Source organism: Globicephala melas, chromosome 4 (genome assembly GCF_963455315.2).
Source record: "Globicephala melas chromosome 4, mGloMel1.2, whole genome shotgun sequence".
Lineage (NCBI taxonomy): Eukaryota > Metazoa > Chordata > Mammalia > Artiodactyla > Delphinidae > Globicephala > Globicephala melas.
This window is the reverse complement of record NC_083317.1, coordinates 123,966,069-124,109,642: the sequence shown is the minus strand read 5'-3', so window position 1 is coordinate 124,109,642 and position 143,574 is coordinate 123,966,069. Positions and strand designations below refer to the sequence as shown.

The window sequence follows — 143,574 nt, the reverse complement described above, 5'->3', positions numbered from 1 at the left end:
CCAGGACGTCACCAGACTGCTGGGATTGGCATTACCCCAGTGCCATTCTGACCCACCAAAAGTGAGCACATTTTGACTGGCCTAAGATTAAAATGGTCTTTTTCCTGAAGTGCCCCTTGCAGAGTGACGAGGTTTGAGTATACAGGAGTGAGGTTTAGAGTAGACAGGAGTGAGGAAACCACGCCTGGATGAAGCAATGACCCAGGGTCTGACCCAGGCACAATCAGAAGTTTATGCCACTCCTGAGCACACACGATGCACGTAACGTTTCCAGGTACTACTCAAAATGGAAATGCAAGATCTTAAAGAAAGTGCAAAGCAAATCCAGGGGTATGTAAAGAGGTTTATCATGATCAAAGTCAGTTTGTTTCACGAGGTGATTTAAAAATCAAAAAGTGATGCAATTCATCATAGTGACCAAGTAAAAGAGAAAAAACATTATCATCTCAGATGTGGTAAAAGCATTTGCTAAAATGCAACACTCGTTTATGATTTTTAAAAAAACTTTCAGAAAACTAGGAAGAGGGGAACATTCTTAATCTAGTAAAGGAAATCTACAAAACACCTGTAGCTAATATCACATTTAATGATAAATTATTGAATGCTTTCCTCTTAGCTGACGAACAAGAAAGATTGCCCACTCTCACTATTTCTATGCAACATTATATTGGAAATCTAGGCAGTTCAATAAGACAAGAACAAGAAATTACAAGGTATTATAAATTGGAAGAGAAGAAATGAAACCAACATTATTTGCAGATGACATCATTGTATACATAGAAATGAATCTACAGAAGATTTGAGAATTAATAAAAGAATTTAGAAAGGTCACTTGTTGCAAGGTCAATTTTTAAGAATTGTATGCCTACGTGCTAGCAACAATTAGAAAATGAAGTATAAAACAGTGCCATGTATAGTAACAAAAATAAGAAAATCTAATGAAGGATGTGCAGGACCTCTACACTGAAAACTACAAAACATTGTCCAGAGACACTGAAGAAGGTCTAAATAAATGGAGAGATATACCATGTCCATTGAAAGGTTCAATATTGTTAAGATGTCACTTCTCCCCCAAATATCTATAGAGTCAATACAATAACAATAAAATTTTTCTGAGTTGTGTTGTGGAAATTGACAAGTTGATTCTAAATTCATTTGGAAACATAAAGGACTTAAAATAATTATAAACAATCTAAAAAAAGAAAAGTAAAGTAGGAGAAATTATTATTACCAGATACTGAGACTTACTATAAAGATATAATAATTAAGATAGTTTGATTTGCGTATGAATAAACAAATAGATGAACAAACAGACTAGACTAGACTAGACTAATAGAATAGAATAGACCACGCTTACATTGTCGATGAATTGTGTTACTGGAATTCAGTGGGAGAAAGATGGTCTTTTCAACGAGTATTGCTGTGTCAATTGTATATCCAGGTGGAAAAATACAAATCTTCCCCCATCTCATGTTACAGACAAAAATTAAATTGAAAGTGATTATAGACCTAAACACGAAATGTAAAACAACAACAACAACAAAAATCTTCTAGAAGGAAACATAGGAAAAAATCTTCATGTCCTTGGGGTAAGCAAGGCTTCTTTAGCAGCACACACAATGCAGTAACCATAAAGAAAAAGCTAAATATATTGAACTTCATTAAAATTAATAACTTCTTCATCAAAAGACATATTAGAAAGTGAAAAGGCAAGGGCATAGTCTGGGGGAAGATGGTTACCATACACATAACTGACCAGGGTGTGCATTACTATTCCTAACAGGCTCAAACTGGAAACAACCCAAATACCCATCAACAGGAGAATAGATAAGTACATTGGGGCAATAGTCATACGATGGAATAGTACATAATAATTTTTTTTGAAGAGGAATGAACTACTGCTACACACAGTATGGATGAATCTCATGACAATGTTGACCATAACAAGCTAGACATAAGAGAATACATAACTCCATTTAGGTGAGTTCAAGAACAGACAAAACCGAGCTCTGATTGTAAAAGTCAGAAGAGTGTTACTTTGGAGGGGGCAGGGGGTGTGTTATTGATCTTGGTAATATACATGAGGAAGCTTGCTGGGGTCCTAGAAAAGTTCCACATTTGTATCCAGGTGACGGTTACATGAATACATACATATGTAAAAACCCGTCAAGCTATGTGCTAAGGATTCGTGCACTTCTTTTATGAATAACATACCTAAATGCAAAAAAAAAAAAAAAAAAAGGGAAGAAGCTGTATCCCTAATATTTCTGTTTTCAAAGTTATTTCCTTTCCACTAGAAATACTTTGGATTCAATGCAGTATTTCCCTTGGCAGCAACTGTAGAGCTATTGCATCTGAGAAGGGAGATGGTTCCACAGCAGAAAAAAAAAAAAAAGAAAAAGAAAAAAGAAAAGGGGGCTGAGAGATTTGAAGGTTTTGAAGAACAAAGAATCTCACTATCTTTTGAAATCATCTCGAGGGAGCTGATGTCTCAGAAGAACTCACAGGAGCACAACATCTATTCGGTGATTTCCCATATCAAGTAGCCTCCTGTAAAGCAAGTGTGGATGCCCTTAGAAGCCTCATTGACCACAGGGAATATATTCTAGAATTTCACATTTCCATCTAAAAATGCACACTCCTTTTCTGGATAATGGTCACATTACACAACAGCTCCTAGGATTTTCACATAGAGTCTAATAGGACATCACTGCCTGCTAGCTACAGAAAAGGCAACTTTTTTTTGTAAACAGAGAAGATAAATCTTTTATTTTTTAATTTTCGTAAGAAAAATCTTGGGCTCCCCTGGAAGCGCAGTGGTTAAGAATCCGCCTGCCAATGCAAGGGACAGGGGTTCGACCCCTGGTCCGGGATGATCCCACATGCCGCGGAGCAACTAAGCCCGTGCGCCACAACTACAGAGCCTGCGCTCTAGAGCCCGCGAGCCACAACTACAGGGCCCACATGCCTAGAGCCCATGCTCTGCAACAAGAGGTGCACCGCAATGAGAAGCCCGCACACCGCAACGAAGAGTAACCCCTGCTCGACGCAACTAAAGAAAGCCTGCACGCAGCAACGAAGACCCAACGCAGCCATAAATAAATAAATACATAAATAAATTTATTTTTTAAAAAAAGAAAAGAAAAATCTCTTGGCAGGTTAATCAATGTGATTACTATTCCTCCCCAACCCCTCCAAGATTTTCAGATGAAGTTGCCAGCACTTGTTCTGAATTACTAGAAATCTGAAACAGAGACTGAAAATAATCCTCTTCTTGTAGGAACACAAACAAATATTTCCAGATGAAAGAGCATGATGTTGGGGGCTGCAGGCACAGGGAGTGGGTGGGGACATACAGATGAAACAAGATAGGTGATGAGTTGAAAATTTTTGAAGCCGAGTAATGGGAACATGAGACTTTATTATACTGTTCATTCTATTCATTGTTTAAAATTGCCGATAATAATAAAAAGAACGGATTCTCTGCAGGTGAACTGATTTGGAAGGATGGACATTTACATCTGATCACATGAGTTAATAATCAGAGGATTCTGATTGTTGAAATCAACCTGCCATTTCTCATCAACATTTGAAAATGAAAATAAAATCCCCTCATTTGATCTCCAGGTCACTAATCATTTCCTATCATCAGTGTTTTCTTCACTGACTGGAGTCCAAACTTGGAGTTTAATAGCTTGTTATTTTCATTTTTTGATCACTAATGAACATATTTGACTTTTATGTGCTCTTTTTTTTCATCTAGATTCTTTCATTTAGGATAATTATTTTACGAAACATCCATATCTTTATGTGCTGCCATAGTTCATTCCTTTTGACTGCTGAGTAGCATTCCATGGGATAGATACACCACAATTTGTTTATCCATTCACCACTGATGGACATTTGAGTCGCTTCTAGATTGGGGTTACTACAAATAGAGCTGCTATGAATATTCATGTGTGGCCATGTGCTTTCTTTTCTCTTGGGTAAATACCTAGGAGTAGAATGCTGGATCATATGGTAGGTGTATGTTTAACTTTTTAAGAAATTTCCATATTGTTTCCAAAGTTGTGTCATTTTACTTTCCCAGTATGTAAGAGTTCTAGTTCCTTCACATCCTTGCCAACATTTGATAGGATCAGCTTTTTTATAAGTTTAGGTGTGAAGTGGTATTTCACTGAGGTTTTAATTTCCAGATCCTAATGACTAATGCTGTTAAGTATATTTTCATATGCTTATTTACCACCGATATATCTTCTTTGCTAAAATATCTGTTAAATCTTTTGTCCATTTTTAAGTGGCATGTTTGTTTTATTTTATTTTGAGACTTCTTTACATATTCTGCATCTGATATCCTTTTTCGGATGTAGGCTTTATTTTCTCCCAGTGTGTAGCTTGTCTTTTCATTCTCTTAGCAGGGTCCTTTAAGAGCAGGTACCTTTAATTTCAGTGAAGTCCAAATCATTCATTTGTTCTGTTATAGACCGTGTTTTGGGGTCTTATTCAAGAAATCTTTGCTTTACCCAAGCTCACAAAGATTTTCTCCTATGTTTTCTTCTAGAAGTTTTATAGTTTTAGGTTTTACTTCGAGATTTTGATCCACTTTGAGTTAATTTTTGTGTTTTCTGTAAGACATTGATGAAAGTCATGCTATTGCATAGAGATACCCAAATGTCCCAGCACCGTTTATTGAAAAGGCTAGCATTTCTCCACCTAATTGCTTTTGCATGTTTGTAAAAACTCAGTTGTCTATATATGTGTGGACTTCTTCTGGACTCTTTACTCTGTTCTATTGATCTATTTGTCTGTCTTGATGCCAATAATACATACTCTTGACTACTGCAGCTTTATAATAAGTCATGAAATCAGTTAGCATCAGTCATGCAACTTTGTCCTTCATGAAATTCATTTTGGCTATTCTCAGTCTTCTGTACTTCCACATACCTTTTAGAATCAGCTTGTCAATTTCTCTCCAAAAGAAAATTTGCTTGGATTTCAATAGGGATTGCATTGAATCTATAGGTCAATTTGGGAAGAACTGATATCAACAATATTGAGTCTTCCAATTCGTGAAAAACATATATTTCTCTATTTACTTAGGTCTTCTTTAAATTCTCTCAAAAGTGATTAGCAGTTTTAGTGGATAAGTCTTGCACAAATTTTGTGAGAGTCACCTCTAAGTATTATTTGTTGTTGCAGTTGTACATTCTAAACAATATTTCCTACTTTGGACCATTGGTTGCCAGTATATAGAAATACAGTTGATTTGTGTGTGTGTGTGTTCTTGTATCCTGCAATATTGCTACACTCATTTATTAGTTCCAGTGTCTTTTTTGTAGATTTCATCAGATTTTTTTACATAAGAGATCATGCTGCCTGCAGATAAGGATGGCTCTTCTTCTTTATTAGCAAACTGAATGTCTTTTTTTTTTTTTGCGGTACACAGGCCTCTCACTGTTGTGGCCTCTCCCATTGCAGAGCACAGGCTCCGGACGCGCAGGCTCAGCGGCCATGGCTCACGGGCCCAGCCGCTCCACGGCATGCGGGATCCTCCCGGACTGGGGCACGAACCCGTGTCCCCTGCATCGGCAGGCGGACTCTCAACCACTGCGCCACCAGGGAAGCCCTGAATGTCTTTTATTTCTTTTCCTTGCCTTATTTTCATTGGCTAGACCCACCAGTACAATGTTGAAGAGAAGTAGTGAGAGCAGACATTCTTGTTTTGCTCCTGACCTTAAGTAGTCAGTCTTTCTCCTTTAACTAAGATGTTACCTCTAGGTTTTTCATAAATGTGCTTCAACAATTTGAAGAAGTTTCCTTTAGAAGACCTGCTATTTGCTGTGAGTTTTTATCTGGAGTGGATGTTGGATTTTGTCAAGTGTTTTTCTCCATATTTGAGATGATTGTAGGGTTTTTCTTTTTTAGCTCATTAATAAGATAAATTGTATTGATCAGCTGACACATGTTAAACCAACCCTGCTCCTGGAATAAACTCACCAGTGATGTATAATCCCTTTTAACACATTGTTGGATTTGATTAGCTAACATTTTGTTTTGAATTTTTGCATCAATCTAGTGATGGATATAGTCTGTGGTTTTCTTTTCTTGTAATGTCTTTTGTCTGGTTTTGGTGTCAGAGTGATACTGACCTCATAGAATGAGTTGGAAAGGATTCCCTCCGTTTCAATTTTCTAGAAAAGTTTGTGTAGAAATGATATTATTTCTTCCTTAAATTTTTCATAGAATTCATCAATGAAGTCATCTGTGCCTGGATTTTTCTACATGGATAAAAAAGCAAGACCTAACTTTATACTGCCTAAAAGAAATACATTTTTTAAAAAACGGGAGTTCATGTCCCATCTGTTCTGTGTTCCCTTTTGATTCCTTTTCTGCCTTCTTTTGGATGAACTGAGTATTGTTTATGCTTCATTTTATTGCCTTTGTTGACTTATAAGCTATAGCTCTTTGTTTTGTTATGTTAGTAGTTTGCTTTAAGGTTTATACCTCTTTAACTTATCATGTTATACTTTCAAGAGATGTTTTATTCACTACTCATATTGTATAAGAACCTTACAATCTATGCTTTCATTTCACCCATCCTAGCCTTCTTGATTTTGTTGTCATATATTTTATTTATATATATATATTATAACCCCTCAAAGCCATTGTGGTTTGTTTTTGTTGTTCAGACAATTATCTTTTCAATGAGATTTAAATAAGAAGAAAAAGTCTTACAGGCTTACCCTTTCAGTTACCATTTCCAGTTTTCTTCATAAATGTACATATATGCATATTTGAATTAGGATTGCAGATTTTCATACTGACCATCTGTTAGCAAATACAACTTCTATCTTCCTTCCTTTCCGTTGTTTGTTACTTTGCAAGCTTTGAACATCTTGACGCTTTTTCCATCTGTGGTGTGTCATATCTCGCTCTGATTGTTATAAGATCATCATCATTCGACTATGCCTTGGAATGTTCCAGAAAGACAGCCCATTCTCCCCTCTGTATGAAGAAGAATGTGCCGTGAGCCTGCTGGTAAAATAAGTAAATGGAGTTTAACAATTTAGTGCAAATGAATTGAAATCGGAACGGAGATTCGAAGGCATCATGGATGCCAGGGAAACTTCTCTTTCCTGAGGAGAGGCCATTCCGTGATTTCTGCAGGTCAGAGTAAAGTCATAAGCCTGAAGAAATTTGCAGAGATATCTGGAACCTAGTTCCTGACGAGATGGAAATATGAACCCAGGATATTTTCCCCTCAGTGCTTTGCTCATAGCAGACAACAAATACCCACTCATTTCTTTAATAGGTAGAGGAATAAAAAGTTATTATTGGTCCTCACACACTTGAGTGAATATGTTCTCCCTCCCAGATTTCATCACTTTAAACCTTATTGGTTGTTAGGAGACTGTAGACTTTGTCCCCAAGAGAGGGATGTAGTGGACAACTGTCATTCTTTCTGGCTGTCTATCCCCTTTGAACTGAGCTTGAGGATACCCCACTGTATGGGTTAGGCCAGCTGGACTAGGGGAGCTCCGTTTCCCAGCTTCCCTTGCAGGAAGAGACCAGCCTGAACCCCACTCTGCCAGTCAGATGCCCCATGCCAGCCTGTGATTCTGAAGTTCATGATGTGAAGAAACAGGTCCCCATGGGATCCACTCAGCAAGGGTGGCAGCAGTGTGGGTCTCAGTGCCAGCAGGGCCCTGCAGTGCCCGTTCCTACTTCCCCATGTGATCTGAGCATTATTCCTGATCTGATGCCACTTTCCCTGGTTTTCTGGCTCACCCGATAATTCTGAGAGCTATTTAATGTTCTCTAAACTTTGCTACGTGGACCAGCAGGACAGGCATCACCTGAGAAAGCATTAGAAATGCAGACTCTCAGGCCCCACCCCAGACCTACTGAATCAAAATGTGCATTTTAACAAGATCCCCAGCAGCCTGAATTCTCAACTCCTCCACTGAAGGTTTCCATGATTTGTGATTAAGAATCTGCTGATGAGGGTACACGTCACTGGTGCCCCAGGGTCTTCATCCATGTATTGAGAAGGTTGGATTGATTTCTGAGGCTTCTTCCCATCCTGACGTTCTGGGTTCTTTGAATTTTAAAAGCCCCTCCTTAAGGGGTTCACTCCTCCAGTTTCAGCCCTGCCAATCCATTTCTACCTAAATCTCATCTTGTTACTTTCCTTTACCTACAAGATGAAGTACAGCTATTTATCACGACATGTACACAGTGTAACCAGACACCCTGATTTGCCCTGTGCAGTTGTGGTTTATTCCTGTTATTTCTATCTGCTCCCAATGTGTCTCATTCGGATCTAAGGCTGGGCAAAACGTTCTTAGACCTGACACCAAAAGCACGATCCATAAAAGGGGAAAATGATAAACTGGATTTAAGTAAAATTGAAAACTTTTGCTCCATGAAAGACTCGGTAAGGAAGATAGAAGGACAAGCTACAGGGTGAGAGAGATATGTGCAAACCACATATTCAGCAAGACTGGTAGTATTTAGAATATATAAAGAACACTCAAACTCAAAAGTTAAAAGGAAAAACCACAATGCAGTTAGAAAATGGGCATAAGACATGAACAGATGCTTTACTGATATACAAATGGCAAACAAGCACATGAAAAGGTGTTCAGCATCATTAGCCATTAGGGAGGTACAAATTGAAACCAAAATAAAATATCACTGCACACCTATCAGAATGGATATAATAAAAATTAGGGACAACGCCCCTGGCAAGGATGTGGAGAAAAGGGAACGCTTGTGCACCGTTAGTGGAATGTAAATTGGTACAGCCACTGTGGAGAACAGTATGGAGGGTCCTCAAAAAATTAAAACCTGGAAACAATCCAAATGTCCTTCAACAGGTGAGTGGTTAAACAATCTGTGTCACATCCACACCATGGAATACTACTCAGCCATAAAAAGGGATGAACTATTGATAGGTGTGGCAACCTGGATGAATCCCAGAGGATGATGCTGAGTGAAAAGAAACATTCCAAAGGTTACGTACTGTATGATTTCATTTATATAGCACTCTTGAAATGACAGAATTATAGAAATAGAAAAATGGTTACCAGGGGTTAAAGAGGCAGTAGGTGGGAGAGAATTGGGTGTTGCTAAAAGGCGCAGCTGCAGAGATCCTGGTGGTGAGGTTCTGTATCTTCACTGTATCAATGTCAATCTCCTGTCTGTGACATTGTACTATAGTTTTGCAAAACATGACCATTGAGGGAAACTGGGTAAAGGGTACTCAGGACCTCTCTGTATTATTTCTTACAACTGCATGGGAATCTATAATTATCTCAAAACAAAATGTTTAATTTTTTTAAAGTGTCCCAATTTAAAGAATAATATATGGTCATTATAATTATAGGGAACCACCGTGATCTGATATTTGTTTATGTCTCCAACTCCTGTCCTGAAACTTCCGACTTGCACCTCCTGCCACACAGAACTGCCTGTGTTCCCCGGCCTCCCCTGCCGACTCTACTGCTTCTCACCTCCCCCTGCAGCTGAGGCCCCTGTGCTTCTGGTGGAATCATGGATGCCTTTCACACCCTGATTTCATAAAGACACCTCCTCCATCACTCAAAGGTTAGAATTATTACCTTAGGGCTGGCCTGAGGCATGTGAGTGTCTCACACAGGCTATAAATAAATGTGGCGTCCCTTCGATAGTTTAACAATGTTTGTTCCATGTGTATTAGGTGGATGCACTCTGGGTGTTTTTAATTTCCCCTCCAGTGTGCCGTGTGCTTCCACAGAAGTGGGACCACAGTACATTCTGTCAGGTGCGGACGTCTGAGTTACTGGTACCTTGTTTTCGATGTATTCACTGATATCTTCGTCGTGGATGTAGAATGATAGCTCAATGGTTTGCTACCCCACACACTCTGGCCTGCCCATCCCTATGGCTTCGCTGGCTATGGTGGTTTTGGGAAGGTCAGAAGAGTCCTTTCATCAGGCACAGTTGCCCCAGTCTTTGAATTCCCCAAGTAACACACCTGCCTGAGTCAGGTGTGACTCCCTCCAAGCCTTTCTTGAACCCGTCTCCATTTGCCACCTGTGCCATCTCTCAAAGTGACAGGCTGCCTTTGGGGAACACGATGTCCTGCTCTTTTTTTTTATTTTTATAAATTTATTTTATTTATTTATTTTTGGCTGTGTTGGGTCTTCGTTGCTGCACGCAGACTTTCTCTAGTTGCAGTGAGCAGGGGCTGCTCTTCGTTGCAGTGCACAGGCTTCTCACTGCGGTGGCTTCTCTTGTTGCGGAGCACGGGCTCTAGGTGCGCGGGCTTCAGTAGTTGTGGCTCGCGGGCTCTAGAGCTCAGGCTCTGTAGTTGTGGCGCATGGGCTTCGTTGCTCCGCGGCATGTGGGATCTTCCCGGACCAGGGCTCGAACCTGTGTCCCCTGCGTTGGCAGGAGGATTCTTAACCACTGCACCACCAGGGAAGTCCCCTGTCTGTTTTAAAGTCCTGAATGTCTAGACTTTGTCATAAGACCCAAGTCCTATTCTTCATCTTCTCAGTGACTCAACACACTCTGTGAGTCTTTAAAGATGAAGAGGCATTTTGGGGGGTCTCAGTCTCTTAAAAATCATTCTCTGCTCTGTGTTCCAGATTCTTGATGCTATTTTCACTTGCTGTAGGAAAGACGCTTCTCCCTGTGTTTGTGCTGGACACACAGGATTTCAGTACAAGGGCTCACCTTTCAGACGTCTCTCCTGTCTGATTTCAAAACTTTATTCACTCCAACCACTGAAATAGGTTTGCATTGGTCCACAACACTCAAGGGCAACAAAGCCCGCGTGACAGTCGGCCCTTGGTATCCACGGATCCGAAGATTCAACCAACCATGGATAGCAAACATTCAGATAAAAAAAAAAAATCCAGAAAGTTCCAAAAAGCAACACTTGAATTTGCCACATGCTAGCAACTATTTACATAGCATTTACATTGTATTAGGTAGTATAAGTAATCTAGAGATGATTTCAAGTACACAGGAGGATGTGCAGTAGGGTATATGCAAATGCTACACCATTTTATATAAGGGACTTGAGAATCCCCAGATCTTGGTATCTGCAGAGGACCCTGGAAATAATCCCCCCACTCACCTCAGATACTGAGGGACAACTGTGATTTCTTTTCTCTTAATTCAAGTTCAATCTGGCTCTCAGCCCCGACTTAGCAGGACAGTGAGACGCCCAACATAACTCATGACTGGGGATACCCTCTCTTCCCCAGGGTCACCCAAGAAGCCAGTGGGATTTGCACAGTCCTGAAAACTTGAGGAAATATCTCTGGTCTTCCGGTCATCACAACCACCACTGAGATTCTCATCGTCCATGTGGTCCATTTAAAATGGGTGATGTCACCTCCTCCTGCCTAGCTTGGGCACAGCATTTGTTCACTGCTGGTCCCCAACGTCACACACCCTAGGGTCCCGTCCCCAGCATCTGTGCCTTCCCTCAGAGGACCTGCCATGAAAGTGAAGCATGCACTCACCGCCGCCAGCTTCCCCTTCACCCCCTAACGTCACACCCCAGGCTCCAGCCTCTACCTGTCCCGCTCAGAGAGAGCCGAGCTTAACCCCCTCCACGTGGCACTGTCTTCTGGGTGCCGGGTCACTGGAGGTGCTCTACTCGTCACCCTAGAACTCACCATTCTGGGGAAGCCGACGGCATCTTCCTACAAAGCCCTTGACACTCTGCCTGAGGACTTCTCTAGCTGCAGAAGTGTGCAGGGCCCAGGGTGCAGGCCAGAAGTGCCCAGATGCCAATGCCCTGGGAGCAACTTCAACCAATGACGAATAGCACTTGGAGGATAAGTCCACCAGCCCCTGGCCCCTGGAGTGGACAAAGCAGAGCTGTGTTTCCCACGATCCCCCAGGCGGCCAGTGAGGAACAGGGTGGCAAGTGGTTTCCTTCCTGCTCCCGTTTCACTCCCTTACCTGTGACTCCAGGGATCGCTTCCCATATTGTCCCAAATCCTTGTCTTGGGGTCTGCTTCTGGGGACCCTGACCTAAGACTCCTGACAGTTTCTGTTCTGGGCTCTGAAACCCCAAAGCATCAACATCTCCAGAGGTAAACAAGTCCAGACCCACTCTGCCCTTATCTGTTCAGAGAGGCAAGAGAAGAGAGGAAAATTACCTTCTCCGCCTTTGCAGAGTCACCTGCTGCAAAAAGGATATAAGAAATGAACAACCAACACATTTTCTTGCCATAGAACAATTACTGAACATCTAGTTCACGTCCAGCCTGATCCATGGGGGGGATAAAGAAAAAAAATGAGAGGGAAGGGGTATATATGTGTACATATAGTTGATTCATTTTGTTGTCTAGCAGAAGCTAACACAATATTGTAAAGCAATTATACTCTAATAATTTTTTTTAATTTTAAAAAAAGAAGAAAAATGAGAAGGCATGGATGACGCAGACATCAGGAGAAGAACATTAACTTTTGTGGGTGGGAATGAACACTTGGGGAGCGCCTTGTGTGTTACACTCACCGCCCCTGGTATTTATTAGAGAAATTGGGGGTGGAGGAATGCAGTGACTTTCTCAAGCTGAAGGTCACCCTGTCCCACCTTGATGTGACCAGACATTGGCCAGCAGAGTCTACTGCCCTGATATGGGGGCTCTGGGCCACAAGGAAGGGACGTTGGCCATAGCAGGTCCCACATTTGACATGACTGAGGCCAGCTTCTCTGACTTGGCAGAACGTTTTAAAATCATGTCCTCCAGGCCCACCTAACCCTTCTAGGTAAATGATAAAATGACCACTCATGAAACAGGTCAGCAATAGTGTGGGGAACACCCGATTCATTGCCCACCTAAGCGACCCAGGGGCTATAGGGGTCACACGTAACAGAATTGCTGGACACTTCTCTGTAGCCAAGTCAGCAAGGGTCAAAGTCACTGAAATTGGGGACCCAAAGTCCTCTCGGGGCCACTGTTGATGGCTGTCCACTTATTGTGGACTCCTCACCTGTAACTTGTATAAGAGGCTGACGGGGCTGAAAGTCTCTGCTGAGACAAAGCACAGGCTGTGTTTGGTCGAGCAACTTCTCAAAGACACAGTCTGTGTGGAGTGCGCCTTCCCTGGCTCTTCTAAAGACCAAGAGCTTGCAAATACTGCAATGAGAACTATGCATTAAAATTTTATACACTAATATATATTTTACTGAACTTTTTAATAACCCATGGAGAAATGGTTTTAAATAATTCAATATGGTGTTGGCCCCAAGCTGAACTATGTTACAAGTAACCATGTATAAAATATGACATTCATATTGCATACCTTCATAGAATAAATGTTTATCTTGATAATAAGCCATTTGAATTCAAGTAGTGTGGGAGTTAATGGTTGTCATGGCCGGGTCTTGTTAAGGTTTTACACAAGACGTCAACAGCAACAGCGACATAAATACATGCGTTCACCTCTTGCTGTTTATAAACGAACCAAGTGGAGAGTGAATAGCTTATTCATCAATAAAAGTTTTAAATGCCATTTATGAAGCAATTGAATGACTGAGGAAGGGTGTCACCAGTGATGTATTGTTCATTCTCAGAGCCAGCTTTAGGATTTTATACCAAGTCCAGCATGAGGATGAAGGGTACCCTCCCCGCCCAGCAAGAAGGCCATTGTCAGAAAAAGGTGCCCCTGACATACAGTAGGTGCTCAGTAAATTCCTATCCGATACGCCTTTAAACTGCTGCTTTAGGAAGAAGAATTTAAGAATCTGAGTGGTTTCCAAACCTGGTTACATATCAAAACCACCTGGACATTGCGTTACAAATACAGATTTCTAAGCCCCACCCAGACACAGTGAGGATCTCCTGATTTGCAGTCCAGGAATCCCACCCCAAGTCCAGGGTAAATTTGCCTTTCATTAAATTTGTACAAGAGTTTTAGGCAGAAGATCTTAGAGTTGGAAGCAACCCTGGAGATGACCTAATCCAACCCTTAAAATCACAGCAAGTTTGTGGGAAAGCTGGGACCCAAATCCAGTCTTCTGGTTCCCATGCCAAAGCTCTGAAATTCTTTCCAGTAAGACTGGGCCGCTAAACTGGGCCATGTGTCCACTGGTTGAATTAGTCAGAACTCTGTTGGTTACAAGTGAAAGAAACCTAATGCAAACCTGTTTAACCCCCAAATTAAGTGGCTTCAGGTATAGCTAGATCCAGAGATTTACATGACCCATTGGGACTTTGCCTCTTTCCATGTTTCAGCTCTGCTATCCTTTGGATCGATTCATTTGCAGGCAGCGTTTTCTACTAGGCAGCCCCAAAACTTCCAGGCTATCTCGCAGCAGTTTAGCCATCCTAGCAGGAATAAGCCTTCTCATCCCAGGAGTAGCAGCTGAAGTCCTAAGGCTAATGCTTATTGGTTCAACTTGGGCCACGTGTTCACCCCCGAGCAAACACTGGGCTCAGAGGAATGTAACCTGATTTAGGGGTCCAACCCCAGGGACAGAGGGCAGAGTCTGACTGTGGACAGAGAGTGCAGAGGGATGGTTCTCCCTAAGGGAAACTGAGCCATCAGTACCAGAAAGGGACGGAGACAGGGCAGGATAAACAACAGCTGTCTCCACTCCGAGACTGTGCTGGCAGGATGTGAAGTCACAGGGAAACGCAGGCATCTTTCTGCAGTTTCTGTTTTACTCCTGGAAAGCAGTTTAGCACACAACGTTACGTTAAAACAAGCCCAGAAGTTGAGTGCAAAATCCTCATGAATTTTTAAGATGAAACAGGTAATTTTCAAAGAGCCCTCGAGCTTGTAGCAGGCAGTACAGCCTCACCCCAGACTCCCAGGGGCCCCAGCAGGAGCTCAGTGGATCCGCTCACTAGTGGAGTCTGGGAAGCCTGAACCACAGAGTGTGGCCCTGAAACGTGGCTTTGAATTATTCATTATTTGTTCTCGTGATAAATGTGATATCTCCCCACCCTGGTTATAACTCCCTCATGGCAGGGCCTGTCCCTTATCCCTCCTTGGGGAGCAGATCTTCCTTTGGGTAAGAGAATTTCAGAGACTACTCCCACCTCTAGCTTCAGATACTTTGCCTAGACTGAGTCCCACTGGAGGGCAGAAATAGGGTGCCCTGAGTCCAAGCTGAGGAGAAGTAGAGACAGAAGGTGCAGCCCTGGCCCCATCAGGCAGGCTGTGCAATGCAGCTGTGCAGTGCAGCTCCTGGCTTCCCTTGCCCTTACTTTGACGGTTGAGCTGGAGGACATGGGTGTGAGGCCTCACTCATCCCACCAGGCCCTGTACCTGGACACTGGGCTGTCAGAGATGAGTACAACAGTATCTGTGTTCCCACAGTGCGCCACCGCCGCCCCCGCCAAAACGAGTCTGAGCAGAAAGCTGGGCAGTTTCTTAAGCATCAGGATCACCATGTACGGTTGTGCAGGTTGAGCACTGCACAAAGGGCCCAAATGAAAGGCGAGTGGGACTGAAGTCCAGTCAGCACTCCTTTTGCTTTACTGTGAACCCTGGCTCAGGGCTGTGTCTGCCTGGAGGAAGAGGCACAAAACCACACTGTGGGCTAGTGGCAACACTCACGGGACCGTTTTCCCAAGACTTGAGTGAGAGCTGAGGAGGAAGCTGGGCAGCAGAACAGTGGGGGTCTGAGGTGCTAGCCCAAAACACAGTCTCCAAACCCAGCAGCAGGGAGAGGGGAGAGCAATTTCCTGCCAGTGAAAAGATCAGAAGCCTTCGTCAGAAGCCAGAAAGAGCCTGGAAGCCAAGAGACATGAAGTCAGATGAGGCTGGCAGTGGGGGAGGGGCTTGGGGCAATCTGTCCGGGTCGGGCAGGGAAACTGCCCACTGGCTCTCAGACCCATCCCCGGCCCTCTCACGCCCTGCTCTGTGCTGCGGGCACTGCCTTCCCCAGACCCTCCTGCCCTCTAGCTGCTGGGCAGTGCCCTGCGCGAATCCCAGCCCTGGCCCTGTGCCCCTCCCTCCACCAGCCTGACTGCTTCCGAACTCAATCCTGGGGGCACCTCAAGGAGGGCAGCATTTCCTCTTGCTCATAGCAGATCCCACATCTCTCCCTTGGTCCCTACAGTCCCCCGCGCGTCTATGTAGTAACAAACACTCCCCGCGTTGCTGGAAATTGAATATGGGCGGATCCATCAGTCCCCCGACCCCTCCCATCCCCGGGCTCTGAACTCTCAGAGGGCAGGGTGTCATCGCCCATCTCTACATCCCCCGCATCTGGCACTGGCCCGGAAGATTGTTTATAAAAGGATTTGCATACCTTCTCACTGAATAATCAAATACCGCCCCCTCACCCCCCACCCTCCAGCCAGCCGCCTTGCAGCAGAAACTGTCATTATCATTCTCACTCCAAAGAGGAGGCTAAGTGACTGGCCCAAAGTCACCCTCTTCAAAAGTGGTTCTTGAACCCAAGTCTCCTCCCACTTTGTCCCTAGCTCCTCCCCGCTCCTGGACACCCTCCCCTGCTTTTCTTTTTTAAAATAAACACAAAGCCTCCCAAGATGGGTAACAGAGTTGCTGACCTCTGTCTTGAGACCTCAGAGTTTTTTGGAGTCAGATTGCCTGGCTTCAAATGGGCCCGTGAGGCGTGGCCGCTGAGCCTGCGCGTCCGGTCCGGAGCCTGTGCTCCGCAACCGGAGAGGCCACAGCAGTGAGAGGCCCGCGTACCGCAAAAAAAAAAAAGAAAGACAAGACATGCAAAGTCTTAGCACACAGCCTGGATCATAGGAAGGATTTTTTTTTTATTGTCAACTAGTAGTGTTGGATAAATTGATTTGTCAGATGGTGTAATCTACTCACTGCCTCTCAGACTTTAAAGCACACGTGAATTCCTTGGGAGTTTTCTTAAAATGCGCCTCCCGAAGCAGGAGGTCTGAAGTGGAGCCCCAAGACTCTGCATTTCCAATAAGCTTCCGGGTGATGCCCGTGCTGCTGGTCCAAGAACCTCGCTTTGAGTAGCAAGGATCCGGGTCAGTGAGGAGCAGGACCTTGAGAGTCGGGGGCTGATGGAGAGGAGTGGTGCATTGTTATGGAATCAAGGGCCCCGTGCAAGGTGGGAGGAATCTGGGGGTCCAGGCGGGGTCTGGGGTGGGCAGAAAGCGGAGTGGTAGGAGGGACAGGAGGGTACCCTGACGACCGGTATTCTCAGCTCTTCAGATTGGGGCAGAGGGGGAGGAGGAGAATGAGAAGGACAGGCCACCCTTCCTGGGACCCGCCCTCCCACCTGTGCACGTGTCTGGCGGCCAACACTGCCTCCATCTGTCCTCGGGGAGGAATGCAGAATGGCCCAGGGGCTGGGGGCAGCTGGCCCAGCAGGCGAGTGGCCCTGAGACCCAGTTCATCGGGCAGGAATGACCCCTCCCCCACCATCCCTTTGTCCTCCATCCCAGTCAGGGATGTGCAGGAGGCATGGGGGCCCTGGATGGCCAAGCTCCTGCTGTCTGGGATCTGGTCTGGTTCCTTCCCCGCCACACCCCACCTGGGAGCCCCACCTGAAGAGCCCTCAGTCCCCTTCTGACCCCATCGGCAGCCTTCCGGCCCTGGGACCCCACCTGGTCACCTCTCTCGGGCCTCCTTCAATGAGGTCCAACAGAGGAGAGAAGCCCAGTTTCTTTGGGGAGAGCCTGAATGGCAACAGATGTCTCATCAAAGCTGTCTGTCAATAAATTTTAGATCTCATGACCTGCCATGGAATGGAGTATTGTCAAACAGTCCTCACCTCGTACATTTTAATCACAAAAAACCTCCACTTACTGCATTGGAGTTTTTAGCACATGCACAGGGTTGGTTAAAAAGTCAAGAAGCACAGAGGAGCTTGTAAGGAAAGGCCCCAGTCACCCTCCTGGGCTCCCAGTGGGGCCACCATGAATTCTTCCAGCTGCTTTGCTGGTGGTTCACTCTGTGTCTCAAGATAACGTGATTTTAACATGCTTTCTAGAATTATTAATTTTAGGTGTTATCTATTAGCTTCCTGATTAATCTGAATTCAGATACTCATATGCATTCCTTGTTTGGATGACTTTGTCAGTATAAATACTACCTTTATATTTCTACTCCTAAGTCCAGCATCCTTCCCCAGTGTCTTTTGACTTTCCCTTGCTGAGATGAAAATATCAATTTCCCTCTCTATTCCTTTCTCCCTGCGCTGGTAAGCTTTACTTTATTTCTTCATGATTACTGTTCTGTTCCACAACTACAAATAAGGGTTCTGTTCTTTGTTTACAGGCCGAGTCTAAAAACTGAAAATCGGGAAGCAATGTTTACGTGATTATGATAAGGCAAATATTGACGGTGGCTCAGCCAGCTACTGTAATATACTACGAGCAAACTATCTTCCTGGTAAGCCTTTTGTTTGTCCTGGAGTTTCTACTTGCCTTTCTTTTCTTTGTACTGTTTGTCTATATAATATCCTCACTTTTGTTTCCAAACTTTCCTTCATATCAGATATTCTAACGAGCAGAGAATTATGCTGAAAAGATTCAGTCTCCAGCGAAGCCAATTTAATTCAGTATATGGGGATCATTCGTAGCAGGTAGCAACCAGAGTGGACAAAGCGCTAGCCACCAAAGCCTGGGGCAGACACTAGAAGCCCCCTGTTGTGCCAGGCATACTCCTGGGGTCTGGGTCTGGATCGTGGTGAGGTCCAGCTGCTGGAAAGAGGCTGGGCGGTGGAAGAAGGGTGGCTCATGTTAGCTACTATTTAACAACCAGTTCAGAAGTACTTAAACGAGCACATCCTGGCTAAACACAAGGCCTGCCAGCAAGTCGTTTTCCCCAGAGTCCTCCCGCCATCAGCTCCATCTGAGCTGGCTACTTTCTGGGCCTGATGCCCAGCAGCTATTCTGACATCCCCTGCCCTGCTGTGCTATGGGGGATCCCCCGTGTCCCAAATCCCATGTCTCCTTTCTTGGTTGACCCCCTTGTTTTGCTAAACATAAAGCCCAGTTTTTCCATTTGATATCCAATTCATGGGGTGATATTAAACATATTTAACCACCAACTAATTCAAAAATTTTAGTCACTCAATATCTTGTACAAAGTCACACAAAGATTTTGATACTTGAAGATCTCGCTTATATAGATGAACATCAGTGACACCACAGTTGAAGAATGACTGTATTTGCAATTGCCTGAAAACTAGCGAATGAGAGAGAGGGCTTCCCAGTAGTCCACCCACAGGTGGAAACTCCCATCCTCCTCTCAGGATGCTTCACCTACTAGGAGTGAGGCAGGACCACCCAGTACATCAGTGACACCACTGTCAATCTGGATATCAAATATCAGGAGAGGATTAATTATGTTCTTGCTATTTAATTAAAAATTAAAATGCAAACAGAAGTTTTAAAATGGTCTTCCTGCATTCCAGTGGATCATCTTAGACAAATCTTGAGTGCCCAGCTCCTGCTTTGGGCATCACTGCTTTATTAACAAGCATTTACTGAATGTCTTACAGTTTCCCTTCTCCAGTTTCCTGTTCTCAGGGAACTCACTGTTTAGAAGGGAATACAGGCTAGAGAATAGACCATTACAACAGAGTGATCAGTGATGTGATAAAGGGAACACAAATGACTGTAGGAGCACTAAAGTGGGTGTTCCTTCAGCCAGAGGAAGGAACATCTAAACAGTTGTTTAGATGGATGTACAGATAAATGGGTACATTCATGGTTGGATGTTTGGATGGGTGAGTGGATGAATTGATAGGTGAGTGGATGAATTGATAGATAGGTGGGTGGATAGATCGGTGGATGAATATGTGGGCAGATAGGTGGATGGATGGATGGCTAGTTTGGTGGATGGGTGAGTGGCTGAATGGGTGAATTGGTGGGTGGGTCTATGAGTGAATGTATGGGTGAGGTGACTTCACAGAATGCAGTGGGGATGAGAGCACAGTCCTGATTTCCCTAGAATGTGAATACCTGAAGTTTGGGGCAATATCTTAATGCCTAGCACAGGCCTGATACGTGTTAAGTATTCAATAAATGTTTGTCAAGTATGTGAATCAATGAGAATGAATGAACACCAGCCAGTTCACAGGGTTCAGCCAGATCTCATCCCCCTTTTGGCCTCAGTTTCTTATGTAAATCAGATATGAAAACACCTGCCACTGGAATTTCTAATGCTATTGGTGCTAGAGAAGGGAGACTGTGCTTGGGTACCTGTTTTAGAATTCACTATGTGACAGACCTCACTCAGGTATCAGCATCTTTTACTTCACCCATGTCAGCACTCCACATCTTTGTCCTGTCCGAAGCACTTCACGTACCTTACCTTATTCAACACTGGGCTAGGTATTATAATTATGCCCCTTTAACAGATGAGGTGACTGAGGCTCAGAGAGGTTAAGAAACTTTGAACTTGGATCCACTGAAGTTGAAATTCTGGCTCTGCTGTGTAAACTTGGGCAAGTTACCTCACCTCTCAGAACCCCTCAAAGATGTAAAGATGAAATGAGATAAAGCATGTAAAGCGCCCGGCACACAGGAGACAATTAATGGTGGTTCTCTTTGTTGGCCAAGCCAGGAAGTTGCAGAGATGGAATTCTGTTCTTTCTACCAACCATGCTGATGCCTTTAAGTCAATAAAAAAGATTACAGTTCTGCTTAGGCTATGGTGCTTCAATTATATGTTAAGGAAGATTTCAGTTAACACATTTTTAAACTTGTAATGTTTGTAAAAGTTAAAATAATCAATGAGCTTCCGTGGCCTTCCCCAGTCCTAAGGTAATGGGGTTCATTAGTCATTTGATAAGGGGGTTCTATAGTCTAGGGGCTGAGCCGCCCCTCGTGTGGCCCTATGTGCCATTTCTTTCCCCCCTCCTGCCCCCTAGTGGTAAATGTGGGCACCACAGGTTCGGCATGCCACCAACGTGCCATGCCGGCCAGCCAAACTCGACACTGCCTTCTGACGCCACCTAGCGGCTTTTGTTAGCACTGCAGAGCGGTAAAGGAGTTTGTGCTGTTACGGAAATGATTGAACAGGCCTTGCCTGGACCTCACTCCCGGGCTCCATCTCTCACTCGCTGTGAGACCTTGGGCACATCGCTTAGCTTTCCCGAACGTTAGTTTCCGCATCAATAAAATGGGTACTACACCTACCTCAGGGAGTTTTTGTGATGAATAAATAACTGAGGCCAAAAACCTAGAAAAAGGCAGATGTGCTGTAAAATTCAGCTCTTCTAATAAAATGAAAAAATTAAATATATGATTGAGTTATCACAAACTGGCTTATTGATTTTATGACAGAGTAAAGGGCCACAGGGAAGGTCAGTTTTGAGGACAGGGGAAGGAGGGAAAAGGAGATTGTTAGGAAAATCCAAGGCTTGGGGCACAGCTGGGGAGTGCAGGTGCAGAGTCAAGAAGACATTCAAGACCCAGCCAGTGACCTGGATAAGTGACCTCTCCTTGTGTTGTTAGGACACAAACATGTAGAGATCACAGGACACAGCAGAATCCGAGGCATAAATGACAGCAAGTCTTCCAGGAAGGAATATGGGCCAGGGCAGTCATGAAGGGCTCCCTGGAGGAGGGGTTATTCAAGCTGGAGGGGGATCTGGGGAGTGAAGAAGGGCTCTAGGGGGGTATTCCAGGCCAGGGAGGGGGAGAAGGGGGAAGCAGAGCAAAGGGTCCAGCATCTTCCTGAAGGAGACCAGCCAGAGAGAAGGCAGGAGCAGGAGGTCAGGTCAGACCACCCGGGGGCCAGGAGCTTCACCTGGACCCTCTGGCTGCAGAGGAGCCCATGAAAACGTTCACATGGGCTGACACGGGCAGTGCTGTGCCCAGCAGCTTAACTTGGCACCTCTTTGTAGGGGGGATAGAAAGAAGAGAGACAGATTTGGTCAAGTGCACAAAGAATTCAAAGCAACAATCCCTGAGCCCGGTACTGGGGAGGAATAACAAAGGGACACAGCTGTCTCCTGGCACCTGCCCTTTTCAGCAGGCTCTTCTGGGCCTACTGCTGAGTACACTTCTTTCCTACTTGGCCGGACCCCTGTGCAGGGCAGCAGCTGCCTCGTCAAGGCCAACCAAGTGGCTTTCCCTCCCTGCTGCACTGGGGAAGCGGCAGCTTCTATCACCTAGAGGCAGCGGGACCTGATGCAGGGCCAGTCCTGGGCCTGCTGAATGTCAGGATCACCTGGGAGACATGGTGCCCTTGAGGAAACACAGACTCCCCAGCTCTAGCCTAAAACAGCTGAAGCCGAATCTCTGGGGTTTGGCTCCAGAATCCGAATTCTTAATAGCTCTGCAGGTGATGGAGATCCTTATCCCGGCTTAGGATAATTGGTGAACAGGAGAAAAGGAGTGGTTTGGAGTCAGACCCAGGGGCCAATCTCAGGCCCATTCTTTTCGAGCTGTGCTGCCCTGGCTGCCCTGGGCAAGTCACTTCATCACTCTGAGTCCCAGGGTCCCACCTACAAAATAGGCATGAAAAACTCTCCCAGAGGATGGCAGAGGTTGTCAGCATGGTACCAGGCTCACAGCAGGTACTTAGCAGATGGAAGATTAAACCTGAGAATGCCGGGGGCCTTGATTGCCATTACCTACTCCACACACACAGCCTGTGAGTTGATAATAAGTCTCCCGAAGAAGAACTGGCTGGAAGTGACTTTGGGGTGAAAGAGGGAAGTCCCCAGGAAGGGCCTGCTGCAGCCGAGCTAAAATGCCAACGCTGAGATTTGGCCTGGCTCTTCCTTTGCCTGTGACACCATCCCAGCTGGCTGGCGCCGGAAGAAATGGTGGGGCAGATGGGGCTTGTCCCTGGGGCCTCACGTCCCTTCAGGGGTTCCTCCTCCCTTTTGTCTCAGGCGGTCCAGGCCTAGCTCCCAGGCACCTTCACCCATGCAAGTTTGTGCATTCGTCCTTCTTTTGTTTTTGTTTAAATACATTTAAATTATCACACTGCTGCCACATCTCATTTGCATGAAATTCTGCACCACGTATGATAATCATAGTAAAGTTACCACCCCGCTTCCCGGGGAGGGGAAAACTACTCTGGAAGATAATTTTCACTGAAATCTAACCAAACTTCGTTAAGTGGATTGTGACAGGATTATAAATGATATGAAAAATAACATTTTCACATTTGGCCATCAACTTAAGGAAATGGTTTGCCTATACACATTTTTGTAATTTTTAATATATTCTACCGTCGTAGCTCACAGGCACTCTCACCTCCCCGTCTCCCCTTTCATCTCAGGCTTAGCTCCCAGGATCACTGCCTGCGTCCAGCAGTTTCCCAGCATCCCAGGACCCCGAGAGCTGTAGGTGGTCATGGAGCAGTGGTTTAGGGTGGCCTGAAACAGGACCTAGAAGCAGTGTGCATCCTGAGATGCAGCGGCAAGGCAGGTATGATAGGATTTGATCACTGGGTGGGTCTAAGGAGATAGGAGGGAGTTGAACGTGACACCACGGTTTCTAGTCTGGACAAAGGGTGAGCCAGGAAGGGAGCTGGGAGGGGGGGGTGGTATGGCACACAAGACAAGCAGCAAGTTTGGGATGGGAGAAGGTCATCAACTTAATGGTCAAGAGGAAGAGAGATGTATCAGGATGCCTGCTGACTCCCTATCTCCACAGATTCAACAGGGACTTAAACACACTGCACAAGTGTTCTGTTCTCTGTGTTTGTTTTCCTCTCCCATAAAAGAAGTCCCGGTGGGCATGCAGGGCAGGTGTTGAGGCTCTACCAAGTTATCCAGACTGCTCCCGTCTTTTTAACCTACCACTTGGGGCTGCCATCCTTAAAATCGCCTCACGATCCAAGATGGCAGTGGAGTCAGGCATGACATCTCCTTCCAGTCTGTGAAAAGGAGGAAGTGGGAAAGGCAGGCGGGGTGACCCCGCGTGAAGTGAACTTTTCGGAAGTAGTCTTCTTAGAAATCCCGCATAACACGTTCGCATCAGCTGGACCGAGTCACATGGCCACAACCTCAGGCAGGGGAGGCTGGGAAATGCCGTCTTTATTGCGGACCACCCCGTACCCAGGTAAATATCGGGGATCCGTTACTAGGTAAAAAGGGGAGAATAGATGCAACCCGCAGTCCTGCTATAGTCATCATCCCCAAGATGCCAGCACTTTCCAGGGAGAGGCGTGGTGTGACAAATGATGGTTATGACATCAGCCTTGCTCAGCGAGAGCACCCAGAGTGGGAAGGTGCCTGAAGACGAAACCGGGCAGAACTACCCTTTCAGGGGCGGGCGGGGGGGTGGGGGAAGGACCACGTGGAAGGGCAGCCGGAGCTGAGACGCAGGAGGGAAGCCAGCGGGGCGAGGGTAAGGCCCCAGAGCCCGAGGACCCGGGTCTGGAGCGCAGGGCATGTTCCCAGCATGGAACGCAGCGGAGAGAGAGGAGCGGGGCTGCGGGGTGGGCACTGGATTTCTCAGCAGAGAAGTCGCCCGTGGTGTAAACGGAGCAGGTTTCTGTGGAGTGGAGAGAGCGGCACCCCGATGGGAGACCTGGGACTGGGGATGCCTGGACCGTGAGCAGAGACGACTTTTCCAGATCTTGGCTGAGAACTAGGGCAGCAGCTGGAGATGGAAGACGAGATTTAAAGAGGATTCGGGTGGACTTGGGGCTTACCTGGTGGCGCAGTGGTTGAGAGTCCGCCTGCCGATGCAGGGGACACGGGTTCGTGCCCCGGTCCGGGAAGATCCCACATGCCACGGACTGGCTGGGCCCGTCAGCCATGGCTGCTGAGCCTGCGCGTCCGGAGCCTGTGATCTGCAATGGGAGAGGCCACAACAGTGAGAGGCTCGCATACCGCAAAAAAAAAAAAAAAAAAAAAAAAGGAGAAAAGGGGTTTGGGTTTTTTTCCTCCCCCAAAGACTGAAAGAGAATTGAGAGTCTTTAAATCCACATGGAAAGAAGCCAATGGAGATAGTAGTTCAAACTCAGACAAAGAGGAGAAAATAGATGAGGGAGGAGGGAGCAGGCAGGAGGGGTGAGAACAGAAGACTCAGGCAGTTTGATTCTAGAGAGATGAGCATCTCTTCCATTAAGGGGAACTGACTGGGGGAAGGGGCGGGCGTGTTGGGGGAGTGGGACATGGGAGACCTGTGTCCCAGGAAAAAGAGTGGTTTTCTAAAATCAAAACTGGAGACTGCCACACTGCCAGATGGAGAACTCTCACACTTAGTCTTGGAGGATGGTTGAACTAGTATAGAATTCCTTCAGCTCTTTGAAGATGTCATGTCAGTTTTTCCTAGCATTTATTTTTTGCTAATGAAAATTCTTCTGCAAGTGCAATTCTCTGACTATCTCCAGGTGGTGTCAGCGGCTCCTGGAAGCTGTAGAATAAGCTGGTCCTCAAATAATATGATCTCACAGAAAGAGAGAAAAACACCTCTTCTTCAGCAGCCTTATCCATCCCTGAGAAAGATTCAAATTGGCTTTGTTGAGCCATGTGGCTGACAGGGTCTTGGTGCTCCCGCCTGGTGACAGGCCTGAGCCTCTGAGGTGGGAGAGCCAAGTTCAGGACATTGGACCACCAGAGACCTCCCGGCCCCATGTAACATCAATCAGCGAGAGCTCTCCCAGAGATCGCTGTCTCAACAGTAAGACCCAGCTCCACCCAATGGCTGGCAAGCTCCAGTGCTGGATGCCCCATGCCAATCAACTAGCAAGACAGGAACACAACCCCACCCATTAGCAGAGAGGCTGCCTAAAATCATACTAAGTTCACAGACACCCCCAAACAAACCACCGGACGTGGTCCTGCCCACCAGAAAGACAAGATCCAGCCTCATCCACCAGAACACAGGCACTAGTCCCCTCCACCAGGAAGCCTATACAACCCACTGAACCAACCTCACCCGCTGGGGGCAGACACCAAAAACAACGGGAACTACGAACCTGCAGCCTGCAAAAAGGAGACCACAAACACAGTCAGATAAGCAAAATGAGAAGACAGAGAAATACGCAGCAGATGAAGGAGCAAGGTAAAAACCCACCAGACCAAACAAGTGAAGAGGAAATAGGCAGTCTACCTGAAAAAGAATTCAGAGTAATGATAGTAAATATTTTGATCCAAAATCTTGGAAATAGAATGGAGAAAATACAAGAAACATTTAATAAGGACCTAGAAGAACTAAAGAGCAAACAAGCAATGATAAACAACACAATAAATGGAATTTAAAATTCTCTAGAAGGAATCAATAGCAGAATAACTGAGGCAGAATAACGGATAAGTGACCTGGAAGATAAAATAGTGGAAATAACTACCACAGAGCAGAATAAAGAAAAAAGAATGAAAAGAATTAAGGACAGTCTCAGAGACCTCTGGGACAACATTAAACGCACCAACATTCAAATTATAGGAGTACCAGAAGAAGAAGAGAAAAAGAAAGGGTCTGAGAAAATATTTGAAGAGATTATAGTTGAAAACTTCCCTAACATGGGAAAGGAAATAGTCAATCAATTCCAGGAAGCACAGAGAGTCCCATACAGGATAAACCCAAGGAGAAACACTCCAAGACACATATTAATCAAACTATCAAAAATTAAATACAAAGAAAAAATATTAAAAGCAGCAAGGGAAAAACAACAAATAACATACAAGGGAATCCCCATAAGGTTAACAGCTGATCTTTCAGTAGAAACTCTGCAAGCCAGAAGGGAGTGGCAGGACATATTTAAAGTGATGAAATGGAAAAACCTACAACCAAGATTACTCTACCTAGCAAGGATCTCATTCAGATTTGATGGAGAAATTAAAACCTTTACAGACAAGCAAAAGTTAAGAGAATTCAGCACCACCAAACCAGCTTTACAACAAATGCTAAAGGAATTTCTCTAGGCAGGAAACACAAGCGAAGGATAAGACCTGCAATAACAAACCCAAAACAATTAAGAAAATGGTAAGAGGAACATACATATCGATAACTACCTTAAATGTAAATGGATTAAATGCTCCAACCAAAAGACATAGACTGGCTGAATGGTTACAAAAACAAGACCCGAATATATGCTGTCTACAAGAGACACACTTCAGACTTAGGGACACATACAGACTGAAAGTGAGGGGATGGAAAAAGATATTCCATGCAAATGGAAATCAAAAGAAAGTTGGAGTAGCAATTCTCATATCAGACAAAATAGACTTTAAAATAGACTATTTCAAGAGACAAAGAAGGACACTACATAATGATCAAGGGATCGATCCAAGAAGAAGATATAACAATTGTAAATATTTATGCACCCAACATAGGAACACCTCGATACATAAGGCAAATGCTAACAGCCATAAAAGGGGAAGTTGACAGTAACACAATAATATTAGGGGACTTCAACACCCCACTTTCACCAATGGACAGATCATCCAGAATGAAAATAAATAAGGAAACACAAGCTTTAAATGACACATTAAACAAGATGGACTTAATTGATATTTATATGACATTCCAACCAAAAACAACAGAATACACTTTCTTCTCAAGCTCTCATGGAACATTCTCCAGGATAGATCGTATCTTGGGTCAAAAATCAAGCCTTGGTAAATTTAAGAAAATTGAAATCATATCACGTATCTTTCCTGACAACAAAACTAGGAGACTAAAAAAAAAAACCTGTAAAAAATCCAAACACATTAAGGCTAAACAATACACTACTAAATAACCAAGAGATTACTGAAGAAATCAAAGAGGAAATCAAAAACTACTTAGAAACAAATGACAATGAAAACACGATGACCCAAAACCTATGGGATGCAGCAAAAGTAGTTCTAAGAGGGAAGTTTATAGCAATACAATCCTACCTCAAGAAACAAGAAAAATCTCAAATAAACAACCTAACTTTACACCTAAGCAATTAGAAAAAGAAGAACAAAAAACCCCTAAAAGTTAGCAGAAGGAAAGAAATCATAAAGATCAGATCAGAAATCAGTGAAAAAGAAATGAAGGAAACAATAGCAAAGATCAATAAAAGTAAAAGCTGGTTCTTTGAGAAGATAAACAAAATTGATAAACCATTAGCCAGATTCATCACAAAAAAAAAGGAGAAGATTCAAATCAACAGAATTAGAAATGAAAATGGAGAAGGAACAAGTGACACTGCAGAAATACAAAGGATCATGAGGGATTACTACAGACAACTATATGCCAATAAAATGGACAACCTGGAAGAAATGGACAAATTCTTAGAAAAGCACAACCTTCCGAGACTGAACCAGGAAGAAATAGAAAATAAAAACAGACTAATCACAAGCACTGAAATTGAAACTGTGATGAAAAATCTTCCATGAAACTAGGCTTCCCTGGTGGTGTAGTGGTTGAGAGTCCACCTGCCGATGCAGGGGACACGGGTTCATGCCCCAGTCCAGGAAGATCCCACATGCCGCAGAGCGGCTGGGCCCGTGAGCCGTGGCCACTGAGCCTGTGAGTCCGGAGCCTGTGCTCCACAATGGGAAAGGCCACAACAGTGAGAGGCCCGTGTACCGCACAAAAAAAAAAAAAATCTTCCAAGAAACAAAAGCTCAGGACCAGATGGCTTCACGGGTGAATTCTATCAAACATTTAGAGAAGAGATAACACCTATCCTTCTCAAACTCTTGCAAAATATAGCAGAGAGAGGAAAACTCCTAAACTCATTCTACGAGGCCACCATCACCCTGATACCAAAACCAGACAAAGATGTCACAAAAAAAGAAAACTACAGGCCAATATCACTGATGAACATAGATGCAAAAATCCTCAACAAAATACTAGCAAACAGAATCCAACAGCCCATTAAAAGGATCAAACATCATGTTCAAGTGGCATTTATCCCAGGAATGTAAGGATTCTTCAATATATGCTAATGAATCAATGTGATACACCATATTAACAAATTGAAGCATAAAAACCATATGATAATCTCAATAGATGCAGAAAAAGCTTTTGACAAAATTCAACACCCATTTATGATAAAAACTCTCCAGAAGGTAGGTATAGAAGGAACTTACCTCAACATAATAAAGGTCATATATGACAAACCCACAGCCAGCATCATTCTCAATGGTGAAAAACTGAAACCATTTCCTCTAAGATCAGGAACAAGACAAGGTTGCCTATTCTAACCACTATTATTCAACATAGTTTTGGAAGCTTTAGCCATGGCAATCAGAGAAGAAAAAGAAATAAGGGAATCTAAATAGGAAAAGAAGAAGTAAAACTGTCACTGTTTGCAGATGACAGGATACTATACATAGAGAATCCTAAAGATGCTACCAGAAAACTACTAGAGCTAATCAATGAATTTGGTAAAGTAGCAGGATACAAAATTAATGCACAGAAATCTCTTGCACTCCTATACACTAATGATGAAAAAGCTGAAAGAGAAATAAAGGAAACACTCACATTTACCACTGCAACATAAAGAATAAAATACCTAGGAATAAACCTACTTAAGGGGACAAAAGACCTGTATGCAGAAAACTAAAAGACACTGATGAAAGAAATTAAAAACAACACAAACAGATGGAGAGATATACCATGTTCTTGGATTGGAAGAGTCAACATTGTGAAAATGACTATACTACCCAAACCAATCTACAGATTCAATGCAATCCCTATCAAACTACCAGTGGCATTTTTCACAGAACTAGAACAAAAAATTTCACAATCTGTATGGAAACACAAAAGACCCCAAATAGCCAAAGCAATCTTGAGAAAGAAAAATGGAGCTGGAGGAATCAGGCTCCCTGACTTCAGACTATACTACAAAGCTACAGTAATCAAGACAGTATGGTACTGGCATAAAAACAGGAATATAGATCAATGGAACAGGATAGAAATCCCAGATATAAACCCACACACATATGGTCACCTTATCTTTGGTAAAGGAGGCAAGAATATACAATGAAGAAACGACAGCCTCTTCGGTAAGTTGTGCTGGGAAAACTCGACAACTACATGTAAAAGGATGAAACTAGAATACTCCCTAACACCATACACAAAAATAAACTCAAAATGGATTAAAGACCTAAATGTAAGCCCAGACACTATAAAACTCCTAGAGGAAAACATAGGCAGAACACTCTATGACATACATCACAGCAAGATCCTTTTTGACCCACCTCCTACAGAAATGGAAATAAAAACAAAAATAAACAAATGGGACCTAATGAAACTTAAAAGCTTTTGCACAGCAAAGGAAACCATAAACAGATGAAGAAACAGCCCACAGAATGAGAGAAAATATTTGTAAACAAAGCAACTGGTAAGGGATTAATCTCCAAAATATACAAGCAGCTCATGCAGCTCAATATCAAAAAAACAAACAACCCAATCCAAAAATAAGCAGAGGACCTAAATAGACATTTCTCCAAAGAAGACATACAGATTGCTAACAAACTAATGAAAGGATGCACAACATCACTAATCATCAGAGAAATGCAAATCAAAACTACAATAAGGTATCACCTCATACTGGTCAGAATGGCCACCATCAAAAAATCTAGAAACAATAAATGCTGGAGAGGGTGGGGAGAAAAGGGAACCCTCTTGCACTGTTGGCGGGAATGTAAATTGATACAGCCACTATGGAGAACACTATGGAGGTTCCTTAAAAAACTAAAAATAGAACTACCATATGACCCAGCGATCCCACTACTGGGCATATACCCTGAGAAAACCATAATTCAAAAAGAGTCATGTACCACAATGTTCATTGCAGCACTATTTACAGTAGCCAGGACATGAAAGCATCCCCAGTGTCCATCGACAGATGAATGGATAAAGAAGATGTGGCACATATACACAATGGAATATTACTCAGCCATAAAAAGAAACGAAATTGAGTTATTTGTAGTGAGGTGGATGGACCTAGAGTCTGTCATACAGAGTGAAGTGAGTCAGAAAGAGAAAACCAAATACTGTATGCTAACACATATACAAATAAAAAAAAGAAATGGTCCTGATGAACCTAGGAGCAGGACAGGAATAAAAACGCAGATGTAGAGAGTGGACCTGAGCACACAGAGAGGGGGAAGGGTAAGCTGGGACGAAGTGAGAGAGTGGCACTGACATATATACACCACCAAATGTAAAATAGATAGCTAGTGGGAAGCAGCCGCATAGCACAGGGAGATCAGCTCGGTGCTTTGTGACCACCTAGAGGGGTGGAATAGGGAGAGTGGGAGGGAGATGCAAGAGGGAGGGGAAATGGGGATATATGTATATGTATAGCTGATTCACTTCGTTATACAGCAGCAACTAACACACCATTGTAAAGCAATTATACTCCAATAAAGATGTTAATAAATAAATAAATAAATAATAAATAAAGTCAAAACTGGCTGTGGCTTCTTCCCCACCACCACTCTCTTCTACCAGAGGGTCAGAGGGGGAAGGAATTTCTCTCCTTCTCCTGAGCCTGGCAGAGACTGGGGTACTGCAGAGACTCACAGGATGTGCCCATTGCTTGGCTGAATATGTGGTCTTTGGCCAGGTAAAAGGAGGTCTGGGGTGATTTAAGTGTAGAGGCTGGGGAGGGCGACAGTGCTCTGAAAAAGAAGTGGGGGAGGAGTGTTGCCATTGCTGGGCTGTGAACCAAAGCGAAGCAGAGGGCAAGGGAGAGTGGCGCCCCGAAGACGTACTCGAATTGGCACAAGTCAGTTAGACTGAGGGAATTTTACAAACAGGAAATTCTAACGTTCAATTTTAGGTTGTTTGTACTTCTATGATCTAAACTCCATTGGTGGCCAAAATGATCAGTAAAATCTACCATACCCATGATGCTTTGTATGAGCGGTATGACTTCCCTCTCAGATCCCCAGAGTTGGTATAAAGATTATTTTAAATTGAAAGCATTTGAGCAACAGAAGATGTGGAAAGAAACCTTATCTGACTAAAGTAGAGCCGCCCCAAAACACAGCTGCTGAATCCCCTCCCAGGGAGTTTCTTGCGAATATACAGCTGCCTAGAAGACCAACTGCCCATTCCCCATAGCATCAAAAAGCCCGGTAGAGGGACTTCCCTGGAGGTCCAATGGTTAAGACTCTGTGCTTCCACTGCAAGGGGCACAGTTTCGATCCCTGGTCAGGGAATTAAGATCCTGCATGCTGCCCGGCACAGCAAAAAAAAAAAAAAAAAAAAAAAGCCCAGTAGAATTTCCCACCATACTTTCCCACTGAAGCACTAACTCCCACTTTTGTTAAGTATATATATTTTTTAGTTTGAACTATTTTGTGAGTTTTTCCTTTACTAGGATCTCCTGCTTTCACGTGTGAAAATAAACCTTGTCTTTTCTCCTGTTGGTCTGGCTTTTCTCAGTTAATTTGCAGGCCCCCAATCATAGGACACAAGTTGGAAGAGGAAAAGTCTTCTTCCCAACAGTGGTTTTATGTGGGCATTAAAAAAGGGGAGGTATGGAGTAGGGAGGAGGGGGCAGTCAGCCGGAGGGATGGGAGTAAGGCTGAGGGGTCCACTGAGGCAGGCACTCAGGACCAGAAGGGATGGGGGGATATGAGCCCCCAGGTATATGCAGACAATTTTGGGGTGAATGTGGGAAGGGGGTTAACATTTGATGGTGTGCCGGCAGGATGCTGAAAGACCACCCCTCCTTAGGAGTGGGGGCAAAGTCACCTGCTGAGAGTGTGAGGGGAGGGGCAGGGCTGGAGCTTGGAGAGGTTTACAAAGACCTGCTGTGGCACTTTGGGGGCAGAATTCCTGCGGCATTGAGGACCCAGCTGAGTTGCATCCATGGGGTTATATGCTGCCAGCCAGAGATTGTGGGACGTTCCCCCAGAAACTCTCTGCCACGGGGAGGTGGGCACAGTGGAGCAGACACTTGGATTCCTTCAGAACTGGGGATTTGGGGGGTTGAATAAGATTACAGAGGGGCAAGGAGGTGGAGAATACCGTGAGAGGGAGGAAAGCTTGCGTGAAGAGCTGTGAGGTCTGGCGGGAGTCTACTAAATGCTTGCAGATCTCGCGGAGGTGAGGGGCAGGTAGGGGGGAGGAGGGAGGGAGAGCTGAAGATGGGCTGGGTTTAGAACGTGTAACGGGGATTCAGGGTGCTCGTCGTGGAGAGCAGCTAAGGCTACGTGACGGGAGGTCTGCAGTGTGGCTATGGGAATGGGTGGCTCAGGTAGGAGAAGGTGAAGGTCCTGGGAAACATAGCCGTCTAGGACCTGAGAGGCTAAGATATTGGGAGGGTCAGCCCTGTAGGCACTGGAGCCCCCGGGCTAGTGACAGTACCTGGAAGAAGGCAGCCCGGAGGGTAACACAAGTCAGCCCTAAGCAGGGGTAGAGGGCGATGTGGTTGTATGGCAGAACCCCAAGGAGAGGGGATTTCATGCCTGCTGGTTTGGGAGTGCCAGGAGGAGTAGGAAGACTGGGGTTATGAGGCACAAAGGAGGTGAGTTACCTGCAGCGAGGAAACCTGCATGGCAGCAGTGGCCCAGGGGCTAGACAGTGAAGGCAGATGCTGGAGGAGGACTTGGGTTAGAGGGGAAGGACGAAGAGGGGTTGTTTTCTGTGAAGCAAGGGTTCCCGGGGGCTCAGTTTGAGGAACTGGCTGGTCCCCACTGCCACGTGATTGCCTGACTGCTCTGTCGTTTGGGGGTTTTTTAACTTATTTATTTATTTATTTATTTGCGGTACACGGGCCTCTCACTGTTGTGGCCTCTCCCGTTGCGGAGCACAGGCTCCGGACGCGCAGGCTCAGCGGCCATGGCTCACGGGCCCAGCCATTCCGCGGCATGTGGGATCTTCCCAGACCGGGGCACGAACCCGCGTCCCCTGCATCAGTAGGCGGACTCTCAACCACTGCGCCACCAGGGAAGCCCTTTAATTTATTTTTTAAATTTTAATTTTGTTGGAGTATAGTTGATTTACAATGTTTGTTAAGTTTCAGGCATACAGCAAAGTGATTCAGTTATACTATATATATATATATATATATATATATATATATATATTCATTCTTTTGACAGACATGACTAATGGATCATTGCACTCTTCTCTGATGAATCCTGAAGGGGTCTCAACCTAGTTTTCCCAGAAAGTCACCACCAACGGATTGGATCAAGGGTCAGCAAACTACAGTCTGCAGACAAATCTGACCCACTGCCTGTTTCTGTAAATAAAGTTTTATTGGCACACAACCACACCAGCTCATTTATTTATTGTCTGTGACTGCTTTCCTGGGGCAAGGGCAAGGGTGAGTCATTGTGACAGAGCTGGTATAGCCCAGAAAGCCGAAAATATTTACTATTTGCCTCTTAAGAAAAATGTAGCTTGATTACAGCCTGAATGAGAGATTAAATACACTTGTTCTTCCTGGGTTCGAGGAATACCCTGCTCAGGACTAACTGCATTCTTTAACATTTTCCCTATTTTTCCCTATCTTGTTTTCTTTTGTGACGTTGAAAAAGGGTGACTTGAAGTAAATTGCCAGGAGTGCACTATTTTTCAATGTACGGCCAATGAATTTTCACATATGAATACATTCATGTCGCCACCAGCCGGATCATGATAAAGTATATGTCCAGCCCCCAGAAGGTTTTTCTGTGCCTTTTCTCAGTCAGTATCTGCCACCCTGAGGTCACCTCTACTCGGACCTTTCCTTTTCTTCATGGCAATAATTTCCTAATTTACTTATTAATAATTTATTAATTTACTTTACTTATTTACAACTGGAAGGGAATGTCCATGAAGACAGCAAACTCTCTGCCTTGTCTACCAGTGTGTCCATGTCACTTAGAACATCGGTAGGGGCTTGTATTAGTTATCTACTACAGTGCAACAACTCGTCACAAAGCTAGTGGCTTAAAACAACACGTATTTATTATCTCTGTGTTTGTGTGGGTCAAGAATCCAGGCATGGCTTAGCTGAGTCTTCTGCTCCAGGATATCTCATGAGGCTGCAGTCAAGGGGTTGGCCAGGGCTGGAGTCTCATTTGAAGGCATGCCTGGGAAAGAATCTACTTCCAAGCTCACGTGGTTGTTGGCTGGATGCAGTTCCTTCCGGGTTGTTGGAATGAGGGCCTCAGTTCCTTTCTGGATGTTGGTCAGAGTCTGCCCTCAGTTGCTTGCCAGAGGGGGGTCTCTCCATAGTGCAGTTCACTATATGGCATCTTGCTTCATCAAAGCCAGTGAGGGAGAGAGTCAGCTAACAAGACAGAAGTTACATCTTAGGTAACATCATCGCAGAAGTGTCATCTCATCCCCTTTGCCCTATGCTATTGTTTAGAAGCAAGTCACAGGTCCTGCCATCACTCAAGGTGGGGGGGTGACACAAGGGTGTGAATCTCAGGAGGTGGGCATCACTGGGGGACATTTTAGGGTCTATCTGCCACATTACTTGCTCAATAAATGCCAAATATTACTAAATCCAATGTTAAACGATGGCGCTGGGCAGGAGAGCTGTAAGAGTCAATATTCTTGCAGTTCCTCTCTTGCACAATGTAGAACTTCTGTGAAATTTACTTGTTTTTCTCCCCCCAACTTCCTTCTGATACTTTGTCACCGGCCTGGTCTGCTAGCCTGTGTGGGCTGCCCCAGGTTTTGAGGATTCACTCAAGGGAAGTGACCCACACACAACCCAGGCCCTTCAAGAATCTACAACCCGAAGATCACCATTCACAGAGCTCATTCTTTATACGCCGGGATCTCTGGAATTAATGAGTTGTATCTTATTTATTCTGTGCTGGAAGCGGTGTTCTTGAATGGGCACTTTGCATTTATGAGGTATTGTTGCTAGCCAAGTTAATAATGCATCTAATAAAAAAAGAAAGAAAGAAACATCGTTCAGTTGGGTAGATCTTATTAATATGATTCAATTTTAAAAGGGCCATTGCTTCAGAGTCTTGATGTCTGGGATGCAGTTAAAGAAAAAAAATTTTTCAGAGTCACCATGACAACAGAGAGACACCCCCCCCCTTCTACACCCCTTTGAATCAATTACAGATTTGTCCATGTAAGAGACTGGAACACATCCAGCTTATTGGAAATTCTTTTCTGCCTCCTTTGGCCAAAGCCCTGGCTTGTTGTCCAGAGTGAGCAGGAGCCTCAAATCCATCAATATTTACTGATGAAGTCGTTGCCATTCATGAACAGGAACAGGAACAGGAACTTGATCAGCAGACGTTTATTGATCGTGAGAAACTCTGGGGGATTCAGCGCCGTGACCATCTGAGAAGCTTACAGGCCTACTGCAGTGACGAGGCACAGCCACGCGAGGCAGCAGGAGCTGCATGGGGCCTGCCTCTGGGTCGTACAGACCCTGCTGAAGGACCTGGGACCTGCACAAAGGACCCTGGTGAAGAACCATGATGTCATGACATGCGTGCTGGACAGTTCTATCCTGCGAGGCGCATCTTGATCTGTGGGGGAGGGCTGCAGTGATGCGAGGGTTGGGGAAACCTACCCTGGGCCTTGATGTTATACAAACTCAACCAGCAGATTGCTGGGTCACCCAGGCATGCCCTGTAACCTCTCTAGCCATTACTTTTATCCCTTACATAAAATGGGATTACATTTTTTCCTGCTGAACCCACAGTGATCACATGGCGATCTGTTGCTTGTTTGGCCAGATGTCTCCCCAGACAAGCCTTGGAGGCTGTTCTGGCAGTGACGATTCACTGTCGTCTTCGAGGCCCCCAGCACAGTACTGGGCATGTCCTAGGCACTCAATAAATGAATGAATGGGGAGTGGCGGCTTCTTGCAACCTCTCCATTCTTTGCCCACTCCTCCACACTGCCCTTATGCTGGCCTCTCACTCTTCCAAAGGGACTTGGGTCCATCCCCCCTTTGGTTCCCCAGAACAGCAGGGAGCACCCCAGTTGTCCCAGGCCTGCTTTCCACTCCACCCCAGATATGGTTCAACTCAGCTTCTCTGCTTTGGACCATTTTGCAACCCAGGGAGGCTCCAAGGGCGTGGGATAGGGTGTTGGAGGCAGGTAGGATGGATAGAGAGAAGGGGCAGAGGAGGGAGGGTGAGGGCTGTGTAGCTCCTTGCTCCCTGTAAGATGTATGAGAATATACTGGGTGCTCTGGTATTGAGGGAGCAGCTAGATCTAAGAAGTGCTTTAGTTTCTTGGGAAACTAAAGAGTGGAAGGACTCTTTTGAGCCCTCATCAAAGTCAGGTGGAGAGGTTTTTCACTAAGCCCCAAGCAGGAGAAATGAAAGGAAAACTACATCAAAGCAAATCATCATCTAATTGCTTAAAAGCAGTGATAGAGTGAAAATTATAAAAGCAAGCAGGAGCAAAAAAGACACATTACATAAAGAGGAGGAGAGAGAAGAATGACAGTAGATTCTTGTCGGAAACAATACAGATCAGAAGACAGTGGTGCAACATCTTTAAAGGATTGAAAGAAACAGACGGTCAACCTAGGATTCTATACCCAGAGAAAATATCTTTCAGAAACAAAGGTGAAGTCAAGATATTATTCAAACATAGAAAAGCTGGAAGAATTTATCACCATAAGACGTATAGTACAAGAAATGTTAAAGAGAGTCCTTTAGGCAAAAGGAAAATGATATTAGATGGAAATGTGGGTCTACACAAAGAAATGGAGAGCGCCGGAAACGGTGAATACGTATGTAAGCATAAAATGCCTCTTTCTTATTTTAAAAACCACCTTAAAAGATTGTTGATGTTTTAAAGCAAGAATGATAACAATGTATTATGGAGTTTGTAACAAATGTAGATGTAAAGTGTATGAAAACAATATTGCAAAGAGCAGGAGGGGGAAACCGAAGCATATTTTAATAGGTTTCTGATACTGACCATCAAGTGGTACAACAAAACTAGCATGACTGTGATAAGCTAAAAATGTATACTATAACACTGATACAACCATTGGAAATAAAAAACCAAAGAGATATAACAAATAAGCAGAGAAGGTAAAAAGAAATAATAAAAAATACTCAACAAAAAAGAAGCAAAAAAATATAGAATGGGACAAACAGAAAACAAATAGTAAAGTGATACCATTAAACCCAACCAAATTATTAATCTCATTAAATAAAAATAGTTTAAACACCTCAAATAAGAGGCAGAGATTGTCGGATTGAATAAAAAAGCAACATACAACTTTTTGATGCTTACCAAAAAACTACTTTAAATATAAAGACACAAATAGATTAAAGGGAAGAGGGAAGGAAAAGGATGTACCATACTAACCAAAACAAAATGAGAGTGGCTATGTTAACATCAGATGAAGTAGATTTCACATCAAAGAATACTAAAAGGGATAAAGAGATAAAGGGGCAATTCATCAAGTGTACATAAAAATCCAAAACATTTCTGCACCTAATAAAAGCTTAAAAACACATGAAGCAAAACTTAATAGGTCTGCTTCCCGCACAGGGATATTGGCTCGGTGCTTTGTGACAGCCTGGAGGGGTGGGATGGGGAGGGTGGGAGGGAGGGAGACGCAACAGGGAAGACATATGGGAACATATGTTTATGTATGACTGATTCACTTTGTTATAAAGCAGAAACTAACACACCATTGTAAAGCAATTATACCCCAATAAAGATGTTAAAAAAAAAAAAACTTAATAGGTCTGAAAGGAGAAATAAATTAGTTATAGTAATTATAGTAGACATCAACTACTCACTCAATAATTTTTAAAAATTAATTAATTAATTTTACTTTTGGCTGCATTGGGTCTTCGTTGCTGCACGTGGGCTTCCTCTAGTTGCAGAGGGTGGGGGCTACTCTTCGTTGCAGTGCACAGGCTTCTCATTGCGGTGGCTTCTCCTATTGCGGAGCACGGGCTCTAGGCACGTGGGCTTCAGTAGTTGTGGCTCGCAGGCTCTAGAGCGCAGGCTCAGTAGTTGTGGTGCATGGGCTCAGTTGCTCCGCAGCATGTGGGATCTTCCCAGACCAGAGCTCGAACCCGTGTCCCCTGCATTGGCAGGCAGATTGTTAACCACTGTACCACCAGGGAAGTCTCTCACTCAATAACTGATAGAAAAAAAAATTAGTGAGGATCTGGAAGAGTTGAAAAACACTACTGAATTAATTTGCCTTTGTATGACATTCCACCCAATAATAGAATGTACGTCCTTTTCCATTACTGTGATTGATTTGGGGCAAATTGATTACCCTCTGTCTCTCGTTTTCTCTGAACATAGAATTCGACATTGGCAATGACTTCCTTTCAGCATTCTAAGGCTGTTTCCTAGCTTCCATCTTTTCTGTTTTGGGTCCTAACAGGAAGTCTGGGGTGTCAGCTGGGCCTCACTTCTCTCATGGACACTGACCTCCCGTTTTTGGTCTCCCAAGCGGCCATGAGATCGCAGAAGGCTCCACCAGATTCCCACTCTCCTGTCTCCTTTCTGCTTGGCTTCTAATTGTAAAATGAGAGGGATGGGCTCCTGGCCCATTCATCCATGCATCCAATTTTTATACGTCAGTTTTTGGCACTTTGGGCACTGTTGTAGATGAAATAGACAGCCGAAATCCTTGTTGTCCTTTTATGATTTCTAAATAAGATCTGTGTGAGTTCATCTAGTGCTTGTTTGTTTCTTTTCTCCTTAGAAACAGCTTTTGGTTGGGCTCAGAGGTGAGAGGACAAAAATGAATATTTAGACCTATGAATCAGCAGATGACTTCAGTTCTTTGTGATTTTTAAATTTTATTTTTTTATTTTTGCTGTGTTGGGTCTCCGTTTCTGTGCGAGGGCTTTCTCTAGTTGTGGCAAGCGGGGGCCACTCTTCATCGCGGTGCGCGGGCCTCTCACTATCGCAGCCTCTCTTGTTGCGGAGCACAAGCTCCAGACGCGCAGGCTCAGTAGTTGTGGCTCACGGGCCTAGTTGCTCCGCGGCATGTGGGATCCTCCCAGACCAGGGCTCGAACCTGTGTCCCCTGCATTAGCAGGCAGATTCTCAACCACTGCGCCACCAGGGAAGCCCCTCTTTGTGAATTTTTTGGCTCAAGGTCAGGTTTGAAGCCATCTCTTATTTTTATTTAACGTGGTTATTTTGTGTTCTGTTCTTCCAGATTTGCCTTTCTAATTAGATTTCACCCAGATAGATGGTAAAAGGAGTTTGCGCTCCCTGGCTGCTCTTAGGAGGGGCAGGGGCTTGTATAATAAGCCTGCTGGGGTGGGGGAAAGAGGTTGCAGCTGGTAGCAAGTACAATGAATCATGCACACATAAATAATAGAGCACAGACCACCCCGGAGCTGGGAGGCCAGGATTGCAGTTTTGAAAAATATACGTGTGGTAGGGAGAGTGCAGGATTTTTGAAAGAACCTAAGAAATGACCCCTAACCTTTTGCAGGATATTTATATCCCTGAGGCCCTGGGGTCACCAGTGGGGAAATGGAAACATGTATGGATTAGTCTTCTCACTTTAAATCTTAGTTTGATGTTTACTATATTATTTGACACCAATTTATTGCAGATAATTAAAATTTTCATCTTTATGTGTACTTAGTCTTTTCCCAAGTTTTCACAATGAATGGGAACTTTTATAATCAGAGAAACAAAACTCATGGTACCTGGAACTTAAGAGTAACATTTGTCATCTAGATATTGTGGTGGTCACAAAAGAAATGTTTTGTACAGATGTATAACTCTGTCGGAAGGCAGGGCTGTGGGCAGCACAGACCTTTGGAACTTAGAACCTGGTGCTAATAAACCACTTCACCTGGGCCCCCAGGGGCCTCCCTGGTATTGTTAAGTGACCTCAGACTCTGTCCGAGACTAACTGTCTTCCCCCAGCCAACCCTTTCAGGGTGGGAGCAGTAGCCCATTGTTCCTCTAAGTCTACAGTGCAGGACAAAGGAGGCTGTACAAATATTTGTTCAGCTTTTTTTTGCTCAACGGGTTGAAACTGAATTGAAGATGGCATCTGCTCCCAGCAGCTCAGGCAGGTACTGCTTGCATCAAACGACAGCAAGTGCTGCCTGCCAGAATATTCATGACGGTTGAGTCTGGGACTTTTTTTTTTTTTTTTTTTTTGCGGTACGCGGGCCTCTCACTGTTGCGGCCTCTCCCGTTGCGGAGCACAGGCTCCGAACGCGCAGGCTCAGCGGCCATGGCTCACGGGCCCAGCTGCTCCGCGGCATGTGGGATCTTCCCGGACCGGGGCACGAACACGCATCCCCTGCATCGGCAGGCGGACTCTCAACCACTGCGCCACCAGGGAAGCCCCTGGGACTATTTTTATAAGATGGGAGGGTTCGACTTTGAACAAAGTTTGAGTTTCCCTGGGGGGCCAAAATGTGTGTGTGGGAAGGACAAATGCTGGGAATAGAAGGGGAGACTAAGGTTTGGAACCAACGGCACTGCGCTTTTTCCTTTCTACTCTGTTTTATCGTCATCGATGGGCATAGCTTGCTCCTGTATCCGATGAACAAAGATGCTGATGGTTACTCTTTGGCAGGGACCAATGTGCCAGGAGCTGTGCTATGGGTTTGTGCTACTCAGGACTCTTGGTTGCAAGTGATAGTAGAACCAATTCCAGTTTGCTTGGGGAGAAGCAAGGATGTACTGGACATGTACTTGAAAAATCCAGGTCCTAGTTTTAGGAGCAACAGGAAGCTGCCTGTCTCTGGACTCTGTTTTCCTGTGTCGGCTCTGGCTTGGCATCCCCTGGTGCTGGTCAGAAGGCCACCAGCTGCTTCAGGCCCCATCTTACCTCAACAACAACAGAGGAAAGAGGTTTAATGGGGGGAACGGTTTTGAGATGCTGCCCAATATATATTTTCCCTGTGGAAATCTTTTTCTTTCCTGTAGCCCCTTCCTCCTTTAAGTTTCAGCCAAGAAGTGTTACTGCCCCAGGGGCAGGGAAGGGTGGGTACCGCTCCGAACCCAAAATCCACAGGGAGGAGGGAGAGGACACCTCCTTCAGAACGGAAGGGGGGATTAAGCCATCAGAGAATAGGGAAAGTGAGGAAAGAGATTGAGAGGGTGAGTCTAGGAAGAATATGAAGTCTGGTTCCCCGAGGGGCCTGAGGCCATCTCCGTACCAAGTCTTGACTTACGGAGCGGGTATGATACAAAGACAGAAATCCCAGATAGGCTCAGGAGGAAGTTGTAAAGAGAGAGGGCCTGTGCCCCACTTCTTGTTTGGAACAAAACACCCCGTGCCAACACAGGAGGGCTGCAGCTAGGTGAAGCGTATTGTGGTATACTTTGTGGGGAAATGGTTAGCCATGGTGTCCCGTGTCACCTTCAGTCCCACTGTGACAGAGAAGGGATCCAGGAGCAGGCACTGGTTCCCTGTGGAGGATGAGAAGGTAGCAGAGAGGGGGGGCTCACAGTGGCTGGGAGAACAGGATGGACAGGTGACCCAGTCGTGCCAAGCAGAGTCGGGACACAGGCTTGTGGGAAGGGTGGGCAAAGAGAAGCCGTTTTTCTGCTGGCCTTGCTGCTGCGAGGTTGTGAGCCTGGATCTGCTGGGGTCTCGCATGGAGCCCGAGAGTATAGCTCACATGGAAGGAAGCAAAGCTGGGAGATGGAGAGTCCTTGAAGGCTTTGGTTTCCAGGGCCTGAAGCAGACAGTGCCCTGAGCTTTTAATTTACGTAAGTCAATCAATTCCTTTCTGTTTAAGCGAGTGTGAATTGGGTTGCCTGTCATTTAGAGCAGGAAGTGCCCTAACTCATGTAGGGAAGAGGGAGGCAGCACCGGGGAAGGGGTAGAGCCTGGAATTAGTGAGAGGACAGCCAGCGGGATCGTGGAGGGAAGGAGGAGAGGTGTTGGGTGGGGGTGGGGTGCGGTGGACTGAGAAACAGGTGGGAGAGTCTGGGGCGATGCTGAGGTGGACAGTGAAAGGATTTTGTGCTGGGAGGTGCGGTTCATGACTGGGAAGGGGTTGTGTCAGTGGTCAGGGCAGGAAGGAGCTGAGCACAGTGTGGCATCCCAGAAATGGGGAGAGAAAAGCAGGTTATCAGGATTTAGAAGCAAAGCCTCCCTGGACATTGAGCCTTCAGCTGAGGAAGGCAAACCAGGGGGCTGCGTAAATGGTGAGACCATAGAGCAGATGCAATTGGGAGCTGGCAAGAGATAGAATTTGGTGCTGGGAGTGCTGAACTGAGATGGAAAGTTCTAAGCAGAAAACCAGAGAGTAGGTAGAAATATGGGTAACGCATCTCCGTGTCGAGTGTGGATTAGGGAGCCATCAATACAGGAGTGAAAGCAGAGGCCAAGTGAGAAACTCCTCCAGAAAGTGCGCCCGGGAGGTCAATAGTAAATATACTTAGGAGCCTGTTTTCCGCAAGACCAGTTGCTCTAGGGCACGTAGGGGTCACTGCAGTTCCTGAACTGACACCAAAGTCCTGTCTGACAGTCGCAGTTGGTCAGATCATCTCACGCAGAGAAATCAGGTAGGAATCACCACCAGCTAGGACCCAACATTTGAAAGAAATGACCCCCAATATGGTATCATATCAAGTTCAACTGCACGTCTCTCGGGTGTCTTAACAGGGAGTTACAGAAATCAGTCAAGTGCTCTGTGGCTCTCCAGTAGCTCCGAGAACGCTGAGAACCACGGGACGGGGAAGGGGTGGGGAGAGACGTTGCCCGGGCCGCGACCTCGCCAGGGCGCCTGCAGGCCATCCAGAGACAGCAGGGTGACGGTCTAGAGTTGACACACAGGGCCGGATGTGGTGGGAGCCGGAAGGGAAACGTGGAGTAGCCTGCGGGGGGCGGGGGGGCAAGGTGGCGAGAATCGTGACAGTTTGGATCAGTCACCGGCAATGGTGGACCCCAAACACTCGCGTCCAGCTCAGCACCGGCCCCCGGGTGGCGCCGGGTCAGGCACACGGTCCACAGGCACCCACACTAGGGCTCCGGGCCGTTACTGTGTACCCGGCCTAGGCGTGCGTCCATGCATTCCTGATCCCGAGTCCCGCGTTGTTACGCGCGCAGAGGCCCTGCGCTCAGGTGGCCGCGGTCCCCGCGCACTCAGGGTGCCCGTGACCGTGACTTTCGCACGCTGGGATCTCTGAAGACTGGCCCGTCTCTGGGGCCTGTGTTTGACCTCCTCCCATCAAGTGTCCTCTCCGCAGTCCCTCTGCTCCCTTCCGGCCGGCCGGGCCGCACCGCATCGCCGCCTCCGGGGCGGAGCTCGAGGGCGGCGAGGCCACTAGGGGACGCTGCGCACCGTCGCGCTGCCCCGAAGTCGTTGCGCGCCGCCCTCGCCTCCCCCTGCGCCGGGCGGAGCGGGCGGCGAGCGCGGAGCCGGGCGCGCTGTGGCGGAGCCGGGGCCGGGCCGGGACCATGGGCGGTGAGCGCGGCGCGGGCCGCGGTCGGGGTGGTTACCTTTGAGGCTGAGCGGAGCCTCCCGCGGAGGCTCGAGGCGGGCGGGTGTCCCGGGGTGCCGGTCTCGGAGGCCGAAGGGGTCCTCTGGACGCGCCAAGGCCGGGACGACCGGGCAGTGACTCCGGTGGGAGAGGGGTGGAGGGTCGGGGGCGCGCTTGTGAGCTCCGGGTCTGAACCCCCGTTACTGAGCTCCCTCCTCCATCCCCGCCCCTTCTCCAAACTCCAGCCCCCGACTCGCTTCCACTCCCCCACGCCCACGCGCCCGGATCCCAGTCCCCGCCTTCTCATCCACCGCCCCCTCTCCTAGCCCCAGCGCCCCCTAACCCGGCCTACGATTCCGCCGCCCTTTCCCCAGGCCTTTGCCCCGCAGCCTCCGGTGGGTGCCTCCCTTCACCCGCGCTGCGTCCTGCTTCTCCACCTCCAGCCCCGCACCTCGCCTGCCTCCATCCGCGGTCCCGCCCCTCCAGCCCGCTCCTGCCCGGCCCCCGCACGCCTGCCGCCTGATTCCTGCCGGAACTGGAGCTCGCAGGATCCCCCTTCCACGGCCGTGGCGAGCCAGCTGGTCTCCAGGTAAGGAGGCTGCGGTGACGGCAAGTTCTCTGCCGTCTTCCTCGGGGGTGGGGCTGGCTCCTGCCGGCAGCTACCTGCGCCCGGTAGTCCCGGGGCCCAGCGGGGGGGCCGCTGCGTGCGCAGGTTAACATTCCAGGATGCTCAGGTTAGGACTGCGTGGTTTACACCCCCGGCGTTGTTTTTGCTCGTGAAATTGCTTAGGTCGCAGTCTTTTAAAGAAGCCGGCTTTGTTACACACACGAAATTGGTTGTGCTTCGAGCTGGTGGCCTTCTTGGCGGCTGCAGCCGTCTTTCAAGGTGTTAAGTGTGGGTGGTTAAAGGATTAGCAGTGCCGGAGGATGTGGAGCCATATATTCCCGCTTCGGCGGGGCGTTTCGAGGGGAGGGAGGACATCCCCGCCTGGGTGGCCAGTGCCTTCGTGGGAACACAAGGATGCTTTGTAAGCATTCGAAAAGTAAAATCAGGAGAGATGTGGAATCAGATCGCGTGCGAATGGGCAAGTGTGGGGTGGACGGCCAAGGGAGCCTCAAGAAGGCTCCACAACATCTGTTGCTGTTTGCAGAAGGCCCGCGGGTGAACCCGAGTGTGGAGCAGGCAGTGCCCAGCCAGCCTCGCAGACGTGACGTGACTGCGGACGGAGCTTGGCAACAACTCCTCCTCGGAGGTGTTGGTGCCCCGTCAGGACATCTGTGCGAAGAGGATCTAAAGCAGGTGGTTTGAAAAGCCTCGTGTTCCCTGGAGAGAGGTGGAGATGCAGGGTGACAGCCAGAAAGCCAGTGCATGAACCTGCCCCATCCCTTCTCCTGGCTTTCAGTAAGTCTTGGATTAAGTTAATTGCCTATTTTAGAGAAGGGGCTTGTAGGAGTTGTGTCTCTTCTACAGATTAGCTCCTGGCCAGCCCACCCTCACTGATGATGCTTGGGATGCTACTTTTGGGCACCAGGGCCTAGATGGGCCACCTGACCTTTGGAGCACTGCATTTGGAGCATTTGCGGAACTGCGATATCTGCAACTCTTTCTTTTTAGTGATTGGCTCGAAGAGTAATTAGCTCAATATTCGTTCACTGTTGAGTAGTGAATTAGTAAGTAATTAGCCCAAGGTCACACTGGGGCTGGGTAGGCTCCCTCTGAGTGCCTACACACTCCTGTGGGTATCCCCTCAACCCCCGCCAGGTTGCTGTGTGATGAGTTGTTGAATGTCAGATGCCCCACTGCCCAGGATAACCTTCAGCTGTGGGGTGGAACCATCTTTGTGGCCCCAGACCCAGCCTGGCGCCCTCTAAGTGACAGGTACTCAGTGTTTGTCTAGTAAAGAAGTGGGTGTCTTTCCTGAATCCAGGCTGAGTCCATTACCCATGGTTTTCCATTGTGCTGCACTGTTTCCAAAACATCATCCTTCGATTGATCAGATTTTAAAGAAATACCTTATCTCAACAGAGACATTCATTTCTGTGTATATTGGGGGCAAAGAGCTCAATTTATGGGTCAGGCTTTGACAGCTGGGTCTCTGACCTCAGAGGGCACTCCAGAATTTCCGTGAAGCAAAGCAGTTGTCCTCATGCCACAGCTAGGGTGAGGTGAGGGGCACTGTGGGCAGCTAAGGCTTCCTGCTGAGGGCCTCTAGGGCCCCTCTAGGGCCCTGAGCTGTGGCCGCGGCCCCCTTCAGCGTCCCTCATCCCTGCGCATGGTGGGGGAAGCCACTTGCGGAGCCCTGCTGGCTGCTTCAGACCACAGCATCTTCCCTCCAGTGGCTGCTGCCCACACCAGGGAGAGCTGGGAGCGCCTCTTCTTGCACTTTTTGGGCAATCTGATTTGCTGTGCTACTGCGGGGGAGGGAGGCTGGTGTTTGGGCAAGATGTTTCTGTCTGTGGGAAGTGGCCGTGACCCACTGGCAGGTAGATCAAAGTCTAGCTCTTTGGCCTCTGTCAAAGGCCAGCTCTGGAGAGAACGGCCAGAGGCTAAAGGGGTGGGAGCAACCTGTGTCCCCTTTTCTCAGGAGTATGGAAAGGGCTGGAATTCAGAATGTCCCTTTGATGTGGGAACCTGCACTGCCCACAGGTTCACAGCTGTCATGGGCTTATCTTCCTCACCTGGACTGTCTGTGTCTCCAGGTCTGGCTCATACCCAGGATAACTGCAGCTGGTGAAGATCTGTTTTCTAGAAGACATTTAATTAATGCCTGCAGTTTGTGAGTGAGAAAGAAAGGGGGGGAGCGAGAGAGGAAGAGAGAGAGAGAACTTCCTCTGTGGAGGGGGTTAGGAAAAAGGGTAGCAGAATAGCCAAGGTCCTGAAAACTCACCGAGGTAGACTTCAGCCCCGGGACGAGGCTCTGGGCTGGTGGATGAGGACGTGGGCCCACATTCAGGTGGAGGGGTTGCCATTCGGAGCAAAGTCACTGTGATTGGAAAAACGGCCCCACAGTTACCTGGAATAAGATGTGCTGGGCCCACTGTTCTGCTTCCTAGAAAGCCTTGAAAGCCAGGTGAGGACTGGGAGAGCACTGAGCCATTTGAAGGTTTGGATGAGGGTTGTGCCCCTTTGGAAAAGGTGGCTTGAGTGATGCCATGGGTCTGGGATCTGGCCTGGGGGAGGCAGCTCACACCTGAGATGCTGAGGGGAGCGTTCAGGCTGGTGGCCAAAAGAGATGCGGCTGGGAGGGTCTGTGCCCCTGCACTTAGGGGGTGGAGAAGCGGTAACAGCTGCCTTCTGGTAGGATGGTGGGCCTGTTGGCAGAAGCAGCCTCCCGCACACTCTTCTTGAGCCTGCTGGGCAGCCTTGCGGATGGTGTAGGGCCTGCTAAGGCCCCTCAACCTGGAGATCCTGCAAGGCAGCCACGAGGAGGCACCCGTGAACCGGGAAAGACCTGTAGGTCTGCTCTGAGTCCAAAAGGCAGGAGGGCCAGGGTGGCCTGAGCCGCAGACTCCAGGATAGTAAGTAGCCTTCATCCCTAGAGCCAGGAGGCTGCTCCGAATCTTCTTGGGCCTTGGTTAGGGAGGCCACTGGCTTTGGGAAAGAAACAGGGCTATCAGTAATGAAGAGAGGAGACATTGCAGGAGCATGGAGGATGTTAATGATTAAAAAGGCATTGAGGGCTTCCCTGCTGGCGCAGTAGTTAAGAATCCTCCTGCCAATGCAGGGGACACGAGTTCGAGCCCTGATCCGGGAAGATCCCACATGCCGCGGAGCAACTAATCCTGTGCGCCACAACTACTGAGCCTGTGCTCTAGAGCTTGCGAGCCAAAACTACTGAGCCCGTGCACCACAACTACCGAGGCTGCACTCTAGAGCCCACAAGCTACAACTACTGAGCCCTCGTGCCACAACTACTGAAGCCCACGTGCCCTAGAGCCTGTGCTCCACAAGAGAAGCCACCGCAATGAGAAGCCCACGCACCGCAATGAAGAGTAGTCCCCGCTCACCGCAACTAGAGAAAGCCCGCGCGCAGCAGTGAAGACCTGACACAGCCAAAAATAAATAAGTAAATAAATAAAATTTATTAAGGAAAAAATAAAGGCATTGAGAAAGGACTTGGAGGAGCCTAGTTATGTGGTTCCTGCAGCCAGGAGGCAGCCTTCACCCATATCCTCTACTCCGCAAGGAGTATCTGGGATTCATCCCTGCATTCCGGGCCCGCCCTCCCTCCCTCCTGGTCCCTCTGCCCCACCCTCCTGCACTGCACACATTGATCGAGCCACCTCTGTACTGGTACTAGGGTGGAGGAGAGGTTGGGCAACTCAAATATCTAGTGGTAGCAACTTAGGAACTTGTAAATTCTGTGTGTATTTGCGTAGTCACTTCCCCAACGTATGTGTTCATGTTTCTGTATTATGAGGCATCCTTTTGTCATCTGCTTACCACTCTCTCTGTCTCTGTGTATAACCAACTTCCTTAGAGCCACAATCAACAGCATAGAAACCAGAGCTTTAACGAACAGACTAAGATGAAAATTATTGCACCGGGTTCTGATACCGCCTGCCCCCTCCTGTCCTCTCCTCTCCTGTTTGTGGTCAGACTCGTCATTTACACCCAATTTACAAATAGTTGGAATACTATTTGAACTACCCCTCAATTACATGGAGACATGTGTCTTGCCAGCTAACAGAAACCACAGCTTACTTTCCTAGACCCACCTCATTCTTGGACCTAACACCAAACTTCAGGCCTTCAGAGATAGAGCAGTATCATGTTGAGCTTTTTAACTATAAAGCTCAGATGAAGCTCTGTTTGCTAGTTGTGTCGGCTGCTAATATAGGAGAATTTGAAGTTAGAATAAGACATTTACTGCCTTGTTAACTATGCTTCTAAAATGAAAGGAGCAGTTGGATTAAGGTAGGGGATGTAGAAATGTCTGGAAACTCAGAAGTGATAACAGAGGGACACAGTCGTACAGCAATAAATTAAGCTGTAAACATTGTTACTGAAATGTGGAGAGATAGAAATAGGAACTACGGTAGAAGTATATGCAAATACAGAATTCTGACAAGTATAGATTAATAGGTAATAGAAATTCTGGTCTGTCATTCTATTGAAATATATTAATTTTATGGTCATATATTATGCTTATGTAGTAGCTTACCATTTAAATAGGCAACTATGTCCATGATCTTGTTCAGTCCTTCTAGCAAGTCTGGGATCTTCTTAGAGATGGGGACATTGGACCACAGAGTCTTTATAAGAGCTCCCCTAGAGTTCAGGTCTCTTGAGTGGAGAAATACTATGTACGTGGATTTCCTGCTACAGTTGCTTGATAACTCAATGTGGTTACATAGTTATTTGAAAATTACAGAACATCTTTACAATGTTCTGTAAGCCGAACAAACACAAACAGTGTATGCTTAGCGCCATCAGAAACTGTCTGGAAGGATTTTTCAGGGTTTGTGGATGTCAGAGGTTCTCTTTTTTGATTTTAATTTAATTTTTTTTAATGGAAGTATAATTGATTTACAATGTTGTATAGAGGTTCTCTTTTGATGACTTCCTAATACAAAAGTTCCTGTGATTGTGTCCTCATCACAGTGTAGTGGTTCAGCGGGTAGGCTCTGAAGCCAGATTGGCTTTAAATCCTGGATTTATCATGATTAAACTTGTACCCTTGGATAAGTTACTTAACCTCTCTATGCCTTGGCTTCTTCTCTTTTGTGAAATGGAGGTGATGATAAAACTTACTTCATGGTATTGTTGTGAAGCTGAAATGAGATAGTGCATGACAAGGACTTAGAACACATAGTGCATGCTTAAATGTTAGCTGTTTTTTGTTTGTTTTTGTTTTTTACTATTCATTCATTCCTTAACATATTCATCCAAAAAACATTTTTGGTACCAACCAACTGCACTGAGATGGTGGGTGTAGGATGACGGGTAAGATACACATAGCCTCTGTCCTCATGGAACGGAGGATATCACACTTAAGTTCACAGCGAAGGACAGGAATAATAGCGCAGGCATTTCCCAGGCACTCACCTGGCTCCAGGCAACCTTTTATGGCCATGAGAGGCTAGGGTGTAGCCTATGAAGGGTTCACCGTGACTGGGGGTGGTGGCAGGGGGCTGGCAGATGGTCTTCAGCGGAAACACAGTGGTGACGTGGCCTTGCCAACTGTTGAAGACAGGCACTCATTTGACTGGTCTGTGTCTGACACACGCTGGTTGTTCACGTTTTAACTATCACTCTTGGCCTCAGGTTGTTAGTGGGAAGCGTGATACGAGACTGTAAACCCCGTGTTTACTCACCTGGTTTGCCAGCGCTGTTCTTGGTCCTGGTCGACAGCACCAGATGCCCTGACCACTGTTCTGGGCTGGCTCTCTAGCAGCCCTGGAAGCCCACGATTCTATCAGAGACCCAGTTCTCTGAGTGAGGAATGGCACAGCTGCTCCCGAGGGCGGGTAGGGGACTAACCTGAGGCAGAGGCCAGACTACCGCTCGCACACAAAATCCAACCGAGTAAATGTGAAGATCTAATTGGCTTTATTCAACAAGTAGTGAATTGGGCAGCATCCCATCTTGTAAGTAGGAGCCCCCTCTGAGGGGCTGCACTAAAAAGAAGGAGGGAGGGGCAAGGAGGCTATTAGTAAAAGAAAGTCAAGGGTTGCTTCAGGCCAGGTCACCTTCTTCTGGGTGAGGGGCAAGGGTCTATCATGTCGTTTACTTCTACTTCCTTTGGGGGATGCCGGGGGATAGAGAGGACCCATGTGACAGATTATTTCATTGGTGCTGGCCAGAAAATTCCAGACTGGCCAATTAAGATTACATTTCTGGGAAGGCTGAAGCTGCAATTAGGTTAGGTAATAAAACTAGGTTTGGTATCATGGGTTTTAACACAAGTGATGCCATTTTGGGCCTGTGGTTTTCTCTTTAACACTATCATGTGTCCTGCGTCTGCCATAGCTGGAATCTTCTTCATCTGAAGGTCTCTGGGAAACTGTTGATAGGCTTGGGTTTAATAACAGGTCCTGGAAAGGGAGGTCCTTCCACCTCAGACCTCACCCTTCCTTGCTCCACGTGTCCTACAAAGAAACTCCAGTGTGGCAGCCTGCCCAGCCAAGCCCTTGCCATCCTGCGGTGGCCCCCAGCAGTGGGCTGAGGACTACAGAAACCTGTGATTGCTGCCTCAGAACTCGAGCGCTCCTCTGCCTTGCGTGATTAGCACACCCGCTGCTCTGCACTGGAGTCCTTTGTGCTCATGAAACAGCAGTCAGACTGGAAGCCTGATAATCACTTCTCTTATTGGAGAGCCTGCTTATTTTATTCATTTTTAAACTTCTGGAGTCTGAAGTCAATGAGGCTTTGTCTTTTTTTCTTAAAACACTTTCCCCATTCTTGGAAAGTAAAGAAATGGCAAGTAATGCCATTCATTAAAAAAAAAAAAAAAATTTGTGTGTAGGCAGCATTGAGTTAAAAGGAGGAAAACCTTTTCTCTAGCTTCCGGTTTGTTCCCTAGCTGCTCTGACTTCTCTGGTTTGGTTGCCTCTTGATTTCCCAGATGGGGTTGACTTCTGTCACCAGTTTGTCTCCATCACGGTTCTTAATGGAAGCACAGACCTGAGAGTCGGAGCTTGGACATTTATGGTTGAAGGTCATGGCTTAGACGTTTGATTCTTTTGGCTCTGTCTTCAAGGTGAAACATTCCTCTGTCTTTGAGAAAGAGAGTATATTTTAGGAGATCCGAATATCAACAGGCAGGACGATCTAGGCCAGCCCGCCTCATCCTTGGTTCACGTAATTTCCAGCGTTTCTGAGTCAGTGGCGTATGAGTTTTTATGTTCTCCTCTTGTGCATCTTGCTCTAATGACTGCTGACTATCTTGAAACAGTTGCATCAGCTGATGGTGTTTAGGGACTCAACATGCGGCAAGTAGCTGCCGTTGCCTGGCTGCGGAGCATAGCACGTTCTCGCTACTCGCTTTTTTATAGCTTGAGGGGTGTTTGCTGTGTGCGCCCAGTGCCAGAAAGGGAGTGGGGAACTCCTTGCCTCAGTGCACACCCACCCACCTCGCCCCCCTGCCCCCACCCCCAGGACATAGTGTGTCACTGCAGCATCTGTTCCCACTGCACGCAGATTGTCTGCTCAGAGGCCTTCTCCCCAGCTCGACTGGGAGCTTCTGGAGGGCAGGGGCTACACCCAGCTCACCCCTGAATCTTCATCCTTAGCCCAAGAACTGGCATGAAATAGGCCTCAATAAAGGTTGGGTGAATGAATGAATGAATGGTTGCAAAGCGGTTAGGATTGTGTTTGGCTGCAAAGTAACAGAAAACCCTACCTTAGTGGCTTAAGTTGATAGTGGTTTATTTTTCTCACGTAACAAGATGTTTGAAGGTAGTGGTTGCTGGCATTGGTCTCAACAGCTGATGTCTGTCTGGACTGACACTCTGTTATTTTCTTGGCCTTTTCTTCATGATGGCAAAATGGCTGCTGCAGGAAGGAGACACCAGCCACATTGGTACCTTTTATTAGGAAAGCAGACATCTTCCCCCAAACATCCAGCAGACCTCCTCTGATGTGCCATGGCCAGAACTGTGTCACACGGTCACTCCCAGTTAAAATGGCCATGTGAGTATTTAGCAGGGCACATTGCTGCTTAGAGCAGTTAGGGAGGCTCACCGCTGAAACAAACAAACCGAATACAGCTGACCCTTCGACAACACGTGGGTTTGGGGCACTGACCTCCCCCAACCCCCAAGTAAAAAATCTGCATGTAACTTTATAGTTGGCCCTCCATATCCACAGTTCCGCATCTGTGAGTTCAGCCAGCCTCAGATCGTGTAGTACTGTATTTACTATTGAAAAAGATTTGCCTATAAGTGGACCCATGTTGTTCAAGGGTCAGCGGTACATTTAATGACTCCAATATGGTGGACATTTACATTTTGCTCACACAAAGTCCAAAATGGCTGTTCCTGATTAGGGAGGTAGGGCCTTTTTTCCAAAAGGCCATTCAGGGACCCAGGCTCTTAAGGCTGCCATGCTCATTTGCATCAATCAGTGGAAGAGGAAGGGACATGGAGGATGGAGTATGGGAAGATTTTATGGGCCAGACTTGAAGATGGAGAATTACTTCCACTGACATTCCATTGGCCAGGGCTCAGTCAGATGACCACACCTCCTGCAAGGGAGGCTGGGAAATGTGGTCCAGCCCTGTGCCTAGGAGGAAAAGGAGATGGGTCTCATGGTGAGCTGGCCATCTCTGCCACACTTTCCCTCCCCTGCCCCCCACCAAATCAAGATTCTGTTGGCAAGGAAGGAATGAATATTGAGGGGCAACTGGAGGTGTCTGTCCTGGAAAGAAATGCTGTGCTAAGAAAGCTCCAGCCAAAAATAGTCTCTATTCTCAGATCATGTGTCTTAAATCCTGGCCTCTGTTCCCGTCTTTGGGACCCGGACTAACAGGACAATGGAAAGTCCTCATTATCCCTCTTTCTTGACTCAGGCCATGTTCTTTTTTTTTTTTTTTTTTTTTTTTTTTGCGGTACGCAGGCCTCTCACTGTTGTGGCCTCTCCCGTGGCGGAGCACAGGCTCCGGATGTGCAGGCTCAGCGGCCATGGCTCACGGGCCCAGCCGCTCCGCGGCATGTGGGATCTTCCCGGACCGGGGCACGAACCCGTGTCCCCTGCATCGGCAGGCGGACGCTCGACCACTGCGCCACCCGGGAAGCCCTCAGGCCATGTTCTTAACAGCTTTGAGGGAGTGAGTCCTAGTGGATTCCCTTCAGCAGTTGGAGGTTACCCCAGAAGAAATGGCCTTCAGCCTCCTCAAGACAGAGGAGCCTCTGAGAACTCGAGCCCGTGAGAACTGCTTGCTCATGAGCCTTCCAAGTGCCCCCACTCACCCATCCTCCCAACGTTTCTCCTCCTCTCCATCCACCACCCAGCCCCCCTCCAGAGAGGAGGAGAGGCCACAGCAGAGGGACCTCAGCTTCCCACTTAAACCCACTGAGAAGTATTTCGCTACCACTTCCTGCTGTCTTTTCCCGGTTACCTTTTTGGTCAATGGTTCATTGATCTATTGGGTTTCAGTGCTTTGTTCTTGTTCAGTTTGCCGTAGGTTTCAGTGACAGGTGCTTCTCCATCCACAGCACCCTTCTTGGTGTCCTTTCTTCCCCCCGTCCCCTCCTTCTTCCCCACACACATCTAATGACTACCTGCTGCTTTCTCAGCTCCGCATCCACCGAGCCCTGGGGGGAGGTAGGCGAGGAAGCTGACACAAGCCTGTGGCGTTGAGGAGTGTTGTGGGAGGGCTGTGGCTGCCCCGTGTGGGAGGACCTCACCCAGCCTTGGGTTCAGAGAAGGCTTCTGGGGGGAGGTGGGATTTGAGCTGAGTTTAAGGATGAGCGAGTTAACAAGGTCAGGAAGGCGTCTGGGCCGAGAGAGTGAAATGGCACAGACGCTGAGTCAGCGGAAGGGGCTCTTGGGGTTGGGGGGACCGGTGAGTGCAGTGCGCTGGAGTTGATGCACCGGGACGTGCGTCGTTCACTCATTACACACTCCTGTGCTCCAGGCCCTGGGGTTAGAGCAGTGGACGAGGCAGATAAAGTGCCAGCCCCAAGGGAGCTCGAGGTCTGGGCTGTAATGGGGGATGAAGCTGCAGAGGAGGGTGGGCTTGGCTGCTGTCCTAGACTCTGCTCGGAAGGGTTTGCTGTTGGAGTCCGAGTAGGATGTGGGCCCCGTTGCCTGTGCCCTCGCCTCTTGTGCCCTGTCCCTCTGTCTCCAACTCCCGTCTGGTCCTTTGCATGACACAGGCTATAAAAATAGACGCTGGCATCAGAACACCAGCATGTAGTTGGTGAGGAAAGCTGGAAACTGTCGCTACGTATCAAGATACGCGCCAGCTAGATTTTTGGTGGAGCTCGTTCTTGGAGCCCCAAGGATAACGTCCTAAAGTTTGCTTACAATTTTTTTTTTCTCCTTTCAACTCATACCAACACTTCTGGCCACTTGGCTGAGAATGAATATGTACTGGTTGTGCCGATTCCCCACCTATGAGCTCGTTGAAATGAACGTTTAATGCTGAAATCCACCAAGTGAGGACTGGCCTTGCCCTGGGCCAGCCTGATCGGAGGGGCTGAGTCATCTCCACAGGGCAGTCCATCCAGGGTTCGCGTCCAGGTGAAGACTCTGGTCAGCACTACCTGAGAAGGGACCCGCTCTCACCAGCCTGAAAGGTTTTGCTCATCTCCCCAAGGAAATGAGGGCTGAGCCAGGGTTTGGAAGAGCTGTCAGCTGCCTTTTCTGTGCCGCATGGGGGCAAGCGTGGTTTCTTTCTTTCTCCCTTCCCAGCCCTGTTTATTAAGGTGGAATTGACAGTGCTGGGGGCCGGGGGCGGAGTGCAGAGAGAGGAAGCTTCATGCTAGTCTGAGCTCAGGGCTGAATGAAGGACACTTTGTTTCCAGATAGAGGGATCTCAATCCGTAGGCCAGGCCTATGGTGTTCATTGGGTACCTTTTTGGAGCCAAGTGCTATAGGGAACGTGCATAATAATAAAATGAGGAGAAGGACATCACATTACAACCTGGGATGTTGTGATTTATAAAAAGAAATATATATTTGTTCTTCGTCACTGTTTGTGGCACGGAGCTCCTGCAACTCTTGATATTTCCTAGAGGAGACCGGAAAGGTGTCTTTTATTATGTTAATGAGGTGACTTTTGGAAGGACCCCAGGGAACCTAAGGATGGGGGCTGGTTGCCAGGAGAACCAACCTTGTGATTAGAGGATTGGAACTTTCAGTCCCACCCCTGACCTCTGGGCAGGGGTGGGGGGCTGGAAGTTGAGTCCGTTGCCATTGGTCAATGATTTAATCAGTTATGCCTATGTAATGATGACCTTGGTTCTTGTCTTCTTTGAAAAAAAAATTTGGAAAGAGATGTAGGTTGTAAAGCAGGTAAAGTGTTTATTAGAAGCAGAGTACGTGTGAAAAGGACACACGGGTGGACGCAGAGGGAGAGTTGCCCTTTTCGGGTGACTTCAATTGCTCATATGGGGCATTTTTCCAGGTTTCCCCGGGCCAATCATCTTGCTAGTTGTCCGTATCTGATGTGATTTTAGGGCCCTGCCCAATGTGTGCGCGCATCTTTTAGCCAAGATGGATTCCAGTGTGAGGGTTTCTGGGAGGCTGGCAGGACATATTATGGGCTGGCGCCTCCTCCCTTCCCTGACCCCGGGGCAACCTTTCAGTGCACATGTAGTTTGGGAGGTCTCCTTGACCCCAGGAATGAGAAGTACATGGCTTCCTTTTTCACCCAAGCAGGGATCAGCTCCTGCAGGGAATTATCTTTATCTTGAAGTCTCTGTCCTCAAGAGACAAATCCCAGCTGCTCAGCTGGGGCCCATCATCTCCTCCCTCAGTGATGCCTCCATAAAAACCTAAAGCACACAGATTGGAGAGCCTCCAGGTTGGTGAACGCATGGAGTTGTAGGGAGAGTGGGAGAGAGTGGGAAAGCTGTAACACCTTTCCCACATACCTTGCCATGTGCATCTCTTCCATCTGGCCGCTCCTGAGTCAGATCCTTTTGTAATACACTGGTAATCTAGTAAGTAAATTGTTTCTCTGAGTTCTGTGAGCCCCTCTAGCAAATTAATTGAACCCAAAGGGAGGGGGGTCGTTGGAACCTTCAGTCTGTAGCCAGTTAGAAGCACAGGTGACAACCTGGATTTGCGGTTGGCATCTGAAGTGGTAAGGGGACGGTCTTGTGGGATTAAGCCCATAACTTGCGAGATCTGAGGCTATTTCCAGGTAGACGGTGTCAGAGTTGAGTTTCTCGACTGAAAAAAATGCATAACCCAAAATTTGAGAATTATGTTTTATTTGGCAGACGAAGCTGAGGACTTAAGTCCAGGACACAGCATCTCAGATGCTCTGAGAGACTGCTTCTGCAGAGGTAAGGGAGGAGCCGGGATATGTAGGAAGTTTTGCTACAAAGATCACGCAGTCAGAACATCAAAAGATTACTGTTAATTAAAGAAAACCAGACATCTCAAGTTAAAGAATTTAGCGCTTTTCTACGTGTGGGAAGATGCAAAGGTCAGGGCTCGTTGAAATCATTCCTTTGATACGCACCTCAGCTCTCTAGGGCCAGTATCTTGTGCTCTCTCATCCTAGTCTCCTCAGGGTGCACCTTGGGGGGTGGGGTGAACAACCAGCTGGTGTTGGAGAAACGCTTGGTGCTGTGGGGAAGAAAACCCCACACACACTGGAATTAGATGAAGAATCATTAATACCCTAAGTGCTTTCCAGGAAATATCTAATCCCTTCCACAAACCCAGGAATGGGGAATTTTACATTCCCCTAGAATGTAAGCTCTGCGCGGGTAGGAGTTTGGACTGATCTGGTCACTACTCATCCCCAGTTTCTATGACTGTACTTGGCATACAGCAGATGCTCAGTAGCTATTTGTTGGATAAATAATTGAATCACCATTTACAGGTGAGGAATCTGCAGCTCAGAGAGGTAAGGCAACTTGCCTGAGGTGCCGCAGCCTGGATCTCAATCCCAGGGGAGGTATCATGAGCTGCGGCTTGGGGTTCCCAGCCCTGTTGCCCTTGGAATACGGATTACTTCTAGGATAGCGCTGCCCAAGTGCAGCACAACCGTGACAAAACCTTGAGCTGAGTGGCCCAGAAGGTGGTCTGTCTTCCTTCTGCCAGTGCCTTGTAACTCGAGGGTAGGGTGAATATGCAGGAGTGTACCCGTCAGCAGATGGATGCGTTCGGGAACCTCCCGTGGCTCTCTTCTCCTACGGGAACCTAGTCTGGTCCCAACCGTTCTCCACCTGTTCACCGATGAGTCGCTGCGTAAAGCCTGTCATCAGTCGACGGTTCAGGGAGGACTTGGCTGCCCTGCCGCCGGCTCTGTACCACCGCCCACGACCTTCGCCCTCCTCCAAATGCCTGCTCACATCAGGAGCGCCCGCTGATGTCCTCCTCGCCCTTTTAGTTTTGACACAGTTTCTGCCGCTTCCCTGAGGCCTTCTCTGGCCATTCTAGCACAAGCCACCGCCATCCCCCTGCAGCCGCAGTCTGTTTGTACAGTGCATTTCCTAATGGTGTTCCCGGAACCCTGAATTCTGCAGTGTGATGGGGCTTCTGCTGAGTGGGGCATGAGGCCCCTCCTAGCATACTCTGCCTTTATCTTTCTAACACATCAAGTTCCATGTTGCATTGTGTTTTCAAAGGGGGTACTCTTTCAAAACCACTGGTCTCTTTATAATTTATCCTGTACCCACCTTGTGACTTCTTGCTTAACTGCACGGTAAATAAATTTTACAGCTTGCTTTCTTTTCTGATTTTAAAAGTAAGGCATGTCTACTTAAGAAAATTTGGAAAATGCAGAAAATTACCAAGGAGAAAAGAAATCTTCTAAGATCCCACCACCTGCTTAAAGAAATGTAAGCCAGTCTTCTGTCTTGACATTTGTTTTAATTAATTAATTAATTTATTTATTTTGGCTGCATCAGGTCTTAGTTGCAGGATGTGGGATCTTTCATTGGGGCGCGGGCTCTTCATTGTGGTGCGCTGGCTTCTCTCTAGTTGTGACCTGTGGGTTTTCTCTCTCTAGTTGTGGCACATGGCCTCCAGAGCGTGTGGGCTCTGTAGTTTGTGGCATGCGGGTTCTCTCGTTGAGGCGCGTGAGTTCAGTAGTTGCGGCGCACGGGCTTAGTTGCCCCGCGGTGCGTGGGATCTTAGTTCCCCAACCAGGGATCAAACCCGGATCCCCTGCAATGGAAGGTGGATTCTTTACCACTGGACCACCAGGGAAATCCCAAGATTTGTTTGTTTTAAAGAAAATTAAGATTACTTGTAATCCCAGCTATAAGCACTCGTAACATTAAGGGCATTTTTTTCCTCTTTCCATTTTTTTTTTAAATTGTTACTTGTGTTATTTTTTTAAAATAGTAATAGGTTCAAAGTTCTGAAGAGGGAACAATAAAAAGTCCCACTCCTGTCCCTGTTTCAAACCACTCAGTCCAGTTTGGTAACATATCTTCTTTATAACATAATTGAGTTCAAACATAATTGTATTAGAGCTTGCTTTTTTCATTTAGCAGTATAGCATTTTCTTCTATCATTACTAATCTTATAAAATTTGTACACAACATGTTGTAAAAAGAAAGCATTAAATATGTAAGTAGGTATCGAAAAGTACAAAATAGAGGTTAAAAGTCCACCCCTGTTAATTTAGGGGGCTGTCTCCTTCCAAACCTTTTTCTAGAAGTTTACATGTTGTCTTAAAATTTCCATATGTCTGTTGAGATATGCAAATGTACATTTTACCTACATGAGATGCTCCTGTATCTGTTATGCTGCTGCCAGCACCGGCTCATCTATCTTTCTCTGGGCAGTGTCTCCTGGAGGTTTGTCCACCTCCACACATAAATCTACCTCTTCCTTTTAAGGCTGAATCATGTTCCACTGTATGGACAAACTAATTTTCCAGCCATTTCTGTACACGTGAACATTTCAGTTGTTTTCAGATTTTTGTAGTTATTCCTATTGCTGCTTTGTACACACAAGTGAGCAATTTTGGGAACTAGATACCCAGAATACGAATTCTTAGGGCAAAGGGCATGTGTGTTTATTGTTTTAATAAGACCACTGGTTCTCTACAGATTCCAGTCCAGTTAACCCTCTCACCAACAGTATGTGAAAGAACTCATCCCTTTCGAGACTAGCATTCACTGGAGATGAACAATCTTTTATTTTTTTGCCTATCCGAAGGGTGAGAAATGCCATGTCATTTTTTAAAAAATATTATTTATTTATTTATTTTTGGCTGTGTTGGGTCTTCGTTTCTGTGCGAGGGCTTTTCTCTAGTTGCAGTGAGCGGGGGCCACTCTTCATCGCGGTGCACGGGCCTCTCACTGTCGTGGCCTCTCTTGTTGTGGAGCACAGGCTCTGGACGCGCAGGCTCAGCGGCCGTGGCTCATGGGCCTAGCCGCTTCGCGGCATGTGGGATCTTCCCAGACCAGGGCTCAAACCTGTGTCCCCTGCATCGGCAGGCAGATTCTCAACCGCTGCGCCACCAGGGAAGCCCGCCATGTCATTTTAAAGTTTGTATATCTTTCCATCCTAGTTTTCCAAGCATATACATATATATTAGCGTCATGCAGTACATGGTTCTGTGTGCTTTTTTTCTTTTTCACATTAAGTCACATTAAAATTTTCATATTTTCTTTTCCCAGTCATTGCGTTGTCCTCAAAAGCTCAGTTGTTCGGGGGTGGTGTCTTAACTGAACTATTGCAGATCACCTGGAGTTTATTTCTGTCCTCGATCTCCAAAGACCCTGGGAATGACAAGGAAGAGAAAAGAAACCCTCTGTAGAGAACTGACACAGGTCTGTCCAGTAAACTGGAGCCAAATTGAAATCTGAATTCGATGTTTGCTCAGGGGCTCACCCTGTAGGCGTTTGGCAGGGAGGTGCCTAAGGAATCAACATGAGCTCTTGTTTCACGTAGGTATCGAATACCATGTGTCCAGTGGTAAGACGCCTCACCGGTTTCATGTGTTCCATTATAAAAAGCGCCCAGCTTTGTTTGTTGTTACAGCGCGTTTAACATCCGTGAAAATATCCAGGAGGCAGTGTAGTGTAATGGGAATAGCATTGAACTGGTGAGGCAGAGAGCTGGTTCCAGGTTCCAGCTCTTCCCCTGACTGCTGTGTAGACCTGGAGAAGACACTCAACCTCTTGGGTCTCCCGGGATCTGTGTGGTGAGGATGACCAGGGTGTGAGTAGATTTGGAAAGCCTGGTGGCGGATAGGCTAGTAGTTATAGGCCAATTCTAACTCAGTATTAATGAGAATTCTAAGAATTCTCAGCTTCTAATAATGGGATTGGCTGTTGTGGTATCATAAAAAACTTAATAGTTGGTCTTCGTCCCAGGTTCCTGGCACACAGCTCCTAAAGCCCTTGGAATCTGGAGTGCCAAGAGTGTCTCTATGCTAATGAGATGACAGGTTGTGGTGGGGAGGCTACATAGCTTCAGGCTGAGGGCCTGTGTCTAAAAGACCAAGAAATGACTAAAGGGTTGTAATGATTAGCCCCACCCCGGATTTCCCGGTCGGTCGGGAAGAGAAGAGAGCTGGAGGTTGAATTCAGTCCTTCAGGGGCCAGTGATTTAATCACTCTTGCCTACATGAAGCCTCGATGGAAAACTCTAAACAGCGGGGTTCAGAGAACTTCCAGGTTGACAAACAGAAAGGTGCGGGGAGGGTGGCAAGCCTGGAGAGAGCGTGGAGGTCCTGTGCCCTTGCCCCATACCTTGCCCTTTGCAGTTCTTCTCTTTGGCCGCTCCTGAGTTGTATCCTCCATAATAAATCAATAGTAAGTAACAGAGTTACTTATTCTGTTTCCAGATTTGTGAGCTGTCCTAACAAATGATCAAACCTGAAGTAGGGGGTTGTAGGAACCCCCCTGGCTTTGGAGCCATAGCAGGACAGAAGCGGGCAGCCTGGGGACCACGACTTGTGACTGGCCTCTGAAGTGGGGCAGTCTTTGGGACTGAGCCCTTCAACCTGTGGAGTCTGAAGCTAACTCTGGGCGGTCAGTGTCAGAAGCGAATTGAATTGTGGGACACCCAGAGCTGGTGTCCGGAGAACTGGAAAATTGGTTGGTGTGAGAAAAAAGCCCCACATGTTTGGTGTCGCAACTATTGTGAGTAAAAACAGCTGAGCTGAATATCGTCGTTCTCCAGAAATGTTCTGACGTGCCGTCAGCCGGCTCTGTGCCAGGCTTTGTCCAGTTCCGGAGACACACTTGTGAACAGACAGACCCCGTCCCTGCTGTCGGGTGGCTTACGGTCAATCGCAGGTGACAGCGGGCCAGCCAGGGATTTCAGCGTGCTTGGTTATGTAATGACAGTGCTGAGAAGTGTCATGAAGGAGAAGCACAGGGTGACTTGACAGTATCAGACAGGATGCTGATCTAGATAGGGGAGTTCAAGGGCAGCTGCCCTGAGAAAGTGATCCAAGGGCCGATTGGGAGTCAGCAAGGTAGGAAAGAGGGAGGGAGAGGAGAGGCAGCGTGCCGGCCGGAGGAAGGCAGGGAGGATAGATTGCTGGTGGCTGGAGTGAGCCTATTCTCTGTTCATTCATTCGTTCATGAATCTGACAGATATTGACTGAGGACCTGCTCTGGACCAGGCATCGTTCCTAGCACTGGGGATACAAGAGCAGGGAGCAGAGCTAAAGTTCCTAGCCTCATGCCGCTCACTGTTGGTGCAAAGCAAATCATCCTCAAACTGGATGCTTAAAACAACCCTCCTGTTACTCTCATTCTCATGGTTTGGAGGTGAACCAGGCCCAGACAGTGATTCTCGCTCAGATCTCTCACACAGTCCTTCAGGCAGTGGCTGGTCTGGAATCATCTGAACGTTCCCCCACTCACATGTCTGCTGTTAGGCATCCCCACCCCTGGGGGCCCTCTCATGGGGTCTCTCCTGCGTCGTGGCCTCAGAGCTCTGAAGCAAGTGACCCAGGAGAGAGAGAGCTAGGTAGAATCTGCATAGACTTTTCTGACCTGGTGTTGGAGCTCACACAGCTCACATCATTTCTATGCCTTTCTACTCCTCAAGGCAGTCCAACGCCTGTTGCCAAGACCTAGAACCTCCTCCTGGTGGGAGATGTAACAGAGAATTTGTGGACGTGCATTAAAACCACCACGCTCTCATGCTCTGCTCTCCCTAGCGTTTCAGCCTTGGCTTCAAGCTTACCTCCCTGCCATGGCTCACTCACCAGAGTCTTCCCGAAAGAAGGCAGCCTAATGGCCCCTGGGGGTTCCACCTCCCTCCTCTGCGCGAGCAGCTTCAGAAAGGTACAGTTTTCTCCACCTCAGGTTCTTTCCTGTGAGGGGTTGTGCCCCTTGTGGGACTAGCACCCCAGGCATCTGCCCAGCTGCCCCACCTCCTAATGGGTTGTCAGAGGACAGGCATGGACACAGGTCCCAAGTCTCCAAGGAGCAGGGCTCTTCTGTGGGGCTGAGACATGGTCAGGATGGCTGGAGGGCTCTCGTGTATGGGCTTGAGGTGAGGCTGGGCCTGCAGGCCACGGGCAGGGTTTGGTCGTCATCCCAAGAGCATTATGGGAAACCACTAAAGCGCCAGAGTTCTAATGACCACCTGCTGGGAAAATGAGAGAAGACTGTCCTTCGGGGGACAACAGGATTTTGGTTGAACATGGTTTTAAATGAATCTGTTAGAATGGTTCGTTTTTCTTACAAAGGAAGATATCAGGTATGTTCCTAACTTGAGGAAAAGGAACGGATCTCCATCCTGATTGGGTCAGTCATAACAAGACTAGTGATACGGCAGTCTGCGGTTAGTTATCACAAGGTTGGTGGGCAAAGCCAGTCTTCCATAACCAACAGTTCACAGCACTGTTACTGAACACGATCCACAGCAAACACTCCCACCACCGTGATGTCCTGTGATACACACAATAGTGCCCCACGAATAACGCCACAGATTTTGGAAGATGACTGTTAAGGCTCTAAATATTACAGGATAGCTCTTTGCCCTGTTTAGTAGACATACTTAGAAACTCAATTTAGAAACCTAATTTTATGGTGAGAATACAGAATAGGTATTTGCTCATGTAGCCTGAGTTTGTGGAAACTGGTGAGTAAACAGCGTTCGTGACTGTCCCTGTGCTCGGCATTCTCAAAGCTCTTGCATCGACAGCTTCTTCCTTCATGTTTCTCATTAAGCATCGCTGACTTTTCTTTTTAGAACCCCTAGTAAAGTACAAGTAAGTATGACTTACTTTGGAAAACTTGAAAGGACCTGCCATCCACTGAGTGAGGTGGCTGTCTTTGTTCCAAGGTCTCTCCCTCTCTCAGCTCCAAGTTAGGGTTCAAGGCAAACGTCATATTCCAGATGACAGAGTGACTTAAAGATGTAAATAGTCAGAACTCGCCAGAAAATGTTGCCTCATAATAAGCTTAGGGGGTTAGCCCTAATCTGTACATTTAAATATTCCTAGAAAATGATTGCTCCAAAGCAAAAAAAAAAAAAAATTTATTGGTATATTTTCCAGTGGGTAGCAGACCCATGAGCAGAAAGGAATTAACCGTTACTGAGTTACTGTGACTCAGGTGTTTCGTGAATATTTTGCTTAATCTTTATCAAAAGCCTATGTGTATGGGAGTTCCCTGGTGGCACAGTGGGTAAGACTACAAACTCCCAATGCGGGCGGCCTGGGTTCGATCCCTGGTCAGGGAACTAGGTCCCACGTGCGTGCTGCAACTAAGAGTTCGCATGCCACAAGTAAGGAGCCCGCATGTCGCAACTAAGACCCGGCAACTAAGACCAAATAAATAAATAAATAAATATTTTTTTAAAAAGCCTATGTATATGGACAAGTAACTGTTAGGATTAGTGTTAAGCTGCTATAACAAATAAACCCCTAAATTTCTGTGACTTAACACAATAGATTATTTTTCCCTTACAAAAATGGTCCAGTTTGGTTCCAGGACAATGGTATCAAGGTTGGTGGTGTGTGAAAGTGGTGGGAGCTCTGTTGCACACAGATTTGGGGCCCCAAGCTTGTGGAAGCTCTGCTTCTGTAGCATGTGACTTTCAAGTTTGCCTTTTTCTCTTTTCTTCTGGTTATTTTATTATTTTTTAACACTGTACATTCATATTTACTCAACATCCATTTATATTCTATCTTCTTTTTTCCTCCAGTTTTATTGATATAATTGACATACAACATTGTGTTAGTTTAAGGTGTACAACATAATGGTTTGATACGTGTGTCTATTGCTAAATAGTCACCACAGTAAGTCTAGTTAATATCCATCACCTCACAGAGTTAGTTATAAAAAATGTTTTTCTTGTGATGAAAACTCTGAAGATCTACTCTCTTAGAAACTTTCAAATATACAGTGGAGTATTGTTAGCCATAGTCACCATGCTGTACATAACATCCCAATAACTTACTTATCTTATAGCTGGAAGTGTGTACCTTTTTACCACCTTCACCCATTTCATCTAATGCCCACCCTCCACCTCTGGCAACCACCAATCTGTTCTCTGTTTCTGTGAGTTCAGTTTTTTGTTTTTTTTTAAGATTTCACATATAAGTGAGATCATACCATATTTGTCTTTTTCTGTCTGACTTATTTCACTGAGCTTAATGCCCCCAAGATCCATGCATGTTGTCACAAATGGTAGAATTTCCTTCCTTTTCATGGCTGAATAACATCCCATTGTGTATGTGTGTGTGTATATATAAAGAACCTAAGTGTCCATTAACAGGTGAATGGATAAAGAAAATGTAATATATGTATATAGATGTAGATATAGATATATATCTTGGTTATTATAAGTAATGCCGCAGTGAACATGAGATGTAGATATCTCTTTGAGGTAGTGATTTTGTTTCCTTCAAACATACACCCAGAAGTGGAATTACTGGATCATATAGTTATAGTAGTTCTATTTTTAATTTTTTTGCAGATCCTCCATGCTATTTTCTATAGTGGCTGCACCAATTTACATTCCTACCAGTAGTGCATATGGGTTCCCTTTTCTCCACACCCTTGCCAACACTTGTCATCTCTTGTCTTTTTGATAATAGCCATTCTAATAGGTGTGAGGTGATGTCTCATTATGGTTTTGATTTGCACTTCCCTGATTATTGGTGGTATTGAACATCTTTTCAGGTACCTGTATGTCTTCTTTGGAAAAATGTCTATTCAGTTCCTCTCCCTTTTTTAAATCAGATTTTTTTTTTTCTGCAGCTGAGTTGTATGAGTTCTTTATATATAGTTTAGATATTAATCCCTTATTTGATATGTGATTTGCAAATATTTTATCTCATCACATAGGTTGCCTTTTCATTTTGTTGATGATTTCCTTTGCTGTACAGAAGATTTTTAATTTGATATAGTCCCACTTGTTTATTTTTGCTTTTGTTACCTTTGCTTATGGTGTCCATAGGAGCCAAAGGAGTTTACCCTCTGTTTTCTTCTGGGAGTTTTATGGTTTCAGGTCTTTTTTTTATTTACCTTTTTTTTTTTTTTTTTTTTTTTTGTGGTACGCGGGCCTCTCACTGTTGTGGCCTCTCCCGCTGCGGAGCACAGGCTCCGGAAGCGCAGGCTCAGCGGCCATGGCTCACGGGCCCAGCCGCCTCGCGGCATGTGGGATCCTCCCGGACTGGGGCACGAACCCGTGTCCCCTGCATCGGCAGGCGGACTCTCAACCACTGCGCCACCTGGGAAGGCCCTGGTTTCAGGTCTTATGTTCAAGTCTGATCCATTTTGAGTCAATTTTTGTGTGTGGTATGAGACAGGGATTCAGTTTCATTCTTTCACATGTGGCTGTACAGTTTTCCAATACCATTTATCGAAGAGGCTATCCTTTACCCATTGTATGTTCTTGGCTCCTTTGTTGTAAATTAATTAATCATATATGCATGGGTTTATTTCTGGGCTCTCTGTTCTATTGATCTATGTATCTTTTTATGCCAGTAGTATACTGTTTTGATTACTACAGTTTTATAATACAGCTTGAAATCAGGAAGTGTGATGCCTCCAGCTTTGTCCTTTCTCAAGATTGCTTTGGCTAATTGGGGTCTTTTGTGGTTCCTTACAAATTTTAGGGTTGTTTTTCTATTTCTGTGAAAAATGCCATTGGAATTTGGATAGAATGTGTAGATTGCTTTGGTTAGGGTGGACATTTTAAGTTCTTCTAATCCATGAACATGGAATATCTTTCCATTTATTTTCCCTTCCGTTTCTTTCATCAATGTCTTATAGTTTTCAGTGTACAGATCTTTCACCTCCTTAGCTAAATTTATTCCTGGTATTTTATTCTTTTTGATGCAATTGTAAATGGGATTATTTTCCTAATTTCTTTTTCTGGTAGTTCATTTTTAGTGTATAGAAAGGCAACTGATTTTTGCATATTGATTTTGTAGCCTGTAACTTTACTGAAATTGTTTATTAGTTCCAAGTTTTTGGGTGGAGTCTTTAGGGTTTTTTGTATATAATATTACATCATCTGCAAATAGAGACAGTTTTACTTCTTCCATTCTGATTTGGATGCCTTTTAATTCTTTTTCTTGCCTAATTGCTCTGGCTAGGACTTCTAGTACTGTGTCGAATAAAAGTGGCAAGAATGGACATCCTCATCTTGTTTCTGATCTTAGAGGAAAAGTTTTTAGCTTTTCACCATTATATATATGAGTATCATTGACCTTGAGGCTTGTGTTTCATTACAACTTTAAGCTGAATCAATCTAAATGGAGCTTATTACAGTGTTATTCCCTACTTTATGGGAAGGGAGCTGGGACTAAATAACAGTTCAAATTCCTTCCGAGATAAGTGTCTGTGATTCTATGTGACCGTGTTCTTAGCTCTGTTTTTGCTCTACCTGTCTCTTTATACATGCAAAGAAACCAAAAAAAGGAAACAAAAAAAAAACAGTTTTGAGAGTTTCTCAAAACATCTGAATCAGAGAATCCTTGGATCTCAGCACATGGCTGCTCCTACAGGTCACCCATGCCAGTCCCTCCACAGCACCTCCAGCAGGTAACTGCCCATTTGACCACCTCCCTGGGCAGGAGGGCTCATTCTGTATTGACACTGCTGCTGCCAGCCTCCCACTGACTCACCCAGCAGTTTTCTGAAAGTTTTTTTAGAGGCATGGAGTTCCTGCCCACCAGCACTGGCAGTGATGTGGACACACAGAGGACCTGGGGCCCCACGCCTCATCGTGACCGAGTCACGGGATGGGCCAGCAGTGAGCACAGGTTTTGTCAAAGCTCTGTAGGTGAGCGTGCTCCCAGCCTGAACAAGGCCTCCCTGGGAGAAAAGCCTTGATCCGTTGCGTGGATGAGCGCCCCATTCATGTATCCACCCAGAGAAAAATTCTATTTCCACGTAGTACTGTTAACATAGAAAAAAGGCAGCTTTCAGAAAGCATAAGTGGCCTTGGCAACCTGCACTTTCAGGCGTGCCTGGTTCACTTTGGACAGCTGAGATTCTCAGGACAGTGTGAGCTTTTTGGGGTTTTTTTTTCCTTTAAAATTTTGACTTCCTCACTGAAATCTTCAATTGTACATCACTTATCGTTCCAGTTTTACAGCCCTGCCTATTTAAGCCTTTTGTGCTTTCCTTGACATTTTAAGAAACTTTTAATTGACACAGTTTGCTTGCAAAATAAAAAGAATCAGCTGTATTTTTTTAAGTGGCTTTGTGGTGCGTAAGGCATGCCAACTGCGTGTTCTCCCTTTTTTGTTGAGGTACTTATCGTTGCTCTTGACATTCTAAAATAAGAATGCCAGTTTCAGATGTGACGCTTCTAAAACTTAAGAAAGAGCAAAGCAGCCAAGTTGGCTGGCACCCAGACTTCTCGCCAAATGTCAAGAAAAAAATCACTGAAGAGTACATAAAAGTGAAAATCCTGGCTTGCTGAATTATTTATTTCAGTCTCTTCTGGTCCTGAGAAACGATCAGTAGCCCTGACAAGTTTATCCTTTGTCGAGCTGGAAAAAACCTCAAAGGGAAGAGTGGTGGGCATGTGTAGCTCACAAATGCAGGGCAAAAAAAACCCTTCATTATTTCAGGGATTTAAAAATACTAAGTCTGCAGATTTATCTGCCTCAGAATCCTTTTTGGAAAGAAACGATAGTTAAATATTTCATGCTGCATATTTCAGCATGTGTGAAATATGGAAAAAAAGTCTCGTCAGTAGAACATGTAGTCAGTAGTCTGAGGGATGCTGCTCTGCTGGTTGTACCCAAGCAAACTGATGCTCGTTAAACATATAATTATAACGACATGTGCTTTGATTGCTAGATCTGAAAAGGGCTGGTACTGTCATCAGATGACTGGGTTTGAGAATAATTTTTTAGAGTCATTGTGTGTGTGTGTGTGTTGTCAAGTCTTCTCCAGCTGTTGGTTGTTACAGGCATCCCCTCCCTCCCTCAGTCCTAACAGAACTCCAATTCTGTTCACCATCTCCCTCCCTGCATGGGCCTCCACCAGGAGGTGAATCCTGATTGGTTTCACCCAGTCTCGGCGGTCCATTCGTGGTGCTGGTGATCAGTCTGGGGCATGGGCATGTGACACAGTTCTGGCTGTTAGACGTTTGGGGAAGTCCGCTGGAGGGTTTCTGGGAAAGGCATCCTGGCGTCCAGTAGAAATGTGCAGGATCATCCCTTCTGCCTCTGCCTGTTGCCAAGGGTGATGCCTGGAGAGTGGTCACCATCTGTGATCCTTGGGTGGAGCCATCCTAGGGACACGACAAACACAGAGGATGGCAGAGAGCCCGGAGATGGAAAGATCCTGACTTCCTGATGATGCCTTTGAGTTGCTGAATTAAGCAACCCTGCTGCAGCAGTTCCTAGCACTGTGACTCATGTGAGAATGTCGATGGGTCCCTTTGCGTTAGCAGGGTTTTCTATTACCTGCAGCCAAGCCATCTTCACAGATATATGAATTGTTTGAGATAAAACAAAAAATATAACTCAAAAAGAACAAAGGGGGGCTTCCCTGGTGGTGCAGTGGTTGAGAGTCCGCCTGCCGATGCAGGGGACACGGGTTCGTGCCCCGGTCCGGGAAGATCCCACATGCCGCGGAGCGGCTGGGCCCGTGAGCCATGGCCGCCGGGCCTGCGCGTCCGGAGCCTGTGCTCCGCAATGGGAGAGGCCGCAACAGTGAGAGGCCCGCGTACAGCAAAAAAAAAAAAAAAGAACAAAGGCTACCCCAGCCATGTCTCATGTATATCACGTCTAAGAGTGAGGTTCAGCCTGGTCAGTGATGAGCCTAATGCAGTTAATCAGGAGTGTGTGTGCTTGTTCATCACACCCCCCAGAGGGAGCCCGCATGGGGAGGACCCCTGTTCTTTACAGCTAGTGGTGAGTTCTAGTTAGGGGATTGCTCTGGCTGCTTTAGCAGAAATGACAATGACTTTTTTTTTCTTTTTAATTTTTCTTTTATATTGGAGTATAGTTGATTTACAATGTTGTGTTTGTCTTGGGTGTACAGCAGCCTGGTTCAGTTATACATATCCATGTACCCATTCTTTTTCACACTCTTTTCCCATATAGGTTATTACAGAAATAACAATGACTTTAAAAGACTGTGAGATTGATTTTTCTCTCCCAAAACAGTTTGACCTGGTAGGCAGTTAAGGAGATGGATGACCCGTGGGGTCGTCCAGGGTTCTTCTCTGTCATCTACAAGGATGTTGTCTCCATGGGCATCGAGAAAGCTGGCTCACCACCATGCCAGGGTGGGGGTTGGGGGGAAGGAGGAAGGGCAGAGTCGGGTAGTGCAGGCAGCCTCCTTTTGACCCAGCATTGCACATATTAGCTCCAGTCACAACTCATTGACCAGAACCTGGTCACATGATGACAGCTAATTGCAAGGGAGTCTGGGAAATAGCTATCTCTAGCTGGGTGGCCACGTGTCCAGCTAAAACCTAGAGGATTCTGCCAGTAAGAAGGCGAGAATAGACACTGGGCGACAGTTAGGAGTGTCTGCCACATACGTGCCCTCTACGGTGAAGAGGAAGGAAGTGACCAAGGCAGAGTGCTGGCGGCCACTCTCTGGCTGTGAAGCAGGGGTGCGTGCCAGGAGGGCCAGGCTCCCTGAGCAGCCTGGAGCCTTGTGCTGGTCGTGACCTGCCCTTGGCCTGTCTTCCGGTCAAACAGGGGACTTGAACCAGGTGGTGTTTAAAACCTCTTCAAACTGACTTGGTCTGTTTGCTGCAGTGCAGGCATTTATCTCTAGGGTGGACACGGAGACAAGGCGGCAGCAGGGTGAGGACCCCACGTGTGGGTGGTGGGTATTAAAGCCATAAGAGAAGTCACTGCTGACACTTACTGAGAGCTTATTAGGAGCCCGAAACTGGGCTGTGTCCCTTACAAGGATTAACCCCGTGAGCCTTACACACCCTGTGAGATGGATTGTTCCCATTTCATAGATGGGGCAGCTGTGGCTCAGGAAGTGTCAGAGCAGGGCTCTAGACCTGGCCAGCTGACCGCGGAGCCCACATACTTAACTCCACGTCGTGGGAAGGAGGACTGGGGCCTGCAGTGGGATTTGTGGGGTGTGGCCAGGTCATAGTGAGCCCGGAAAGCAGGGCCAGAGAGCGCTGGGCCTGATGCTGCCCTGATCCAGGGCCAGCTTCGGGCGTGATCTGCAGCGTTGATTGCTCCCCGCCCCCGACTGGTGACCCCGTAGCCAAGGAGGTGGGTGTTGCCACTCCGTGTCACATCTGGGCATGACGCTGTCTTGGGTTACACCACCCCTCCCCAGCCCAAGGTAGAAGACAGGCTGTCCTTCAGGAGGAGAGTAATGTGGGTGAGAGAGGCGTCCGGGAGGGTTGGTGTGAGGCACAGCGCAGAATGTTCCAGGGGCGGCACGTTGCGTGGCTCTCAAGCATCCTTTCAAGTGTCACCCCTGCTGAGAGGGGCAGGGAGGCCTCGGCCTGCTCCTGTCCTGTATTCCCAGCAGAGGCTGGTGCTGGGAAGAGATAGAGAATCCCAGCCCTAGAAAATGAGGGTCAGTCCACGAAGTAGGCCTGTCCCTCAAGCTGGCACTGCCTGGTGGCCTGGCTCCTGAGATCAGACCCCTCCCCTTGCTCCAACCTGGAGGTCAGTGGCTTTGGGCCCTGAGGGGACTCCAGGAAGGGAGTGGGCATCAGTGGGTGAGCAGTCCAGTCCCTTGGTGGTGGGATTCCTTGGGGTCCATTGATAGGTTGGCCTAGGTGGGGGGAGTGAGGCCCTTGTAGCCACCTGCCTGTCGGCGCCGGGTCACAGGCAAGCTCCCCGTGGAGGAGCAGACCCAGGTGAGGTGAGGGCTCCCTGGCCCAGCCCTGGTGGGGCCTCTGGGCAGCCAGCTGTCCCCGGGTGCGGCAGACTCACTGCAGGTGCAGCTGTGGGGTGGTGCCCGGACTAATCCGCCTCCCCGCTCTGGCTCCTCTCACACACAGAGATACAAACCCTCCTAGAGTCAGGACAGTCTTCCTTAGTGCAGTTTCTTTGGTTCGTTCCTAAAACGCACATGTTTTCCTAAAATGCAGTTGTGAACCTGTCAGCTCCAATCTGCTCTTGAAGATTGAGCTCAGCTCGGGCCCAGCTTTCTCCACAGGAAACAGTACCACCCGCTCTGGGCCTAGGTGGGTCCCCTCCCCTCGCCCGCTCTGCTCCCCCATCATGGTACTGGTTTCACAGGCCAGATGTTCTATTTACTCATTGCTCCACTGACCAGACTGTGAGCTTCCTTTTTTTTTTCTTAACACTTAAATTTTTTTTTAACCTCAAACATACACAAAAGCACGGAGGATCATATGATGTGCCCTTAGGATTCATCACCCAGCTTCAGCAATTGTCAGCAGTTTGCCAATCTTGTTTCAGTAATTCCTCCTTGACTTTCCCCCGCCGCTCCCCCTTCCAGAATATTTTAAAGCAATTCCTAGATCTCATATCCTTTCTCTCATAAGTACATTTCAGCTGTGAGCTTCAAGATGGCAGAAACTGTGTCCTGTATCCTGTGTCCTCAGCACTTTCGATGGTGCTCAACACGTATTGGCTTTGGGGAAATATGTTGTTTTGAATCAACGGATTGACTGGATGAGTGAAGCGGTTTCGGCCTTCAGAACCCAGCCTGCAGGTTAGCTGGAATTTGAATAACTGGAATGTGAATGGCTGCTGGGAGCTCACAGCCCCCTTGGTGCTGTCCAGGAGGTCTGGAATCTATCAGGCTCTCACTCATCAGACTTTAAGGTTGGTTTATTCTTAGCCAAGCGTCTTTGATTTTGCAATTAGACTCCACTTTGAGGGGACCTTGGAGAGGGAGGATTACGAAGATGTAGCTTTTACCTTTGCTTGGTTCATATTTAGTTCACAATTACAGACTCGAGGGCTTTTTTGTTCATTATAATGCTGGATTTACTTAGGCCAAAATGATTAAGACCGAAAAAAAATATACCAAAGTATAGAATACATCCAAAGCATTTTCTTTCATACCGTCTTTCTATTCCTGGTAATGGTATTTTAACTACACATATGAGATAATTGAATGCATATTTTTCCTTCAAATGGTCATGGTCATGTTTCAAACCCCGAATTCTGTACACTTTGAAGGGGACTCTGAGACCGGAGTCACCAGACGTGGCATTTCCAGCTTTTACAAGGTGAAAATCAGGCCAGGGCTTGGGCTTTGGCAGTCTCTGGTGGTAGAATGGTAGCTTGTAAAAATGCCTTTGATATATTCCTTTTTCCTCTTAATTCAGAAATGGTATTTCCCATAATACAATAATGGGAACTGCCTATTTACTGGTGTTTTTTTTTTCAGAATTACATTCTAAAATATCTTCTTTCACTATTCAAATCTGTTGTAAAGTTGAATTAAGTTAACTGAGTTTTCTGTTTGCTTATTTGTTTTCTTTCTTACTGCTTCATCAGGGATTCAGAGTAATAATTCTATTTCTGGATATCAGATATTTTCACCATGTGGGTTTAGCAGTGGGAACTAAGGCTGGGCCCAGTAGACATTTGATGATTGGTAACTGTTAATGTGTTCAGCCTGCAACATGAAACAGTGGTTTCCACGGAAGTATTTACAGGGATTGGATTTGCTCATGATGTCATATTGAGTCAAGAGCATCTTGCATGGAAGGTGATGGGACCTGAGAGATGTTTGACGGTTAGGAGAGGTGGGAGCTGTACTGAAGTAGGTCGCCATCCCGCAGCATCTCACCCTGCCGATGTGGCAGTGACTCTTCCTGTGGACTTTGCTTTCTGGGCTGTGAGCAGGCTGTGGGGTTTCTGCTGTGGGCCCGGTCCTGGCTGTCTCTTGGCATGACTTGGACAAGTTCAATGGGTTATCTGGGGGAGCTGCAGTAGATCCCAGGGGTGTGCGTGCTCCGAACTCCTGTGGAGGGAAAATGCAGGAATATGACCGGAAGGAGACCCAAGGAATGCTTGATGTCTTGAGTGGCTGAGAGCCTCCTCGCTAGGGATGGGAAAGGAGAAAGGGTCTCTGGAGAATGGGGCTGGAGCTTGGGCCAGAGAGATGGAGAGAGCCCGTTGGCTGGTAATCCTGTCTTCTGAGGATGGGACCCAACAGAAGCTGAGACAGATGTTCCAGGCTGGAAAACCTGTGGCAGGGCGGGACACCACAGCTGAGTCAGCCCCAAGGAAGGCCGGCATGGTGGGGCGGGCCAGGAACGGGCTGCAAACGTGGCCGCCCGCCCTGACGGATGGGGCTGGGCTCGTGAATAAGGCAGTGGCCCGTGGCCAGGGTTTGGAAGGGGAGCCGCAGCCTGGGGCAGAACAGCAGCTCCGGGAAAGGTTGACTCTTTGTGTTTGGTTGGTGGGCAGAGGTCTGTGTGACTCCTCCAGAGCTGGGGGTCACACACAGCACATCCCTGCTGTGTGCCAGGTGCTCTGCGTAGTATATTTACTCCTGCTCTTTATTTTATTTTATTTTTTTAATAAATTTATTTATTTATTTATTTTTGGCTGCATTGGGTCTTCGTTGCTGCACCTGGGCTTTCTCTAGTTGTGGCGAGTGGGAGCTACTCTTCGTTGCGGTGCGCGGGCTTCTCATGGCGGTGGCTTCTCTTATTGTGGAGCACGGGCTCTAGGCGCACGGGCTTCAGTAGTTGTGGCTCACGGGCTCAGTAGTTGTGGCTCACGGGCTCAGTAGTTGTGGCTCGCGGGCTCTAGAGCGCAGGCTCGGTAGTTGTGGTGCATGGGCTTAGTTGCTCTGCGTCATGTGGGATCTTCCCAGACCAGGGCTCAAACCCATGTCTCCTGCGTTGGCAGATGGATTCTCAACCACTGCGCCACCAGGGCAGTCCTACTCCTGCTCTTTTACGCTCTTATCCCTAATCTTATTTAAAGATCAGGATCCTGAAACTCGGCAAAGTGAAGTCGTCAGGAGGACACAGAAGAAAATAGCGGCAGAGCAGGGAATTGACACAGATATGCTGGTCTCTGAAGCCTCATGTTTTCCACTATATCAGGGCTCCCCAGATCTCTTCCACTGAAGAAGTGAAGAAACACCCCAGGGCGGAGCCATGCACCGGGTTCTCACATTGGGGTCCTGGCTCCAGCTGCAAATGCAAACTTCGAAGCCATGTAATTATATCGTTATTCTTTAGCCGTTTAAAAAAAAAAAAGAACAGAGCGTGACCTTCCTTTCCAAGTATTCTAGGAAAATTAGCTCCAGGAGAAGGCATGTATGGGTTTATCCCAGGTTCGGTGTTAATGTGCTGCCCCCTTCCCCCTCCCCCCGGCCCCTAGGCTTTGTGCCACCAGGCTGGTCCTAGCACAGTGGCAGTAATGAGATTCTGACCGTTATTTGCCATTTGCAGTCTGCCAAGGGAGAGTCAGAAGGTAGGGGCACCAGAAACCCAGAACATATCAAGGGGAAACGGTGCGTGTCCTTTGATGGAGGCCTGTGTCATCAAATGAAAAGCCACAGATAACGTGGAGACGTCAGTAGCCCAAAAACTAAAAGCACTACGGCAGTCATGTGATCCCAGCCATCTGGTTAACCCAACATATCCTCGGTATTTTAAATCTGGAACTAAATATAGCTCCTTTCCCCAAAAGCCCTCAGCATATTGAAGAATGTAGATGAGATGAAGCTTTTGTATAAGATGAGGATATAGGGATCTGGACCCTGGCTTAGAATTTCCTGGTAGAAACCCAAGGTATTTTCTCTTTATTGGATCAGTTAGCTTTTGCTTTACAGATCTCAAGCTCCCCAAACTTAGTGGCTTAAAACCTTTACATATTTGCTGTGATCTGGGGGTTGGCTGTGCAGTTCTTTTAGTCTGGGCTGACTCTCCCGATCTGCATCTACAGGTGGTAAGGCTGGGCTGGATGGTCTCGGACGGCCTTGCTCACGTGTGTGGTGATTGGCAGGCTGGTGGTCTGAAGAGAGCCTCAGCCAGGACTGCTTGCCTTGGCCCCATGTGGTCTCTCATCGTCCAACAGCTCGCCTGGGCGTCTTCACACGGTGGTCTTGGTGTTCTAAAAGCAGCCAAGGAGGACAAGCCCTAATGCATAAGTACTTTTCATGCCGCTGTTTGCAGCTCATTTGCTGTCGTCCCATTGGCCGAAGCATATATACCTTGTCCAAGCTTAGAGTCGGTTTGGGAGGCATCTACACAAGGCCGTGGACACAGAAAGGCATGAACAGACTGGGGGCCGTCACCGCAACAAATCAAACCTGTCTATGAGCCTGAGATTTAACTTAGCAAAAACAGTTGTTTCCACCTGATGCCCACCTGAAGACGACTCTGAACCAGGCTGTGACTCACCCTCCTGTAAAGAGGCAGTTCTAGTGGCCTCATCTGTCAGTAAGTGTGGTGGAAAATCTCTCGAGAGCCTGGAGGCAGGAAGTGCTTAAAGGTCAGACCCAGCCCAGCACCAGAAGAAAGTTCTCACCACCCACACCCAAATGCAGGGCAACCAAGAGGCAAGTCTGGTTCCCCAGCTGCTAAAGCAAGAGACACCACCAGGCTCAGAAATCAGTGGTGGGTGGTTTCCCCCGGGCAGCAAGGCTGCATCCCAGGCCCACAGTGAGAGGCTGAAGATGGCATCTGAGCCAGAGTGACAGAGGGACGGGTGGGGATGAGAACAGGTGACCATTTTAGTACTCACATAGCTGGAGGAACCAGCAAACAGGTTGAGAAACTCTTCCTCTTTCCCAGGAGGAGGGAGGAAGCAGCAGAGTGAACTGACAGAAAATGAGTAGGTAATGAAGCCATTTTCATTTTTTTAAAAATTTATTTATTTTATTTATTTATTTTTGGCTGCTTTGTTGCTGTGTGCGGGCTTTCTCTAGTTGTGGCGAGCGGGGGCTACTCTTCCTTGCGGTGCGCAGGCTTCTCATTGCGGTGGCTTCTCTTGTTGTAGAGCACAGGCTCTAGGCGCGCGGGCTTCAGTAGTTGTGGCTTGCAGGCTCAGTAGTTGTGGTGCATGGGCTTAGTTGCTCCGTGGCATGTGGGATCTTCCCAGACCAGGGCTCCAACCCATGTCCCCTGCATTGGCAGGCAGATTCTTAACCACTGTGCCACCAAGGAAGCCCACATTTTCTTTTAATATTTATTTTATTTATTTATTTATTTTCCTTATGTTTTTTGGCTGCGTTGGGTCTTAGTTGTGGCACATGGGATCTTTGTTGAGGCAGGAGGGATCTTTTCGTTACGGTGCGCGGTCTGCTCAGGTTTCTCTCTAGCTGTGTCGTGCGTGTTTTTCTCTCTCTAGTCATGGCCACGGGCTCCAGAGCGCGTGGGCTCTGTAGTTGGTGGCACGCGGGCTCTTTCGTTGAGGTGCGCGAGCTCAGTAGTTGCGGCGCACAGGCTTAGTTGCCCTGCGGCATGTGGGATCCTAGTTCCCCAACCAGGGATCGAACCCGCAACCCCTGCATTGCAAGGAGGATTCTCTACCACTGGACCACCAGGGAAGTTCCTGACAATCATTTTCTTTTGAGCGTCTACCATACGCTGAGGATTGTACTTAGCCTCACAACATCCCCAGGTAAATTAGTCCCAGTTTACAGATGAGGAAACTGAGTCTCAGAGAGATTAAGTAACTTGGCCCATGGTCGCCGAGCTCGAGGTTCTGACCCGGCTCTGTCTGCCTCCAGAGTGCCGTGTGCCCTTTCTCTGCACGTGCTGCCGATGTGGTCCCACAGAGAAGCATCTTCAGGCAGCAAGAAAAGCAGAACCCTCCTCACAGAACTCTGAAAGGCCCCAAAGGCCACCTGCCGGGCAGGAGCACTTGAAGATGTTCGTGTAAAGGCAATGGAGCCCTTCCAAAGGCGGTATTAGCCTCAAAAGAAGGTGGTAGCATAACAGAAGGGACAGGAAGGCATGAAGGAAAGCCCCAGGATATTTATTTTGGGGGGAACAGGGACACCCAAAAGGAGACATTGCTCTGAACCTTCTCCACATTCTGTGATCTCATCTCCATCCACACACCCCACTCACCTTCCCCAAATTAAAAGGATCCCCTCATAAGAAGGTCATTGTAAAGTAGAATAAATCCAATCGGGAACGACTGCGTTAGTGAGAGGGTTCTGAAATCCACAGGCTGGTGAGCCAGAAGCAGCCAGCCGTCCTCAGGTAGCAAAGAAGCTGGCGCACGCCAAGAGTTAACTTGTTCTGCGTAGATACACGGGTTGCAACTAGAATCAGTATGTGGACACGTGGGGATGACACTGTAAGGCATAAGAAAGAGCTTTAGAGGCACAGATCTCATTTCGTATCTTGTCATCACCACTTAATAACCTCGTGCCCTTGAGCTTCGATTTTCTGCTTGCATGTTAGAAATTACCAAGCCTGTCCTCAGGGCATGTCACGGGAATCCTAAGGGAATGGATGGTTTTGAGAAGTTAGAAGTTCCTGGTTCCCAGAGGAGTGGAGCAAAGGTTGGAAGCTGCCCAGGGGAGGCTGCTCCGGGGGAACACTGACATTCCACCCGGGTGGGGTATATTTTGGAAATACTGGCCAGTGTTTGCAGCTGAATGTCGGTGCCTTCCATGCTCATCCCTGCGGAGCTTGGCCAGGCAGCAGAACCTGTCCAGGGTGAGGGGTAGAGAGACTGTGACTTGGATTTGACTTAGGTTGTTTTCCTTTGGTTGGGGAGGGGGACGGTTGCTGTTGAACCATCAGATGAGCATTGCCAAGGACACCCCCAAGGTCGAGAATATGAGAGAGTAGACTGTGACGCCTCCCAGACACCCCAGGCAAGGAACTCGCCAGCCTGGATCAGCGGCCCAGAGCCACCCAGCCTTGATGCTTTACGTCTGGGATTGGGGTTTGTCCACATGAAGGCTTCACCGTCTTTGTTGCCTCAAGAGGGAACAGCTACAGGGCCACAGTCAGATGGACCCACATCCTGTCTCTCACTGTGACCTCAGCCACCTTGGGGGTTCAGTGCAGAAGTCCTGGCCTTGGCCTCTCACCAAGTGTAGATTCTGGTGAGCTGCTTTCAGGGTCTGTGGGTGTCCTTGCAAACACCCCCAGGGGGAGGCCATGGGGAGTTTGAGTTTTGGAAACAAAACATTTATTTGGGGTCCTAAATATATTAAATCCTGGGTGGGATCAACCAGGGTTGTGTGTGGTTTTAGCCAGAAACACCAGAGAGCTTGTGAGGCTGGTGAGTCCCCACCAGGGCAGGGAGGTGAGTGTCCCCTGGAGGATAGATCACCTTGGGACATGAAGTACTGGCCCCTGGATAGGAGCGGTGACTAAAGGGACAGAAGCAGTGCTCATTTGAAGGTGTAAATTGGGATCCATTTGTTAACAGAGTTGCCGGACGCTGGACATACAGGCTCAACTGTGAGGTGCAAGTGTATTTTCGTCAGTCTTTTAGCCACTGTTCTCTTGTGATAGAAAGTCTGACAGGTCTTTTAAAGGAGTGGTTTCTCAGACTCCCTTGTAGGGCTCTGGGTGTGGAGGTGGGTGAGTTGGGGGAGGGCAGCTGGGAAGCAAGAGACCCCAGGGCTCTGGCTCCTGCGTCGTTCCCTGCACATGTGCTCTTTTTTTTTTTTTTTAACAGCTGTGTTGAGGTATAATTCACATACCAAACAACTCACCTGAAGGGTATAATTCAGTAGCTTTTAATATATTCATAGAGTTGTGCAGCCCTCACCGCATTAGCAGGTGAGCTTTTATCTGATTGCTTTTCTATTGTATTTGAAGGAGAAAAAGATTCTGCCACTAAAATCAGGTTTGAAATAACTGTTATAATCTTGCTGTGGTTAAGAACCTTTTGTGAAGAGGCTGTGCTTTTCAAGTTCTATTTTAAACCCCAATGAGAATCAGGAAATAAATTTGGTATCTAAGACTGATGGGGTGAAACCCATAGCAACCATTCACGTTTTTCACAGGAGGGACATTTAGAGCCTCGTTCAGCGTTTTTTTAAAGTCCTTTTGCACAGTTCTAACATGGTCAGAGAAAATTAGAATGGTGAGTGGGGCTGCAGGAAGACCCATGGATGCAGCTGAAATAGGCCCAGTGGTCCAGGATCGGGGGAGGTCTCTAATTAGCAGATGTTCCTACTTGGCGAAGGAACAGATCCTCGACACAGCCCAGCTGTCCCTAAAGGCATTAAAGTGGGGCATGAGGTAGTGATTGACATTCAGGGTAACGATCGAAGTTAAAGAAGCAGGGTCATTGTAGCGAAGTGTTCATCAGAAACGGTTGAAGATTTAGAAGTCGGGGGTCAGAATGGGGTGAGCATTTGCTGGTCCTTGTAAAGACTTCCTGAGTCTGGCGCACTGTAAGTGCTCAATAAACATCCTGTCCGTTTTTCTTTGGAAAGGCCATGCTGTAAAATCTCCTTCTCTCTTGAGGTCAGATAAACGAAGCATTCACAGACTGTTCCCACTTGTTAATTTGAAGGGCACCTTCTCAGCTGGGCTAGTTTGGGGGCGAAGACATCAGCAACGGCGCAGGAATGTTCTCCGAAGGGGATTCACGCTTCCCTGCCGGAGGATGGGGCTAATTAGATTATTTCCGGTTGACAAACTTGGTTTTCCACCTTGGAACACATGTTTCTTGCCTCTCCTCTCTTCACAGGATGTGTTCCTGATTCGAGGTGAAACCATGAAGAGAAGATAAAACAAATAATAATGCTTTTCCGCAATCGCTTCGTGCTGCTGCTGGCCCTGGCTGCGCTGCTGGCCTTCGTGAGCCTCAGCCTTCAGTTCTGTGAGTGTGGCTGGGCTGGCGGGTCCCGGCTGGGGGAGTGCTTCTCTCTGAAATAGAAGGCCCCATGGGGAGGAAGCACGTAGGTCCCAAAGCCTTTGTTCTTTCAGTGAACAGTGAGGTTTCAAACAACCCAGTCTTTTTATCGTTGGCCCTAGTGGTGGGAGGCTGTGATTCTGTGCCTGTGAGGAACAAGAGCAATCACTAAGCCTCGTGACGCGTTTTTGGCTTCTCCCTGGATTCCTAAACTTCCTGGTTATTCCTGGATCTTTAGTTCAGGTTCCCAAGGCGAAGACAGTGAGTGGTCAGCTCGTGTCCTCGTGCCAGGTCGCGCAGCAGAGGTGCCTGGCCCACCAGTTGGTTCTTTGGGGGTTGGGTGTCCGTTACTAGGGAGGGTAGGGGGATTAGGTCCCAGTACCAAATGCAGCCCCTGGGCAGCAGGGACCGTGCATGGGAAACCCCACATGGCAAGCACAGCTGAGGAAGCCAGTCCATGGGCCTCACCGCCTGCACTCTGCCCTTCACTGGGAGCCTGTGCTCAGGCTGGGCCCCAAATCTATGTGCCCCACTGATCCCTGAGGGAGTTTGTCCTCAAATAACAGATCTGGTCTGGTACCTTGTTGGTTGTAACCCTTCAGTGGTGGGTCCCCGGGAGGCCGCTTGCCTTCCTGGGGCCCCTCTCTCACCTTGAACTTTACGCCATAGGCTTGTCGAGTGGCTTGGCATTCTCTGCACATCCAGGTTGTGCTCTGTGCCCAGATCCTGCCGGCCCCTCCGCCTGGACTGTCCTCCTCACCTCCCTTCCATCTTCTCCTCCACATGGTTCACTCAGCCCTTTCTTTTTCAGGAACGTTCCGTGACTCCCTAACTGGGTCTGGGCTTCTTGGCTCTACTTCTGGGGTGCCCCGAACCTGCTCCCCTCCTGCACTAGCCTTGCGGCATCATACTTTTCAGTTCTTGTGTCTTTTCCATCTACAAGACTGTCTGCTCTTTGCGAGCAGGACCCACATCTGTTTCCCTCTTTATCACGGGAACCAGCATTGCCAACCACACAGGAGGTGTCTCAGGAATGTTTACGTGAATGAATGAACCTACACCTGCTCTGGAAAGCAGGCTGACCCTAATTCCCTGTCCTTCTGGTGCTGTGTACTTGAAGCCGAGAAAATATCTGGGCAATGCCGGCAATTGTGTTTTTGCTGCCACCTACCTGCCCTCCACTTCCCCCCTCACCCCGATGGGTGGGAAACAAGGGCTTGGCCTCCATCACCGCCTGGGGCATCTCTGTGAGGAGGTGGCGTTGCCGTCACTGTCTGCCTGATGGAAGGAAGGGCAGGTGGCTGCGAGAGCAGGATGTTCTGAGTGTGCTGGGGTACGTGGGAAGGACTTGGCATTTGGAATAAGTGGTTTGAAGGCAAGAGGCTTTGAGCAAGTTTCTCCGTTTCACCTCCAATCTGTGACATATTCCATGCACACATCTAGTGCATATGATAGGCACTTCTAACAGTAAAGAGAATTAAAAATACTCACTTTGTCCTTCCAGAATAGGGAAAGAGGTCAAGAGAAGATACTTGTGTAAAGTTTAAAGGTTCTCCAGATGGTTAATAAACTGTTTTTTTTAAAAAAAAAAGAATCTTTTCCAGAAAGTTAGGACTGTCATTCATTTAGTTGTTTATAACTTTTCATTAAAAACTTTCCATCCTGTCACTGGAGAGGTAGGATGTTACCATCAACCTTGATTGTTATTCTGAGACCCTGACAGGTTCTGAGACGTGAACGTGGGTTACTTGTGTTTGCTGGCTTTCTCTTGCATGAGGTGGTTTCCGCATCACTCAATTGGCCTGTGTGTTTCGCTTATATAACTCTTCTGAAAGTACCTTCTGTTTTAGGAGAGCCGCTTTTCAGCCGTACTGTTTTTCGGGAAAATTTTGCAGGGTAAATTGGCCTGCCTGGGTCTGAGGTCTTTATTCTTGAATACATTGGAGTTCGGGAAGACGTTAAGATATGAACATTCTTTCTGCTCTTCTGCTTCTAGGTAAACTGTAACTTTGGAATTTATTTCCGTGTGAAAATTGAGTTACATTGCTTTATTGTTTAGTTGCTTTATTGGTTGCTAATTATTATGGTGTAAGAAACTAGACTAATTCGTAATACAAAGGTGTCTGCTTAAGTAACGCTTATATTTTCATCCTTACCCTGAAATATATGGACTTTTTTTTTAACCGTTTCTTTTGACTTATTTTTGAATACCGGATTAGCTCATATAATTGTCTTAGGTGATATATTTGAGACAATCAAATAGAACTTGGTTTTCTCATGTTTTAAATGAACAATATTGTTTTATTTGTTTTCTGAAATGATTGTATATTTTATTTTGTCTTGTTGATAGTTTTCTTTTTCTGATGTTTTGAATATGAGAAAGTTATGACCCAGGTTACAATGAAAAAAATCAGGTTGTTTAAAAAAAAGCATTTCTTCCTCTCAGTACAGAAAGTGTGTATGTGAACCCACATATATTTATTAAGTGCTTATGTGTGTTAGATATTTTTCTACACTGTCGGGGTAGAGGTGGTAGGGAAAGGATACAAAAAAGATTAAAATACAGTTCATAGTTTCTCAAACTACATTTATTTTAAATGGTAGTGATGACTCCTTGTATGGTAGTAGACACTAATGAAAATCATTCATTTTGTGTTTTCAAGTCCTTGATGTTTTTGACTTTGGAAATAGAGGGATTCTGAAATTCCTGATATTCAAATCGAAGAAGGGAACAAGTAAGGTATATACATCATTAGTTATTCTAGTTAAAATGTGTGCAAGTGGAAAAATATCTTCTCAAATTGAGGGACTCCTTCAGTGCGACAGGAAAAGACCACTGGGTTATGAAAACCTGTGGATGATTCGTTATTTTGCTGCTTTTTCTGCTCGTCTGTAATCGTCCATTTTCCTGCCGCGACACACCCTTTCCTTCATGCTTATCCTGTGCTCATTTCACCACGTTCCAACCACCATTCCCCAAATGGCAGCGTGGCAGGAGCTCAGCTCGCAGACCCTGGAACCACAGCCTTGGGTTTGAATGCTGCTCTGCCACTTAGCAGCTGTGTGCCCTCGGCAGGTGTGGCCTCCTGGAGCCTCTGTTCCTTCTTCTGTAAAATGGAGTTCATCGTTGCTACTTTGAAACCTTGGCGTGAGAACGGAGATTTTGTGGGAAAACCCTTGGCTCGGGGAAGCACAGTCAGTGTAAACAGTAGAGTCCTGTCATGATATATCATCACCAGAATCCAGGGCTCTTGGTGTCCCAAAGGCTGCTTCAGCCACTTGTGGAGAGAGCTTTTGAAACAGTATCATGCATTTCTTTCTTTTTGATCAGAGATCATTGGCCGTGATAGGAGTCAGTCTACACTGGGCACGTGTATCTTGGGCAGGGCCCTGGTTGACCAGAGCACGTTTCTAAGGGAGATGTCCAAGGTGGACTGGAAACGCAGATCCCCAGGTAGAAGAGGGGAGGGTTAACCTGCCAAAGTGAAAGCCAGAGTGAAGGCTGTCTTCAGTCTCTGACGAGCCCTGTCTCTATCTAGTATCTGCAAGAGGAGTGAGACCAGCCCTGTGTGGCCTGGTGGCCAGGGAGACACATTTTAGTTAAGCATCAAGCGAAGCTTCCTGAATGTCATCGTCCCGCGGAGGTGGAGCGGGCTGTGTGCATACCCTGGAGCATCGCTCTATGAAGAATAGGACAGTAGGCAGGTCACTGGACCTGATCCCATTGAAAACCTCTTCAGACTCTGAGGTTTTGGGAATTTTATCTTTCCTTGTTGATCCAGTGCCATGAGTTTGCATAGCTTTGTCCTTCAGCAAACATTCCACTGTGTGCTGGGCCAGGGCTGGGCGTTTCATCTCCTAGGAGCCACAGGAGCTCTCTGTCTGGTGGAGGAGAATCCTGAGCAGATACTTGGAACACAGTGTACAATATGCTAGGACAGGAAAGAGGCAGCCCCACGAGGAAGTGGGAAAGAACGTGGACTCCAGAGCCAGACTGCCTGGGTCGAGTCCCTGTCCTGCCACCTACCAGCTATGTGAGGTCAGGCACGTTCCCTACCCTCTCCGTGCCTCGGTTTCCTCATCTGTAAAATGGGGATAATGAGAGTTCCTATTTCATTGGGTTGGTAAAGGATATTTATAACACACCTAGAACAGTTCCTGGCACGTAATAATCCCTCTATGCACGTTTGTTAAATAACATGAAGGAGAGATGACTCGTGACAGGGTGACACGGGCGGAGGAGGGACAAGAAGCCGATCCAGCGTAGGAGGGCAGGGAAGACTCATTCCCGGAGGAGGTGACATCCGAGCTTCAGCCTTGAGGGATGAGTTGGAGTCGTCCAAAAAGGAAGCTGGGAAGGGCATTCCTGGCAGATGGAGGTGGGTGTGCAAAGGCAGGGCAGGAGAGAGCAGGACCAGGTTAGTCACCGGTGGGTAGCTGTGAAGGTGGACAAAGGCCTAGGCCGCCTCCATCACCGTGTTATATCCTGAAAGTATGGGGAGCCACTGAAGCAGGGGAGACAGCGTATCATTAGATCTGTCTGGGAAAGACCACAGTCTGGTACAGTGTTTGCAGAAGGGCTGTCTCCTGAGCCCCTTGATTACAGTAGCCCCGGGCGTCTGTTAAAACGCGTGTTCCAACACCAGAAAGAGAGCACATCTGTGCCCCTCCCCAGAGAATCAGAACTGTGGGAGGAGAACTCCCTGGGGCTTCTAATGTACACAGAATTTGGGTGCTGCCCGTTCAGAGGCCGGTGGGAGGCTGATACTGAGATCCAACTCGGGGCCACTTTCCTCCTCCAGTTAAAGGCGGGGAGTGGCTCCGATGAAGGTGTTGGCCCCGAAAGGAAGGAGCAAAGCTGAGAGCATCAGGTGATTCTGTGGACTTGGAGCTAAACGGTCGGGCGGTGCAGCGGGCCCAGGGTGAAGAAAGAGAAGGGAAGGCTCTGCCACGCCGTGTAGGGCTCAGGTGGTGCAGCGGGCGCTGCCTTCATTCGCGCATCCACGCAGCCGCTCACACAGACGGCCCCTCCACCTGGCTTAAGTGTGCCGAAGGCCGAAGGCGGTACCCAGCGCACATTCTGGGAGGTCGCCCGTGTGGAGCCGTTGGCGGTGGGTGAGGAGGCCCGGGGAGAGCAGTCTGAGCAAGCGGAGAAGCAGGGCAAGCCCAGGCAGCCGGGTGGGAGCGGAGCAGGGCGCAGAGCTGGGGCCTCCGCCTGCTGCCCTTCGAGCTCGGCTGCTGGCATTTGCGGCTCCAGCTCTTCGTGGGCCCCCCCGAAGGTCCGTGGCGTGTGGTGGCGGGGATTTTGCTGAGGCACAAATGCACATAATCACAGCTGTGAGTGGGCACCTTGGGCTGTGTCCCACCCTGCAGAGCTGTGGGGCCTTGTCATTCTCTCTTCTCTGTCCTGTGTACATTTTATGGAGGAAAGCATGTGTCCGGGTGATGTGTGTAAATTTGGGGATCCATGAAGATCTTGATTTGTTTTGGTGGCAAAGGTTTGGGGATGCAGCCCTTAGGGTGCCAAGGCTCTAATGTACTGTGTATTTAAAAAACACAGTAAGGTTCCTGCTGGGTTTTTATTTTGGTGAGTCGAAGTCCAAAAAACGAGAAATTTAAAATGAGGGCTTGCATTTTTAACCTAAGGGTTCATAAGATCTCAATAAATTCTTTATTTAGTATTTTTTTAATTAATCTTGATCCTTTTCTTGGAGATTTATTTTCTTTGATTTCTGAGAGTTTTAATGTTGCTTTTTCTTTGAATGTTTCATGGCCAGCTACCACATAGAGTTAAATATCTTTGGGTAGGAAAAATTCTGTAGGTAAATGACAAAATTAAGTCTGACAAATCAGCTTTTATCGTAACATCTTAAGCTTATGTCATGGTTATTATTGCAGGAGGTGAGAGTATCATGTACCACGCAGGCCCTTCCACGAACTAAAAATGGGACACATTTATGTCCGTGGGTTCTTTCTAGTTTTCTTCCGGGGTGGGAACATTGTTTCTGTCTCTGTCTCTCTCTCTCTCTTTTTCTTTCTCCCCCACTGCTTCCCCCTCTCTCCCTCCCTTCCTTTCTTCCTTCTTTCCTTCCCTCCTTCCTTGTTTCTCATCTTAGAGAATTTCTCCTAAGAATAGACAGAGGACAGAGATGTATGCTCAAAGATGTTTATTGCATCACTGCTTATAATAGGAAAAAGGGGTCGACAACCAAAGTGTCCAACAGGAAATACTGCTGCATCCATTATACCATGTTTACATAGACCTGTCTATATTGACTTGGAAGGTTGTCCATAATATATCTACTAAAAGGACATGTGGTATTTTTGTGTGTGTGTGTGTGTGTGTAGTCAGCAATATTGATAAGAAGGGGAATCTCCCATTTTAGAGGAGAGGAAACTATCCAGGCTAGTTAGTAAAACTAGGAAGTGTTAGTAAAATGAGTCAGTGAATTCAGGAGAACATGTGCCAATCGCCAAGACTGTATGAGGAGAGAGACAAAGTAGGAAAGGAAGCTGCAGGATGTTGACACTGGAGTACCCACTGAGTGGAGCTGAGCCAGGGATGCAGTGGGAGTCTGCCCAGGTAGAGTTTGCACTGATCAGCTTGGGCCCCACTCCTGTTGTCTTGGCAACAGGGCTCCAAGCTGATGACATTAAACAAAAAGGAACTTGAAGTGAGGTAAGTGGTCATCAGAGGCAGAGCCTTGTGGTCTTGGTAGCATCCCACCAGGGGGAAGGGGTTGGAAGGGGAGGTTTTTGAGACTGATCAGCAGTGAGGTCTTGGGGGACAGAATCTGAACCCCAAATAAGAAGGTGACGTCAGGAATGCACACAGAGAGAGCTCTGGAACAGTCTCACCATCCTTCCTGCCAGCGTGGCCCCGGCACACGACGCCTCACTGGGGCCCGGCAGAGCCAGGCCGCCCAGAGTGGGAGGGACAGGGAGTTCGCCACAATGCAGGGCCCTCTCTGAATTAACTGTTTTGGGCTCCGGCATCACCTCTTGCCCTCCCTGTCTCCCTCCCTCTTTTTTCTGTATCATCTGAGGGGCTGGACCCCACTGGCCAGGGGTTTTGCCTCTTGGGGAACCTGGAACCCCGCTCTGCTTCTCCCCGGTCTCAGGTATCTAGCAGAGAGTGAGATGGCCAGTCTCCACAGCGTCCAGATACCTGAGGCCCCCTTGCCCCCCGCAGTGCGTGGTCTCTCACTGAGGTGGCCTCCCCAAGGCTCTCCCACCCACCTGACGGCTCTTCCCTTTGACCCTTTTCACAGAAGCAAATGACCAGCCTTGACCCACCTTTCTGAGCAGGTGGTTTGGTGGCCTCAGTGGGGTGCAGACCTTTGAGACACAGAAAACTTTCTGCTCTTGGGGAAGGGGGAACAGTGTCCTTGGGCCATAGTGACCCTGTCACCATTCCCACCGGAGCAGGGACAGGAGCACAGTTTCACCTCTGGCAGGACATGCAGCCACACGCACACTGCACCATTCACTGTGGGTTCTCTGGGTGGGAAGAATATACGTGACTCACTTCTTTTTATACCTTAGTATCGATGGCTATTTTAGGATGAACACGGGTTTATATGAATTGTAAAGATCCCTTTTCATTTTGTAAAAAGAGAAAAATCTCTTCTCGAGGGCGTTGACATTGGAAACCTACTTCCAGGTACACTGAGTTCTTAGCCTGAGTACATGGATATCTGCATTGTCTCACATGGCTTCAGGGGTGCTGTGAACCCCCAGAAATCAAATTTAAAAGTAAGTGTATGCAGTCCTTTTTCAAGGGGGAAGATCATCGGTAGCTCTTATCAGATTCTCAAAGGTAAGGTAGAGGGGATCCAGGCCCTGAGTTGGGTAAGGATGTCTGAGGTTCTTTTCGTAGCTCTGTTAGGGGACCTGTCTTGAACATCTCTCTAATTTCTAGTCTCTGTCATGATTTGTCCTTGGTGCTCGCAGCATCTACCCCAGGGGACCCGGTTAGGTCAAGGCCAGTTACCAGTGGTCCCATAGGAGTGTGAGGTTTCCTGGCTCCTCCAGGAGTCCGCAGCTGCGCTCAGGCTCAGGTCGCAGTGGGTCTCCTGCCCCTGCAGTCTGGCCGTCCTGTGGACTTGGGTCTCAGTTGTCAGAAGGAGGTCAGGCAGGGAGGAGATAAGAGCTTGCAGACAGCCTAGGACAGGAACTGAGTCCTCGGCCGCATGAGGCCCCACCCTGTTGTGGGCTCTGGTGGTGTAGTTCTGGTTTTTATTTGGGAATTACACACATTTTTATATTCAGTGCAGGCTGGAGACAGAAAGGGCATTAAAGACGCCTTAGTGGATTGAGGAACACAAAGGGAATTGTGGGAATTACCTGTCAGAGCAAATCATTCTTCTTTGGCAGGCCAGTGAAGGAGAGAATTCAAGAGCCTTTTGGACTATTGGGAGGAAGAAATCGGAGACATCAGGAGACAGGACTAGGGGTGTTTAACTTATGAGAAGCCACCATCTTGGATAAGCAGAATTATTTAAGGGAGTTGTGGCCCCAGGGCTGACTGAGGACAGACTTGAGTGGCACAAGGAAGAGGTGACTCTAGTCACCTAGGCAGGTGATCAGCCCGGGGCTGAGGTCCCAGCAGGCATGAGGCAAGCTGTGGAGCTAGGAAGGTGAAAAGCAGGTGCTGGGGCCACACGTCGGCCCCACAAGATTCTTTGCCGGCGCAGTCAGTGGTGAGACCTCTGGGGCAGCTGAGCGCACAGCCGTGGAGACAGAGGTCAGCCAACACTTGCCCACCTGCCCTGGGACACCTGTGGATCCCTGACACCTGTCTGCAACCTGCCAGGGTGTCTGTGTAATCAGAGGAAGAGCTGACAACTAAACAACAGCAGGATAACTAAACAACTAAGGCAGGGATGGCAGGAGGTGCGGGTTCCGAGGTCACCTGACTCCCTGTAAAACTGACTCTTCCACATGGGGAAGTTCTCTCTCCTGGAAAGGGCCTTTATTGGCACAGTGTGCTAGTTGCCAGGTCCCATCCCTGGGGCCATCAGGATAGCAAGGGGAGGGTCCTGGAGGAGGGGCATGACCACGCCCACCACAGCACAGGATTGGCATGGGAGAGGAGCCACCCACTGAAGGGAAGGAGGGGTGGTGCCCTGATCCAGGCGTGGGCCCACAGTGCTCCGTCAAAATCTTCCTGTAAAGGCCTGCATACAGCGGGTTATTCAGGCTAGAGCTGCTGGGAGAAGGCCAGGAAGCAGGTGGGTTCTTGTCCTCTGCCCTGGGCCAGAGCCCCCATATGGAGTGAAGAGCTGGAGGCCGTGGGCACCGGCTTAGTACCCTGGAGGAGAGGCACTGGCCTGTCTTCATGTAAGTCAGAGTGACTCCCAGGGAATGAGCTGGCTGCACACACCTGGCTGTAACATGACCCGCTGACTGTGTGCATCGCTGGGCATCTGGAAGTAACTAAGGGGGCCTGAGGCCCGAGGCCAGACAGGAAGGAGCCCTCTGCCTAGCGGCCTGTGCTAATTAAGTCATGATCTGACCCTGACCCTGGACTCTTTGTTTCTCTCCTTTCCTCTCTTCCGTGGGGCCGTCAATAGAATAAATAAAAATTAAAAGAAGCAAATCATCATTGGATGAAACATCTCTCTCCAGACACGTTCATAGCATTGGCTGCTGGGCAGAGACTTGCTGGTAGGCCGTATTTCACCTGAGGCTCTTCTCGAGCACTCTTAACACCCTCCCCAACTGGACTGTAAGCTCCTGCAGAAGGACAGAGACCGTAGCCTTTTATTCTCTGAGGACGTCCCAGCAGGTGCTCCATAAATGCTGGATGGCTGGATGGGAGATGCATAAACGCCCGGCCTGGCAGGTCAGCAGGCCTGGCTTACAGGCTGTGGAACCCCAGGCCAGTCCCTTGACCTGTCTCTGCCTGAGGTCCATTGCCTGGTTGATGGTTGCTCTTCCTTGATGAAGTCCAAGGCTGGAAAAAGCAGCGTGGGCCAGTTGGCTCGAATTCTAGTCACAGCTGCAGGGATGTCTGCTAATGAGGCACATGGACCCATCCTCTGCACGTTGGGGAGGGTGCGGGTGAGACGGGGAGGGCCTGCGTGAAACAGCACCTGATGGCTTTACTCTGTGCTTCTAAGAAGTTTGCTGGTTGCCTTTACGAGTGAGGGGGCCCAGGGAACCGCTTTAGAGGTCATGTTCTCGGCCATTATTTGACATTGAGACCTCGCTGGCATCTTCGTATACAAGAAGGTTTATGGATGTGAGGACAGGATGAAAATGACAGTAGGTGAGATGAGCAGGTAAAGCAGACGTAAATGGGAGAGACTCGTATCCACGGGGTAGCTTATGAAGTGTTCTCTTCTGCTGGGAAATCGCACCACAAAGAAATTGCGTGCCCATTGGTGCTGAGTTCATTATCAATTAAAGGCGTCTCCTATTCTGTAATTCATGTTGGCCACAGTGATACTGGGGTCCCAGGGCACTCATCTAGGTTCATGGGGTTTTTTACACCGACATGATGAAACTTGTTATCCTTCCATCTGTTTGCCTGCCACTGTTCTTCTGACGCTCCCACAGTCCTTTTTTCTTCTGAGCTGCTGTCATCTGCGTGGGATCAGCAGAGCTCCTACTTGTCCTGAGGGCATCGGAGGAGCTGGGGAGGCCTGCCAGGAGAAGCAGTATCTTGCAGCGCCAGGCCCCAGGCGTGGAATCTGCTCCACAGCCCCCTCTGAGATGAACAAGGCAAGCCCAGGACTCCTAATGGGCAAGTCAGGCAGCAGCCGGGGCAGAGGTGCCTCCAGCCCAGGTCTGCTCCTTTGCAGCCGACCTCTCCCCGGATCCCTGCGCGTCAGCCCCGGTGGGACCAACTGGACCGGGCTTCAGAGGTATCTCGATCCAGCCTGCTGCCTCTTGTCTGCTGTGTTTGTCCTCCCTCCTCCTCCTCTCCTCTTCCCTGTGTTGCCAGCTTCATTTCTGCCTTTCAGTCCCAGCTTGGGTGTCTTCTCGAGGAAACCTGCTTGGAAGATCCCCAGCCCCTGGGCTGGTCAGGTGTCTGCTTTCCCTTAGTGTTCCCACATGAGGATTCAAGAAGGTATTTCACCAGAAGCATGGAGCACAGTGCCTGGCTCAGGGCAGACCTTTAATTCAACAAGTATTTATGGAGGGCCTTCCCTGTGCTGGTTGCTGGGGGAATATAAACTTGAAAGGGGCGTAGTTCTGGCCCTCTGGACATTTGGGTTGGCGAGTTGATAAACTGTGGGCACCTCTGCTTACATGTACTGTAGTGTGAGCTAGGAGGGCAGCAAGAACCAGGTGGGCTCATAGAAGGGGGATGTCCAAACTACTTGGGGATTCGGGGTGGGCTTCCTGGAGGAGGTGACCCCTGGGATGAGTTATGGAGTTAGCCAGATCTGGGAAACAGAGGTTGGGGTGAGGTTAGAGGCATAAGCAAGAGGAGGGAAACATCCTGAAAAGCATCCTGTGGGAATGGGGGCAGCTCTGAGCAGTTCAGGACAATGAGAACCAAGGTAGGGGAGGGGACGTAGGGAGATGGAACTGGGGAGACGTCTCACCCCGTGGCCTCTATGCATCAGAACTTCCCCTGATTGTCTGGCATCTCGAGGACCCTTCAAAGGACCCCACATGGACTGACGCTGTGTCCTGGTAACTCAGGAAGGTGCGAAACAGTGGAAGGTAATTTCAACAGCTAGTGGGCGAGGTTGACCCAGAGGCCCAGATGCCAGAGGAAGCAGCAGATAAAAACTTTCTGGATGGAAGGTTTCTTTATCTGTGGCTTTCAAACCATTGCTTCCTTGAGTTGTGGGTGGTTCCTATCTTAGTCTGTTGGGCTGCTAAATAAAAATACCGTAAACTGGCTAGTTTACAAACAACAGAAGTTTATTTCTCACAGTTCTCGAGACTGGGTAGTCTAAGATCAAAGCACTGGCAGATTTGGTGTCTAGTGAGAGCCCACTTCCTAGAAGGCATCTTTTTGCTGTAACCTCACATGGCAGAAATGGGGGTGGGGAAGATCTTTGGGGTCTCTTTTATAAGGGCACTAATCCCATTCATGAGGGCTCCACCCTCTTGACCATATCACTCCCAAAGGCCTCACCTCCAAATACCATCACCTTGGTAGTTAGGATTCAACATGTGAATCTGGGGGGACATAAACATTCAGCTTATAGCAGTTCCCAGGTGGCAGCCCCAACAAGCCTAACCCCATGTGCTCTCAGATAAGCCAGCAAACTGTGGGGACTCTGGGATGTGCAGGGAACCATGCCCCTCTGTCCCTGTGTCACTCATATTATTATCATGTCTCCTTAGCTTCGCTTTTCCCTGGCCCAGACTCAAAGGGAGTCTGCCCACAGGCATGGCTAAGGGGCCAGAACCTGGTACCACTTTATAACAGAGCAGAGTAAAGGATTGAGGGGTGCAGCACAGCCGGAAGGGCTGGGTCATTGACATACTGCCTTAGGACATCTACTTCTCATCATTCTCTTGATCTGGCACAAATCCTCCCATGGTATATGACCTCTGGACACCAGAGCTAGTATTAGCAGTTCTGGGGCCTTCTAGCTGTTAGGAAGAAAGTGCCTCTAGGACCAGTCAGAGGGCTAATTTGAGTTGTTGAAGGGCCAGCTCTAGCTCTGTGGTTGTTGTTTTATCATAAGTAATGAACGAAAATATGCTTATTGAAAAAAAAGTATATCGAGACATGATAGAAATATGCATCTATTTCTATACCTATAGAATATATGTAACATGTGCTTATTGTTAACCCATATCTACATATGTACGTGCGTGGATTTGTAAAACAATATAGACAGTTACAGAAAAACAAGTGAAAATACTTCTTCACACCCCATTCTACCCATTCCCCAAAGGCATTGTGATAGATGTCCTTGTAGACATTTTTCTGTTCATTTACATAATAAGAGTGCCTGTATATTCATACGTTTATGGTTAATTTTTTCTTTCCACAAAAAGGCTTATATAGATATCCAGTGACTTGGCTTATTCACTGCATTTATCTTTGATGCTTTTCCATTCTTTTTAACTGTGGCAGAATATTCCACTGTGGATGTAACATTCTATTCTGCTGATGAAAGATATTTAGGTCATTTCCCTTTTTTTGTTGTTGTTATAAACAGCGCTGCAGTGAATCTCTCTGGCCATACGTCTTGGTGATGGGAATTGATATCTTTGTCGAATAGATTCCAAGAGGTAGAATAATGGGGTCATGGATAAAGCACATGTAACATTTTAGTGGCGACTGCCAAATACTTCTTCCGAAAAGTCCTTCCAGTTTCCTCTCTCACTTGCAGTATATGGAAATGTAGGTTTCACACCCTTGCCAGTACTGATATTATTGTTAAAATGTGAATTTTTAGTCTGGTGAGGTGGGGGTGAATCATATCCTATTGTTTTATTTTGTATTTCTTTAAGTAGGTATAATGTTGAACATTTTGTCATGTGTTTATTGCCATTGGTATTTATTTTTCTTTAATTAGCCTGCTTATATATCCTTTATTGATTTTTCAGTTGTAGATCTGTGCACTTTGGATATTAATAACTTGTAATATATGTTGCAAATATTTCCCTCTCAGTGGATTGCTTATCTTTTACTTTTGTTTATGACGTCTGTTTGCCAAAGGGAAGTTTTAAATATTTACAGAAGAATTTGTAGGAGTAGCTAGGGAATTTAAGTGGACTTAGACGGGGGATTGGGCCCTGTTTTAGCTGTCGTTCAAATGTATGCATATATATTATATGATGATTAATAAGCCTTTTAGAAGTTAAATGATTCATGGGCACACCTATTTCTGTGTATTTCCTCAGTTGGCGATGCTAAAAGTCCAACTGTTATTTTGTAGGGAGTTCCAAATTGGGAACTCTTAGAAAGACTGGGGACCACTGACCCAGAAGATGGACTTACATCTGCTTATAAATAATTGATAAAGTGTATGAACCAGGACTCATTTCGTTGAAAGTAACAGAAACCCAACTCAAACTAGCTGAAATAAGACGACTTTCTCAACTTACAGAACTGGAACATCTAATGGACACTTTGACCACCTCTGGACCCAGGGGCTCGAAGGGTGGATGTCCTCAGGTCTTCCTTCCTCTTTCTGATAACTCTCTTCATTTGTTGGTCTGGCTTATCTCTACTTAGCCTCATTTTCTTCCACTGCAGAGGCTGCCCATGAGCGACAGATGGCTGGGGCAGCCCCAGGTTTCCATTCTTAGAGATCAGCGTCCGGGAGAAAAGGAGCCCCTTTCCCCGTGTCTGTAGTGTACCTCTCTCAAGGAGGCAGGGCGATGTGATTGACAGTTCACCCGAACCACATGCGAGGGAAGGAGTGGTTCACCAACAGAAAGAGCAGTAGATGGACAAACAGAACAGACTGCAGGTCCAGCAGACGGTGGGGGAGAACCTGGTCTGGAGGCAGAGAGGTGAGCTTGAGATGGCTTTCCATCCACCGTGTACACCTTGGGCAGCTGTCTCAGCCTCCCCTTGGACCCCTGGCTCTCTGCTCTGTAAAGTGGTCTCTTGAGGATTAATGAGCGGATGCCTGTGCTTGGGCTCAGGGGCCCACAAAGTGCAAAGCAGATAATATTAAATGAGATACGTCAGACACCTGTCCAGCACTTTATAGGCACTCAATAGGTGATGGTTTTCCTCCTTAGTATTTACCAGAATTCAGAGGCTGTTCAGAACGAAGTAATCGGGTTGCATGGAGTTAGTGTGTAAGTTCTTCCTTTACCACCATGGGTGAGGCCCCCTCTCTCTGGGGGGCCCACCTGGTGTTGTGTAGATAATTACTGATAAGGAAAGGATAATGGCATTGAGAGAAAGAGGCAGGGCTTGGAGGGGTCTCAAGAAACAGTTGAAGCTGACTTTTTGCTACATTGAAGTCCAGCCTAATTCTGAGGGAGTCGATAGTTACGGTGAAAATCCAGCTGCCCTCTGGGCCTGTCTAGCTGGCCTGTGCACCCTATCCCCGCCCCCCGCCCAGGACCATGTGTGTCGTGACCTGCTTTGCTTTCTCTGCAGTCCACCTGATCCCAGTGTCGGCAGCTAAGAATGGAGTCACTGGCAAGAATCGAAAGAGGATCATGCCTGACCCGGTGACGGAGCCCCCCGTGATGGACCCCGTTTACGAAGCCCTTTTGTACTGCAACATTCCACGTGTGGCCGAGCGCAGCATGGAAGGTAGGCCTGGCTGCGCTGCCCAGCGTGGTACCATCTTCAACCAGCATCTAAGGAGCTAGACGGCTAGGGCCCAAAGCTTGCAGTTGCCACCAGGCTGTGTCCTTGAATGAGTTTCCAGGTCTTAGTTTCCTTGTCTGTAAAATGGGCATAACTTGCTGTCCCTCCTCACAGGGCTGCTGGGAGGATTAAGTGACCTCTTTGAGCAGCACGAGGCTCATGATGAGCCCTCCACAAATGTTTGCCATCATCCTGATTATCAGTGAGACAGCAGTGAGATGGAAAGGTGGCCTTGGCTGGCCCTAGGGTGTCATCCTCAGCTAACTCCTTTCCCGGGCGGGCTCTCTCTAGGCTTAGGACCTCCACAGCATGCCCTGCTGGTGTCTTGAAGTGAAGGTGTAGGAAAATATGATTTCTATGTTGAGTTTTGCTTTGTTGAAAGTGTATCAAAGAACGATGTTGAATATTTATCTGTTTGTGGCCTGCTGTGTTTTACGAGAGTGAGATTTAAAGAAGTCATTGTTTCCAGTACTTCTGTGGGCCTCCCCTAGTCTGTGGATGTGTGTGAGGCTACATGAATAGTCTTTTTTTTGCTTTACAATGTTGTGTTAGTTTCTGCTGCATAACAAAGTGAATCAGCTATATGTATACATATATCCCCATATCCCCTCCCTCTTGCGTCTCCCTCCCACCCTCCCTATCCCACCCCTCTAGGTGGACACAAAGCACCGAGCTGACCTCCCTGTGCTATGCAGCTGCTTCCCACTAGCTATCTATTTTACATTTAGTAGTGTATATATGTCCATGCCACTCTCTCACTTCGTCCCAGCTTACCCTTCCTCCCCCCACCGTGTCCTCAAGTCCATTCTCTACGTCTGCATCTTTATTCTTGTCCTGCCTCTACGTTCTTCATGACCTTTTTTTTTTTCTTAGATTCCATATATATGTGTTAGCATACGGTATTTGTCTTTCTCTTTCTGACTTACTTCACTCTGTATGACAGACTCCAGGTCCATCCACCTCACTACAAATAGCTCAATTTCGTTCCTTTTTATGGCTGAGTAGTATTCCATTGTATATATGTGCCACATCTTCTTTATCCATTACATGAATAGTCTTGCCCACGTTTCACTGGAGGTCAGGTGACCCCCACCACACCCCAGAGCCTCCCCATGACTTCCAGGGGGCTGGGGCATAAGCAGCCCTCTCACGTTCCTGTGCCCTGCCCGGTGAGGCTGGTCAGAGGCCTCCCACCCAGCTCAGCACCCTTCCACCACGGTCACCCCTCCCCTCCTCTGCGAGGTCAAAGGGATGGACATCTCCTGGGTGATAACCAGACAGTGTGCTTCTCTCTCGCAGGTCACGCTCCGCATCATTTTAAGCTGGTCTCAGTGCATGTGTTCATTCGACACGGGGACAGGTACCCCCTGTATGTCATTCCCAAAACGAAGCGCCCAGAAATTGACTGCACTCTGGTGGCTAACAGGTAAGTTGCAGTTTTCCTAAAAGCCATTTTCAAGAATCTGTTGCCTCTGTTGAAATTAAAAGGCTGACCGGAGAATTACAGAATCGGGGAGTGGCCTACACTTGTCCAGTGAGTACTGCTTGCCAGGAGTCTGATCGTCAGAACACTCCTGCAGGGGAATCCCATTTCACAGTTGAGAGGATAGAGGCCCAGAGACGTGAGAACACCTGCCTAAGGCCACACAGCAGATAAACTGAGATTTCAGCCCAGGCCAGCCTGCTATCTGCAGTCTCCCACCCTGCTATTCTTCAGTTTGAGAAACAACTGGGACGGGGTGCAGTGAGCACTGGGTTAGGAGTCCTCGGACCCTGGCGTGGCCGTTCCATTGAGGGGAGCAGGTATGTCCCTTAGGCTCTCTGAGCCTCAGCCTTCTGTGTCTAAAATGGGGATAACGCTGCTGACCGGACAGGGATGGGGTGAGGAATAAGTGGGTTGATAAGGAGATGCACATTACCAGTTGCAAAGCCACAACCGGAAGACATTTATTTCAACCTTTTCATTCTTCACAGGAGTAGGGACAGCCTGCCCTTGGTTGAGAGCCCTTACGATGAAAAATACTTGAAAAGAGAGTAGAAATTGTGCATGTGGACATGGCATGGCTCTACAGTGAGAGGCACAGTTAGCAATAAAGTGATGGGCCAGGCCTCAGCAAATGTGTCAGGGGACGCATAACCTCCCAAGCAGAGTTTACTGAATGAGGAGCGGAGGCGGGGGAAGTGCTCTGTGGGGATGACGTTCTTTTGATGGAATGCCTTGGGTGCCAGCCCGCCCCAGCAGCGCCAGCCGGGTGGAGCCATGGATTGCAGCCCTGCAGCCAGGCTGTCCCTTCACAGTGGACTGCAGTGTGGACCCGGGAATTCCAGGTTAACCCTTTGCATCTCAGCCTTCTTGCTGTCTAATATCAAGGGGAAGATGAAGTGAACCATTTTATGTAAAAACATCACGAAATACCACGTGACTCTAGGCTTTCATTTCCTGCTGGAGGCCATGAGCCTCGCAGCCTGGGGATTTACGTCTTTTCCGTGTTCAGCAAATACGGATGCATGTCCTTGTGTCCCATGGGCTGGGAAACACCCTGGATGGAGTCCAGCCCGTGTCAGAGCACCGGGCAGTCCCTGGCTTTCTTCCTCGTCTCTAGCCCTCTGTGCTGGCCTTTCTGCTGGGACCCTCGGCCCCTGCCAACCACTGCCTGCCAGCCCCTCACCCTTCAGGCCTTTGCACCTGCCGTTTGGCTTGCTGGCCCCCTTCCAAAGCTCCTTCGAGGCCCCCTGAGATGGTACGCCTTCTAGGAGACCTCTCCCAGCGCGTCAGCAGGGATTCTCTGCTTGTATCAGGCACCGCCACTGCCTCAGTCAACCTGAGAAAGGGGGACGTAGGGAAGAATCTCAGAACAGAATACGTAACGACCAGACCTTAACTGGCTTAGGACTAGGCAAGGGTGGAGGCCACTTGCTGTGCTGGGTATTAGCCCTTTAGTTTCTGGGCTGGAGCATCCAGGGTGGCGGGAGGACACAGGGAGGGCAGCTGGGGGGAGTGGCTTTGCTCCTTCGGGCGCAGCAGAGTGTCAGCGTGTTAACAACTGGCACAGTCCTGCCGTTGTACAGGACTTTGAACAGCCCGGGGACAGGCGGGCCACTAGGCCGCTGAGCTGGCCGGACCCAGAGCAGCCTCAAGGGCTTTGTGGGAGGTACCACGCTTCAGCCGGCAGCTCGCAGCTTCTACTCGCCTTTCTCTGGCTGGGCTTCGGGTACCCAGACGTGAGAATGGGTCTGCCCCCCCAGGCCAGTCTGCTGTTGCTGGAGAGGTCCCTAAGCACTGCGAGGGCTTGAGGGCCACCTGGCTCTTCCCAGGGAAGGGCCCAGTGGGCAGGGCCGCCGGGCGGCGTGCAGGCCTCCAGTGGGCTTGCTGGTGCTCGATGACTTGTCCTCTCAGCATCGTTGTCTGTGCTCTGCCTGCACCACCGGCCCCTCAGGGCACTGAGTCTTATACCTTCCATATCACTGGTGCCCAGCCCGAGCCTGGCATGTAATAGTTGTTGGACTGGGTTGGTTGCAGAATGAATTCAGGAGCCCAGTGAGAATCACAGGTCATCATTGCCTATCGTGTATCTATCATAGGAGATTTGAGTCTTGACCATGAAATCCTCTGAGGCCGTTGTCACCGGTTTGATGTAGGGCAAATCCCTTCACCTCTCTGAGCCTCAGTATTCTGTCTGAGAGCATGTGGATAGTAATACGGTAAGTCCCCTGCATACAAACAAGTTCCATTCTGAGAACGCGTCTGTAAGTCCAGTTTGTTCGTAAGTCCAACAGAGTTAGCCGAGGTACCCAAGTTTTACAGATGACACCAGACACGTGAACTAACTTACGTGATCGGACGTGCGAACGTACGTTCGCATCTTTGAAAGCTTCGGAGGTTCGTATGTAGGGGACTTACCGTACCTCCCCTAAAACATCCTCGTGAAGTCTACTAAGGTGATGGAGTAAAGCGCTGAGAGCCTGGTTCCCACTGAGAGCTTGAGAAATGGTGTTTCATTTACCAAAGCAGCCTGGAGTCTCCCAGGCCCGGCCTCTTTTCCTCTCTGAGCGGTCGTGGTCACAGGGCCAGGTCGGGTCCCGGGGTCTCTCGTTCTGCCACAGCCCTGACGGGGCCACTTCTGGAGCTCCCGGCTGAGAGGTGCGGTTCCTGGAGACCAGCTGCCCCTGCTGCCTCTGCCTCATTTCCCCCTGGCCTCGGTCTTTTGGTCTAGTTCTATTTCATACAAATACATTCTGTGTTTTTAGGAGCTACTTTGAATCGTTTATAGAAAGTGGGTGGAGTATGCATATTTAATTAATTAATGGCATTTAATGAATTCCATCTTTTATAACAATGAAAGTTGACTTGTCATTATAAACGCACATGTAGTGTAAGAGTGAGCAGGACCCCCAGCTAAGGGGACCCACTCTGGGCCTCTGAACCCCCTGGGACTGTGGGATCTGGGTCACCAGCTGTGCCTGCTGCCTTCCCAGGTGCCAGTTCGGCTTCACGAATTATTAATTTTTATGGCCTCCTCAAAGGCGGAGCGTCCTGAATTGTGCCCATTACTCCCGTCTGGTGAAGGACACTGTCTGGGCTGGCGGCGGGCGTGCAGTGAGCTGAACCAGCAGGAGCCGGACACCCCAGTGTTTCCCTTCCTAAGGACACCTTCCACGACTCTCAGAGTCTTTGTAGTGGAAGCTGCCTCCTCGTGAGTAGTCGTGGGGCTCAGGAACGTTGTCTGGCCGGGAGGTAGAGGTTGACTTGAGAGTTTAGCAGGTAGATGGCAGCCGAAGCTGTGGACTTGAACGGTATCCCATACAGAGCCTCTGGGCCAAAAACAGAGCCCTATACGAGCACCAGCCAATTACAGCACGGAGAGAAAGGAGGGTCCCAGGAGGAGATGGAGAAGTTGCAACAGGAAGGAGGCAGGAGAGCGATGTTATGAGAGCTGAGGAAGCAGAGTTTCAGGAAGGGGGAGGGGGTGGGTAATCACCTCAAACAGAGCGAAAAGGTCCAGAAAGCTAAAGACTGAGAAAGGTATACTAAGTTTATCTTTTTAGAATTTCGTTTTATTAATAATATAAAATAATAAATTCTTTAATTAGCATAAATTGTAAAAATCCATGCTATGAACTTGTTATGGTTTCTAGCCATATAAGCGTTTTTGAATTGTGTTTCCTGGTAACAGTGTCACTGGTCTTATACCTCTTCTCTGCTTGTCTTAATGATCTGTACAGAACTCAGTAGTTGCTCAGATTATGGCTAAAGCACAATAAGTTTTCTTACAGGTGTGTAGATGAGTCTTGGGGTTCCACGTATGCTTTGTGGCATAAATAGGTGTGAAAATGCATATAAAAATGTAAACAAGACCTCTGAAGTGAATGGTTTGAAGGCTTAAGATGGTAGCACTGCTGGTTCTTTCCATTTTCAATATGAAAATAGATTTCCAATGAGAATACAGTAACGTGGGTTTTTCCTGAAGAAAAATTCATCATCACAGATATAATCATTTCTGTGTTGGTCAGGGTAAGGCTGGGCTGCATGCTGTTATAATAAAGACAACCAAGGAGGAATTCCCTGGTGGTCCAGTGGTTAGGACTCGGCTTTTCACTGCTGTGGGCCTGGATTCAGTCCCTGGTCCGTGAACCATAAGCCGCGTGGTACGCCCAAAAAATAAAAAAGAGAACCAAGAATGCATTGCCTTAGATAATAGAAGTTTATCTCTTGCAGGAAGGTCTGAGATGAGTGTTCCAGGTTGTATAACTTGGCTTTGCCTGGTCATTGAGGGCCCCAGGTTCCTTCCAGGTTGTTGCTCCCACCGTGCCCTAGGCATGTCTACGTGACTGAACCTGGGTTGCTGCAGTGCCTGAATAGCGGCCAGAAGGAAGGGAGAGAGTGTGAAGGGGGCACGCCCGTGATCTGAAAGCCTAAACACAGACTGGCATACATCCTTCCATTCCACTGGAGAATACTTAGTCACGTGGCTCTGCCTGACCACTAGGACTTCAGAAATGGACTCTAACCAAGTTGCCAAGAAGAGGAGGATAGATTTTAGTATATAGCTGTTAAAGAAAAAACAGAGCCAGAGAACAGATAAAGTGGTAAAAACAGATCTCATTCAGGAGTTAATGCAGAAGGGTAGAACTGGACTCAGTTCCAAATACAGCATGGACAAGTGGGGTTTTATAGCCCAGGAGCAGGGTGTGGGTCAGTGGATGGGGAATTACTATGAGGAGACATCAGGGGTCAGGGGGTTCTGGCTAAACTCACTCCACGGGACTCTTGCTGAAGGCAGACCAGGGTGATCAGATACCACCGGGGGTGAGGAGTTTGATCACGTATCAAGGGTGATCAGATATCAAAAGTGGGAGAGTCTGGCTAAACAGACTTAGCAGGATTTTTGCTGAAAACGGGCAATGCAAAGACAGATATAAATCGAAAGAAAAAGAAAGTCCAGAGGTCAAGGCTTGGATGGGAAGAGGGTTCAGAGGAGATGAAAATCTGGTCAAAGAGAGTCTGTTGCAAGTAACAGTCTCACTCACAACAGCCTTTATTTTTAATATTTCCATCAAAATCTGGATACTTTAATAAACACTGTGGGAACTTGCCATATTCGTTGCTACAGATTAAGAAGGCTTGGACTTCTCTTGAAGCATCGAAGGTTGGGGCACTTCCCAGTTGAAATCATTTCCGTGTGCTTCTGAGGTATTTACCATGCGCTGGGTACCCTCTCCACTGCAGGCATGGAGCAGTAGATGCAGTAGGCGGGACTAATCTCGGGTGGTTTTGGCTGTGTCAGCTTGAAGTGGGAATCTCAGTTGCCTGACCGGGGATCGAACCCAGGCCACAGTGCTGCCCTGGCCTGCTTTGAAGAAAGAATTCAGCAAAGAGACAAAAAGTAGTGAGGCAAGTAAAGTGTTTATCAGGAGAGAAGATAGGCGCGGAGAAAGCACGGGCGGGCTCAGAGAGAGAGAAAGAGAGCCGTGGGCTTTTGGGGTGGGTTAAATCCCTTATATGGAGGCAGTTCTGCGTTTCCTTCCAATCATCTTGCTTTGTCTGGCTTTGAGTCCATATCTCGTCTGGCTCAGGGCCCTACCCTGGGTGCACGTGCATCTTTTAGCCAAGATGGACTCGGGCGCTAGGTTCCCTGAGAAGTTGACAGAACACATTATGGTCTAGCACCCCCTCCCCTGAGGATCCTTTCTGCACATGCGTAGCCTGGGGGTCTCCTTGACCTCCAGAATGAGAAATATGTCGTCTCTTTTATCTTCTATCTCGGCAGGACTCAGCTCCTCCTGGCTCCCGCCATTGTCTTTATCTTGGAGTATCTGTCCACAGGGGACAGACTTCAGCTGCTCAGCCTGGGGCCCGTCTGTCTCCTGCCTCAGGGTCTGGTCATTCAGATCCAGGACAGGCCCAGGGACTCAGGTTACCTGGTCCTCTTCCTGATTAAAAGTCTTTCGTTATTCTCTTCCGTAAGTGAAGTTTTTCTTCCACGAATCGTCATCTTTCCGTATCAAAAACGAGTTTCCATGAATACAGTTAGATATTAATGCACCATTAAGGAGTCAGATTCCCTGAAAACTTTCAGGAGTGAAATTTCATTTCTAAAACTGGTAGCAAAGCTTTTCTTAGCTCCTCGAACGTCACCAACCTGAAATAATGGCCCGGAGCAAAACATTTGACTCCTGTTGATGGATAGCCTTCGTTTATGTGGATTTGTTTTGGCGGCCTCATCATCAGTCTGGACATTTTATTTCAGAGTTTGCAAATATTTATGTGTTTTAGCCTCAGGGAGAATAACACATTCTCTGTTTTTATGGAAAGCCATAATGCCCTATAGCAATCCAGGGTGATTTATTAGACTATATACTGTATGTCAGGATTAGCATCCTCTAATTTTAAAACATATTTCTGGAATGGATTGTTTTTTTTAGCTTTATGTTTTTGAAAGATAAACCCATTTTGGCAGCCATTGTAAAACACTGCCAGAGTTAATTAGGCTTTCAGACAGCGGGGGTCTGCCGTTAAACAATTTATCTTTGCTTCTTTTCGTGCTGATTTAGTTTAGTCGGGAACTGCTCTATCTGTCCACCTCTGTTCAGCTGGAAATGTATAAACGTTCATAGGCCATTTCATTATTTAAAGAAAAGGTGTGTGTACTCATAGGTCATCTCATTATTCAGAGAAAATGTGTATATGTTCATGGGTCATCTCATTATTCAGGGAAATTGTGTATATATTCATGGGTCATTTCATTATTCCAGGAAATTGTGTCTTAGTGACTAGAACAATAAATCTTGATTTACCATGTGTACTTCATGGCAGAAATGTAAGTAATGTCAGATATCATAAATAACCTGGTGTGTTGTTTTGTTTTTTCACTATTCGTCCCCACCCCACATGCAATGAGATACGATATGTGCAAATTGCATAGTGAGCTGTGGAGATCTGGGTTATCTTAATCAGTTAATTTTCTTCACAGGAGATTTTCCAGAGGTCACATAAGTTAAGGATTAAGGGTTACCCCAGTGAAGGTCGGGATGCATTTTCTAGGAGGAAGAGGCAGCATGTGGAAAGTCTTGGAAGCATGAAAGAACAGGTGTGCAGGGCCCACAGAAGGCAGATGCTGTGCGTGGCCAGAGCACAGCATTAGGGAGCCCTGGGCCTCAACGTGAGGCAGGGCCAGAGTAGACTGACGGCTGTGCGTGGCTTCTTGGGAAGCTGGCACCGTGGAAGAGCAGTGACAGTCGGGGTTGCCTTCTACGTCGACCTCACTGGCTGTGGAGGAGGCAAGAGGTGACTGCAGGCAGGCCAAGGAGGGGCCCATGTCATCCAGACAGAGGCTGACTGAGGCAGACCCTGCTCAGGGATGCAGGGATACAGGAGAGGGGGGCAGAGAAGCCCAGGAGGACACATGTGCAGGGCGCAGGGGAGGGAGAAATTGAGGAGGACCCGCAGCCTTGGGTCCGGGGGTTGGTGGCCTCCTGGAGGGGGAGACAGGAGTGGGGCGGCCTGGGGAACCGGGTGGATGAGGTCAATGCTGACTCCCACGGTGCTGAGGATGATGGGCCCTTCGCTGGAGGGCGGGGTCTCGGGCTGGCCTTTCGGAGTGGGGATTTTATGTGTAGGTGGCAGCGGGCAGGTAATCTTGAAACTGGACTGTACTATTATTGTGGGTGAAAAAGGTCTTGGCTCACTTGGGGTCCTGCTTGCTGAGGCTGAAATCGTCACGGACGGCTTTGGAGCACGCTAACCACTAACTCTCTCTGTGTTGCCTCTTTAGGAAACCGTATCACCCTAAACTGGAGGCTTTCGTGAGTCACATGTCCAAGGGATCTGGAGCCTCTTTCGAAAGCCCCCTGCACTCCCTGCCTCTTTATCCCAGCCACCAGCTGTGTGAGATGGGGGAGCTCACACAGACAGGTATGTGGGGCTGCCCCTCCCCGACTCAGTCTCCCACCTGCTCTTGTATTTGGCGGACGCGTGTATCGGGGCCTCCTGGGAAAGATGCTGTGGGTGCAGGGGTGAGTAGGGCCAGCACCTCAAGCAACTGTGTGCTCACCAAGGTATCTGATTCAACATGTGATTTCTAAATATTAAAAATAACCTCTTGGGCTTCCCTGGTGGTGCAGTGGTTAAGAGTCCCGCCTGCCGATGCAGGGGACACGGGTTCGTGCCCCGGTCCGGGAAGATCCCACATGCCGCGGAGCGGCTGGGCCCATGAGCCATGGCCGCTGAGCCTGCGTGTCCAGAGCCTGTGCTCCGCAACACTCTGGCCACAACAGTGAGAGGCCCACGTACCGCAAAAAAAAAAAAAACAACCTTTTTTCTTATTACAAAAGCTATATATGTTCATGGAAGAGAAAGCAGGAAAGACAATTAAGCAAAAGGAAGAAAATTTAAAGCACTCATAATCCCACCAAAGAAATGAATAATCTTTCTTCCTGTGTTTATATCTGCATGCACTCGTGGGCGTGCACACACACACACACACACACACACACACACACACACACACACTCATTCTCACAGGTGGTATCTTCCTAAACACTGTTTTGTAACCTACTTTTTCACTTAACAATATGTTGAGATCATCTTTCCCTATCAATAAATGTTCATCAACAACGTCATTTCTGACAGCTTCATATTATTCCACTGTGAATGGGCCATGACTCATGTAACCAGTCCCATGTTCTTAGCTACTTCAGACAAAAGAGCTGAAAGGTTTCAATGCAGCAGATCTCAGGGAGACACGCATATGGCGGAGCCCCACTGAGCATGGCGTTTGTCTGGCTTGTGTGTGCCTCACAGAAACCCATCTCTCCCTCCGCAGCCCTGTTGATACGGTTGTGCTGCCAGTTCACTGTCAGCATAGGTTGGTGATTAACAGTGGGGTCACCTTTGTCGGTACGAGAAGGAACTGGTGGTCCCCTAAGAGGTTCCAGCTTCCTACTTCCTCAGTCTGGGACCTTAAAGGACTTTTGTGTGGCCACCAGCCTTTCTGGAGGAATCAAGGCGACCGATTGGCTACGTTCTGTTTCTTGATCCACCAGCATCTTAGGACCTCAGCTTTGATGGAAGGAAGGTCTCTGTCCTGTACTTGGCCCTGTTGGTTTCGCCATGTTTTGAAAGCCATTATTATTGGGGATACAGAATGACAGAGTGGGGCGAGCTTAAGTCTCTGGAGGACTAGCCTTGAATAAGGAGTTTTGTCAAAAGCTTTTGCTAATTAGTTCACGTGCACAAGCTCTGCATTAGTTTAAAACAGGAGTTCTCCTCCTACCAGATCCAGCACCCCCTTTTATTAACAAGTGTTTTGTGGTGCTCCCTGAACTATCCTGAAGTGAAATTCGAGTATAACTTTTCTATATACATAATTTTAAAAAACAGTTATGTCAGGCACCCTAATTGTAATATGAAGTAGAAACAACAGGAAGCTAATTTATTACATAATTCCGTATATCTCAGCATAAATGCCTGAGCGCACCTTTGTTAGAAAATAGGATGAAATGATCAATTGCTTGCACTTCAGTGTAGACTGATGTGTGTCACAGCTACAAATGCAGACTGATCAAGGGATGTGTATTGGTGACTACTACTCCGTGTCAGGACATGATTTTTTTGGCAAGTTGTGATCAAAACAAAAGACACGTGTCCCTTAATTTATATTGCATTTCTGGAAAATTCAGTGGATGTTAATGTTATGCAAAAATGGTTTTGTGTTTATAGACACAAACGACCAGATTTGAGATTGAAGTATTTAAACAGGGTTTTCACATGAGGGAATGTCTTATACATTCAAAAGTTACGTGGAACAGAAAACAGTTCCTTGTGAAGACTGTCTGGCCCTTGGACCCCACCCACGAGGGATGGGGGAACGTACTTCCGCATGTTATTGTGATAACCCAAACCCTCCCTGAGGGCAGAACCGTGCTTGTCTAGAACCACTGATTGCAAGTAATAGAAACCAACTCAAGCGGAAAAAGGACATTTATTATAAAGATTCAGGGTGACTCACAGACTCTTAAGGGCAAGAATATGACCAGACCTCAGAGACTGGTACCAGCAATAAAGAAGCTGTCTGTCCCTACCTCTGTGGTTTTGCTGTGTGTCTGTCAACAGAGACAGTCCTAGCCACGTGTAGATGAATTTACACGTTCAAGTTCCTGAGGGAACCTGACGGGGTCCTTGAGGGTCAGTGTCCGTCAGCTGGCTAGGAAGTCAGGGTAACTGCATCGAGCAGCTATTCATTCTAACCTTTCTTCCCCATTGACCTGTGATCATCATCGTTTTCTAAATTAGTGTTACCCTAGAAATCATTTTTGCGGTTGTTTGCTCCTATTCCCGTGTTCTCTTTGAGTGGTCACTTTTATCTTCTATTTGAAATTTCACATCACTGTTAGAATCATCATTTGTAAGTGGCACACTTTGGGCACCGCACAGGAGCTGTGTAAGATGCGACTGACCATAAGTGCCTACTCTGTCCCAGATGCTTTGGCAGCTGCCGCATGTAGGGGAGGGGCGGTGGCTGGATGACTGAGGTGCTGTCCTAAAGGAACCTGCAGCTGCAGTGGTACAGCGCATGGAGACCCCTGAGGGTGTTGCTGCGAGTCGCAGGCTCTTACAGAGTAAACACGGGTTTTGGAGTAGACAGACCTGTGAAACAGGGCTCGTAACATCTTCCCGACAGCGCTGGTGGCAAGCTGCAGTAGACAGCATGTGTAAAGCGCCCAGCACGGTGCTAGCATATGCTAGGCTCAATGTATGCAGCTGTTGCCTTAGCGGTCCAGCGGCCTGTGCAAACAGGAGGGAATGATTAATTGGACCTCTGGGGAGTGGGGGAGGAGGAGGGAGACAGAGAAGGTAGTATTGGAGCCAGGATGAGGATTTCACTGGGAAGAGAAAGGGAAGGGCGTGAACAGAGGCATGAAGATGCAGGCCGTGTTTGGAGAGAAGGAGAAGCCCCGAATGGGTAGTGTTTCTGCAGGAACATGTAGGGAGGAGGTGACGTGAGCACAAGGTTGGGCTGGGGCAGGGGCTGGAGTTCTGCTCGGCCACGTCTTAACTGTGAATGGCTTGGGCCTCAGTTTCCTCATCTGTAAAATAAGGAAAAGGGGGATAATGATAATATACCTTCTTTGCTGGGTTTTCGTGAGGATTAAAGGAGAAAGGTTGGCACAGAGTCAGCGCGCCAGCCTTAACGTACATAGCCTCAGAATACAGGGTAGGCCCAGAGGGGAACGGGGGCAGACACACATTCTGGATGTTTGTCACTCATGGCTGGTCCCTTTATGCGGGTCATTTGGAAATGCGAAGACCTGCCCCAGCCCAGATCTCTCAGGGGATTCTGCTGTCAATACTCTTCATTCAAAGTAGGACCTACACACCCTTCTTTTTTTTTTTTCCTGAGCTATTCCCCTTCCTGGGCCAACACCGTTCCCTCTGTCTCACGCATTTCAGCCTGAAGTCCTCTCATCTTTGTGGTGGGGCTTTTCAAACCATTCGGGCATCTGAATAAGTGGCATTACTGGTCATAGGGCCTGCCTGTGATCGACACTCTCGGAGAATGCAGACCTTGCACTGAAATTCCATCCCAACATCCTGTTGGCTGCAGGGTGAGCTTGCTTTCATCTTGGACCACCTTCTCCTGCTCGAAGATAAGACTTTTGCAGTTTTTTCCTTTTTTTTTTCAAGATACTATACTGTGGTATAGTTCCTGTGTGTAGTTCGAAACTATGACAACTAAAGGGTAAACTTAAAATTCACGCTCCTACCCATGTTCCACCTCCCCCCCCCATGTCTGTGCCCCTATCATCCCCAGGTAACCATTGTGCATCCTCGCAAAATTTTCTGTGCAAAACACAGACAGCTGCCAATACACGTTCTTATTTCCCCCTCATTTTTATTTAAAAGCAGCATAATAAACATACTGTTCTGCAGTTTGCTTTTTTTTTTCCCCCAAATATTCTGAGTATCTGGGTGATCATTCCAGATCCATACAGAGATAGTATCCTTGCTGATGAGCAGGTAAAGCCCTAGCAGGATTGGGCAGAATGTACCCAGAAGGTGAGCAGAGAGCCTTCAGCTGGGACAGTAGGGAGGATGGTGTGAAGGAGGGGACGTCCCCAGGGTGAGGGGACTAGGCAGCCAGCAAGTGACTTGTTCTCCTTGCCTGACAGATTTCCATGAACTCCCCGGGCACACCGAGGAATGATTTGTCCCAGCACAGGAGGGAGAAAGCTCTCCTTAGGCCCCTGCCAGTTACCTCCTAGACGTCCACCAGTACGATCGTTCCTACCCTCTGAGCCCCGCCAGTCACATCCCTCCTCCAGGGGAGGGACCAGTCAGAAGGGAGGAATCAAGGCAGATAAAGGGTCCTTGTGCTTCCCAGAAAGGCGTGGGTCCAGAGGACCGGGCCCCGCTCTGCTCGTCCCTTCGTGGATAACCCTGAGGGGCTCCTTTGGCACGCTGACGTGAGCCCGTTCTCGGGGCTTCCACGCACTGGGGGCCAGGCTCGAGGACGTAATCGTTCGCCGTCTAAAGCATTCCAGAGTTGGACGGGCCTCGACTCCCCGTGCTGTTCCTTCTGCTAAGCTGGTAGCAAGGCAAGCGTGTGGCACTCTTGTGTTTCAGGGGTTGTGCAGCATCTGCAGAATGGCCAGCTGCTGAGGGACGTCTACCTGAAGAAACACAGACTCCTGCCCAGTGACTGGTCCACAGAGCAGCTTCGCTTAGAGACCACTGGCAAAAGCCGGACGCTGCAGAGTGGGCTGGCTCTGCTTTATGGCTTTCTCCCAGATTTTGACTGGAAGAAGATTTATTTCCGGCACCAGCCCAGCGCTCTGTTCTGCTCCGGGAACTGCTACTGCCCACTGAGGAACCAGTACCTAGAAAAGGAGCAGCGTCGGCAGTACCTGTTGCGTTTGAAAAACAGGCAGCTGGAGAGGACCTACGAGGAGATGGCCAGGATCGTGGACACCTCCACCAAGCAGCTCCGGGCTGCCAACCCCATAGACGCCATGCTCTGCCTCTTCTGCCACAACGTCAGCTTCCCCTGCACCAGGAATGGCTGTGTTAACATGGAGCACTTCAAGGTGATCAAGAGGCATCAGATAGAGGACGAGAGCGAGAGGCGGGAGAAGAAACTGTATCTGGGGTACGCGCTCCTGGGCGCCCACCCCATCCTGAACCAGACCGTGGGCCGCATGCGGCGCGCGGCAGAGGGCCAGAAGGAAGAGCTCTTTGCTCTCTCCTCTGCTCACGACGTCACTCTGGCCCCGATTCTCAGTGCCTTGGGCCTTACAGAAGCCAGGTTCCCGAGGTTCGCGGCCAGGTTGATCTTTGAGCTCTGGCAAGACAGAGAGAAGCCCGGCGAGCACTCCGTCCGGATTCTCTACGACGGTGTCGATGTCACGTTCCACACCTCGTTCTGCCAGGATCACCACAAGCGGTCTCCCAAGCCCATGTGCCCCCTCGAAAACTTCGTCCGCTTTGTGAAAAGGGACATGTTCGTGGCCCTGGGTAGTGGTAGCACTAATTATTTTGACGCGTGTCACAGGGAAGGATCCTAAAAGGTACGTGGTGCGGTGCTAACAGAATCTATGCCAATACAGAGGGATGGGAAAGGTCCACTTCTAGTTCTTTTGGTTGCTAAGGGTACAAGGTGATTTTTAAAGGCCGGAAATCATGCTTGGGGGCCACATAGATTTAGGGTTGAACAGTGAATATGTTGCTGTAATTGGGTACTTGAGTTACTTGGTACACAATGGCCAGTTCACAGAGAAAGGAAGGTACTTTATCATAGCCAGACTTTGCTTAGGATGCCAGAACAATGCGGCAGTACCCAAAGCTGCCAGTCCACATATGTGTTCTTCTGATCTGCCTTGGTACTGTATGATGGAACCAGCAAACCTCAGCCAGAAGCTTCTTCATCTGGGACAGTCTTACCTTGTCCTTGTTCAGTGAACAATTTCCTGAAGTGATTTATCTAAAATAGGAGTAGGCAAACTTTTTCTGTAAAGGGCCAAATAGTAAATATTGTAGACCTTGTGGAGTCAAAGGCCACATACAGCATCTGTCACAGCTACTCGATTCTGCTCTTGTAACTTGAAGGCAGCGACAGACAGCATGTGAATGAATAAGCATGGCTGTGTTCCTAGGCTGCATAGAACAGGCACTGGGCCAGGTGTGGCCCGAGGGCTGTAGTTTGCTGATCCCTGTTCTAAAAGCTAGGCTCTACTACAATTGCACTTGCAGCACTTTGCGAGAGAACCAGTTGCATACCCAGAATTATTCAGTGGTGCCTCCAGTAACTTCTGCTAGAAACACAGAATCTGGTCTGTATCCGACACTATAACACAACTTGAGGGGAAATAAACATTGAGTCAAAATGAATCATAGAAAAATTATTAGAATATTCCTTGATGTTCATGATGATGATGGTATAAGATAGTTCTGAGTATGTCTTAAATATTTGTCTGCTGTAGTCTATTTGCTGTACATGCTGAAATTTTTGTATTCCATTTAGTATTTTTATAGTCTAGGGAAATATTTTCTAAGACGAGTTTTAGATGTGCTCTGATTCCTCTGAAATATTCAGTTTACTGTATCTGCTTGGGGGTTAGAAGGGAGCCAGAAGCTGAATTCAGGCACTTTCTTCCAGTAAAACTAATTATGGCTCATTGCCTTCGACGAGCAGTAGAATTGGATCGATTTTTAAACCATTTTCGTGTTTCAAATGGTACATTGAATTGAGTTTTAAATAAGTTTTTGGAAGAAGTTTGTTACTAGATAAATAATCTTTATAAGGTATTTTATATATTAGAAGCAATTATAATTAAGTCTGTGATTTCTGACTAAAATGGTGCTAGTTCTGTGCGAAGAAATATAAAGTGAGATTCCCCGATGTCGCTGGTATTCCAGCCTTTTCTGTTTGGTTTTTGTCCAGTGTTGCATTTGACTACATCCGTTTCTATTAATAAATTTTTGAAGATTACTCGTACACACAACTCATGGTTTGTACCTGTAAGTCACTTTATTTCCTTTCAAGTGAGTTCATATGTTTTTTTAATTTATCTTTTTTTTAATAAACAAAAGCATTTTAAATTAGAAAGCTCTCCAGCAGGGGTCCCCAACCCCCAGGCCACGGACCACAGCCTGTTAGGAACTGGCCGCACAGCAGGAGGTGAGCTGCGGGAAGGCGAGGGAAGCTTCGCCTGCCGCTCCCCATGGCTCCCCATCGCTCACATGACCGCCTGCACCATCCCCCATCCCCCCACCCTGTCCGTGGAAAAACTGTCTTCCACGAAACCAGTCCCTGGTGCTAAAAAGGTTGGGGACCGCTGCTCTACAGTACATGTGGGTAAGGGAGTGCCAGGCCCCAGCCTAGTGTGGCCAGCCACAGGCCAAGCTGGGCCCTCAGGGGTGATGGGAAGGGACAGCAGTCCTGCACTGGGCCACAGAGGGGCTGCAGCTTCCTTCTCTGACAGCAGCATCAGGGCTCGGTGGCCAAGAGGATGTGTCACAGCTGGTGGCCTTGGACTGGGTGAAAATTTATCCCCAGAGTTGCAGGCCTAGCCGCTCCTTGGCATGTGGGATCTTCCCGGACCGGGGCACGAACCCGTGTCCCCTGCATCGGCAGGCGGACTCCCAACCACTGTGCCACCAGGGAAGCCCCCCAGAGCTGCTTTTATTGCTGAAAATTGAGTGTTATCTCTCGAGTATTTAAAGCCTAAGCAGGTTTTTTTTTTTGTTCCCACTCACAATCTATCTGAATCAGAACTGCTACACACAGCTTGAGATTTAAAAATAAAGGTGAATCAGAAGATGTTTTAAAAGTCAGTTCGCAACATCTGTTGGTAAAGGTGGATATTTTGCATAAGAGCCAACATTAAAAGTGTAGATAGAGGTTTTGCCTCCCAAGACATTGGGTATGCATGGCATTAAAGTATCCTCCTCAATATCAACTTCTGAGACATTTCATTTCCATAAACAAACACTGAGCACCCAGCTTAGGTTTCCTTTAACAATATGTCTTTTAGATATATTTCTCATTAAGCTGCTTCCCATAACAGTATATCTTGGAGCGTTCCACATTGAGAGAGGGTGGTGGGGCAGGGGAGAGAGAGAGAGAGAAAGGGAAAGGGAGAGAGAGAGACGGTGGGGGGGAGGGGGAAGAGAGAGAAAGGGGGGGAGAGGGGGGGAGAAAGGGGGGGAGAGAGAGGGAGGGAGAGAGAGGGAGAGAGAGGGAGAAAGAGAGAGGAGGGGGGAGAGAGAAAGAGAGGAGAGAGAGAAGGAAGGAAGAAAAAGGAAAAGAAAGAAAAAGAAGGAAAGGAAGGAAGAAAGGGAAGGAAGGAGAAAGAAAGGTGGGCAGCTCTGGGCAGCTCTTTTATAGCTATAGGCATAATTCATGATTTCATGATATAGATGAGACATATTTTTAAATTTTCATTAAAAATGCATGAAATTAAAATGTAACACCAAGGTACTAACATAGGACTACAAGGCTTTTGAGGTACACGGAACAAAGTAGAGAGACCAGCAATTGTATGTGTTGATTAATATGAGTAGAGTACATATTCTTTCTCTAAATTCACTTAGAAATAGAAATGAAGAACTGAAATGAAGAAATGAAGAACAGCAATCCTTAATTGCTGTTAAGCCTATTTGAGGGTCTTTGTAGCTATAGCAGAATTAGATGTTTGAAAGATTTGAGTGATTCCTTTTTTCTAGAACTCACAGAGACTGACACGGGATAGGCAGGGATGCTTCCGTTTCTCTGAATCTTTAGAAAGCCTTCTGGACAGGTGGAGCAGTCTAAGCGTGTTTAAACACAACATAAGTAGAAAGCAGAAGACAGCTGGGGTTCACGCTGCAGGCCGCGTTGATCGGGGCTCGCTCAGAGCTCTGGCCCGGGCACCAGTTAGCTCCCATTGCTCGAGGCCCCTGAACTGAGCGCTGGGTTGCATCCTGGAGACCAGTGCCTGCCCAGTGGCCAGCTCAGGCTTGACACTTCATCAGAGCGTCCGGTCAGGCCTTCCGGGCCTGTGAAGCCCTACAGCCAGCTGAGAGTGGCGTTGATGAGAAGGTATCCCCGGGACAGCTCCTCCCAGGGCTGCAGAGCCCCTCACGGAGGGGTGGCCTGAGGCCTGGCTTCTGGAGAACTCAGTAGTAAAGGCAATATTTTGGGGGTCCTGCTTCCCTCGGGGAGGGCCACCCCACAAGCATCTATCAATCTAACCCTCCGAGGGAGGTCCTATTACTCTTAACTCAATGAGGAAACAGTCTCATCAGGGTGAAGTCACTTTTCAAAGGAAGAGTCAAAGTGCAGATTCTAACCCAAGTTTAAATGACATCAGTGAAACTTACAGCACATGGACTGTGACACACCGTGTCAGAGGCTTTCCTACACTCATTTAATCCTCCCAATAACCCTATAATATACCATATTTGCTGGCGAGTATCAGTGAGTACTAAAATATAGTGGGATTACAACAGCTATAAATTTAAATCTAAATGGTTAGGAGAATATTCCAACTCTGCTTCTGACCAAAAACTGGTTACAGTTTTTGTTAAGAAAAAACTACTTACATGAATAATTTTACAAACGCATTTTTGCAGTGATGTTATATTATACTCAGCCACTAGGGGGCAGCATCAAATATAATTGTTAGACTTCGTGACCCAGTCTTCCATTTGTAAAGGAGGTAGGTATTTCGGGAAATGTTTTAATAGGGTGACCAGCTGTCCTGGTTTGCCTGGGACTGAGGAGTTTCCCAGGATGTGGGAGTTTCAGTGCTAAAAGTGGGCAAGTTCCAGGCAAACAGGGACAAGTTGGCTACCCTAGTGTTACATGAGACACGCATTAGGTGGTACTGTCATTTCCACTTTTATAGAAAAAGGGAGGTGTGATGGAGTGAATTCTCTGAAGTTTCACACAGCTAGCTGTATGCAGCAGAGCTGAGGCTCAAAGCTGTCGTCCATTAACCCAAAGGCCCATGTTCTTAAGCAGAATATGATTACGCATCTCTGAACCATCCAGGACTGTTTGGTCACATGCAACAGAAAACTGTCTACAGTGATTAAGCAAATAAAGCCTTCAGTGGCTTTATTTCTCCAGTGGCTCCACCATGTCATCAGGAACCCAGGCTGCTATCTACATCTTACTGGCCAGAATGGGGTCCCGTAAGCCACTGCCACTGCAGAAAAGTCTAGGAAAGGGAGTATTTTTATTGGGCACATTGCTGTCTCAAGCAAATCAGGCCTTCTTAATAAGGAAGAAGGGGGAAAGTGGATACTGGTTAGAGAACCAGCAGTGACTGTCACATTCTCCAAAGCCACCCCTTAGAACTGAAGTGTGGCGGATGCTATACCCTCCCCAGATTCCCCACTTCAGGACTTCTTTCCCCAGTGGCTGGGAGTGTGCAGGCTGGCAGTGCCTCTTTCCCAGGCAGCCACACCCACTGACTGGGCAGGGCAGGGATTGAAAGACCTGGGGACAACCCTGAAGGGCCATCCCAGCTTTGGTGCTCCCCACGGGGTTTGTTGAGGCCTTGGGACTGCACTGCAGCCCATTTCTTCTGCCCTGTCCTGCTTCCTTGCCCTCCTTCACAGTGTCAACCCCAAGAACACTCCCCAGTAAACTTCCTACATCTACATCTGTCTCAGAGTCTGCTTCCTGGGAACTGAGCTGCAGTGGAAGGTAAGCAAATCCTAGGGACTAAGGCCTCTGCTAGTCTGGGCAGTAAAGCTGGAGTCATTTATCTGAAAGAGACAATGTAGCTATTGATCAAAAATTTCTTCTATCGCTGCCTATGAGAGGCTTATCATGTCATTGCGGAAGCTAAGTAAGCACACGTGAAGCGACGGGAGACACAGAGGGCTGTTACAGTAAAACTCACCGTTTATTGAGCACATATTAGGGGCTGGACACTGGGCCAAGCACTCAACTGACAGAGTCTCTGTCTCAGAGTATGAGTAGGCATCTATGATCTCCGTTTTACAGGAAAGGAACAGAGGCTCAGAGGCAGACACCTGCCTAGGATGGCGTAGCCACTAGTGAGTAGCAGACTCAGGACTGGGCTGGACTACAGAGCTCTCCCAGCTTCCTTAGCTCACCCCTTCCTCTACCCTCACACAAGTGAATAAGTAAAACTGGGAACTTGGGGTGTAGGCAAGAGTTTACCCAACCCCAGGGAATGATCGCTGTTCCAGATGTTCATGTTTCTAGCAGTTTCTAATGCAGCATTTCAAAGAAATTAGGATCATCTTATAATGGTTATCTTAGCCTGGGTTCCTTTGAAAAGCAGAGTCTGAGAAGAAAACCTTAAGTGTAGGTATTCAATAGGAAATGTGGTCCCCAGGAGCAAAGGTGAAGGACAGAGAGGGGGAAAAGGGAGGGGAAAGCCAGCGCGAGGATGCACACTGAGCTGACCATGGTGATAGGCCATCCAGCTGAGGGACCTCCCAGAAGCCCTGTGAAATGCACCTCCTCACTGGTCACCTGGGGGAAGGGGGGGTACATTTATCCCTCAGCTCTGTCCACAGCTGCCTCCCCCTCGCTTCTGGGTGGAACATGCATGAGTGGGGCCACCTGAGCATCTGAGAAGCCCTCGGGCAGGAAGCAAGAGGAGGAGATGCTGCAGATCAAAGCCTGCAGGGCCTGGTGGTCACACAGTGGCTGGGAAAGACACGAGGCCGAGAGGATCGGAACTGGAGCAGGCGCTGCACAGGGTGAGACAAGCCAACGTCCGCTGAGCGCTTTAACGTGCGAGGCGCTGTGCTGTGTTTCACAAGCATAACCTTGTTTCATCCTCACAGCAACCCTGTGGCTTAGAAATCATCGTGCTCATCTCTCATTTGTAAGAGGAGGAAAGAAACAGAGAAGAGGTCATTTGCCAAAGCCTCATAGGCAGGAAGTGACAGAACCGGGAGTCAAACCAGCCTGACCCCTGAGCCCTCGCTCAGGATCACTGTACCATTATATTAAACATGCCTCCTGGAGCCCCACGTGAAGTATGTGTGAGCGCTTACTAATATGAACTAAATACCTACTCAGTATTTCTGCCATATATGGATTGTACCTTTGTGTCAGTGCAAATCAAATCATGCCACTCCTTGTTAAAAACCCTCCACTGCCTTGTAGAGAAAATCCAAGCTCCCTAAGGTGACTCACCAGGCCCTTCATGGTCTGCCTCCCACTTAGCACTTCAGCTTTATTACTTGCAATAGTACATGACTGAAGGGCTTGTCCACAGAGGGTAGTTGTGATGTGTTTTTTTGCACACCTGGGAGAGAGAAAAAGGGTCTTTGTATCACCATGTGGGATGTCAGGTTTGCAGAGTCTCTGAAAGGCACAGTCCTGTCCAGAGCCACCCCCAGCAACTCTCCCTCAGGACCTAGCAACCCCCAGTCCTTCACCGTCCTCCCCTTCCCCGCCTGTGTCCCCTTCCCCAGATCCCAGAAAAGGAAAGCACTTTGGAACCACACAGACCGAGTTCAAACCCAGTTCTGTATCACTTCCCAGCTATGAGGGCTCAGGCAAGGTATCTAGTCTCTCTAGGCCTCAGGTGCCTCACCTGTAAACCAGGATGGCATCTCCCACGAGAGAGTGCAGGTAAAGCCCCGCACACGTGGGTCACCTCCACAATGGAGCCTCCATTACTGCCCCCACTTACGCTTCCTTTTAACTGTGCAGAGTCACCGAAACCAGCTAGAACCAGAATATTGTCCCTGCCCATTTTTTAAAGCCAGGAAGCCCACCTGGAGGCACAGCATCACGCTCTACGCATAACTGGGAGATAACAACTCCCTGAGCTCATGCACTTCTCTTTGGGAGAGGAAAGAACTTGAATCTTCTGAGTCCTGCCTTTGTGACAGTGTCGTACTTGGCACCTTATATAAACAGCTCCATTATTTCTCAAGGGAAAGGAAGCTCACTGCTCGTCCTTTCCTCATGTTTCTGTCATCATCTATGTCTAACCTCCAGCCTCCTGCTTTAGTTAGAGTGGCTGTCCGTTGCAGAAGCAGCAGCTGAGCACAGCGTTCAGCAAAGGAATGGCAGTCTGGAGGCTTTAGGCCATTGGTCTGGCCCCTCCATGGCCCCTCGAGGCACTGAAGGAGAAGCAGCCCGGGAAGTGACGTGCACCTCGACAGAAGACAGATCCTACCCTGGGTGGCTCCGCCGTAGGAAGCTGCACCCGTCCCTGCTCCTGGGGCCCACCAGTGAGGCACTCCTTCTCCATCCTCCCTCCTCCCCAGTGCTCAGGAACGGCAAGTCCTTTTCCTGGTGGGCAGCTGGCTGTTTCCTCCCAGCATAGAGCCAAGTGTGTCTTGGCTAGGCACTCCCCACATATTCAGGAGCCTTTCTTCAGAAGCTGGCCAGAGACGGGGGCTTCCACAAATGGTCAGGGGCACCCTGTGCCCGTGAAGGGGCGCCACAACGCCCTCTAGTGGCAACTCCTTCTGGCCCTGTTCTGCAGTCTTCCCTCTTTCCCAGCAAACTGAAGCTCCCTCTGGTGGCCTAGGAGTCAACTCTTCTCTCCACCTGTGTCCACAGTCTTCAAGATGTAAGTAGAGACACACTGTCTCCATATGGTCTCACCCCAACTGCCCTTTTGTCTAACTGATGAACCAGCTGTTTAGCAGTCTCATAACTGGCTCCCTGATGGACAACTGTCCATCTTAAAAATTAATCCTGACTGGCTGGTTGGCTGATTAAGTTTCTAAATCACCAATCATTTCATTGACCTACAGTCTAACTGACCTACTAAGCCTAAATAACACCACCTGATAAGCTTTTTTTTTTTTTTTTTTTTTTAGGTCACACAGCTTGTGGGATCTTAGTTCCCAGACCAGGGATCAAACCCGGGCCCCCTGCAGTGGAAGCACAGAGTCCTAACCACTGGACCACCAGAGAATTCCCTACACCTGATAAGCTTGAACTGCCTGCCTGGATGACTCACCCACTAACCAGCAGAGGACTGGCAAGACTGACAGCCTGGCTCTAACTAGGGCTAACACTTGGTTGGGAGGAGAGGCTGCCCCTTCCTCATACCTTGATTCCTCTTTGGGCTTGGGGGCCTACTCTTCTCCCTTCCAGAGCCACCTGAAGACTGCAGAGGGGGCAACCAGGAAACTGACCTTCTGATCTACCTCTAGTGAGGTTCTTAACCAGGGCTCCACAGATGGGTTTCAATTCTGTTTTCCAAATAGCATGGCTATAAAGATGTGTGCTATCTTGGAAGAGGGTTCACAGCTTTCACAGGATTCTCTAAAGAATCCAGCATACACTGATATCTTCAGAACTACTGCTCGGGGAAGGTCCTCAGCAAACACATTCAGATAGGCAAAGCCCTTACCTAAATTAAAGCCCCATTTCTCTCTCACATCGGGTCAGGGTGGCAAGAAGGTAACTAGGAAGACTGGGAGAGTCATAGTGGACATGGATGTAGTAGGGTGGAAGAATAAAGGCTGAGCTGTGATGCTGGGCACCCTTCGCTCTGGGCAGAGACTCTTTGAGCTGAGACAAAGGATACATTTACTAGGGCCTTTGTCTGGGGTAGGGAGTATGTGGGACCGTGTGATTACGAGCTATGTGGCTGTGTGTATTTACACACCAGTGTGCTCACAAGGGTGGGCCTAACAGAGCCGTGTTGCTATGTGCGTGAATATCCTTTGGGTCAGTGTACATCTGAATAGTTTTGTGACTATCTACACATGTGTGCTCACTTGTGGACCCCCTCAAGTCTTTAAGGGAGGTTGAAACATTCTGGTAAGAATTTCACTAAGTGAGAATATCTACAGACATGCCAGCAGCCCACACCAGAAATCTGGGAATCCTCTACTCCTCCCCATCCTTGAACCCCCGTCATCCCCTCAGTCCACTGTCACCATTGGCTCCCATCACCTCTCCCTGGACTACTATTCGGTCTTCAATGCTCGCCACTCCTTCGAACCGCAGCCACAGTGACCTTAAAAAATGAAGTTAGGATGGCAGTGCGCCCCACCCGAAACCGACAACAGATTTACACTGTCGGGGGATAACGCTCATCTCCTCCGTGTGACTCGAGGGTCCCTGCATGGCCGTAGCCCTGCTCACTGGGAACTCTGCGCTCTCAGGCCCCGGGCTTTAGATGCGTCGCCCCTGGGCCTGGTCCTATGGCACACCCCGAGCTTTGGCCCTTAGGCCCTGCTCCTAACCCTCACATCACGGAGATTATCACTTGCTGCTGCAACTGCCCAGTTACAATTGGCAACTGTAATTGACAGAGAACCCAAGTCTGTCTGTCATGTCCCACCTCGGGACCCCTACCCCCAGGACAAAGCCTAAGCCGCCGTAGGTCAGAAGCCCACTACGCACAAGTGCACACGTCTCTCTCCCGCGCCGCGAAGCATTGGAAGCTGGGACGTGCAGACGGAAATGCGCGTGCGCATAAGCACCAACAGGAACTACGACCCCCAGAATCCTCCTGACCAACACTCCATTTCCCACAAAGCCTCGCGGGGCCCACCCCGGAACTGCGCTCTTTCCCTGAAAGCGGAAGTTAGGGTGAGTCCGGCAGTGGAGTGGGTTTCGGCGGGAGTAGAACGGTGCGAGATTTTGAGTATTGTCTACCTCCAGGGGTCGTTCGTGAGTCAGAGAAACCGGGACTTCAGAAGGAAAGGACCTGGCGAGATCCCTCAGTGCATTGTTTCGTTCCCTCTGGCGCGCATGGTCAGGCCCGCTGCAGCCTTGCGCTCTGCCCGCTGCGGCTTTGTCGCCCTCCCGCCGCTGCGTGCTCTCTTCCCACCTCTGGACGTCTCTGGGGTTAGAGGCCGAAGGCTAGATGGTCTCAGGTACCCCTTATTCCCAATCCTGCATTGCCTGTCTTCCACTGGGAAGAAGTGAAGACCTCGGCCGTAAGGGCATAACCCACAGGGCTCCCCCTGTGGGTCCCACAGCTCTTTTGCTTCCTCCAGCAGTAGCTGCAGGAGTCGAAGCTGTGGGCAGTGGGGACAGGTGTGGACAGTAGCGGGGGTGGGGGGTGGGGGTGGAAATTTGTGGTTCCTGACCTGCTGTCCCGGTTCCCAAGAGGATAACTTTCCTGTGGCCCCAGCCTTATGGCTATATAGGGTCCGTCCAGCACATGTCCTTAATTGCTTGGATTCTGGAGAAAGTCAGCCTCCTTCTTCAGACCCTCCAGTCCCAGCCTCATCCCTCAGACCCCAGCAACGCCTGTCTGGGCCCCACTGCCGATTTCACCTTTTCGCATTTTCGAAAGTGTGACTGGAGCTAGACTGTCTGCTGCCAGGGTGGCACAGTCACATGGCTGTTGGCAGGAGACTCAGTTTGTCACCATGTGGACCTTTCCATAAGGCTTTGAGTATCCTCGCAACATGGCAGCTAGCTTCCCCCAGAGCAAGTGATCCAAGAGAGAGGGAGCAAGACAGACGCATTGATGTCTTTTATGATCTACCCTTGTAAGTCACACTCTGTAATTTCTACCACATTCTGTTCATTAGGAGTGAGTCATGTGTAGAGCCCATACTCAAGAAGAGGGAAATTAATCTCCACCTCCTAAAGGGAGGAGGACCAAAGAATACGTGGACATATTTTAATAGCACCACATTTAGTGAACCAATATTTTCCAAATGTCCAATGCATGATGTTACAAAACCATGATGCATGGGTAAAAAAAATCTATTTCAATTGCAAGATAGCCCAGCTGGTTTTTAATGTAACAGAGTATGAAAAGTTCATTGATGTAGCTACTAAGCTTTAAGAAGCTATCATTTGTTGAGTTTTGGTATAGTATCAAATAAGAATATTCAAAATTATCTGAAAAGGTTATTAAAATACTACCTTCATTTCCAACTACTTATCTCTGTGAGGCCAAATTTTCTTCATATACTTCACCCAAAACAATATTAGAACAGACTGGAATGCAGAAGCAAGTATGAGAATCCAGCTGTCTTCTATTAGGCCAGACAGATTTGCAAAAATGTAAAACAGTGCAGCCCTTCTCAGTAATTAATTTTTGTTTTTTTCTTAAAAAGTGAGTGTGTGTGTGTGTTTGCATTAACAAGTACTGGATTTATTATTGTAATTTTTAAATGACTTAAATATTTTAAAATCTTCTCAGTTTCAATTTCTAATACGGTCATTACTGATAGATGTAATCCATATAAACAGGGGACTTCCCTGGTGGTCCAGTGGTTAAGACTTGCCTTCCAATGCAGAGGGTGCGGGTTTGATCCCTGGTCAGGGAGCTAAGATACCACATGCCTTGCAGCCAAAAAACAAAACATAAAACAGAAGCAGTATTGTAACAAATTCAATAAAGACTTTAAAAATGGTCCACATCAAAAAAATCTTTTAAAAAAATCCTTATAAACCAAAGCCTTTTGGCATCCTCAATAATTTTTAGAGTGTAAAGGGGCTCTGAGACCAAAAAGTTTGAAAACGACTGTCTAAGCAATCACAGTGGTCCTGGTCACCCTTGAAATGACATGTTTAAGTATGGGCATGCGGTGCAGTTCTGGCCGATGACACATGAAGTGAGGTGTAGGCATTGTGTTCAGTTTTCAGTTCAGGGTATTAAATGGAAACATACATAGGGTCTTCAAAGGGATTGGTAATATTCTGTTTCTTATGGTAGATGATTGATATGTGATATTTATTCACCTTCTTTATCTCTTACATATTAAATTATTTTGTATGTGAAATATTTTATAACGAAAAAATTAAAAGAACACATGTAAGAGAAGATTCCTCTTCCTCTGTGTAAGCATTGTGTCTGTTTTGCAGCATATTCATCTGGTATATTGGGCCCAGTATGCACTGTTGGGCTCTGAAGAATTTTGTGTGTGTTTCATGGCTCTCTGAACCTGTATCAACAACATATTTGTGATATTTGACTTGTAACCTGAGAGTCCCCAGACCTCTCGCCACATACGCAATCTCACCACATTCACAAGGCTGTCAGTTCAAGTTGTACAAAGTCCCTCATAAAAAGACCTTCCCTGCTCTGGTTTAGTCTCTTCTCCCTTAAGGTCAAGCAGGATACCAAGGTCTGTCATGCATCACATCTTTGCCAAGTTCTCTCACCTAAGGCCCTTACAAGAGTAGATATCAACTGGGCTTGTCAGCTCACCAGTTCTGCAAACTACCACACACTGAATCCACTTTAGACCCCTTTTAGAATTTGTATGAGCACCTTCTAAATGGAACCCACAACAGGTACAAAGGCAGGCTCACTACACCGTTGTTGAGTGAGTGGACCCTCTCCCAGTGTGGTCACCCATGTGGTTCCAGCAACCCGCAGTCACACTGAAGGACCTAGAGCTATGAAACCATGGTTTCTGGGTTTCTCCTACCCCTCCTCTTAATGTAACTTTCTCAGAAATTCATGAATCAAGTAGTAAATTAGAGAAGTAAACAATCCAATTAGGTTTGAGTGGATACCTGAACGAAATCTGGGCTTGGCTATCATGGGTGAAGGGGGAATGCCTATTGGCCAGGTACAAAACATGTCTGCTACAATTGTCTACATATATATGTATATTTTAAATCTTTCTACAATAAAGTGTATTGCTGTGTGACTAAAAAAGAAAATGAATAAAGGTAATGAATATGAAGGGGAAATAGACAAAGAAATGCAGCCACATTTTGAGGTATTGAGACAGATGTGCTTAGAGGAAGCAGACCCATTTGCTGAAACCCAATTTACTGATCAATGCACCATATTTACTTGCTGCTTTTGCCTGTTTATACAATTTACAGCAATTCATACTGGATGGAATTTTTTTGTTTGTTTTTTTGTGTGTGTGGTACGCGGGCCTCTCACTGCTGTGGCCTCTCCCGTTGTGGAGCACAGGCTCCGGACGCGCAGGCTCAGCGGCCATGGCTCACGGGCCCAGCCGCTCCACGGCATGTGGGATCTTCCCGGACCGGGGCACGAACCTGCGTCCCCTGCATCGGCAGGCGGACTCTCAGCCACTGCGCCACCAGGGAAGCCCTGGATGGAATTTTTAAAACAACCTTTGAACATTTCTAAGGTTTTGGAATACTGGCCAAAATCTAAGTAGGCCGGTATTCCATTATATCTGCATAACAGCACTTTAAGGGCTCTTCAGTCTGTCACAGCCCGGTTAGAAGAGAAGAGATGTCTAGGAGAAAATATTCATGAGACATATAAAAGATAAAAGCCATAGCCCACATATGTAAATCAATAAGAAAAAGGCAACCTAGTTAAAAAATGGACAAAGAATATAAACAGGCAATTCACAGATTCAGAAATACAGTTGACTGAAATACATTTGACAAGGTTTTCAACATTAGTAGTAGAAAATACAAGATAAATACAAGCTATGACAGCAGGAATATGCTTAATTTTACAACATATTATCAGTTAAAAAGAGTAATAGGGTTGGTGAAGGTGTTTCTGACATCAAGAATTTTCATAGAGTTCAATGTTGATGTGAGTGAAAATTGGTACAGAATTTTTGGTAGGCAATTTGGCTGTAATCAAAACAGTATGGTACTGGCACAAAAACAGAAATATAGATCAATGGAACAGGATTGAAAGCCCAGAAATAAACTCACGCAGCTATGGTCAATTAATATACATCAAAGGAGGCAAGACTATACAGTGGAGGAAAGACAATCTCTTCAATAAATGGTGCTGGGAAAACTGGACAGCTGCATGTAAAAAAGATGAAATTAGAACATTCTTTAACACCATACACAAACTCAAAATTGATTAAAGACCCTAATGTAAGACTGGATACTATAAAACTCTTAGAGAAAACATAGGCAGAACACTCTGATATAAATTGTAGCAATAACTTTTTTGAGCCCTCTCCTAGAGTAATGGAAATAAAAACAAAAATAAACAAGTGGGACCTGATTAAACTCAAAATCTTTTGCACAGCAAAGGAAACCATAAACAAAATGAAAAGACAACCCACAGAATGGGAGAAAATATTTTCAAATGATGCGACCGACAAGGGATTAGTCTCCAAAATTTACAAACAGCTCATGTGGCTCAATATCAAAAAAAACAAACAAACAACCCAATCAAAAAATGGGCAGAAGACCTAAATAGACATTTCTCCAAAGAAGACATACAGATGGCAAAGAGGCACATGAAAAGATGCTCAATATTGCTAATCATTAGAGATATGCAAATCAAAACTACAGTGGGATATCACCTCACACCAGTCAGAATGGACATCATCAAAAAATCTATAAACAATAAAGGCTGGAGAGGGTGTGGAGAAAAGGGAACCCTCTTGCATTGTTGGTGGGAATGTAAATTGGTACAACCACTGTGGAGAACAGTATGGAGGTTCCTTAAAAAACTAAAAATAGAGCTACCATATGATGCAACAATCCCATTCCTGGGCATATATCTGGAGAAAAACATGGTTCAAAAGGATACATGCACCCCAGTGTTTGTGGCAGCACTGTTTACAATAGCAGAGACATGGAAGCAACCTAAATATCCATTGACAGATGAATGGATAAAGAAGATGTGGTACATATACACAATGGAATATTACTCAGCCATTAAAAAGAGTTAAATAATACTATTTGCAGCAACATGGATGGACCTGGAGATTATCATACTAAGTGAAGTAAGTCAGACAGAGAAAGACAAATATCATATGATATCGCTTATATGTGGAATCTAAAAAAGAAAATGATACAAATGAACTTATGAAACAGAAAGAGACTCAGAGAACGAACTTATGGTTACTAGGGGAAAGGATGGGGGAGAGGGATAGTTAGGGAGTTTGGCACTGACATGTACACACTGCTATGTTTAAAATAGATAGCCAACAGGGACCAACTGTATAGCACAGGGAGCTCTGCTCAATATTCTGTAATAACCTAAATGGGAAAAGAATTTGAAAAAGAATAGATACGTATATATGTATAACTGAATCACTTTGCTGTACACCTGAAACTAACACAACATTGTTAATCAACTATACTCCAGTATAAAATAAAAATTTTTTAAAAAATTTTAAAAATCACCATTAAAACACTTGTGTTTCCTTTGAGGTAGTAGGGGGAGCTAGGACAGAGTGGGTGAGGCTAAGGAATGACATAGTGGGAGGGGCTAAAGGACTGGAGTGTAAGGGGAGGGATCTGTGGGACTGGGAGTGATTTGGCCAGACTGGGATTGATGGGTGAGGGGGAAAGGGTCGAGGGTTTGGAGGAACCAAAAGGTGCTTGAAGGGACTGGGGGAAGTGAGAACAAATGGCAGTGGGAGGACTGAAACAACTGTATTAGTATTAGAAACAACTGGAGAAACTTTAGTTTCTTCAGGGGAACGGCTGAAACTGGCAGGGACTAGGAAGGTAAAATGGAAGCAACTGGCTTTCAGTGAATTGACCCAGAGCCACTGGCAAACAGGACCTGTTAACACTGAGCAAGGCTCCTGTGGAAGAAGGAGGTTTGACGCAAACAGGAAACACTAATTTTCAGAATTCTACCAACTGTGCCTTGCAGAGTTCTTTTACTTCCTCTTGTCTTGGCTCTGTTATTACATTGTAGTTTGCCTCTAAATCAGCTGAGATCTTTGAAGACTCCTTTGTCTGACCGTCAAAGGTGTGACTCTTTCCCATGTGATCCTAGGTACAAAATAGACATTTCAGCTGCAGAAACTTCCTCTGTCACTCTTAAAACTTGGGAAGTTGCTTTAGATCCTGGGAGGGCATGAATGAAGGCTCCCTCTGCAATTGAGTGTAGGTATGCATAAGGACGTGCAGATCTCTTTCTCTTCTCTCTTGGTTTGAGTCATGCATCCTTTTAACAAGTAGAGGGCCCTATGGTCACTGGCTTTCTCTGTGGTTCATGCTATTTTCCACACAGTGAATCACAGGGCAACCAAACAGCAAGAATCTTCAGGGGGTGGAGGCGTGGGGTTATGGGCTGAATCATATCCTCCCAAATTTCATATGTTGAAACCCTAACACCTGTTACTTTATAATGTGACTATATTTGGAGATGGGGCCTTTAAAAAGGTGATTCAGTTAAATGAGCCCATTAGAGTGGTTCCTAATCCAATCTGACTGGTTTTATTATATAAGAAGAGTGAATTTGGACACACAAAAGACACACCAGGGATGTGCACACACAGAGCAAAGGACACAGCAAGAAGCTACCCATCTGGAGGCCTGAGTATAGATGGTCCTGAGCCTAAAGATGTGGATAGTGATATGGCCTTGCGAGGCTGAGAGAATGACAAAAGGGGGAGACAACCTCAGACTAGGGAAAGGATGAGGGAGTAGGTGACAGCTTGTTCTGCTAGAAGGTTCTTTGAACCCTGGTATTCCAGAGAAACTAGCCAAACTCAGCAGACTCAAGGTTTTTGGGTTTTTTTTCTTTTTTATTAAAGTAAAGTTGAATTACAATGTTGTGTTAATTACTGCTGTACAGCAAAGTGACTCAGTTATACATATATACACATTCTTTTTCATATTCTTTTCCATTATGTTTATCACAGGATATTCAATCTAGTTTCCTGTGCCACACAGTAGGACCTTGTTGCTTATCCATTCTATATATACCAGTTTGCATCTGCTAATCCCAAACTCCCACTGCTACCCTCTCCCACCCACCTCCCCTTTGGCAACCACCAGTCTATTCTCTATGTTCCTGATTTTGTTTCTGTTTCATAGGTAGGTTCACATGTGTCATATTTTAGATTCCACATATAAGTGATATCATATAGTATTTTTCTTTCTGACTTACTTCACTTAGTATGATAATCTCTAGTTGCATCCATTTGCTGCAAATGGTATCATTTTGTTCTTTTTTATGGCTGAGTAATATTCCATTGTATATATGTACCACATCTTCTTTAACCATTCATCTGTTGATGGACATTTAGGTTGTTTCCATGTCTCGGCTATTGTAAACAGTGCTGCAATGAACACTGAGGTGCATGTATCCTTTCGAACCATGTTTTTATCTGGATATATGCCCAGGAGTGGGATTGCTGGATCATATGGTAATTCTATTTTTAGTTTTCTGAGGAACTTCCGTACTGTTTTCCACAGTGGCTGCACTAACTTACATTCCCACCAACAGTGTAGGAGGGTTCCCTTTTTTCCACACCATCTCCAACATTTGTTATTTGTAGACTTTTTAATGATGGCCATTCTGACTGTTGTGAAGTGGTACCTCACTGTAGTTTTGATTTGCATTTCTCTAATAATTAGTGATGTTGAGCATTTTTTCATGTGCCTCTCGGCCATCTGTATGTCTTCTTTGGAGAAATGTCTTTTTAGGTCTTCTGCCCATTATTTGATTGGTTGTTTGTTTTTTTTGTTGCCGAGTTGTATGAGCTGTTTCTATATTTTGGAAATTAAGCCTTTGTCGGTCGCATCGTTTGCAAATATTTGGTCCCATTCTCAAGTTTCAGCATTGCCTTTTTCTTTGTATAATGCCTACCCAAATTCCAGCCAGTTGCTCATTGTGCCTCCAGCAGGCTCCTGAATTTCAAGCTTGTGCTCACTGCTATATCCTCAGCACCATCATCTAGAACAGTGGTACTCAACAAGTATTTGCTGAATGGATCAATAGATGTATGTATGGGTAGATGAGTGTGTGTATGAATCTATCTGGGTCTAAGATGCAGTACCTGCTCCTACTTCCCACAGCAATTTGTGATTCTCTTTGTGGTGGGTCCATTTCTCCTTCCACCTGCCCCCTGATGACTCTAAAAGCCCTTAGTCATTTGGCTTAAATGCCCTAGCTTTGGAGACCAGCTACTTATTAACTAAACCGTTGCACCACTCGCTCTTATAGCCTTAAATTAATTTGGGTTAATTCTTAACTGTTTCCTTTCTGTTCATGTGTCATTTAATGGTTTGCCTTTATCTGATTTTCCCCAATTTCCTGTGCATTTGTGGTTTTCTACAGGAGCTCTGTACCAGAGGCCTCATGCGGCCACACCAAACGAGTGTGGACACCTAAGGTTTCCAGGAGGGTCCCCCTGCTGCTCTGGGTCTCATCCAATTGGTGTCCATCCAAATATTCCCAGCCAAGGTTATTTATGCTAGAGGAGGAAGCATGCCCACCCCAGAGCCAGTTCTTGGGGAAAAGAAGAATTCTTGATATAGCCTGAGCCCCCAAAGAAGAAAGATTTCTCTGCAACAGCTAAAGGTTGGTGACATACTTTTCCTCCAGCTCAGTGAAAGCTGTCCATGTTTGCTTTCTTTCCCATGCATTTCATTAGTGTGTTTTGTCCAAATGACCTTTGGAAGAAACAAGAAGGAAAAAATTTTAAATCAACAGAGTAAGCTTTATGGGGGACTGAGAGTTTATCCATCATTGATTCTCAACATCTAGCATAGTGCCAGATGGGCAGATACTTAATAAATGTTTGATGAAGGAAGGAGAGAAAGATAGGAGAGAAGGAGAGAAAAAGGAAAGGATTGGAGATTGCCATGAATGGAAAGAATGCTAATTTATTATTTAGAAATAATATGGTGATAACATAGTTGTGTTTTCAAAGCTAATTAGTTGCACTGTCACTGACACCTTGCATTTTATTGATTTTAGAATCAATAAAACAAATTAAATCACTTTACAAATTGAAGGATGTATTTATAAAGATAAAATAAATAGTAGACAACCAGAATAGCAACAACAACAAAGTGCTCTTTGGAACTTAAGCATAAACAGCACTGCTCATATTTTAAGATAAATTCAAAACTCTGTAATGTAATAGCCATTTGTTCTGTCTATGCCCAATTCTCCAAAGCAAATTAAAACAATCAAGGACTTTATTTATGGATAAATGCAAGCCAATCATGGAGGTGAGAGAATTGACTGTAACTGGTCAGTATGGTATTTAGAAAAGGTCAACTAATCAGAAACTAATCAGAAAGGTCAACTAATTTAGAAAAGGTCAACTAATCAGAAACTAATGTGCACTAAATAAATTCACAAATATCTAGACTTCCTGCTGTTGAGAGGGATTAACCACTCAAAAGTATTTGCTTATGTGTCAAGGAAAAACATCTCAGTGCAGAAAAAGAAAAAGATTATGGAAATTAGCGTTTTTTTTAGTATCAGTCTTTCATTTATTTAAGATCATACAGGCTACAAAGTTCAGGTCCAGCAAAATAACTCTAAATGACACATACATGGCAAAAGAACACACCACCGTGATGGAGGTAGAAGGGGAATAATTAAGCTATATCGTTTTTATAAAATCAAGATCTCAAAAGGGATTGTTTCTTCAGCAATTCAGATAGTGACGTATATTAAAGTTCTCAATGTTAGGAAAAGTCACTATAATTTTATATCATTTTAATTTGGGGAAAATAAAATATAACATAGGAGAAAAATCTAAAAACATTTCCAAAACAAATTCAGAGAAACATCCATTCTGATACCAGTCTTGCAAAGATTGTATTAATGAGGCATGTAATTTGTTTTGAAGGATTTGCCAGAGTGATTTAGACTATTATGATCAGCGCAACTGTATTATAAAAGAAAACTGTTGGTAATGTAGGTAGATGATGACTGGTGACTGCCAAAGAAAAAGAAAAAAAAAATGTACTATCTTAGCTGCTGTGGGGTGTTCCCAAAGTTATAATAAGATGATTCAGGCTTTTGTGTCAATAAATTTCACCTGTGAAACTGATTAGTGCAAGAGTTCAGTGGGTCCCAAACTTCAGTCAGTGATCATTTTTGTTCTGCTTTTTTGCCACTCATACCGCCATTTAACATGTTTTTTTCCTTTAAATTAAATTATTTTTTAACTTAAATATATTTAAAAAGAAACTTAGTGGATATTACCACCTAATGTCATCTGTGATAGGCATTCTTTGGAAAACTCTTCAATAACAAAATAATAATTATTAATAATAATAATTTAAGACTATTTCAAAACTAACTCTATGAAATAGAGACATACTGGGAGAGAAGAAATTAGAATCCTTAGAACTCATGGGAAAGAGTTTGGATAAATCATATGCTCAGATTACAGTTTGCTTTTTGTGGCTTTATTTAAGAAGCAAGTTAATGTTTATATGACACTGAACTTCAAAGTCCAGGCAATAAGGAGGAAAACAGAGAGAGAGAAAAAAACGGTTGGCTTGTCACTTCTTGTTTTTCCTTACCCTGTGGCAAGGCCCCGGGGGCAGCAGCACACAGACACTGGAGAGAAGCAAAGCAGGGGGATGGGGTCTTGTCTTACCAGAGTACAGTACTTTTCAATTAAGTTATAAAAATTTATTATGCTAAGATACAAGCGCTGTGTTTCCTGACTCACGTGGCACTTATTCCTGTTGGAGTTTCACTATGTCTTTAAATAATAATCTTCTTTTCTACAGTCTTGTAAAATTCTTTACCTTACCTCCTTTGTACGATGCAATCTCTGACCATGTTGTGTATCTTTACTGTGATACTCTTGGTCTATAGATGTGAGTGCTGTTATTGTAACGAAGTAGGACTTTTTCTATAAATACAGTGAAACAGCATAATTCTTTTCAAGTACTTCCTTTCTGATTCTTCCCTCTTGTGGGGGATTTTCACTTATTCTAGCCTCGTACGTAGAAATGTCAAGTCCTAGAAAAGGTCCCTTTAAAGTTGGACTCCATAGTTGACAGGTCTGTGTGCTCCTAAAAGAGTATCTGAAAGACAGGAAAGGAAGCTGAAGAGATTTTCTTCAAATGAAATGCAGGATGAGATTTCAAGAGCTAACTGTCTCGTCCCTCAAAGACAGGGAACATAACTCTGCACTCCTTAAGTGTGGGCTGCACAGCATGACTTCCTTCCAAAGAGCACAGTATGGAAGCGGGCAGGGAGTGACTTTACAGTGGAGAGCCCTGACAGACACAACCTCAGCCAGGTGACCAAGGTCAGCAGTGATAACTCATGTCGATAGCGTGCACCTTGATGTGAGGTGATGAGAAGGGCACTTTGCCTCTGTGGTCGTCCTCTCCAAAACAAATGACCCCAGTCTAATAATGAGAAAAACATCAGACACACCCAAACTGAAGGAAATTCTATAAATATCTGACCAGTCCTCAAAACTGTCAAGGTCATTAAAAAAAAAAAAAAAAGTGTGAGAAACTATCACAGCCCAGACGAGCCCATGGAGACATGACAACTAAATGTAATATGGTATCCTGAATGCTTCCCTAGAACCAAAAAAGGAGATTACCTACAAACTAAGGAAATCTGAATGAAGTATGGACTTCCGTTAATAATAATGTATCAGTATTGGTTCATTTGTTATGACAAATGTACCTACCACACTGAGGTAAGGCGTTAACAGTAGGGGAAACTTGGGTGTTGGGTACATGGGAATTCTCTCTGCTATTGTATCGACTTTTCTCTAGACCTAAAACTATTCTAAAATAAAAAGTTTATTTAAAAAAATGCTAACTAACTGACAGAGAAACCACAGGTTGGAAAACTACTGAGACTCTTCCTGACTTCCAATATTTCCTGAAAATCCAAGAGAAACTTTGTAACCACATCAAGAATTAGGTGCTGCCTCTGGCGGCTGTTACCCCAAGATGAATGGGGACAGATTCTAGTTGTACAGTCTAGTGCTCGAAGTTACCTCAAGAGGGAGGAGCCAGGAAGAAAGGCAGGGATAAATCATTTAATATATACATTCATTCATTCACACACACACCCCTGTGATGAAACAGTGACACTCTCTTTCCTGGTCAACTCTCCCAGTCTCCATGGACTTCTCTGTGTCTATCCATCCTTACAGGTGGTGTTTCTCATACACTTTCATGTACCTACTGCCCTACATCTTTCTGTCCTCGGCTTCATCTACCACTTACTTGCCATAATTCTCTCACCTGCAAATAGATCCACCTGTCTAAAACGTCCCCACATGCACAGCACGCAGTGGTGCTCAGTGACCCTCAAAACTTGCTGAGCCTGTGCTCTTTTAATCCCTCTTTTTGTGAATGATGCCACCAACCCCTCAGGCACCCCGATCAGGAGCTCACCCTGTGCTGAGCTATCCCACAAAGCCCCTCAGCTACTGAATTGTGCAGATTCTACCTCCTAAATGTTTCTCAGAGCTGAGCCCTTCTCTCCAACCTCAGAGCCTTAGCTCGGCTTCTTACCATGTCTCATCCCAGAGACAGCCTCCGTCCCCTTGCCAGACTTCCACCTCCAGCCCATCTACCCCTCACCCTGCCCACACAGGGGTGTCTCTAACACACAGACCTGACCGCACCATTCCCCTGCAGACGCCCTCCAAGATTACCTGTCACCCCTGGAATAAAGGCCAGATTCGTCAGCCCGGCACACAAGTCCCTTTGTGAATGACAAGCCTCCTCTTGTCATTCTCCCCTCATCTCATGCCATGTTCCCAAACTCACCTTCTGCTTCTACCATATGACTGGGATTCTCTTGCCCAATTTCTTTCCGTGCCCTCCTCCTACTTGGGCTTCAATATCCGACCCAAATTCTCTTTGGCAACGTTCTCTGAGACTTTAAGCCTGAGGCAGGCGCCTTAAGGTCTCCTCCTTAGTGTTCTAAGTGCCCCCCTACCAATCCAGTCCCTATTCCGCCCCCCACTCCACCCCCACTGTGCATAACTCAGGCATCGAGCTCAGTCATTAATTCAGTAATTGGCTAAAGACTAAAACTACAGCAGTGAACAGAACAGAAAACAAAACAAAAAACCCTGTCTTCCTGGAGTGTTCACTCTTTGCACACTGCCTCTGATTTTCCTTCTCCCTACGGAGATTTTGAAGGCGAGAACTGCTCTTATATGCATCTTAAATACTTAGCATAGTACGCAGCACATAATTGGTGCTCAAAAAACACAGATGAATAGTCCATGAATGGAGGCCCGTGATTTTGTTCCTCCCATCCTTCATGCCAACTCAAGGATAGGAGTTAGAGGAATGCCTTCATCGTGCCACGGAAAAACAACTTGAATGCCTCACTCCATCCCTTCCCCAATCCTCCCAATTAGTTCATTTCATTTCCCTTAGAGCAGCAGCGGTTTAGTGGCGCGTCTGCTTGTTCTTCTCTGAGGGTGTCCACTTGCCTCTGGAAGGAACAATTCCTACACAATCAGAATATCATAAATGCAGGTTGTTTTTAATTTTAAGAATCAAGCTCTAGATGAAGCACAAACAATTCTATTTCTAGAAGAGAACAAAGACGTTTTAAACTTTGTTGCCATGGAGCCATGATAGTCAGGGGGCGGAGCTTAGGGATGGGGCGGAAGAGAGCAGAAGTGGAAGGACAGGCAAAGTGGGTTAGTTTCCTCGGCTACAAAAACGGAAGTGCCGAAGTGTCGTGAAGCTGCCTTGCACCGATGTGTCAAGAACTAGAAAATTATCCTTAAACCTCTGTTGCTTCTTTTTATTGGACAGCCTGTGGTACTGTTTGAGACTTTTTTTTTTTAATTAGGTGCACGCTATTATATTTGTAAATTTAGAAAACTAGTTGGATTAGCAAACCAGTGAAGGAATGGCATGCATATTGTGGAAGAGGCATGTATACTGTGTGTGTGGCATGCACAGTCACCAGGAGGGTGGTTTGTGTTCCCTCCTCGCGGGGACGGGCGTTGGGAGGTGAACGAGCCCAGTGTTGACTGCAGCCGGTGACCTCAGGGAGCCTTGGCCTTCCCGTCAGTGCTGAGTCACTGGCTGAACTAAGACTGACATGCTGTCCTGACTTTAAGGCCACCATGGTGGCCTCCCCTCGGCCCCCAGAGCCTCAGGAACAGACTCCTAGGAATTCAGCAGAGGTGCTGGGAAGTCTAGCACAACCTTCCGGAAAGCCTTCCTCCACCCGATGGGGGATGTACGGTGCCGTCCTCCTTCCTCTTTGTCCTCTTTTCTGATGATGTCATTCTCGTCCATCCTGTGGAGCTGTTGGACAGAGCACAGCCTCTGCACCTGGAGGGCCAGGATGCGTGGGGGGACATGTACCGCCTTGTCCGGGAACCCTGTGCAGGATACTCAGCTCTATACCTCATTTCCCTCCCATCTTCCCCACATCTGTGGATTCTTGATTACGCAGGGGACACAGAGGCAGAGAGAGCTGGCCAGACCAAATGTTTTACCATCAAACTGTGCCTGGTGAGGGAGCATCTTAAACCGTCATCCGCAGGGACGTTTGTAGCATCAGGGCCCTTCCCTTAGGGCAGGCCGAGTGCAGCCTGCACCTTTCCAGGACCCGTTCATCACTGTTGCTCGTGTCTGCTCCAGGAATGCCTGTGTGTGCGTGTCACGTGTGGATGTTTCACTGTGATGACCTTGGAGAGGCTTCAACATAAGGCTGTTCTTCTCTGAATTCCTTTGGCTGTGTGTCGTAAGCTGAGGCTATAAGCTGAGGCTGAGCTGGGAGAGAGTTTGGGGGTTCCCCATTCCTGGATTTGGGCAGAAAGAGGAAGGTCTGAGAAGCACAGATCTACTGGGAAACTGTTCTCACTGGCCGCTGCACAAGTGTCTGGAGATCATGTGTTCTTACTGGAGAGGATTCTTCTGGGAAGGCCTGTGAGTCAAGACCCCTGGAGTCCTCAGCTGGGTGACTTCACATGAGTCACCACGCTGCTTGATGTCTGGTGAATAAGTGGAGATAATGCATTTTGCCTTCACTGATCTCAAGGCGTGTGACTCTTTTGGGGGAGGGTCAGCAGCGGGAAATGTGTCATCGTTTCCCGTTGCTGACCGCTCTCTTTTCCTGCAGACCGTGTTAAACAGCACATCTGAGCAGCTCGACGTCTGATTCTTGCTCTTATCTTGTTTTTCTTTTTCCTAATGTTTTTTTTCTCCTAAGTTGAATCATTCACAGCTCTTCATGGCCTCTGAAGTGAGCTGAATTTTCCTGGCCTTTCATTCGAACTCTGCCTCCTTCCCATTTTCCCATTCCAAACGCCCTGTTCTCCAACCAAATTCATCAGCTAACCATTCCCTGGACACCTCACAGATATTTCCACCCTTGCCTGTGCCTCTTGTCTGGATGCACCCATCACTCCCACCCCTCAGATTTTACTTTCTCTTCTTATGTAAATACACAGAAACCCTGCCTAAGCCCCACCTGGTCTCTCCTCCCATCTCTGAGCCCGTAGCCCTAAGTGTACTTGTGACACCCTTGTACCGGGCCGGGCTGATGGCTGCTGACATCTTATCTGCCCTGCCTCCCCTTTGTGCTGGGGACAGGTCTTTCACTTTGCTGTGTTTCCAGAGCATTTCCAGAGCTTGGGGCAGGCTATAGTATGTCTATAATACGTAACGGGTGCTCCTTGATGTTTGCCTGAGATAAGGATGAAACAAGCTGCCGCCCTGAGCACTGCACCTAATGTTTGTTCCCAGGGCCCTTGGGTTTTAGGGGAGCCTGCAGCTGAGAGTAGGGGAGGGGCTCAGACAGAAGGAACCCAGAGCTAACTAGGCTTATAGCTCTTCTGTACGGAAGTTTCAAGTAACATTAAAAAAAAAAAATCTGTGCTGAAACTTTGAAAACCATTGCATCCCACTGTTATTATTTCCATGGCTTATGTGGTAAACAGTGGGGAAAAAATTCATGCCCACCATTGAACAGTGCACCTGTAACACTGAGAAACCATCAGAAAAGGAATGGTTTGGCTCAAAGAGTGGGCATGTTACACAGAACGAGGAGAAAAAATCTGACTTGTAAGAAAGAGACAAATGAACTTGCTGAGACCATCTAAATTCTAGAAGTGTGCATTTTGGGTCACCAGAGGTCACAAGTGATGGAAGGTCTGACATGAATCATCCATGTGGCTATACCTGTCTCCTCCGTGCAGGCCTCTGAGGCCCCCAGGGGTTGGCGTGAAGCCAGGGCCGGCGAAGCCTTGGGTGGATGCGGGAGACAGAACGGAGAGCACCGGTCCAATGAGAGGGGCAGGCGGTGTGAGGCTCAGGGGAGGAAGGCTGGGACAGCCACCCACCCGCTCGGTTGCTCAGCTCAGCCTCCCTCAACCCCAACTTCTCTCTGCCGGCCTCTGCTTGTCAGCCCTTCCTTGTCCTCGAGGTGGCCACCAGCCCAGAGTCCTTGGGTCCTCCTGGCGCCAGAGCCTGCGGCCCTCTGACCCACTGCCCCGCAGGTCACGTTGTAAGAGGGAGACCCTGGGGCTGACTGGGTCCAGCCGGCGCTGAGTGGAGGCGAGGGGTCGCCAGGGGGTCAGGCTGGCCACAGGAGGCCCAACAGGGCAAGCGGCCAGCAGACCCTGCGCTTTAGTCTGCAGTGGTTCTGAGCCCACATGTCCATTGTGCGAGCACAGGGGTGTCGCAGGGGGGAATTGCACTGTCAGAATCCATCAACGACTGTGAGTCTCTTGCTTCCTCCGGAGGCTGCAGCCTCGTTTCCTCTCCCCCAGGGTGGACTTTGCAGCATGGGACAGGGTCTGGTTAACAAGCTTCTCAGCTTTGGCAGTAGAGGAAGTCAGAACACAGGAGGCCTTCCTACACAGTGCAGTATCTTACATACAGGGCAGGGTCTGAAGCCAGCCCGTGAGATGAAAATACATGTCATCAAAACGTCTCTGGAAAATCCTGTAAATCACCCATAAGGTATGGGACCCATACGTCTCTCAGCTCACCCGACACAGACGGTTTTTCCTTTAGCACCAGAGCAGACTGTGTTTTTTGGCTGACAACCAGGGGGTGTGATTACTGTGCATTCAGAGAGCCATGTGTTATGAAAAAAAAATCTCTAAATGTTAGATCCATTCTCAGCTAGAGAGCTCCATGGGCAAGTGCATGTTCTCTCTGAGGCATCTCCTCATAGGAATGTGGGGGGAATACCTCACAACCTAAGATCATCCCCTGTCCTTCCCTTCTCTTCCCCAACCTCCTCTCCCCGGCTGCCCCTCCCTCCCTCCCGTCTTTCTTTCTTCCTCCCTCCCTCCCTCCCCTACTCTCTTTCTCTCTTTCTTTCCTTCTTTCCCTCCCTTTCTCCCTCCCTCCCCTTGCCTCATTTCTTTCTTTCTTTCCTCCAAGGATATATTACGGTTACACTGACCTCAGTTATTTGTTCCTGGGATGGGATGTCGCTGTAAAAGTACAGTACCTCTATTTGTCCCCCATTTGGCGCTTGTTATCTTTTCTCCACACGGGGACAAGGTGCTTTCTGAGGCAGGAACAATATCTTGTAGTTTGCAGCATCTCCCCTGTACCTTCCCCAACCCAGGCACCAGCAACCCCGGCCATCTGCATGTACCTTGTCCTGCTTACACGTGCCTTGGTTAACTGGTTGATTCCACCCATGCTTAGTTCCTCTACCTGAGACGTGAACGTTAACTAGGAAAGGGAAAAGGTACCTTAACACAAAACACGTAGCAGATTTTGAACAATTAGCTAACAAAGGAAGCCTCACCCTTCAGGTCATTTCCCTAAAAATGAACAGATGTGCTGGATCGGTGGTCTTCAACTTGGCCATCCGTAAGAATCACTGGAGAGAAAAGATTCTGATTCAGTAGCCTGGGCAGGTCAAGAATCTGCATTTCTGACACCACGGCCGCTGCTGCCATGTCCCCCAGCCCAGTGCTGATGCAGGACCACACCTCGCCGTCACGGAAGGGGCTGTGATGGGAGAAACAGCCCCACATCCTCACGCAGGAACTGAGGATAATACTCTTCCCCAGGGCCTGGTATATAGGTTTGTCGTGAGGACAAAATGGCTTAACGTTCGTGAAGCACTCAGAGCAGTGCCTGACACAAAGTAAGCGCCATAGAAGTGTTTATCGGTAACAGTAACTTGGAAAATCCCACGCTAGTTGTCTGCCAGTACACTCTACCTCTACACCTCCTAAACAAATGAAATCAACTTCTCAGACGCAGGTGAAGTCCTGAGTGGAGACAGCTAGGAAACAGAATAAGAAGTGTGAATATTACTCATCATAATTTTCCTTGCCATGGAGCAGGTAAAGGTGTGGTCCACATCCGCTGTCCTAGGCGGCTGGGTTGGAAGAAAAGCCCCTACAGACACATGGCTGCCAAAGCCAGCACAGTTATTCTTCCCAGGGCCCAGCTCACCTCCTCAGACGGCCTCCCCACAGAGGTCTCTGCTGGCCTCTGTCATATGTTGACACCACCCCTAGTCTCTGTCAATCACATTACCCCTTGTTATTTCACCCTAACAGATATTTTAAATGATCTGATTTACGTATGTCTGTTTAGTTATGATGTCTTCCCTGCTAGAACGTAAGGATAGCTGTCTCATTGTCTGCTATACCCTGCGCCTAGCGCAATGCTTGACACCTAGTAGATGCCCAACTAATATTTATGAAGGCATGTACCACAACGGTGTCAGAGAGTAGGAACTGAAGGGGAAAATATAACACATTCGTTCTTTTTTACCTATCGTTATCTTTCTAGCTCTCATTACTGGGAGCTGGGAGCTGCTTCCCAAGGGCTGGGCATCTGAGGGCAGCCCGTCCTGTATGGGAACACTTAACCCCTGGAAAAGGACCCCTGCCAACTTTCCCTGGAAGGCTGTCAGCCCTGGCCTGACTGCAGACCGGTGGGACACTTGTCTTTAGGCCTCAGCTGAGTACAGCGGCGCTGGCTGGTGCCTTAGACAACCCTTATTCTCAGAAATATTCACGCGCTCTACATGGAGACATAGAACCCGAGCCATGTGGGCTTCCCGGCCAGAGCCACTGGCGTACTTTTCAACTTCCTTCCCTAGCCTGTCAGGTATAACATTTACTGTTTTAGATATCCAGATGGATCATGGGCTGGGTATCTCGGTAGCTCAAATCAGAGACAGAAAATTCCTAATGGGGAGTCACAGATGAATTTATAAGCACAAGCAATCCAAGCTTTTGTAGTGTCTCTCACCAAGACCGCTGTCGGCATTTGGGCCGGGAGCCTACGCTGTGGTGTGGGACTTTCTCACGCACTAGGACATTTACTATCCCTCGTCCCTGGGGACCTAAATGACACTACCCTGGATGTCAAAAAAGTGCCACCAGCCATTGCCAGACACCCGCCGGGGGCAAGACTGACCCATCTGAGAACCGCGAGTTGGGGAAAGTAAATTGCTTCATTTGACCTTAAATGTGGTATTTTAGCATCAGCTTGTCTGGGAAGTTTTAAAAATTAATTTGTAATTACAGAAGTAATCGTCTCTTTGTAGAAATTTATTTTAGATAAAGCTGAAGTCTCCGTTGACACCTACTTCCAGTTTTAGTCGCCTGCCCACTTCTCTGTGAAAATGAGGGTAATGGTTTCTATCGGTTTCTATGTGCTTCCATACATATATAGAAGCCTGTATACAAGTCTAGTAGAGCGTTGCTGGTGTGTGTTTGTACACACGCATCTCACCTGCAACTTGAGATTTTCACTCGGCAACGTGTGTTGAAGGCCTTTGCACGTCAGCACGCTTAGAGATGCCTTCTCCATTGCAACGGCTCGCAGTATTTCACCGTGTCGGTGGGCCTCTCAGCAGACAGCAGCAAAGGAAACTGCTTGCTCTGGTCCTGTGACCGGACCACAGGACCAGATGAGACAAAGGCTGAGGTCGTTTTGAATCATTGTCCGCAGGACAAAGCAGTGCCTTGGCTTGAATTTGGAAGTAGTATCTCTAAGCCTGGCTACTCTGGCTGGTGGATAATCCCAGCTCTCTGAGTCTCCTGCACCGCAATGGATTCCTTTCCTTCCTCAGCCTCTAACGTACCATTTTCCATCCATAAGTTGTGGTTCTAAGAGAGCAGGTTTGATGATCAGCTTTGTCCCTGAACGAAGCAATGCATGAAGAAGGATGTTTATTTTTATGAGTAATTGTAGGTCTATGCAGTGAGTGCCTAATACCAGTTTCATCCCTTATCTCTAAGCACTTTCATCCCTTATCTCTAAGCTCCACAACATCCTTCACAATAGGTATCACTAGCCCATTTTTACAGATGAGAAAACTGAGACCTAGAGAAGTTAGACAACTGGCCCAAGCTGTTCAGTTGTCGAGTAGAGAGTTGGGGCACAAACCCAGGGCTTGCTCTCAGATGATAAACTGTGATACCAATGATTTACTTATTTAGTCAACAAATCTGTAATGTGCTGGAAATGGTACCCAGCACCAGGAATACAGCAGTGAACAAAGCAATAAACAAAGAGGAGATCTTTACTGTCATAGAGCTTACCTTCTAGTCGGGGAGACGATTAAGAAGTAAACACACAGATACTGTAACTTAGAGGACGTTAAGTACTGTGAATGAATGCAAAGCAGAATAAGGGGACTGTGAGTTGCAAAATGGGCTTCTTTTCTTTTTGAGATTTTTTTTTTGATGTGGACCATTTTTAAAGTCTTTATTGAATTTGTGACAATATTGCTTCTGTTTTGTTTTTTGGTTTTTTGGCCGCGAGGCATGTGGGATCTTAGCTCCCCAACCGGGGATGGAACCTGCACCCTCTGCACTGGAAGGCAAAGTCTGAACCACTGGACCGCCAGGGAAGTCCCAGAAGGGGCTTCTTTAGAAAGGGTGTTGGATAAGGCCTCCCTGAGGTGGTGACCTTCAAGCAGACACCTGAACGAAGCGAGAGAGCGAGCCATGCTGCAATCTCAGGTGAACCAGGGAGACATCAGCAGGTGCAAAGGCCCTGAGGCGGAGCACGCTGAGTATGTCTAAGGAGCATAGGGAGGTCAGCAAGGCTGGACTGGAGGCAGCGAGGCAGGGAGATGTGGAGGTCAGACCAGAGAGAAGACAGGCCCTGATCACTTGAGCTTTCTAGGCCATGGTCAGGACTTTGGACGGATTCCAAGTGTGATAGGAAGTCATTGGAGAGTTTGAACACGGGAGTGGTATGACGTGGCTTAAATTTTTAGAGAATCATCCAGGCAGGGTAGAGTAGATTCAAGGACATCAGTTAGAAGGCCACTGTAGGAATCCCGGGAAGACAAGATAGTGGCTTGGCCCAGAGTGGTAAGCTGGGGAGAGGGTAGGAGTGGGCTGATTAGGAGTATGTTTTGAAGGTAGAACCGATAAGGCTTTTTGATGAATTGGATAACCCTTAAGGGGGAAGAAGAGCACTTAAGAATGACTCCTGGGTTTTTGCCTGAGCACCTCATTGGAGATGGTACCATTTACTGAAATGAGAAAGCCTGGTATGGGGCAGGGAGTTAGGGAGCAAATCTGGGGAGGTGTGGAGAATCAAGAGTTCTATTTTTGACGCATCAGCATTGTGATGACTGTTAGACCTGAAGACAGAAGTGTTGAATCAGCAAATGGATACATCAGAAAGAATCCACGTTAGAGATACATTTGGGAGTCATTGATACATTTACAAGTGTGGCGCTTAATGAGTTTACTGGGAATTGAGTAGAACTATTCATCTAGCTGATTATCTACTATGTGTAGCTCACAGTGCTTTGTGCTTGGAATATAACAGCAAGCAAGACAGATGTGGTAATTACTCTAAGTGACTTGCTTTAAGCCCAGCATGCCACCAGGAATGGTCTTGACCTCTTTTATTGTTAAATTTGTTAAATGTTAGAGTAGAAGCCAGCTTAGGCATGACCAAGTTCAAGCTCCCAAACCGCTCTCCAATTTACAGAGGAGGAAACTGAGGCCTGGAGAGGTCAAGTGCTTTGTTAAAATCTATTGTTTAGAAACCACTTACATTTTAAAGGACTTCCCTGGAGGCCTAGTGGTTAGGACTCCGCGCTTCCACTGCAGGGGGCACGGGTTCGATCCCTGGTCGGGGAACTGAGATCCCACAAGCAGCACAGTGTGGCCAATAAAACAAAAACACAAAAACAAAACAACAACCCACCGCTTACATTTTAGATTTTTTCCAAAAATGCGTATGTCCAGTCCACATTGTTCATATTGTTCATTTTTATTTATATTTTCTTATACTCTAAGAAAGAAAATTGAAGT

At 47.2% G+C, this 143,574-nt stretch overlaps 1 protein-coding gene and 1 long non-coding RNA gene across 12 annotated transcripts; one reads left to right on the top strand and one right to left on the bottom strand.

The window, feature by feature from the left end:
- Positions 1 to 34,747: 34,747 nt before the first annotated feature.
- LOC115862031 (uncharacterized) lies at positions 34,748 to 44,412 on the bottom strand. 3 transcript variants are annotated; one of them, XR_009563820.1, is made up of 3 exons: positions 44,212 to 44,412; positions 38,590 to 43,586; positions 34,748 to 35,702 (listed from the first exon to the last, which is right to left on the bottom strand). It is a non-coding gene; the product is annotated as an uncharacterized lncRNA (long non-coding RNA). The 3 variants fall into 3 exon arrangements; XR_009563821.1 differs by having other exon boundaries at positions 38,590 to 38,845; XR_009563819.1 differs by lacking the exon at positions 38,590 to 43,586.
- PXYLP1 (2-phosphoxylose phosphatase 1) lies at positions 44,089 to 112,745 on the top strand. 9 transcript variants are annotated; one of them, XM_060298544.1, is made up of 9 exons: positions 44,089 to 44,176; positions 44,567 to 44,781; positions 45,344 to 45,594; positions 72,721 to 73,003; positions 80,825 to 80,956; positions 96,033 to 96,191; positions 97,548 to 97,674; positions 105,521 to 105,660; positions 110,371 to 112,745. In XM_060298544.1, the coding sequence occupies exons 5-9, from the start codon at positions 80,878 to 80,880 to the stop codon at positions 111,306 to 111,308; spliced, it is 1,443 nt and encodes a 480-aa protein (XP_060154527.1). In that variant the 5' UTR covers positions 44,089 to 44,176; positions 44,567 to 44,781; positions 45,344 to 45,594; positions 72,721 to 73,003; positions 80,825 to 80,877; the 3' UTR covers positions 111,309 to 112,745. The 9 variants fall into 9 exon arrangements, with proteins under 9 accessions (XP_060154527.1, XP_030729208.2, XP_060154526.1 ...); XM_030873348.2 differs by lacking the exon at positions 72,721 to 73,003 and having other exon boundaries at positions 45,344 to 45,492; XM_060298543.1 differs by lacking the exon at positions 72,721 to 73,003.
- Positions 112,746 to 143,574: the final 30,829 nt, after the last annotated feature.

Excerpts from the sequence above, each read along its gene's own strand:
- PXYLP1 (XM_060298545.1), top strand. The coding sequence starts at position 80,878 with ATGCTTTTCCGCAATCGCTTCGTGCTGCTGCTGGCCCTGGCTGCGCTG. Across the intron at positions 96,192-97,547 it reads GGCCGAGCGCAGCATGGAAG|GTCACGCTCCGCATCATTTT; the intron begins GTAGGCCTGGCT and ends TCTCTCTCGCAG. Across the intron at positions 105,661-110,370 it reads GGGGGAGCTCACACAGACAG|GGGTTGTGCAGCATCTGCAG; the intron begins GTATGTGGGGCT and ends CTTGTGTTTCAG.